Below are 142,426 nucleotides of genomic sequence, written 5' to 3' on the forward strand. Positions count from 1 at the left end.
CGGGACATAAAGGAGAGAGCGGAGGGACAGCGCGGACCTAATCGAAGGCAGCGGGACATAAAGGAGAGAGCGGGGAAACAGCGCGGACCTAATCGGAGGCAGCGAGACATAAAGGAGAGAGCGGAGGAACAGCGCGCACCTAATCGGAGGCAGCGGGACATAAAGGAGAGAGTGGAGGAACAGCACGGACCTAATCGGAGGCAGCGAGACATAAAGGAGAGAGCGGGGGAACAGCACGGACCTAATCGGAGGCAGCGGGACATAAAGGAGAGAGCGGTGGAACAGCACGGACCTAATCGAAGGCAGCGGGACATAAAGGGGAGAGCGGGGGAACAGCGCGGACCTAATCGAAGGCAGCGAGACATAAAGGAGAGAGCGGAGGAACAGCACGGACCAAATCGAAGGCAGCGGGACATAAAGGAGAGAGCGGAGGAACAGCGCGGACCTAATCGAAGGCAGCGGGACATAAAGGAGAGAGCGGGGGAACAGCACGGACCTAATCGGAGGCAGCGGGACATAAAGGAGAGAGCGGGGAAACAGCGCGGACCTAATCGGAGGCAGCGGGACATAAAGGAGAGAGCGGGGAAACAGCTCGGACCTAATCGGAGGCAGCGGGACATAAAGGAGAGAGCGGGGGAACAGCACGGACCTAATCGGAGGTAGCGGGACATAAAGGAGAGAGCGGAGGAACAGCACGGACCTAATCGGAGGCAGCGGGACATAAAGGAGAGAGCGGAGGAACAGCACGGACCTAATCGGAGGCAGCGGGACATAAAGGAGAGAGCGGGGGAACAGCATGGACCTCATCGGAGGTAGCGAGACATAAAGGAGCGAGCGGAGGAACAGCACGGACCTAATCTGAGGCAGCGGGACATAAATGAGAGAGCGGAGGAACAGCGCGGACCTAATCGGAGGCAGCGGGACATAAAGGAGGGAGCGGAGGAACAGCGCGGACCTAATCGAAGGCAGCGAGTCATAAAGGAGAGAGCGGGGGAACAGCACGGACCTAATCGAAGGCAGCGGGACATAAAGGAGAGAGCGGGGGAACAGCACGGACCTAATCGAAGGCAGCGGGACATAAAGGAGAGAGCGGGGGAACAGCGCGGACCTAATCGAAGGCAGCGAGACATAAAGGAGAGAGCGGAGGAACAGCGCGGACCTAATCGGAGGCAGCGGGACATAAAGGAGAGAGCGGAGGAACAGCGCGGACCTAATCGAAGGCAGTCTCAGATGCAGCAGAACCTTCCATGATATCCAAAAAAACAAGGAGTGATGTCACAGGACAGCAGGTAGGGGATTGGTTGGTGAGTCTCAGGGTGTGGTAGCATAGTGGCTATGTTAATGGACTAGGAAGCCAGCAGGCCTGGACTAATGATCCAGCGACATGAGTTCAAATGCCACTTACAGGCAGCTGGGGAATTTAAATTCAATTAATTAATTAAATACATTTGGAATTAAAATCAATAATGGTGACCATGAAACTACTGGATTGTCATAAAAACCCTTCAGGTTCACTAATGTCCTTTAGGGAAGGAAATCTGCTGTCCTTATCTGGTCTGGCCTATATGTGACTCCAGACCCACAGCAATGTGGTTGACCCTTAACTGCCCTCTGTGGTTCAAGAAGGCGGCTCACCACCATCTTCTCAGGGCAACTCGGAATGGGCAATAAATGCCAGCCTTGCCAGTGATGCCCACATCCCATGAACAAATAAAAAAAAGTTGCTTTCTTCTCTCTTACCTAGGACAGTGGTTCAAACTAGAAGCGGGAAACTACAAAGTACTGTATTAAATTTATAGCTTAACTAGTTAAACTAATTAATATAACTATAAATAAGAACTGAATAAAGACTTTAACTAATTAATTAAATAAAATAAGGCTAGTCTAAGATATGGCAGGGCACGTTGCGTGTCTGGACTGCAGTCTGTGGGAGTTTGTGGACAGCGAGACTGTCCCGAGCAAACACGTCTGCAGGAGTTGTCGCCATCTCGAATCTCTCCGGCTCAGAGTCACTGAGCTGGAGTGCGAGTTGGAGACACTCCGACACATAAGAGAGGGGGAGGAATTTCTGGCCAGTTTTATCCGGAATGCAGTCACACCCCAGAGGGAAGCACTGGTTCAGGAAAGGGAGGGTGTGACTGTTAGGGAGATGGGTAGCAGGGATTTAGGAGAGGCTGAGAAGAAGGTCCCGCAGACACTGGTCCTGTCCAACAGGTACGATGTACTCGCTACCTGTGAGGTCAAGGAGAAAGACTGCGGGCAGGACAGCCACAATGCAGACCAAGGCACCGTGGCTCAGAAGGCTGTCCAAGGCGGGGGATAGCAGAATAGAAAAAAAACATAAAAACATAAGAACATAAGAAATTGGAGCAGGAGTAGGCCATTCGGCCCCTCGAGCCTACCCCACTATTCAATAAGATCATGGCTGATCTGATCTTGGCCTCAACTACACTTTCCCGCCCGCTCCCAATAACCCTTGACTCCCCTGTTGCTCAAATATATGTCTATCTCCGTCTTGAGTATATTCAATGACTCCGCCTCCATGGCTCTCTGGGGTAGAGAATTCCAAAGTTTCACGACCCTCCTCATCTCCGTTTTAAATGGGCGACCCCTTATCCTGAAACTGTGCCCCCTAGTTCTAGATTCTCCAACGAGGGGAAACATCCTCCCTGCATCTACCCTTTCAAGCCCCTTCAGAATCTTATATGTTTCAATAAGATCCCCTCTCATTCTTCTAAACTCCAATGAGTATAGGCCCAACCTGCTCAACCTTTCTTCATAAGACAACCCCTTCATCTCAGGAATTAACCTCGTGAACCTTCACTGAACTGCCTCCAACACAAGTATATCCCTCCTTAAATAAGGAGACCAAAACTGTACGCAGTACTCCAGGTGTGGTCTCACCAACGCCCTGTACAGTTGTAGCAGGACTACCCTACTTTTATACTCCATTCCCTTTGCAATAAAGGCCAACATTTCATTTGTCTTCCTAATTACTTGCTGTAACTACATGCTAACTTTTTGTGTTTCATGTACGAGGACCCCCAGATCCCTCTGTACTGCAGCATTTTGTAGTCTCTCTCCATTTAAATAATATTTTGCTTTTTTATTCTTCCTACCAAAGTGGATAACCTCACATTTTCCCACATTATACTCCATCTGCCAAATTTTTGCCCATTCACTTAGTCTATCTATATCCCTTTGGGGATTCTTTGCGTGCTCCACACAATTTGCTTCCCCACCTATCTTTGTATCATCAGAAAATTTATCTACAGTACACTTAGTCCCTTCATCCAAGTCATTAATATAGATTGTAAATAGTTGAGGCCCCAGCACTGATCCCTGTGGCATCCCACTAGTTACAGTTTGCCAACCTGAAAATGATCCATTTATCCCGACAATGAATGGTAAGACCCTAGGCAAGACGGAGGTGCAGAGGGATCTGGGTGTGCAAGTACACAGATCCCTGAAGGCGGCGGAACAGGTGGATAAGGTGGTAAAAAAGGCATATGGGATACTTGCCTTCATTAGCCGAGGCATTGAATATAAGAGCAAGGAGGTTATGATGGAGCTGTATAAAACACTGGTTAGGCCACAGCTGGAATACTGTGCGCAGTTCTGGTCGCCACACTACAGGAAGGATGTGATCGCTTTGGAGAGGGTGCAGAGGAGATTCACCAGGATGTTACCAGGGCTGGAGCACTTCAGCTATGAAGAGAGACTGGGCAGATTGGGTTTGTTTTCCTTGGAGCAGAGGAGGCTGAGCGGGGACATGATTGAGGTGTACAAAATTATGAGGGGCATAGATAGGATGGATACTGAGGAGCTTTTTCCCTTAGTAGAAGGGTCAATAACTAGGGGGCATAGATTCAAGGTAAAGGGCGGAAGGTTTAGAGGGGATTTGAGAAAGAACTTTTTCACCCAGAGGGTGGTTGGAGTCTGGAACTCACTGCCTGAAAGGGTTGTGGAGGCAGGAACCCTCACAACATTGAAGAAGCATTTGGATGAGCACTTGAAATGCCATAACATACAAGGCTACGGACCAAATGCTGGAATATGGGATTAGATTAGACAGGGCTTGATGGCCGGTACGGACACGATGGGCCGAAGGGCCTCTATCCGTGCTGTATAACTCTATGACTCTATGACTCTCTGTTTTCTGTTAGTTAGCCAATCCTCTATCCATGCTAATATATTACTCCCAACCCCGTGAGCCCTTATCTTGTGCAGTAACCTTTTATGTGGCACCTTATCGAATGCCTTCTGGAAATCCAAATACACTACATCTACTGGTTCCCCTTTATCCACCTTGCTCGTTACATCCTCAAAGAACTCTAGTAAATTTGTCAAACACGATTTCCCTTTCATAAAACCATGTTGACTCTGCTTGATTGTATTATGATTTTCTAAATGTCCTGCTATTACTTCCTTAATAATGGATTCCAGCATTTTCCCAATGACAGATGTTAGGCTAACTGGCCTATAGTTTCCTGCTTTCTGTCTCCCTCCTTTCTTGAATAGGAGCGTTACATTTGAGGTTTTCCAATCCACTCGGAACTCTCCAGAATCCAGAGAATTTTGGTAGATTACAACCAATGCATTCACTATCTCTGCAGCCACTTCTTTTAAGACCCTAGGATGTAAGCCATCAGGTCCATGGGACTTGTCAGCTTTTAGTCCCATTAGTTTGCCTCGTACTTTTTCTCTAGTGATAGTCACTGTTTTAAGTTCCTCCCTCCCTATAGCCCCTTGATTATCAATTATTATTCGAATGCTTTTAGTGTCTTCTACCATGAAGACCGATACAAAATATTTGTTCAAAGTCTCTGCCATTTCCCTGTTTCCCATTATTAATTCCCCAGTCTCATCCTCTAAGGGACCAATGTTTACTTTAGCTACTCTCTTCCTTTTTATATACCTGTAGAAGCACTTACTGTCTGTTTTTATATTTTTTGCTAGTTTACTTTCATAATCTATCTTCTCCCTCTATTATTTTTTTAGTCGTCCTTTGCTGGTTTCTAAAAATTTCCCAATCCTCTGGCCTACCACTAAACTTTGCAACATTGTATGCCTTTTCTTTCAATTTGATACCATCCTTAACTTCCTTAGTTAGCCACGGATGTTTCATCCTTCTCATAGAGTCCTTCTTTTTCACTGGAATAAACCTTTGCTGAGATTTATGAAATATCTCCTTAAATGTCTGCCACTGCTTATCTACCGTCTTACCCTTTAATCTATTTTCCCAGTCTACTTTAGCCAACTCTGTCTTCATACCTGTGTAATTGCCTTTACTTAAGTTTAGGATACTAGTTTCAGCCCCAAGTTTCTCACCCTCAAACTGAATTTGAAATTCTATCATGCTATGATCACTCTTCCCTAGAGGATCTTTTACTATGAGATTATTAATTAATCCTGTCTCATTACACATTACCAGATCTAAAATAGCCTTCTCCCTGGTTGGCTCCACAACGTATTGTTCTAAGAAACCATCCCGAATACATTCTATGAACTCGACCTCAAGGCTACCCTTGCCAATTTGATTTGTCCAATCTATATGAAGTTTAAAATCACCCATGATTATCACAGTACCTTTCTTACAAGCCGACTATTATTTCTTGATTTGTACCCTGTTCTACAGTGTAGCTACTGTTTGGGGGTCTATAGACTACTCCCACCAATGACTTCTTACCCTTACTTTTTCTTATCTCCACCTGTTGGATCCGGGGTTCAATGGATAAATAATCACACAGATGCTGTACATTAACAAATAACAGGTCTTTACTGGAGGAGGGTAATCTCTAGACTGGGGGTACAGAGGCATGCGCAAAGCTTATATACTGGTGTGGTCACTGCCGGTATTACAGTATACAGGAGCTGTAAAAGTAGTTCTGACTTAAAGGCACATACACTACAATTCCTCCCCTTTTAGATTAATAATACCCCCTAATATTCAAATAACAATTAACATTTTTACATGTACATTAAACAACAAAAGTCCATTTATAGATTCAGTCTTTGGGGCGACTTCCCGACCCTTTCGGGATAGCGCCTTTCCAGAGGTTCTTGTTCTTGGTGCAGAGGCGATTCTGACCCCTTTTCATCGGGTAGTTCATCGGGTTCCACTGCTACTGGGTCTGAAGTAGATGCTACCGGTATGTCGGGTTCATCCCCAGGTACTCGAGACATGGGGTTGACGTGTTCCTGTGACGCTAAGATCTGATCGACGTGGCGTCTCACAATGTTCTCCCCGACATCCACTGTGTACATTAATGGCCCCTGCCTTGTACATATCGTTCCGGGTTGCCACTTCTCTGTTCAATAGTCACGGGCCAAGACTGGTTGCCCTACAATGAAGCTCCTTGTCAGCTTCTCATTGATGTGCTGGAATTGTTTGTCCTCAACATTTCTTCGCACATTTGGTCTAAGCAAGCCCAGACGAGATCTCAACCTTCGGTTAAAGAACATCATGGCCGGGGTCTGGTTGGTAACTGCATGTGTCGCGTTTTGGTAGGCTAATAAGAAATTGTCCATCTTATACTGTAGTGGAATTTCCTCGTCGCACATGGCCTTTATCGCCTTCTTAAAGGTTTGTACGAACCTCCCAGCCAATCCATTTGTGGCTGGATGATACGGGGTGGATGTGTAATGCCTTACCCCATTCCTTTTCATGAATTTTTGGAACTCGTCGGACACAAACTGTGGTCCATTATCAGAGCAAATCTGCTCTGGCAAACCGTTTCTGGCAAATATGGTCCGTAGGACAGCAATCATTTTCTCTGTAGTGGTTGAAGACATTTTTATCACCTCAGGCCACTTTGAATGAGCATCCACTGCTATTAAGAACATTGAGTCCATGAATGGACCAGCGAAATCAATATGCACCCGTTGCCATGGAGAGGAGGGCCACTCCCATGGGTGTAGAGGGGCATGTGCTGGTGCATTTTGGACCTTCTGGCATCCTAAACAGCTCTTAGTTAGGTCTTCGATTTGTTGATCGATTCCCGGCCACCACACATAAGCCCTAGCAAGGCTTTTCATTTTCACTCCCCCCAGATGACCCTCATGTAGCTCATTTAGCACTCTCTCCCTTAACTTGGGTGGAATCACCACTCTGGATCCACACATCACTGTCCCCTGGCATACTGACAGCTGTTCTCTTCTGGATGAGAATGCTGGCAACAGTGAGTCGCCATGTGTTGGCCATCCCCTCACCGTCAATTCATATACCCATGACAGCGTCGGATCCTTGCGGGTCTCCTTCTCTATAACCGCGTTTGTTACTGGCAATCGTTCAATTATCGACGAATAAAATATCTCGATAGGGTCCACTGCTGGTGCTTCCTCCACAGTAGGCAGTGGCAGGCGCGATAGCCCATCAGCGTTCCCATGCTGTTTCGTGCCTTTATATTCTATTTCATATTGATTCGCCCCTAGAAACAGGGACCATCTTTGTAACCGCTGTGCAGTCATCACTGGAACGCCCTTCTTAGGATTAAAGATGGAGACAAGTGGTTGGTGGTCAGTCAGCAAGGTGAACTTCTGCCCATGCAGATAGTGGTTGAATTTTTTTACTCCCCATACTAGGCTGAGGGCCTCCCTGTCAATCTGGGCGTAGTTGCGCTCGGCTGAGGTTAGTGACCGAGATGCAAAGGCTACTGGCCTCTCCAACCCGTCTGCACATTCTCCCCGTGTTTGCGTGGGTTTCCTCCGGGTGCTCCGGTTTCCTCCCACAGTCCAAAGATGTGCGGGTTAGGTTGATTGGCCATGACAAAAAAAAAAATTGGTCCTTAGTGTTAGGGGGGGATTAAATACGTGGGGTTACAGGGATAGGGCTTGCGTGGGATGGCTGTTGGTGTAGGGACCGGGTGCTAGGGTTTGGATGATCAGCCATGATCTCGTTGAATGGCGGAGCAGGCTCAAAGGGCCGAATGGCCTACTCCTGCTCCTATCTTCTATGTTTCTATGTTTCTATGTCTGGGAATTTGTGCGACAGCACCACTCCAATACCGTAGGGTGATGCATCACATGCCAAACGAATTGGTAGTGCTGGGTTGAAATGGGCCAACATCTCTTTTGATATGATCAATTCTTTACACTTCTGGAAAGCTCATCTACGTTCGTCATCCCACTTCCATGGTACCCTGTTTGCAGTAGGGTGTTCAGCGGGTGTAATACCGTAGACAAATTTGATAAGAACTTGTGGTAATAGTTTACCAGCCTGAGGAACGACCTCAGTTGTGACACATTATCCGGTGCTGGAGCCTTGACTACTGCCTCAATCTTGTCAGGGGACTTATGTAACCCCTCTTCATCGATGACGTGGCCACAATACGAGATCTGTTTCTGGAAAAACTCGCACTTGTGGCGATTAGCTCGTAGCCCATACTCCTTTAATCTGGTGAGCACCTTCTCCAAGTTGGCGAGGTGATCACCGTCATTTTCGCCCATGACCAAGATGTCGTCCAAATAACACTGGGTCCCTGGAATCCCTTGCAGGACCTGATCCATCGCCCTTTGCCAGATAGCCAGAGCCGAGGCTACTCCAAACACCAGCCGGTTGTATTGATAGAGACCTTTATGAGTGTTGATCGTAAGGTAATGTTTCGCAGCTTCTCCTACCTCTATTTGCAAGTACGCCTGGGCTAGATCAATTTTGGTGAAGCGTTTACCTCCAGATAGCGAGGCGAAAATATCCTCAATTCGTGGAAGCGGATATTGCACCGTGTGAAGGACTGGGTTCACTGTCACCTTAAAATCCCCACAGATGCGGACCTTCTTGGGTTCCCCAGGCGTATTACTCAACAACCTCTTCATTACAGGAACGATGGGTGTAGCCCACTCGTTCCAGTCCACTTTGGACAGTACTCCTGAACGTTCCAACCCTTCCATCTCTGCTTCAACAACTGGTCTGATCGCATAAGGCACTGGTCTGGCCTTCAGAAACTTTGGGCTTGCATTTTCCTCTGTTTTAATCGTTGCTGTTATTCCTTTTAGTGTTCCTAGTCCCTCCTGGAACACATCTTTTGTGTCAGTTAGCATTTTTGACAGTCGTCCTGGTGTGACGTCGTCATCCTTTTTGGCCTCAGCCTTCAGTGCCTGTATGGAATGCCAATCTAATTGTATCTTCCGGATCCACTCACGTCCTAGCATTGGTGATCCTCCATTTGGCAATACATATATATCCATTTTAGGTATTTCCTGGCCTTTATATGTCACTTTCACCCTTATTTTTCCTTTGGGGTAGACTTTTTGCCCCGTATGTGTCTTCAAGACAATCTCTGTAGCTTTCAAGGGTATGTGTGAAAATAGTCGCTTGTATTCTCTTTGATTTATGACTGTTAGAGCTGACCCTGTGTCCAATTCCATTTCCACTTGGACTCCATCTAGCTTGAGTGTAACCCAGATAGTCTGGTGATCCTCCATTTCGGTTACCTTAAGTAGTTTCAGACAACCCAGCTCCTTGCTTCCGGAGTCTGTGTCACTTTTCTGTTCGTCTGAACCACTGTCCATCACCTGGTGTACCTTTTTGTACTTCTCCTGTGGAGATTTCTTACTGTTGGTTTTCTTCCCAGACCTGCAGACTCTTGCTATGTGTCCTTCTTTCCCACACTGTCTGCACACTTGGTCCTTGAACCAACAATCTTTCTGGTCATGTGTTGTTCTGCCGCAGCGATAGCACTTCCCTGTTCCATAGGACATTTCATTGGTGCCATATTCTTGCGGTCTCCGTTGTATCTCTGCAGCGCCCCTTGCGGCTGCTTCGTGTGATACTGCCATACTGAAAGCTTTGTCCAACGTAAGGTCCTTTTCTGATAGAAGCCGTTTCTGGGTTCCTTCACTTTGTAGCCCACACACAAACTTGTCCCTTAACGTGTCTGCTAGTCCCGCTCCAAACTGGCAGTGTTTTGATAGCTTGCGCAGTTCCGTTAGGTACTCAGCATTGCTTTCGTCTTTGTGTTGGTTCCTTTTATGGAACTTAAATCGTTCTGCTATCAGCAGCGGTGTGGGGTTTAAGTGGTCCTGTAGGATTTCTACTATGCTTTTAAAATTCTTGTTTACTGGCTTCTCTGGGGTTATTAGATTTCGCAGTAACCCATAAGTTTTTGCCCCCATGGAATTTAACAGAACCAGTGCTTCATTAGCATCTGGCACTTCATTCGCCCTGCAGTACACCTCAATACATTCCACATATGTCGCACAATCTTCGACTTCATTGTCGAACGTAGAGATACTGCCACTCTTCGGCATCCTTGGGTGTGCGTTAACTATCACCAATGGCGCCTCCCGCACTTCCCCTTCTTCTCTGCTGGCACAAAATGGCATCTCCCGCGCTTTCCTTCCTTCCTGCGTCGCCCTTCTTCTCCGCTGCGGCTTCTCAAAATGGCGTCTCCCGCGCTCTTCCTGCTTCTCCGCAGCTCAATGGCATCTCCCGCGCTCTCCCTGCTTCTCCGCGGCTCAATGGCGTCTCCCGCGCTCTCCCTTCTTGTCCGTGGCTCAATGGCATCTCCCCTTTCTTTGCCCCGCGGACCCTGTTCAGCCCGTGAGCACTGGCTGTGCTCTGCGCGTTCTTCTTTTGATATTTTTCGACGCTGCTCAGTCTAGAACCCGGCTGTTTCTTAACCTCTCTCTCTCCAGTTTGTTTTGTTTTTTTTCCTCGACGCCGCTCGGTGTTCAACCCCCGGCTGCACCCTGCGCTCTTCACCCTCTGTCTTACCCCGTCGATGCTGCTCGGCTCTCTCTCCGCCGTCGGTCGGCTCCAGCCGCCGCTGCTCGGGAAGGGTCTGCACTGGACCTGTCGTCGGTCACTTACTGCTCGTTGTGGCTGGGGAACCAAGCCTGGCTCTCCACAGCCTCCCCTGCAAAGTTGGATCTCTGCCTGACTGCTGGGCGGTTGCTCGTGGTCGACGCCCATGTTCCTGGCCTCGACTATTTTTTAATTTTTTTTTAATGTTGCAGGTAGATTCGAATCGACACTCGTCGCTACTGTTGGCTCCGGGGTTCAATGGATAAATAATCACATGGATGCCGTACATTAACAAATAACAGGTCTTTACTGGAGGAGGGTAATCTCTAGAGTGGGGGTACAGAGGCATGCGCAAAGCTTATATACCGGTGTGGTCACTGCCGGTACTACAGTATACAGGAGCTGTAAAAGTAGTTCTGACTTAAAGGCACATACACTACACCACCCAAACTGATTCTACATCTTGATCTTCTGAGCCAATATCATTTCTCACCACTGTACTGATCTCAGCCTTTATTAGCAGAGCTACCCCACCTCATTTTCCTTTCTGCCTATCCTTCCAAAATGTCAAATGCTCCTGAATATTCAGTTCCCAGCCTTGGTCACCTTGCAATCACGTCTCTGTAATGGCTATCAGATCATACCCATTTATTTCTATCTGTGCCGTCAACTCATCTATCTTGTTACGAATGCTGCGTGCATTTAGATAAAGAGCCTTTAATTTTGTCTTTAGACCATTTTTCTCTACTCTGACTCTATTTGCTGGTGCACACTTATGTTCGTACGCTCTGTCTCCCCCTGTCACACTCTGGTTATCATTGCCCCTATCGCAACACTGCACTATTGCCTTCTCCTTTGTCTTTGACTTTCTAAATTCTCCTTCACCTGAACCCTCCCCCCAGCTATTTAGTTTAAAGCCCTATCTACCGCCCTAGTTATTCGATTCGGCAGGACACTGGTCCCAGCGTGGTTCAAGTAAAGCCCGTCCCAACAGAACAACGGAAAATGTGGTACTGATAGGGGACTCTATAATTAGGGGGATAAATAGCGTCCTCTGCAGCCAAGAACGAGAATCCCGAAGGGTGTGTTGCTTACCCCGGTGCCAGGGTAAGGGATATCTCACGGCAGCTGGAGAGGAACTTAGAAAGGGAGGGGGTAAATCCAGTTGTCATGGTCCATGTTGGAACAAATGACATAGTTAGGAACAGGGAGGAGATCCTGCTGAAAGAGTATCAGGAGTTAGGAACTAAATTAAAAAGCAGGACCTCGAGTGTAAGAATCTCTGGATTATTGCACGAGCCATGTGCAAATTGGCATAGAAGCAAACAGATCAGGAGAATTAACACGTGGCTAAAGGGCTAGCATGGGAAAGTGGAGTTCCTTTTCATGGGACACTGGCATCAGTTCTGAGACAGGAAGGAGCTGTACCGATGGGACAGGCTCCACCTGTACCTGCATGGGACCCGTGTACTAGTAGAAAGTGTAAATAGGGAGGTGGCAAAGGCTTTAAACTAGTAAGATGGGGGGAGGGATCTACAATAAAGGTAACCAGCCTAAATATAAACAAAACAGGAAAAGAGAGCATACGAAAGAATAAAGTAATGGAGGACATTGATAGCAAGGGAATAAGTAGAGTTATAGAACAGGGGGGAGAAATTCGGTATCACCCATTTTGTGGTGCTTATATCGGCTGGGCGCAAAGTTTAGCGTCCAGTGCTAATTATCGACTCCGACTGGAAAATTTGCCTCTTTCGCCCCTGGAGGTAATTTGAGTGCGAAATCCGGAGTTACACACCTCTCTTAAGGCACAAACTTCGGGGAGCGAGGCACTACCTCAGAACGCTACCGAAGCTCAGGCGATGTCCGTTACCATGGAAGCCAGACAGACTGGCGCCGTCCAGTTCTTAAAGGGGAGGGGCCATCTTGCTGCCAGCCACTCCCTGCTCATTGCAGCCTTGAATCTCGGCCTGGAGAGACCTCGAAAGCAATTGTGTTGGATGCACTAATGAATAGGCCCAGGGAAAGAGCTCGGTGCTTAGGAACCTCAAAAGTGATGCTGAGGGCCAAAACTCCTTAGGACAGCGGTAAATCTTTCCAGACGCCTCTCTCCCTCTCAACCTGCGTGTACCAAAAATTTTTTCAACAAATAAAGGCAGGAAGCGGCCGCCTTTAAATAGTGCGCCCCCAGCCCCTTCCCGACTGCAAAAGTTCCCCTCTACCTGTCATTGCTAGCGGCAAGCAGAAAGGCAGGGGGCGCGACTCAATATCCGGTCCAGAGCATTGCACGCTCAACTGACGTCACGATCTGTGGGTGCAGGAGATCGTGGAGGTAGTGTTTAGCGCCACCACAAAATGTCTGGTCAATTTCGCGAGCGGCGCTAAAATCGCCGCGCTTGGGCACTAACTTCCGAATGCCCCGTTAGCATACCCCGGAGGCATTAAGCAACCAAATTTTTGCCACCAGGAGTTTAAAAAGATGATTAAACATAAGGTGAGAGGAAATCCTATAAAAAATGAGTTAAACTGTCTGTACAGCAATGCACACAGTGTCCATAATAAAACTGGGGAACTGAAGGCAATCATGCATTGCGAGGAACCAGACATAGTAAGGATTACTGAGATATGGCTACAGAAAAATCAGGACTGGGAATTAAACATTGCAGGGTATAACATATTTAGAAAACAGAGAGAGGGAAAAAGGGGAGGTGGAGTAGCTGTACTTATTAGGGATAACATAATGGCAGTCGAAAAGGTGACGCAGCTATCAGTAAGACAAAAATAGAATCCATATAGATAGAGATAAAAGATACTCTATTAGGCGTAGTCTACAGACTACCTAATAGTGGAAGGGAGGTGGAGGAGGAAGTATGCAAACAAATTAGGGAAATGAGTAAAAAACATAGAATAATCATCATGGGGAATTTCAATTACCCCGATATTAATTGGACAGAAGAGGTAGGTAAAAGGGGTATGGGAATGGAGTTCCTACAATGTGTACAGGACTCCTTTCTAACCCAATATGTAAAAATCCCAACAAGGGAGGATACTCTATTGAATCTAGTAATGGGGAATGAACCAGAGCAGATAAGAGAAGTAAAAGTAGGGGAACATTAAGGCAATAGTGACCATAATATAATACACTTTAAGATGATAATTGAGAAGGACATAAGTATGATGAAAACTAGGGTAATAGATTGGAGAAAAGCTGATTTGAGGGGCTGAGAATAGAATTTGGGGGGGAAAAGGGCAACAATATTGGCAAACAACGATGTAGAACAGCAATGAGAAACATTTAAAATGGTGTTCAACAGAGTGCAGGAAAAATATATTCTGCTAAAAGGAAAGAACTAAACAATAATAAGACTCCATGGATGAATAAAGTCATAAGGGAACAATTGAGGGTAAGGAAAAAGGCATACATTAAATACATTGACAGCAGGGGAGTGCATGATAAGGGAGAATACGAAAAGATTAGGAGAGAAGTCAAAAAAACAATTAGGGAAGCAAAGAGGAACTATGAAATTAAATCATCAAGGAACATAAAACAAAATAGTAAAATATTTTATAGGCACATCAATAAACAAGGAAGGTTGGGATGGGAATAGGGCCATTAAGGGATAGACAGGATAATACCACAGGTAACGATAGAGAGATGGCAGAAATAATAAATAATTATTTTGCTTCAGTATTTACCAGGGAGATAGAACAGGTGGACATGACATTGGATGATGAGATTAGTAATGAGATAAGTGCATTATAATAAAAAAGGGGATATATTAAATAAGCTAATCAAACTGAAACCCCTGGTCCGGATGAATTGCTCCCACGCATTTTAAAAGAATCTAAAGAAGAGATAGCAGAGGCATTACTACACATATTTAATAATTCATTAGAAAAAGGTTTAGTGCCAGAGGACTGGTGGAAAGCTAACATAATACCTATATTTAAGAAGGGGGATAGAACATGTCCAGGGAATTATAGACCAGTCAACTTAACATCGGTGGTAGGAAAATTAATGGAATCCCTACTAAAGGAGAAAATAGAAGAACAGCGAGAAACCAAAAACATAGTAATGAATAGTCAGCATGGATTTCAAAAGGGAAAGTCTTGTTTGACCAACCTTAATTAATTTTTTGAAGAGGTAACAGAGAGAGTAGACAAGGGTAATGCAGTAGATGTAATTTATCTGGATTTTCAAAAGGCCTTCGATAAGGTACCCCATAATAGGCTGATGAACAAGGTCAGAGAATGCGGAGTCATTGTCAGCAGAATGGATTGCTGGCTGGCTTCAGGAAAGAGATTAGGAGAAACTGTAGCTATTCATTATGGCAGAAGGTGGGTAGTGGTGTTCCACAAGGATCAGTGCTGGGACCACTGCTGTTCACAATTTATATTAACGATTTAGACTTTGGAATCAAAAACACAATTTCTAAATTTGCGAATGACACCAAATTGGGGGGGGGGATAGTCAATACTGAGGAGGACTGCAACAAATTACAGGAGGACATTAATAAACTTGCAGAATGGGCATATAATTGGCAAATGAAGTTCAACACAGATAAATGTGAGGTATTACATTTTGGTAGGAAGAATAGGGAGGTCACTTATTACTTGGAGGGTGCGAGTCTAGGTAGGGTAGAGGAACAAAGGGATCTCGGAGTACAAATACACAAATCACTAAAAGTTGTGACACAGGTTAGCAAGGCCATAAAAAAAGCAAACCAAGCACGAGGCTTTATTGCTAGAGGTATAGAATTGAAAAGTTGGGAAGTTATGCTAAACCTGTATCAAATCATGGTTAGACCACACTTGGAGTACTGCGGACAGTTCTGGTCGCCATATTATAAAAAGGATATAGAGGCACTGGAGAGGGTGCAGAGAAGATTTACAAGGATGATACCAGAAATGCAAGGGTATACATATCAGGAAAGGATGAACAGGCTGGGTCTCTTTTCTCTTGAAAAAAGAAGGCTGAGGGGTGACCTAATAGAGGTCTTTAACATTCTAAGAGGTTTTGATAGAGTGGATAGAGAGAGTTTCCACTTGTGGGGAAGAGCATAACTAGAGACCATCAAGATAAAATAGTCTCCAAGAAATCCAATAGGGAATTCAGAAGAAACTTCTTTACCCAGAGAGTGGTGAGAATGTGGAACTCGCTACCACAGGGAGCGGTTGAAGTGAATAGTATAGATGCATTTAAGGGGAGGCTGGACAAGCATATGAGGAAGAAGGGAATAGTGGGTTATGCTGATAGATTAGATGAGGAAAGACGGGAGGAAGCTCATTGGGAGCATGGACTGGCTGGGCCGAATGGCCTGTTTCTGTGCCTTATATCCCATGTAATCCTATATGAAACATCCAAAACATAGAAACATCGAAGATAGGATCAGGAGTGTAGTGTATGTACCTTTAAGGGGAGAACTATTTTTTACAGCTCCTGTATACTGTAGTACCGGCAGTGACCACACCTGTATATAAACCCTGAGTAGGGATCTGTATGTTTAGTTTTAGAGTAACCCTCATCCAGTAAACGCCTGTTGATTGTTCCCTGCAGTCTCGTGTCTAGTTATTGAAGGACACACAACATCAAGATACACGGAGCTAACATTGGCGACGAGAAGATTCAAACCTTCCTGCAACTCTGCATCACCTCCCAGGGATTCGCTCCTGGAGAAAAGTGAAAGAAGAAGGCCGAGTCTAGAAGCACGGGCGTCGACCATCCAGCGGAGACTTCAGCATCGCAGGGGTGGCTGTTGAGAGCTGGGCTTGGTTCTCCAGTCACGGTGGTCCAGCGAAACAGGCTGGCAACAGGTACGGCGCAGACCCTTCCCGGACAGCGACGGCTAGAGCCGACTGACGGCACAGAAAAAGGCCGAGCAGCATCAACGGGAGAAGAGAGAGGGTAGAGCGCACAGGGCGCAGCGGTGTTCAGGACCGAGCGGTGTCGACGGGCGAAGAGAGAAGGTAGAGCGCACAGGGCGCAGCGGTGTTCAGGACCAAGCGGCGTCGACGGGAGAAGAGAGAGGGTAGAGTGCACAGGGCGCAGCCAGTGTTCAGGGCCGAGCAGCGTCAACGAGAGAGAGTGGCACGCAGGAAAACGCGCAGAGCGCAGCCGGTGTTCAAGGGCCGAGCAGCGTCAGCGGGGAAGAAAGGAAAACACGCAGAGCGCAGCCGGTGTTCAAGGGCCGAGCAGCGTCAGCGGGGAAGAAAGGAAAGCATGGAAAACGCCATTTTGAGCCACAGCAGAGAAGAAGGGAGAGCGTGGGAAAATGCCATTTTGAGCCGCAGCGGAGAAGAAGGGAGAGGGCGGGAAAACGCCATTTTGAGCCACAGCGGAGAAGAAGGGAGAGCGTGGGAAAACGCTATTTTGAGCCAGTCTAATCACACCCAGGGATGCCGAAGAGTGGCAGTGTCACAGCATTCGACAATGAAGTCGAAGATTGGACGACATATGTCGAACGCATAGAAGTGTACTGCAAGGCGAATGAAGTGCCAGATGAGAGGAAAGCGCTGGTATTGTTGAATTCAATGGGTGCAAAAGCGTATGGCTTACTGCGAAACCTAGTAACCCCAGAGAAGCCAGTGGAAAAGGATTTTGAAAACATAGTGTCAATCCTACAGGACCAATTAAACCCCACACGGCTGCTGATAGCAGAAAGATTTAAGTTTCACAAAAGGAACCAGCATAAAGATGAAAGTAATGCTGAGTATTTAACGGAACTGCGCAAGCTATCGAAACACTGCCAGTTTGGAACAGGACTAGCAGATACTTTAAGGGACAAGTTTGTGTGTGGGCTTCAAAATGAAGGAACCCAGAAACGGCTTCGATCAGAAAAGGATCTTACGCTGGACAAGGCTTTCAGCATGGCAGTATCACACGAAGCAGCTGCACGGGGCGCTGCAGAGATACAACGGAGACTGCAAGAATATGGCACAAATGAAATGTCATATGGAACAGTGAAGTGCTATCGCTGTGGCAGAACAACACACGACCATAATGATTGCTGGTTCAAGGACAAAGTGTGCAGACAGTGTAGAAAAGTAGGACAAATAGCAAGAGTCTGCAGGTCGGGAAGGAAAACCAGCAGTAAGAAATCTCCACAGGAGAAGTACAAGAAGGTACATAATGTGACGGAGAGTAGTTCAGACGAACAGAAAAGTGATACAGACTCCGGAAGCAAGGAGCTGGGTTGTCTGAAACTACATAAGGTGATCAAAACAGAGGATCACCAAACTATCTGGGTCACACTCAAGATAGCCGGAGTCCAAGTGAAAATGGAATTGGACACAGGATCAGCCCTAACAGTCATAAACCGAAGGGACTACAAGCGGCTATTCTCACATATACCCTTGAGAGACACAAAGATTGTCTTGCACGGGGCAAAAAGTCTACCCCAAAGGAAAAATAAGGGTGAACGTTATATGTAACGGCAAGGAAACACCAAAAATTGAACTATATATATTGCCAGATGGAGGACCACCACTACTAGGACGTGAATGGATCCGGAAGATACAGCTAGATTGGCATTCCATACAAGCACTGGCTGTAGATGCCAAAAAGGATGACGACGTCACACCTGGACGACTGTCAAAAATGCTAACTGACGCACAAGAAGTGTTCCAGGAGGGACTCAGAACACTAAAAGGCATAACAGCGATGATCAAAATAGAGGAAAATGCAAGCCCAAAGTTTTTTAAGGCCAGACCAATGCCTTATGCGATCCGCCCAGCCGTCGAAGCAGAGCTGGAAGGTTTGGAACGTTCAGGAGTACTGTCCAAAGTGGACTGGAGCGAGTGGGCCACACCCATTGTTCCTGTAATGAAGAGGTCATTGAGTAATACGCCTGGGGAACCAAAGAAGGCTCGCATCTGTGGGGAATTTAAGGTGACAGTGAACCCAGTCCTTCACACGGTACAATATCCGCTTCCGCGGATTGAAGATATTTTCGCCTTGCTATCTGGAGGGAAACGCTTCACTATGATTGATCTGGCCCAGGCGTACCTGCAAATGGAGGTAGAAGAAGCCTCGAAACAGTACCTCACGATCAACACTCATAAAGGTCTCTACCAATACAACCGGCTGGTGTTCGGGGTAGCATCAGCTCCGGCTATTTGGCAAAGGGCAATGGATCAAGTCCTGCAAGGGATTCCAGGGACCCAGTGTTATTTGGACGACATCCTGGTCACGGGCAAAAATGACAGTGATCACCTTGCCAACCTGGAGCAGGTGCTCACTAGATTGAAGGAATATGGGCTCCGAGCAAATCGCCACAAATGCGAGTTTTTCCAGAAGCAGATCTCGTATTGTGGCCACGTTATTGATGAAGAGGGGTTACATAAGTCCCCTGAAAAGATTGAGGCAATAGTCAAGGCTCCAGCACCGGAAAATGTGTCACAACTGAGGTCGTTCCTCGGGCTGGTGAACTACTACCATAAGTTCTTGCCGAATTTGTCTACAGTACTACACCCACTGAACACCCTACTGCAAACGGGGGTACCATGGAAGTGGAATGACGAATGTAAACGAGCTTTCCAGAAGTGCAAAGAATTGATCACGTCAAAAGAGGTGTTGGCTCATTTCAACCCAGCACTACCAATTCGGTTGGCGTGTGATGCATCACCCTATGGCATTGGAGCGGTGCTGTCGCACAAATTCCCGGACGGCTCAGAGAGGCCGGTAGCCTTTGCGTCTCGGTCACTAACATCAGCCGAGCGTAACTATGCCCAGATTGACAGGGAGGCCCTCAGCCTAGTGTGGGGAGTGGAAAAGTTCAACCACTATCTGCACGGGCAGTAGTTCACCTTTGCTGACTGACCACCAACCACTTGTCTCCATCTTTAATCCAAAGAAGGACGTTTCGGTGATGACTGCGCAATGGCTACAAAGATGGTCCCTTTTTCTGGGGGCGAACCAATATGAAATCGAGTATAAGGGCACGAAACAGCATGGAAAGGCTGATGGGCTCTCACGCCTGCCACTGCCTACTGTGGAGGAAGCACCAGCAGTGGACCCGGTCGAAATATTTTATTCGACTATAATTGAATGCTTGCCAGTAACTAACGCTGGTATAGAGAAGGAGACCCGAAATGACCCGACATTGTCTCGGGTATATGACTTGACGGTGAAGGGATGGCCAACACATGGCGACTCACTGTTGCCAGCATTCTCATCCAGAAGAGAACAGCTGTCAGTATGCCAGGGGACCTTGATGTGTGGATCCCGAGTGGTAATTCCACCCAAGTTAAGGGAGAGAGTGCTCAATGAGCTTCACGAAGGCCATCTGGGAGGGGTGAAAATGAAAAGCCTTGCTAGGGCTTATGTGTGGTGGCCGGGGATCGATCAGCAAATCGAGGACCTGACAAAGAGCTGCTCAGGATGCCAGAAGGTCCAAAATGTACCACAACATGCCCCTCTACACCCATGGGAGTGGCCCTCATCTCCATGGCAACGGGTGCATATTGATTTTGCTGGTCCATTCATGGACTCAATGTTTTTAATAGCCGTGGATGCGCACTCGAAATGGCCTGAGGTGATCAAAATGTCGTCCACCACCACGGAGAAAACAATTGCAGTCCTACGGACCATATTTGTCAGGAACGGCTTGCCAGAGCAGATTTGCTCTGATAACGGACCACAGTTTGTGTCCGAAGAGTTTAGAAGATTCATGAAAAGGAATGGGGTAAGGCATTACACATCCGCCCCGTATCATCCAGCCACAAATGGATTGGCTGAGAGGTTCGTACAAACCTTTAAAAAAGCAGTAAGGGCCATGTGCGATGACAACAATCCACTGCAGCATAAGGTGGACAATTTCCTGTTAGCCTACAGAAATGCGACACATGCAGTCACCAACCAGACCCCGGCCATGATGTTCTTCAACCGAAGGTTGAGATCTCGTCTGGATTTGCTCAGACCAAATGTACGAAGAGATGTTGAGAATAAGCAATTCCAGCACATCAATGAGAAGCCGACAAGGAGCTTCAATGTAGGGCAACCAGTCTTGGCCCTCGACTACCGAACAGAGAAATGGCAACCAGGAACGATATGCACACGGCAGGGGCCATTAATGTACACAGTGGATGTTGGGGAGAAAATTGTGAGACGCCATGTTGACCAGATCCTAGAGTCACAGGAACGAGTCAACCCCATGTCTCGCGTACCTGGTGATGAACCCAACATACAGGTAGCATCTACCCCAGAAACAGTAGCATCGGAAGCTGATGAACCAACCGACGACAGGGGGCCAGAATCGCCTCCGCACCAAGAGCAAGACACTCAGGAAAGGCGCTATCCAGAAAGGATCAGGAAGCCGCCCCAAAGACTGAATTTATAAATGGACTATTTTCAGTTAATGTTGCATGTTAAAAGTGTTAATTGTTAAATGAATGTTATGGTACTGTTAATCTAAAAGGGGAGGAATTGTAGTGTATGTACCTTTAAGGGGAGAACTACTTTTTACAGCTCCTGTATACTGTAGTACCGGCTGTGACCACACCTGTATATAAACCCTGAGTAGGGATCTGTACGTTTAGTTTTAGAGTAACCCTCATCCAGTACACACCTGTTGATTGTTCCCTGCAGTCTCGTGTCTAGTTATTGAAGGACACACAACATCAAGATACACAGATCTAACAAGGAGTAGGCCATTTGGCCCCTCGAGCCTGCTCCGCCATTCTATGAGATCATGGCTGATCATCCAAATTCAGTACCCCGTTCCTGCCTTCTCTCCATATTCTTTGATCCCCTTAGCCTTAAGAAATATATCCAACTCCTTCTTGAATATATTAATGAATTGGCCTCTACTGCCTTCTGTGGTAGAGAGTTCCACAGGTTCACCACTCTCTGGGTGAAGAAATTCCTCCTCATCTCTGTCCTAAATGGCTTACCCCTTATCCTTAGACTGTGACCCCTGGCTCTGGACTCCCCGACCATCGGGAATATCCTTCCTGCATCTAGTCTGTCTAGCCCTGTTAGAATTTTATACGTTTCAATGAGATCCCCTCTCATTCTTCTAAACTCCAGTGAGTATAAGCCCAATCGACCCAATCTCTCCTCATACGTCATTCCTGCCATCCCAGGTACCTTAACTTTACACGCTAATCTCTTATGCGGGACCTTATCGAAAGCCTTTTGAAAGTCCAAATACACCTCATCCACTGGTTCTCCCTTATCTATTTTATCAGTTACATCCTCAAAAATTTCCAGTAGATTAGTCAAGCATGATTTACCTTTTGTAAATCCATGTTGACTTTGTCCGATCCCGTCACTGTTTTTCAAGTGCTCTGTTATTACATCTTTTATAATGGACTCTAGCATTTTCCCCACTATCGATGTCAGGCTTACCGGTCTGTAATTCCCCGTTTTTTCTCTACCACCTTTTTTGAATAGTGGGGTAACATTAGCTACCCTCCAATCCATGGGTACTGTTCCAGAGTCTATCGAATGTTGGAAGATGACCAGCAATGCATCTACTATTTCTAGGGCCACTTCCTTAAGTACCCTAGGGTGTAGATTATCAGGCCCTGGGGATTTATCGGCCTTCAATCCCGTCAATTTCCCTAACACCATTTCCCTACAAATACTGATTTCTTTCAGTTCCTCCCTTTAATCAGACCCTATGTTCCCCGACATCTCTGGGAGGTTTTTTGTGTCCTCATTTGTGAAGACAGAACCAAAATATGTATTAATTGGTCTGCCATTTCTTTGTTCCCCATTATAAATTCCCCTGATTCTGACTGCAAGGGACCTATGCTTGACTTCACCAATCTTTTTCTCTTCACATATCTATAAAACCTTTTACAGTCAGTTTTTATGTTCCCTGCAAGCTTACTCTCTCACTCTATTTTTCCCCCCCTTAATTAATCCCTTTGTCCTCCTTTGGTGCTTCACAGATGCAAAATCAGACTACAAATGGACACCGAGTCAAAGAAGGAGCCATTAGGACAGGTGACCAAAAGCTTGATTAAAGTGGCCGGTTTTAAGGAGCGTCTTAATGGAGGAGAGAGCGCTAGAGTGGCGGAGAGGTTTAGGAAGGAAATTCCAGAGCTTAGGGCCCAGGTGGCTGAAGGCACGGCCGCGAATTTTGGGGCGAAGGAAATCAGGGGGGGCGGCGGATGTGCAAGAGGCCAGACTTGGAGGAGTACAGAAATCTCAGAGGGTTGTAGACCAGATAATCTGTTTTAGGTGCTGGTTGAGTGATATGATCAATTTATTTTTACTGCCCCATATCTAGACATACAATACTGTGACTCAGGGCATAACAACGCTAGCCCCCTAGTTATGTGAAATGGATACTGTAGACTTGAACACCCCATCCATGTGCACTTATCCAATCTTCTGAAAGCTGGACTGATTAATATTTTAGTGAGACGAGGCCAGATATGAATCATCAAGCTGATTTATTTTATGGTCAGTAGTGAGTGCGCAGAACATGCTCCGCCATTTCTTTTAGCCATTGGAGCTCTATCTTTCCAATCCCAATATGTTAGGATGCCTAATGAGAGTAAGGCATAAAAAAGACTTGCATTTATACAGCGCCTTTCACGACCACCGGATGTCCCAAAGCGCTTTATAGCCAATTAAGTACTTTTGTCGTGTCGTCACTGTTGTAATGTAGGAAATGCAGCAGCCAATTTGTGCACAGCAAGCTCCCACAAACAGCAATGTGATAATGACCAGATAATCTGATTTTTTAGTGATGTTGATTGAGAGATAAATATTGACCAGGACACTGGGGATAACTCCCCTGCTCTTCTTCGAAATAGTGGCCGTAGGATCTTTTACATCCACCCAAGAGAGCAGACGGGGCCTCGGTTTAAGGTCTCATCTGAAAGGTGGCACCTCCGACAGTGCAGCACTCCCTCAGCGCTGCACTGGGAGTGTCAGCCTGGATTTTTGTGCTCAAGCCTCTGGAGTCTCAAGTCACAGAAGCTAACTCAATCATTTCAGCGCAGTGCCGTACAAGTAAGGGGTGTTCTTCTATTTCCACCAGACAGCCTTTCATTGCAAACATTGTTCATCCTGTTCACCGCAGCTGTGGGAGTTACAGAAGGTAAACAAGATCCAGATCCTAAGAGAAGGTCAATCTGAAAGCTCACGAGTAATGTCGGCAAAATTGTATTGCAACGGTCTTCACCCATTTCCTTTATACATTTCATCATGATTTGGTTCCACCGTTTTGCCTCATTGCGACTTTTAAATTTTAGAATCTAGAGGGAAAAACACCTTTAATAAAGTGCAACTTAATTTTTGTCAAGTTCGGAGGAAACGCTGCCCTAAACGCCTGCCCCCAGGGTGCCTTTGATCAGCAGCTCAGTAACATAACACATGGGAGTTCGGAACAGCTGAGAGATGCCAAATAACGCAGTGCCTATCTTTATTAGTAATTATATGTTCTTAACTTCTGAGAATTTTTGGACCAGTTGAATACGTCCTCATTAAACAAGATGATGATCTATTCAGGACACGGCCTTTTAATATCATATGACTAACAAAGGAGAAACAACTCTTTGCACGAAATTATGTATAGTTTTCTCGTCTAGGGAGTAATCCTTTGATAACCCCCAAAGTTTTATGAGTGAGTCATTCCCAAGGATTGCTTTTCTCATGGCCATTTAGTCCCTGGGGTCTGCTGCCCTGGTGCACTAACTCAGGTCCATGGTAGAATCCTCAAATGACTTTCCTGCACTGCTTAAATGTGCATATGGATGTTGTTAATAAGGGAATAGCTGAACTCCAGGTGGAGGTCTGTTCCTGAGGTACTGGACCATTCCTCGCCGCCTCTTCTCAAGATGCTGAACAACTGCCTTGTAGAAACTGCATTGGCCGTAGTTCATAACTGCCTTGAGGAAGAGTGCCCCCCGTTGCTTGATCAACTGCCTTCACATCATGCCAGTCGGAAGGTTTCAGTTACTCCACAGGGATCTGGGTTCTGTGAACTGCTGACGCACTTTTGCAATGGTTCTCTGAGAATGTATCCCTTGGCAGGACAATCTAACCTTGCTTTGCAAGCAGTTCTCGGAGGGAAAGGTTGGCTGACAGTGACTCCACGCTATGAGCGTAGATACTGCAGTCAGGATACTTCTTGCCAGTTGAGGGAAGTAGGGTCTTTCTAGATGGGGGAGCCAAGATGGGTTGAATGGCCTTCTTCGTACGTGTATGTCGTGTGGTCTTGTTGGAAGAGAAAAGATAGAGCTTTGACTGTCGCTCAGTGGGTCGCACTCCCGCCTGAGTCAGAAGGTTGTGGGTCCAAGTCCCACCCCAGAGACTTGAGCACATATCGAGGCTGGCACTGCTGTGCACTCCTGAGAGAGGAAGCATTAAACCACGGCCTCATCTGCTCTCTCAGGTGGCACTGTTTGAAGAAGAGCAGTGGAGTTCTTCCCGGTGTCCTGGCCAATATTTATCCCTCAACCAACATCAATAAAGCACTGGTCATTTACTTTATTGATGTTTGTGGGACCTTGCGTTGTGCAAATTGGCTGATGCATTGAAATGGTTGAGATGGTGACAAAGGATTGATGAGGATTTTACATGCTGAGGCAGGGCTGAAGACTCTTCAGGAAATTGCTCAATTCTCCTTGGTAAATCCTTGTCCTATGGGCCTAGGCCTTTCACCTAGATTCCTCCATAATGTCTTTTGCCTTCTTTTCTACCACTAACACCAATGGCAGTGGAAAATGCAACTCAATTCTAGTCTGATGAGAATTCAAATGTGCAAGACCTGGTGGCCTATAAATTTGGCTGCGCAGCATCTGTTCTTCGGGCGCTAGCCAGCTTAATAAGCTCCCAACATGGTGGGCAGGAATCAAGTGCCAATTTCTGGCCGGAAGTGCACCACCCGCCATATTGGTGTGGACAAAGAGGAGGAACATTGGGTTACGGGCTCCATCAAAGCAGTTCTGATGCACCCATTAAGTGTCACTTGATGGCGGTACTGGTACTGGCAAGGGAGAAGATCAATAAGCACACCAGAAAATTGTTAAAAAACAGCTGGGGTAAGAGAAAAAATAAATTCAAATGGAGTTGGCAGAGGGGAAAAAAAAGCGTATTGGATGGTTGAATTACTAAGAAATGAAGAAGAAAATAGTCATAATCTTTCATGAAAAAGTAATTCATTCATTGCTTGGACCTTGGAGATTCCTTAACTCTCTGTATTCTCTTATAGAATCATATCTTACAGCACAGAAGGAGGCCATTCGGCCCATTGAGCCTCTGCTGGCTCTTTGAAAGGACTATCCAATTAGTTCCACTATCTCCTGCTCTTTCCCCTTAGCCCTGCAAATTTTTCCTTTTTCAATATATATCCCTTCAGGTATAGCTTCCATCTACAAACTACTGGCTTTTGAAACTCAAGTCTTGGGGTCACTTAGCCATTATTTTGTGAATTTTTTTGACCCCCTCCCTTACACTTTCCAATCTTCAGGCCTACAGGTGTACAACAAAAATCCCAATTTCTGTATCCATCCCATACCCATTGCCAATTGAGTGCCATTAACAGACCTCTTTAACCCGAAGGTTAGATATTGTCAATCTTACCAAGCCTCCCCCCTCAATAAAACAAAGTTTGTATGCCACAATTTAGTCAAAAGTCAACAATACAACAGAAGATCACTGAAATGAGGAGGAATTTCTTCACCCAGAGAGTGGTGAACCTGTGGAATTCTCTGCCACAGAGGGCGGTGGAGGCCAGTTCATTAAATATATTCAAGAAAGAGTTGGATATATTTCTTGAGGCTAAAGGGATCAAGGGATATGGGGAGAAAGCAGGGACAGGGTACTGAATTTGGATGATCAGCCATGATCTCATTGAATGGCGGAGCAGGCTCGAAGGGCCGAATGGCCTACTCCTGCTCCTATCTTCTATGTTTCTATGTGTCTATGTTTCATAATTGTTAGGGCATGATACTGTAATGGTTGTAGTCCTAAACTAGCAACCCTGAGATTGTGAGTTCAGATTCCTATCACAGCAAGTTATGAAACTGATTTCAATAAATCTAGTGTCAGCTGTGGCTCAGTGGGTAGCACACTCTCGCCTCTGAGTCAGAAGGTTGTGGGTTCAGAGCCCCACTCCAGAGATTGGAGCACATAATCCAGGATGACACTCCAGTGCAGTACTGAGGGAGTGCCGCACTGTCGGCGGTGCCATTTTTTGGATGAGACGTTAAACAGTCTGCTCTCTCAGGTGGACGTAAAAGATCCCACGGTATTATTCGAAGAGGTCTATCTTACATTACAACAATGACTATGTGTCAAAAGTACTTAATTGGCTGTGAAGAGCTTTGGGACATCCTGAGGTTGTGAAAGACGCTATATAAATGTAAACTTTCTTTCTTTCATTTGCACGCCAGCACCAGAAGATGAGCATGGAAGCAGCTGGAGTGTTTCTGAGACCCAGCTAGTTCATGAATGCCCTTCGGGGAAGAGAACCTTCCAGCTAGGCCACAGTCTTAAAACTGGATCCAGGCCATTTCGGAGGGAAATCAGGAAGCAATTTTTCATGTAACGGGAAGTGGAAATCAGGAATTCACTCCCATCAAAAACATGTGGATGCTAGGGGTCAATTGACGACTGAGCTCGATAGATTTCTGTTAGGCAAGGATATCAGAAGATATGGAATAAAGTCAGGGAAATGGAGTTGAGGTGCAGATCAGCCATGATCGGATTGAACAGGATTAAGGGGCTGAATGACCTACTTCTGTTCCTAATGTTCCTATGTTATGTTTATTCCCTACTGAAATCTGGCATAAGATGTGACTCCAATCCACACCATGTGGTTGACTCTTAACGCTTGCCAATCCAGTCATTGTAACATGGTTGCTACAAATGAAGGCCTAGCCAACACCTTCTCACGACAACTAGGTACGGGCAACTCGTCAGTGTCACACCGTTAAGATGCCTTCATTTGATAGTCTTAATTTATCGTTCCATAAACCCAATGTCGCAATGTTACTGCAGTGGCTCAGTGGGTAGCACACTCGCCTCTGAGTCAGAATGGTCGTGGGTTCATGGTCCCACTCCAGAGACTAGAGCACAAAAGTCTAGGCTATCACTCCCAGTGCAGTGCTGAGGGAGTGCTGCACTGTCGGAGGGGCCGTCTTTCGGATGAGACGTTAAACTGAGGCCCCATCTGCTCTCTCAGGTAAAAGATCCCATGGTACTATTTCGAAGAAGAGCAGGGGAGTTCTCCCCGGTGTCCTGGCCAATATTTATCCCTCAATCAACATCACTAAAAAACAGATTATCTGGTCATTATCACATTGCTGTTTGTGGGAGCTTGCTGTGCACACATTGGCTGCTACACTACAACAGTGACTACACCTCAAAAGCACTTCATTGGCTGTAAACCTCTTTGGAAATTCCTGAGGTCGTGAAAGGTGCTATAGAAATGCAAGTATTTCTTTGATTTTTTTTTAAACATTAAAACATGTGGACCGAACAGGAATGTTATTGTCTTTGGGATGAGCTAATTGCCAGAAGGTTTAAATAAAGTTCATAGCTCTGACCTGGAAAGCTTTCTGCCAGTCATTTCCAATGTTTCCAACACTGATGTAGCTGTGCTTAAATGGAGATTAAATTGAAAAATGTCCCGTCACATCCCAATAGCAAAGTGGTGATAGAAGTGCCCTACTTAATGCCTGGCCCAGGGTGACTGCACATTCCCCCCGTCATCTGTGTAACAGATCATTCAAGAAGACAGGCAGACTAGGAATTCACTTGCTACTTGTGTCGGGAGCTGTGCTCCAGCCCACTGCGCTGGTGCAAAGCTGGCTTGTTTTATTCTGTTTCCTCTCTTTAGAAGCTCCATCCCAATAGCCTGAAGCCGGCTGTAGCCAACTCATGCAACAAGGACAAAGCTAGGAACGCTGTGGGAGGCGATTGTAACCTAAGTCGCCAGGCGGGAATCCCACGGAATTGGGTGGAACGTCGATTTTACACCCCGCCCAATATTACTCTCCGTTGACTTCAATAAAATCAGGCGGGGCGTAAAAAAACCAGCGTTACACCCAATTCACTGGGTTTGATCTGGCCGAAAGGCGGGATATTTTTAAGGGGCTGAATGGCTTACTCCTGTTCCTAATGTTCTGATGTTATATTTATGCCTGACTGTAACCTGGCATAAAATGTGACTCCAATCCACACTATGTGGTTGCTTCTTAATGCTTGGCATAAGGGCATAAGAATTAGGAGCAGGAGTTGGCCACACAGGCCCCTCGAGCCTGCTCCGCCATACAATAAGATCATAGCTGATCATCAACCTTTCAGAGGCTTTCAATAAGGTCCCGCATAAGAGATTAGCGTGTAAAGTTAAGGCACATGGGATTGGGGGCAAGGTATTGACTTAGATAGAGAACTGGTTAGCAGACAGGAAGCAAAGAGTTGGAATAAACGGGTCTTTTTCCAAGTGGCAGGCAGTGATTGGTGGGGTACCGCAGGGATCGGTCCTTGGACCCCAGCTATTCACAATATATATTAATGATCTAGACAAGAGAACTAGATGTAATATCTCCAAGTTTGCAGATGACACAAAGCTGGGTGGGTGTGTGTGCTATGAAGAGGATGCCGAGAAACTCCAGGATGATTTGGACAGGTTGGGTGATTGGGCAGAAGCATGGCAGGTGCAACATAACATGGATAAATGTGAGGTTATCCACTTTGGTGGCAAAAACAGGAAGGCAGATTATTATCTGAATGGCAATAGATTGGGAGAAGGGGAAGTGCAACAAGACCTGGGTGTCCTTGTGCACCAGTCACTGAAGGTAAGCATACAGGTGCAGCAGGAGGTTAAGAAGGCAAATGGTATGTTGGCCTTCGTAGCGAGAGGGTTTGAGTACAGGAACAAGGATGTCTTGCTGCAGTTGTACAGGGCCTTGGTGAGACCACATCTTGAGTATTGTGTGCAGTTTTGGTCACCTTATCTGAGGAAGGATGTTCTTGCCATGGAGGGAGTTCAGCGAAGATTCGCCAGGCTGATACCTGGGATGGCAGGAATGATGTATGAGGAGAGATTGGGTTGATTGGTCTTATACTCGCTGGAGTTTAGAAGAATGAGAGGGGATCTCATTGAAACTTATAAAATTCTAACAGGACTGGACAGACCTGATGCAGGAAGGATGTTCCCGATGGTGGGGGGAGTCCAGAACCAGGGGTCACAGTCTAAGGATAAGGGGTAGGCCATTTAGGACAGAAATGAGGAGGAATTTCTTCACCCAGAGAGTGGCGAACCTGTGGAATTCTCTACCACAGAAGGCAGTAGAGGCCAATTCATTAAATATATTCAAGAAGGAGTTGGATATATTTCTTAAGGCTAAAGGGATCAAGGGGTATGGGGAGAAAGCAGGGGCCGGGTACTGAATTTGGATGATCAGCCATGATCGCATTGAATGGCAGAGCAGGCTCGAGGGGCCGAATGGCCTACTCCTGCTCCTATCTTCTATGTTTCTAAGTAACTCCACTTTCCCGCCCGATCCCTATATCCCTTGATTCTCCTAGAGTCCAGAAATCTATTGATCTCAGACTGGAATATACGCAAAGACTCAGCATCCACAGCCCTCTGGGGCAGAGAATTCCAAAGATTCACAACCCTCTGAGTGAAGAAATTCCTCCTCATCTCAGTCTTACATGGCCGACCCCTTATCCTGAGACTATGCCCCCTAGTTCTAGACACTCCAGCCAGAGGAAACAACCTCTCAGCACCTACCCTGTCAATCCCCCTCAGAATCTTATAATTTCCAATGAGATCACCTCTCATTCTTCTAACCTCCAGAGAGTATCGGCCCAGTCCACTCCAATCAGTGCCCAGCCAACACCTTCTCAGACCAACTAGGTATGGGCAATAATTAGCCTTGCCAGTGTCACCCCGTTGAGATGCCTTCATCTGATACTCTCATTTGTCGTTCCATAAACCCAATGTCACAATTTTACTTCGTATTTTTTTTAAGATAGCAACACGTGGGCCTAATAGGAATGTTATTGTCTTTGGGATGAGCTAATTGCCAAAAAATGTGCATAAAGTTTGCAGTTCATAGTTCGTAACTGATCCCGTCAGTTTCGTGGAAAGGCGGGTTAGGTTGACTTTTCTCCCCCCACCCCCGCGAAACAAAAGACAGGAAGGAGAAAAGCAAAAGTGGAAGACAGAGAAATCAAGGCTGTAAATCAAACAGGGCCACAGTAAATCCTGCTGCCTAAATGCAAGGTATTTTCAACATATTGAGCACTCCTTGAAATAGCAGATCGTGTACAGTCTCTCCCTAGTGCCATTTTTGACATTGTTTGCACAGATAAGAAATAACAGGGGTCCAGCCACCCGTCCCTACAGGAGTCCACTCAACACCTGCCCCAAACCTGATGCTGTCCTCTCGTGAATACTTTTTTCCAGATGAATACGTGGCTAGAGGAATGGTGCAAGGGGGAGGGATTCAAATTCCTGGGACATTGGAACCGGTTCTGGGGGAGGCGGGACCAGTACAAACTGGATGGTTTGCACCTGGGCAGGGCCAGGACCGATGTCCTAGGGGAAGTGTTTGCTTGTGCTGTTGGGGAGGGTTTAAACTAAAATGGCAGGGGGTTGGGAACCTGTGCAGGGAGACAGAGGAAAGGGAAGCAAGGATAGAAACAAAAGACAGGAGGGGGAAAAGCAAAAGTGGAAGACAGAGAAATCAAGGCTGTAAATCAAACAGGGCCACAGTAAATAATAATTCTAAAAGGACTAAGAGTGTTAAGAAATCAAGCCTGAAGGCTTTGTGTCTTAATGCGAGGAGCATTCGTAGTAAGGTTGCGAGGAATGGAACTTGGTGAACCCAACTGCAGGAAGGCAAACTGAGGCAGAGGTTAGGTTGCAAAAACAAAGATAGACTTTACTTGAAATAAACAAAATACCAACAGCACAGATACAGGCTAGCAGGCCGGCAAGAGGATCACAAGGCAGTGAACCTCAAGACTGAGCAATGAACAAAACTAAGCACCACTTAAATAGCAGGCATATAACCATGCACAGGTGAGTACAATTAGGAATAAAGAAGAAAACAATTAAGAGTTCATGGTGCCCTCTGGTGGCGATGTGAGGCAGAACCTGGGTCATTCCTGACAGGACCCCCCCACCTAGGAACGGCCCCTGACATTCCCCCAGAAGGTCCATGGCGACAACGAAGAAAGTTCTGCACTAAATCGTGATCCAGGATGTTCCAGTCCGGGACCCAGGAGCGTTCCTCCAGACCATATCCCTCCCAGTCCACCAGGAACTGGAGGCCCCCGCGAACCCGGCGAGAGTCCATCAGGCGATGGACCGTGTAGGCAGGCTGGCCTTCGATGATACGGGGAGCAGGAGGAGGCCTCGTGGCGGGCGCCAGGGAACTGATGGCCACTGGCCGGAGCCGGGAGACGTGGAAGGTGGGATGAATCCGCATGGAGCGAGGCAGCTGGAGACGGTAGGACACCGGGTTGACCTTCCTCAACACCGTGAAGGGACCGATGAAATGGGGCGCCAGCTTGTGGGACTTCACTCGCAGCGGGAGATCCTGCGTAGAAAGCCAGACCCTCTGACCAGGGCAGAATGAAGGAGCCGGTCTGCGCCGCTTGTTGGCCTGGATCCGTCGTTGCCGAGAAGCTCGTTGTAAAGCCAGCCGCGCTCTCCTCCAGGTCCGTCGACAGCGCTGGACAAACTTCTCCATGGAGGGAACCCCCACCTCGAGCTCCTGCTCCTGGAACAGTGGAGGCTGAAACCCGAACTGGCACTCGAATGGCGACATTCCTGTGGGGGAGCAGCGCAAGGTGTTGTGCGCGTACTCAGCCCAGACGATGTGACGACTCCAGGTCGCAGGGTTAGCGGACACGAGACACCTCAGGGTCATCTCCAGGTCTTGATTGATCCGTTCCGTTTGACCATTAGACTGAGGGTGGAAACCCGAGGAAAGGCTGACAGCAGCTCCAATGAGCTTATAGGAAGCTCTCCAAAACCGGGAGGCGAATTGTGCACCACGGTCAGAGACGATGTTAAGAGGCAAACCGAACAACCTGAAAACATGCTGGACCATGAGCTCGGCTGTCTCTTGGGCTGAGGGAAGCGTGGGCAAGGGTAGAAAGCAACAGGCTTTGGAGAAGCGATCTACGATGACCAGAATGACAGTGTTGCCTTGAGATGGTGGAAGGCCTGTGATGAAATCCACAGAGAGGTGTGACCAGGGGTGGGTGGGAATGGGGAGAGGATGCAGCAAACCCTGGGGGCGAGATCGAGGGTTCTTGTTTCGTGCACAAATAGCACAAGCTGCCACAAACGCCTTTACGTCCTTCTCCATGGTGGGCCACCAGAACCTTCTGCGAAGGAACTCCAGCATCCTGGATGTGCCTGGATGACCGGTGAGAAGCGACGAATGCCCCCACTGCAGGACTTGTGAGCATGCCGTGTTGGGAACAAAAAGGCGACCTGGTGGGCCGTTGCCAGGGTCTGCCTCCCTCTGTTGCGCCTTTCTGACCAGCGTCTCGATCCCCCAGCGAACCGGTGCTACAATTCGAGAAGTTGGAAGAATAGGTTCTGGTTGTCTCTCCCGCTCGGGTGGATCAAATTGCCTGGAGAGAGCATCAGGCTTGAGATTCTTGGATCCTGGACGATATGACAGGACAAAGTAGAAACGATTGGAAAACAGTGCCCAGCGAGCTTGACGAGAGTTAAGCCGTTTGGCCTCCTGGATATAGGCCAGATTCTTATGGTCTGTCCAGACAATGAATGGGTGTTTAGACCCCTCCAACCAATGTCTCCACTCCTCCAGTGCCAACTTAACTGCTAGTAGTTCCCTGTTTCCAATATTGTAGTTTCGTTCTGCAGGAGTGAGTCGGCAAGAAAAGAAGGCGCAAGGTTGCAGTTTGTTGTTGTTAGACCGCTGGGACAAAACGGCACCCACTCCTATATCAGAGGCATCCACCTTGACAATGAAGGGGAGTGAGGGATCTGGAATCATGAGGACAGGAGCAGACGTGAAACGCCGCTTGAGATCCTCGAAAGCCTGCGCAACCTCAGCGGACCAACTGAACCGGGTGGAAGCGGTTTTGGTGAGGGCGTTGAGAGGGGCAGCAATGGTGCCGAAGATCCTGACGAATCTCCGATAGAAATTAGCAAACCCCAAGAAACGTTGCACCTGTTTGAGAGAGGTGGGTGGTGGCCAATCTCGGACAGCTTGTGTCTTGCCTGGGTCCATTTGGATGTTGCCACTGGAGATGATGAAGCCCAGGAATGAAACCGTGGAAACGTAAAACGCACACTTCTCAGCCTTGACAAACAAGAGGTTATTAAGCAGACGTTGCAGGACTTGCCTTACATGCTGGACATGATCGTGAAGAGTTTGAGAAAATGAGAATGTCGTCCAGGTAGACAAAGACAAAGCCATTCAGCATGTCTCGGAGGACGTCGTTAATGAGCGCCTGGAACACAGCAGGGGCGTTGGCCAATCCAAAAGGCATGACCAGGTTCTCATAGTGCCCGGTGTAATGATATCAGCAAATAGTGATGATATTTGTCTGTGTTTGATTACTTATGCCTTACAGCATATTTGTCTGTGTTTTTGATTACTTGTGCCTGACCGGCAGAGGTCATGTGAGAGACAAGCAGTCCAGAGGAGTTTTACTTTCAGTTTCTTTCTAGATGCATCACAGCATAGTGTGTTCTGTAAAAAGCTGTAGAAAGTCTTGAACAAGACTTTAGATTAAACAACATTCTCTTTCAGAAATGAGTCTTTATTGAACCCAAAAAGAAATCAAAACATGATGTCAGAAGTGGCTGAAAGAGAAAAAATCTGAAGTTAGCAACTTGATGGGACAGTGAAAGCAGTTGTGGCAAGTAAGCAAAATCAGCTCTCCACATATTAGCAAGCCAAAAGAGAACATCGTTGCTTACCATTAGAGAATAGCTAACGAGGTGAAAAATGGAAGGTTTACACCCACCGGCGACGCTTCAATTAACAGGTAATGTGGCTGAAAATTGGAGAAGGTTCAAACAACGTTTAGAGTTGTATTTAGCGGCAATCGGAGCGGACAAGAAAAGTAATAAACAGAAATCGTCACTGTTCTTGCATGTCGTGGGTGATGAAGCGCTGGAGGTGTATAATAACTTCACATTCGCTGTTGATGGAGACAAAATGAAGCTAGATAAAATAATGGAACAGTTTGAGGCCTACTGCATACCTAAACGCAACGTGACCTTTGAGAGGCACAAATTTTTCACATGTGTACAGAAAATCGGCGAGACTATTGATCAGTATGTGACTGAACTGAGAAACCGGAGCAAATCGTGTGAATTTGGGGGACTCACAGACTCGCTGATAAAAGACAGACTGGTGTGTGGTATTCGAGATAATGGTCTAAGGGAAAGACTGCTAAGAGAGCAAGATCTAGACCTGGGAAAAGCCATAGCACAGTGTAGGGTTACAGAGACTGTGAAGTTGCAGGCAAAGGAGCTGTTCAGTGACAGTAGCTGCAACGTGGATGCAGTGAGAAAGAACCGATACAAACCGTTTAACAAAGAGAGCGCCAATGTGAAAAAAGAGACGTGGCCAGCAAACGAAAATGAAAGAGACAATCGGAAGTCATGTAGTCGATGCGGTACACAGCATCCACCAAGAAAGTGTCCAGCATATGGTAAAACATGCAATAGATGCAACAAAAACAACCATTATGCCCGTTGCTGTAAGAACCAAGCGCAACAAAGCAAGGTCCATACAGTAGATGAAAGCGAGATAGAGGAATTCTATGTAGATGTTGTGTCTGAAAACAAAAGAGAAGAAAGAGACTGGATGTTGACACTAAAAGTGAACGACATACACATTCCATTTAAATTGGATACTGGAGCACAAGTTAATGTGATATCAGAGACCGATTTTAAGAGAATTAGACCCAGACCAAAGTTACATGGAATACAAGTGAAAGTGACCGGATACTCAGGTACTGATATACCAGTGAAAGGAAAATGCATTGTCAAAGTAACACACAAGGACAGAGAGCACACGCTAGCATTAATTGTGGTGCCAAAGGATGTGCAAGCCATACCAGGTTTAAAAGCCTGTGAGAGACTGAACCTGGTAAAGAGAGTCCTCGTTGTGGAAAGCGAAGGTGAGACAGTCTATGATGAACTGAATGTTGCGTACACACCGGGTAAGCTGATGTATACAGCAGAGATGCCGAGTTGTTCCATGTTGGTAAACTCGGCCCGCGCGATTTCCAGCTTGGCCGGGTTGAGTCTGCGGGCGTGGGCAGAAACTGGGGGGCCGGTGGTGGGGATATAGTGTTCCACACCGTGCTTGGCGGCTTTGGCCGAAAAGGTCGGGTTAGTGAGGGCGGGAAACTCAGCTAGGAGTGCCGAGTAGTCGTCCGTGGCTCTGGCGAGGCAGTAGGTCGTCGGGCCGGCCGAACGGGCCGGGGTAAAGGCGCCGGGGATGGGGGCCATAGTATTGATGTCGACGAGGCGGTGCCTCGGAATGTCAACAAGGAGGCCGTGGGCGCGTAGGAAGTCGGCGCCAATGAGTGGGCAGAGGACCTTGGCTGTCAGGAACTCCCAGCGGTAGCGGCGGCCCGCGAGGTCGAGCGTGACCATGCGGGTGCCATATGTGCGGATTTCAGAGCCGTTGGCTGCAGCCAGTGTGATACCCCGTGTGCCGCGTTGGATCTCGAGGGCGGAGGCGGGGGTGATGCTGTGCTGGGCCCCTGTGTCGCACAGAAATCGGCGGTTGGTTCTGTCGTCAGTGACGTACAGTAGGGGCTCCTTCTGCCCCGCGGCCATCGCGGGGGCCGGTGCGGGGGGGGGTTTGAAGGAACATGGTGGCGTGCAGCGTTGAGCCCTAGCGCCAAAACGAGTGTGGTAGTAGCAGTGACCCGGAGTGGTAGGGCGGTCGGGCCTAGCGGCCCGGGAAGACCGCGTGGTCGTTGCCGTGAGGTCGGGCGCAACGTCGCGAGCGGCCTGTGCAGAGAGCAGCCGGTCGGCCTTTTCGGCTATCTCATTCAGGTCCGTGGAGTCAGACTCCACAAGGAGCGGGCGGATGCTGGCGGGGAGCTGCCGAATGAAAAGCGTGCGAAAAAGGGCGCCGGGATTTTTGTCGTCGGAGAGGGACAGCATGTGGGAAAGCAGGTCTGATGGTGAAGCGTCACCAAGGCCGGGGAGGTCCAGGAGTTGGCAGTGGCGCTGGTAAGAGGACGTTTGAAATTTTTTAAGTAGCGCAGCCTTCAGATGCTCGTACTTGCCCTCTGTTGGTGGATTCTGCAGCGCTGCCCAAACCTTGGGGACTGTAGCGTAGGTGAGCGAGGCGACGAGGTAGTCGTACTTCGTGGCGTCGACTGTAATGCCTTTCAGCCGGAATCTGGACTCAGCTTGAACGAACCAGGCTTCGGCGAGGTTCTCCCAAAAGTCAGGTAATTTAACCGTGACTACGTTTGTATCCGCCGTGCTAGCTTAGGATTCGTCCTGAGCGTCGGGGTCACCAGTGTTGAGATACCGCGGCAAACGTGGGAGTCGAGACAGAGCTATTGAAAACACAACTGCTTTATTCTGACCACATGGCAAACAGGAACTAGAAAAGCCCGCACATCCACTTAAATACTTCCCAGACAGGAAGTGCTCCCGGCAGCCTGTCCCTGCGGGAAACAAGTTGCTGGAGGAAAGGGCCCCCGGCTGGGGGCTTCTGCTTAGACTGTCTGTGCCGCCGTGAGCGGATTATGTCCAGTGGTGGCGTGTCGCCACAACCCCACTATTCAAAAAAGGTGGTAGAGAGAATACGGGGAATTATAGACCGGTAAGCCTGACATCGGTAGTGGGGAAAATGTTAGAGTCTGACGTAATAAAACTCACTACGCACTTGGTTTGAGTATAAAGCAAGGCTTTAATCAACTTGTTTCAGAACATGGAGGTCTAGTTGTACTTCACTAGTTCCTGTCTTACAAAATGTCCCTGTAAGCTGGGCCCATGCCCGACTTTTTATACTCCTTCGACAGCACCACCAGCTGGCCACCCAGCGTTATTTCATGAGTCCATTATAAAAGATGTAATAGCAGAGAACTTGGAAAACAGTGAAAGGATCGGACAAAGTCAATATGGATTTACAACTGAAGAGATCACAAATCTCTGTCGAGAATATTTTGTGGACTTTATGGGATTTTTCTGGGGGTGGTTTCGCTGTAATGGGATCGCCCTGTGCAGATACATGAAAAACTGGTTTGTTAAAACTCCAGAGAATGCATGGCAGTTGGCTGTGACAAAAGAACTGTCAGTCATCCAGAATGTATGGGTTCGCCCGACTGTTCTGAATAAAGGAAGGGGGCCATTGACAAAGGGGCTGAGGACCCTGAGGCACCTGTTAAACTTGAACCTATTAGAAAGCCACTCTAATATGCAAAGCACTTCTCACCTCCATCTCAGAAAGAGAAGCAGAACAATGAACCCACTAGCCTAGCCAACCAAAGAGGAGCCAGTTTTTCCCAACACATAGACCGAGAGATGTCCCAGACTTAGGGCCATTAGTCCAATCACGGAATACTCATGGGTCTGATGATGGCCCATCACTGATAAGCACCAGAGTGCTTAGAAACAAAAGGATTTTAAAGATTGGCGGGAAAGATAGGGGTGGAAAGACTCCTATAAATATAAATCATTTTCCACCATTCTCTCTCTCTCTTGCTCTCAAGATCGGCCTAACAAGAAGAAGTACCAGAGGAAGAAGCCGTTGAGTTGAGCGATCGAGACCGACTGTGTGTGGTGGTAAGCATGGTCTCGAGTGTCCCAGATATCACAGGCGAGCTGGGTGAGGTGTGAGGGCTCAGGGTTTTCTCAGAAGTGAAGTTTTTGGACTATTCCAGGTTGGAAGCTTCATTTGGGTCAGCCAGGCGAAGGGGCTTATGTGAATGGTTAATTTGTTGGTAGGGGTGGAGTTACAGTCCACCATAGCAACAAGGAAATTACTGCATGTTACAGTCCCCAGTTGTGTTCTATATGTATGTTGTTTGTAACCTGGATCTTATTCTCCACAGAGACAGTGATTTCGTTTAGTAATGCATGTTTTAGCCAGTGTGTGTTAGACCAAATAAATATAAGTCTGATTTTTCACCCAAGCATTCCTGTCCGTGGCTTATTCCATTTACACTCTGAATAATAATTCCCAGGTATTGAACTTTCGTAAGGTGGGGGCGATACGAACCGTCCGTCTAGCAATTGGGCTAGGATCAAAACCGATTACAAAAAGGTAAATCATGCTTGACTAATCTACTGGAATTTTTTGAGGATATAACTGGTAGAATAGATAAGGGAGAACCAGTGGATGTGGTGTATTTGGACTTACAGAAGGCTTTTGATAAGGTCCCGCATAAGAGATTAGTGTGCAAAGTTAAAACACACAGGATTGGGGGTAAGGTATTGACTTGGATAGAGAACTGGTTGGCAGACAGGAAGCAAAGAGTTGGAATAAACGGGTCTTTTTCCGAGTGGCAGGTAGTGACTAGTGGTGTACTGCAGGGATTGGTGCTAGAACCCCAGCTATTCGCAATATATATTCATGATCTAGACGAGGGAACTAGATGTAATATCTCCAAGTTTGCAGACGATACAAAGCTGGGTGGGTGCGTGTGCTGTGAGGAGGATGCAGAGAAATTCCAGTATGATTTGGACAGGTTGGGTGATTGGGCAGATGCATGGCAGATGCAGTATAATGTGGATAAATGTGAGGTTATCCACTTCGATGGCAAAAACAGGAAGACAGGTTACTAATTGAACGGCAATAGATTGGGAAAAGGGGAAGTGCAACGAGACCTGGGTGTCCTTGTGCACCAGTCGCTGAAGGTAAGCATGCAGGTGCAGCAGGCGGTTAAGAAGGCAAAAGGTATGTTGGCCTTCATAGCGAGAGGATTCGAGTACAGGAGCAAGGATGTCTTGCTGCAATTGTACAGGACCTTGGTGAGACCACACCTTGAGTATTGTGTGCAGTTTTGGTCGCCTTATCTGAGGAAGGATGTTCTTGCCATGGAGAGAGTGCAGCGAAGATTCACCAGACTGATACCTGGGATGGCAGGAATGACATATGAGGAGAGATTGGGTTTGAATAAGCCTATATTCGCTAGAGTTAGAAGAATGAGAGGGGATCTTATTGGAACTTATAAAATTCTAACAGGACTAGACACTACATGCAAGAAGGATGTTCCCGATGGCGGGGGAGTCCAGAACCAGTGGTCACAGCACAAGGATAAGGGGTAAGCCATTTAGGACTGAGATGAGGAGGAATTTCTTCACCCAGAGAGTGGTGAACCTGTGGAATTATCTACCACAGAAGGCAGTAGAGGCCAATTCATTAAATATATTCAAGAAGGAGTTAGATATATTTCTTAAGGCTAAAGGGATCAAGGGATATGGGGAGAAAGCAGGGACAGGGTACTGAATTTGAATGATCAGCCATGATCTCATTGAATGGCGGAGCAGGCTCGAGGGGCCGAATGGCCTGCTGTTGCTCCTATCTTCTATGTTTGTATGTTTCTGTAACCTGAGTTCACGACAATGGTGGAAGCATTGGGGTAGATACTGTAATGTATATACCTTTAAGGGGGGAACTAACTTTTACAGCTCATGTATACTGCAGTACCGGCAGTGACCACACCTGTATATAGCACTGCGTAGTAATCTGTACAGATCAGTTCCACTGTGAGCCACATTGAGTAAACACCTGTTGTACCATTTCTCCTGCAGTCTGTGTCTTATTATACACCGACACAACATTGACGACAAGGCAAGTTCGAACCTACCTGCAACTCTGCATCACCTCCCGGGGATTCGTTCCTGGAGATCAGTGGATTGGAGGTCAAGGCCAGAGGCTCGGGCGTCGACCACGGGCAACCGCCCAGTCATTCAGCAGAGACTCGAGAATTGCGGGGGAGGCTGTCGAGAGCCAGGCTTGGCTTTTCAGTTGAGGTGGTCCAGCAAAACGGGCTGGTAACAGGTAGCGCGCAGACCCTGCCTGGACAGCGGCGGGCTAGAGCCCGACCGAGCGGCATAGCAAAGGGCCGAGCAGCGTCAACGGGGGAGAGAGAGAGAGGGCAGAGCGCACAGGGCGCAGCCGGTGTTCAGGGGCCGAGCAGCGTCGAAGAGGGGGAGAGAGAGAGACGCGCAGAAACCCGCGAGGCGCCGCCATTGCCACGAGGACCGCCGAGAGCGGCATGGCAGCAGCGCAGGAGAAGCGCGCGAAACCTACAGGGCGCCGCCATTGCCACGAGAACCGCCGGGAGCGGCGTTGGCAGCAGCGGGGGAGGAAGGAAAGCGCAGGAGACGCCATTTTAAGCCATTGGGAGACGCCATTTTAAACCACACCCAAAATGCCGAAGAGTGACAGTATCACCGCATTTGACGATGAAGTCGAAGATCGGACTACATATGTCGAACGAATAGAGGTATACTGCAAGGCAAATGAGGTGTCAGATGACAAGAAAGCGTCGGTATTGTTAAATTTAATGGGTGCAAAGACGTATGGTTTATTACGAAATCTAGTAACCCCAACGAAGCCAATGGAAAAGAGTTTTGAAGACATAGTAACGATACTACAGGAACATTTAAACCCCACACCGCTGCTGATAGCAGAAAGATTCAAGTTTCACAAACGGAACCAGCATAAGGATGAAAGCAATGCTGATTATTTAACAGAACTGCGCAAACTATCGAAACACTGCCAGTTTGGAGTGGGACTGGCAGATACCTTAAGGGACAAGTTTGTGTGTGGGCTTCAAAGTGAAGGAACCCAGAAACGGCTTTTGTCTGAAAAGGACCTTACGCTGGAAAAGGCTTTCAGCATTGCGGTATCATATGAAGCAGCAGCACGGGGCGCTGCAGAGATACAACAGAGACCGCAAGAATATGGCACAAACGAAATGTCATATGGAACAGAGAAGTGCTATCGCTGCGGCAGAACAACACACAACCAGAATGATTGCTGGTTCAAAGACAAAGTGTGCAGACAGTGTGGAAAATTAGGACACATAGCACGAGTCTGCAGGTCGGGAAAGAAAACCAGCAATAAGAAATCTACCAAAGAAAAGTACAAGAATGTACATAAGATGACGGAGAATAGTTCAGATGAACAAAAGAGTGATAACGACTCTGAAAGCAGGGAACTGAGTTGTCTGAAACTACATAATGTGATCACAACGGAGGATCACCGAACTATTTGGGTCACTCTCAAGATAGCAGGAGTCCAGGTAAAGATGGAATTGGATACAGGATCAGCCCTAACAGTCATAAACCGACGGGACTACGAGCGGCTATTCTCACACATACCCTTCAGAGACACAAAAATTATTTTGAAGACGTACATGGGGCAAAAAGTCTACCCCAAAGGAAAAGTAAGGGTGACCGTTCTATATAACGGTAAGGAAACACCAAAACTAGACCTGTATGTATTGCAAGATGGAGGACCACCATTACTAGGACATGAATGGATCCGGAAAATACAACTGGATTGGCATTCAATACAGGCACTGACTGTGGCTGAAAAAAAGGATGACGACTTCACACCTGGGCGACTGTCAAAGATCCTAACTGACGTGAAAGAAGTGTTCCAGCAAGGACTCGGAACACTAAAAGGCATGACAGCGACGATTAAAATTGAAGAAAACGCAAGCCCAAAATTTTGTAAGGCCAGACCGGTACCTTATGCGATCCGCCCAGCCGTCGAAGCAGAGCTGGAGAGTCTGGAACGTTCAGGTGTACTGTCCAAGGTAGACTGGAGCGAGTGGGCTACACCCATCGTCCCTGTGATGAAAAAGTCGTTGAGCAGCACGCCTGGGGAACCAAGGAAGGTTCGCATCTGTGGGGACTTTAAGGTAACAGTGAACTCGGTCCTTCACACCGTACAATATCCACTTCCACGGATTGAAGATATTTTCGCCTCGCTATCTGGAGGGAAACGCTTCACTAAGATTGATCTGGCCCAGGCGTATCTGCAAATGGAGGTAGAAGAAGCATCAAAAAAATACCTAACAATCAACACCCATAAAGGTCTCTACCAATACAAACGGCTGGTATTCAGGGTAGCATCAGCTCCGGCTATTTGGCAGAGAGCAATGGAACAAGTCCTGCAAGGGATCCCAGGGACCCAGTGTTATTTGGACGACATCCTGGTCACGGGCAAAAATGACAGTGATCACCTTGCCAACCTGGAGCAGGTGCTCACTAGATTGCAGGAATATGGGCGCCGAGCTAACCGCCCCAAATGCGAGTTTTTTAGAAAACAGATCTCGTATTGTGGCCACGTTATCGATAAAGAGGGGTTACATAAGTCCCCAGAGAAGATTGAGGCAGTAGTCAAGGCTCCAGCACTGGAAAATGTGTCACAACTGAGGTCGTTCCTCGGGCTGGTGAACTACTACCATAAGTTCTTGCCGAATTTGTTTACAATACTAAACCCACTGAACACCCTACTGTAAACTGGGGTAGCATGGAAATGGAGTGACGAATGTAGACGAGCTTTCCAGAAGAGCAAAACACTAATCACATCGAAAGAGGTATTGGCCCATTACAACCCGGCATTACCAATTCGGTTGGCATGTGATGCATCACCCTACGGCATTGGAGCGGTGCTGTCGCACAAATTCTCGGACGGCTCAGAGAGGCCAATAGCCTTTGCGTCACGATCACTAACCTCAGCCGAGCGTAACTACGCCCAGATTGACAGGGAGGCCCTCAGCCTAGTGTGTGGAGTGAAAACGTTCAATTACTATCTGCACGGGCAGAAATTCACCTTGCTGACTGATCACCAGCCTCTTGTCTCCATTTTTAATCCGAAGAAGGGCGCTCCGGTGATGACTGCGCAATGACTACAAAGGTGGTCACTTTTTCTAGGGGCGCACCACTATGAGATTGAATATAAGGGCACGAAACAGCATGGAAATGCTGATGGGCTATCACGCCTGCCATTGCCTACTGCGGAGGAAGAACCAGCAGTGGATCCTGTCGAAATATTCCATTCGACTATAGTTGAATACCTACCGATAACTAACGCTTGTATCGATAAGGAAACCCGAAATGACCCGACACTGTCGCGGGTATATGATTTGACGGTGAAGGGATGGCCAGCACATGGCGACTCACTGATGCCAGCATTCTCGACAAGGAGAGAACAGCTGTCAGTGTGCCGGTGGACCTTGATGTGTGGATCCCGAGTGGTAATTCCACCCAAGTTAAGGGATGAGTGCTCAATGAGCTTCATGAGGGTCATCTGGGAGGGGTAAAAATGAAAAGCCTAGCCAGGGCTTATGTGTGGTTTCCAGGAATCGATAAACAAATCGAGGACCTGACCAAGAGTTGCTCAGGATGCCAGAAAGTCCAAAATGCACCACCACAGGCCCCTCTACACCCATGGGAGTGGCCCTCATCTCCATGGCAATGGGTGCATATTTATTTTGCTGGTCCATTCATGGACTCAATGTTTTTAATAGCCGTGGATGCGCACTCGAAATGGCCTGAGGTCATCAAAATGTCCTCCACCACCACGGAGAAAACTATTGCAGTCCTACAGACCATTTTTGCCAGGAATGGCTTGCCAGAACAGATTTGCTCCGACAACGGACCACAGTTTGTGTCCGAAGAGTTCCGGAGGTTCTTGAAAAAGAATGGGGTAAGGCATTACACATCCGCCCCGTATCATCCAGCCACAAATGGATTGGCTGAGAGGTTCGTACAAACCTTTAAGAAGGCAATAAAAGCTATGTACAATGACAACATTCCGCTGCAGCACAAGGTGGACAATTTCCTGTTCGCCTACCGGAATGCGACACATGCAGTCACCAACCAGGCCCCAGCCATGATGTTCTTTAACCGAAGGTTAAGATCTCGCCTGGATTTGCTCAGACCAAACGTATGAAGAGATGTTGAGAGCATGCAATTCCAGCACATCCATGAGAAGCCAACAAGGAGCTTCAATGTAGGGCAACCAGTCTTGGCCCGCGACTACCGAACAGAAAAATGGCAGCCAGGAACGATATGCACACGGCAGGGCCCCCTAATGTACACAGTGGACGTTGGGGAGATCATCGTGAGACGCCATGCTGACCAGGTCCTAGAGTCACAGGAACAAGCCTCGCCCATACGTACCTGGTGATGAACCCGACATACAGGTCGCATCTACCCCAGAAACAGTAGCATCGGAAGCTGATGAACCAACCGACGAGAGGGGGCCAGAATCGCCTCCGCACCAAGAGCAAGACACTCGGGAAAGGCGCTATCCAGAAAGGATCAGGAAGCCTCCCCAAAGACTGAATATATAAATAGACTATTTTCAGCTAATGTTGCATGTTAAAAGTGTTAATTGTAATTAGTTTGATATTTAATTGTTTAATGAGTGTTATGGTACTGTTAATCTAAAAGGGGAGGAATTGTAATGTATATACCTTTAAGGGGGGAACTATGTTTTACAGCTCATGTATACTGCGGTACCAGCAGTGACCACACCTGTATATAGCACTGAGCAATAATCTGTACAGATCAGTTCCACTGTGAGCCATGTTGAGTAAACACCTGTTGTACCGTTTCTCCTGCAGTCTGTGTCTTATTATACATGGACACAACAGATACGTTGGCAATTATCCGACTGAAGGCACAAAGCCAAAAAAAAGGAATGGTTTTTAGGAGTTCGTGGGGAGAGGATGAAAATGGGAATAATACCATATAGAAGTTGCAGGATGTCATCAAAATAATGACTTAAGCGGTTCAGGAAGGAACCTAGAGTACGGATAAATAGATTCATAGAAATTTACAGCACAGAAGGAGGCCATTCGGCCCACCGTGTCCGTGCCAGCCGAAAAAGAGCGATCCAGCCTTATCCCACTTTCCAGCTCTTGGTCCGTAGCCCTGTAGGTTACGGCACTTCAAGTGCACATCCAAGTACTTTGTAAATGCGATGAGGGTCTGTGCCTCCACCACCCTTTCAGGCAGTGAGTTCCAGACCCCCACCACCCACTGGGCGAGAGCAGAAATAAAAACAAGTATTTTAAGTGGCGTTTTAAGAAGGTGTTTTGATAGAGTAAATGAGGAGAAATTGTTTCCACTGGCAGGAGGGTAGGTAACCACAGGACACAGATTTAAAGTAATTGGCAAAAGGATCGGGGGGGGATGAGGATAATGTTTTTTTCCGCAGCGAGTTGTTGTGATCTGGAATGCATTGCCTGAAAGGACGGTGGAAGCAGATTCAATAGTAACTTTCAAAAGGAAATTAGACAAATACTTGAAGGGGAAGAATTTGCAGGGCTATGGGGAAAGAGCAAGGACTAATTGAATAGCTCTTTCAAAGAGCCAGCACAAATCCATGCTGGCTCTCTCTGGCCAGCAGATGGGCCGAATGACCTCCTTCCGTGCTGTAAGATTATGATCCTAAGTGGGCAAGCAGGAAGTTTGGAAATTGTACCATAGCAATGTAGAAGCAACTGAGACAATAATCAGGGCCAAAAAGGAGAAAACTCCAAAAGAAAATCACAGTGGGCGTACGTTAGGGGAAATGAAATTATATTATTTGCATCAGTTTACAGTCAGACAAGTATTGAAGAACAAAAGGGGCCCCTTAGGCATGAAAATGGTGAAATTACGAGGCCAACAGAATAGCAAAGCCTTTCCGTGTTTATTTCTGCTAACTGTTTTCACAATTAGGGGGGGTTTGATAGTAAAGTGGTAGAGAATGCATCTGAGTTTAAGGGAGAAATAACCATTTAATATAGAAAAAGATGTTAAGAAGCTGGAGATCATGGGAAGGCCAGGCCCAGATGGGTGGTCTGGAAGGGTTCTGAGAGATTTTGGAATGCTGGAGGAGAACAAATAATGGCAGACCAATTAAATACATACTTTGGTTCTGTCTTCACAAAGGAGGACACAAATAACCACTCAGAGATGTCGGGGAACATAGGGTCTGATGAAAGGGAGGAACTGAAAGAAATCAGTATTTGTAGGGAAATGGTGTTAGGGAAATTGACGGGATTGAAAGCCAATTAATCCCCAGGGCCTGATAATCTACATCCTCGGGTACTTAAGGAAGTGGCCCTAGAAATAGTAGATGCATTGCTGGTCATCTTCCAACATTCGATAGACTTTGGAACAGTACCCATGGATTGGAGGGTAGCTAATGTTACCCCACTATTCAAAAAAGGTGGTAGAGAGAAAACGGGGAATTACAGACCGGTAAGACTGACATCGGTCGTGGGGAAAATGCTAGAGTCCATTATAAAAGATGTAATAGCAGAGCACTTGGAAAACAGTGACAGGATCGGACAAAGTGAACATGGATTTACAAAAGGTAAATCGTGCTTGACTAATCTACTGGAATTTTTTGAGGATGTAACTGGTAAAATAATTAATGGAGAACCTTGCATGTGGTGTATTTGGACTTTCAAAAGGCTTTCGATAAGGTCCCGCATAAGAGATTAGCGTGTAAAATTAAGGCACATGGGATTGGGGGCAAGGTATTGACTTGGATAGAGAACTGGTTGGCAGACAGAAAGCAAAGAGTTGGAATAAATGGGTCTTTTTCCGAGTGGCAGGCAGTGACTAGTGGGGTACCGCAGGGATCGGTCCTTGGACCCCAGCTATTCACAAATATATATTAATGATCTAGACGAGGGAACTAGATGTAATATCTCCAAGTTTGCAGACGACACAAAGCTGGGTGGGCGTGTGTGCTGTGAGGAGGATGCTGAGAAACTCCAGTATGATTTGGACAGGTTGGGTGATTGGGCAGAAGCATGGCAGATGCAATATAACGTGGATAAATGCGAGGTTATCCACTTTGGTATCAAAAACAGGAAGGCAGATTATTATCTGAATGGCAATAGATTGGGAGAAGGGGAAGTGCAACGAGACCTGGGTGTCCTTGTGCACCAGTCGCTAAAGGTAAGCATGCAGGTGCAGCAGGCGGTTAAGAAGGCAAATGGTATGTTGGCCTTCGTAGCGAGAGGATTTGAGTACAGGAACAAGGATGTCTTGCTGCAGTTGTACAGGGCCTTGGTGAGACCACATCTTGAGTACTGTGTGCAGTTTTGGTCACCTTATCTGAGGAAGGATGTTCTTGCCATGGAGGGAGTGCAGCGAAGATTTACCAGGCTGATACCTGGGATGGCAGGAATGACGTATGAGGAGAGATTGGGTCGACTGGGCTTATACTCGCTGGAGTTTAGAAGAATGAGAGGGGATCTCACTGAAACTTATTAAATTCTAAAAGGGCTAGGCAGACTAGATGCAGGATGGATGTTCCCGAAGGCGGGGGAGTCCAGAACCAGGGGTCACAGTCTAAGGATAAGGGGTAAGCCATTTAGGACAGAGATGAGGAGGAATTTATTCACCCAGAGAGTGGTGAACCTGTGGAATTCTCTACCACAGAAGGCAGTAGAGGCCAATTCATTAAATATATTCAAGAAGGAGTTAGATATATTTCTTAAGGCTAAAGGGATCAAGGGATATGGGGAGAAAGCAGAGACAGGGTACTGAATTTGGATGATCAGCCATGATCGCATTGAATGGCGGAGCAGGCTCGAGGGGCCGAATGGCATACTCCAGCTCCTATCTTCTATGTTTCTATGTAACTCCACTTTCCCGCCCGATCCCTATATCCCTTGATTCTCCATGTGTCCAAAAATCTATCGCTCTCAGACTGGAATATATGCAAAGACTTAGCATTCACAGCTCTCTGGGGCAGAGAATTCCAAAGATTCACAACTCTCTGAGTGAAGAAATTCCTCTTCATCTCAGTCTTAAATGGCCGACCCCTTATCCTGAGACTATGCCCCCTAGTTTTTGAATCTCCAGCCAGAGGAAACAACCTCTCAGCATTGACCCTGTCAATCCCCCTCAGAATCTTATATGTTCCAATGAGATCACCTCTCATTCTTCTAACCTCCAGAGAGTATCGGCCCAGTCCACTCCAATCAGTGCCCAGCCAACACCTTCTCAGACCAACTAGGTATGGGCAATAATTAGCCTTGCCAGTGTCACCCTGTTGAGATGCCTTCATCTGATACTCTCATTTGTCCTTCCATAAACCCAATGTCACAATTTTACTTCGTATTTTCTTTAAGATAGCAACACGTGGACCTAATAGGAATGTTATTGTCTTTGGGATGAGCTAATTGCCAAAAAATGTAAATAAAGTTTGCAGCTCGTAGTTCGTAACTGATCCCGTCAGTTTTGTGGAAAGGCGGGTTAGGTTGACTTATCTACCCCCCACCCCCGCAATCCTGCTGCCTAAATGCGAGGTATTTTCAGCATATTGAGCACTCCTTGAAATAGCAGATCATGTACAGTCTCTCCCTAGTGCATTTTTTGACGTTGTTTGCACAGATAAGCAATAACAGGGGTCCAGCCACCCATCCCTACAGGAGTCCACTCAACACCTGCCCCAAACCTGATGCTGTCCTCTCATGAATACTTTTTTCCAGATGAATACGTGGCTAGAGGAATGGTGCAAGGGGGAGGGATTCAAATTCCTGGGGCATTGGAACCGGTTCTGGGGGAGGTGGGACCAGTACAAACTGGACGGTTTGCACCTGGGCAGGGCCGGGACCGATGTCCTAGGGGAAGTGTTTGCTAGTGCTGTTGGGGAGGGTTTAAACTAAAATGGCAGGGGGTTGGGAACCTGTGCAGGGAGACAGAGGAAAGGGAAGCAAGGATAGAAACAAAAGACAGGAAGGAGAAAAGCAAAAGTGGAAGACAGAGAAATCAAGGCTGTAAATCAAACAGGGCCACAGTAAATAATAATTCTAAAAGGATTAAGAGTGTTAAAAAATCAAGCCTGAAGGCTTTGTGTCTTAATGCGAGGAGCATTCGTAATAAGGTGGATGAATTAGCTGCGCAAATAGATGAATAACGGATATGATATAATTGGGATTATGGAGACATGGCTCCAGGGTGGCCAAGGCTGGGAACTCAACATCCAGGGGTATTCAATATTCAGGAAGGACAGGCAAAAAGGAAAAAGAGGTGGGGTAGTTTTGCTGGTTGAAGAGGAGATTAACACAATAGTAAGGAAGGATATTAGCTCTGATGATGTGGAATCTGTATGGGCAGAGCTGAGAAATACCAAGGGGCAGATAATGTTAGTGGGCGATGTATACAGACCCCCAAACAGTAATGCTCATGTTGGGGATGGCATTAAATGGGAAATTAGAGACGCATGCAATAAGGGCACTGCAGTTATCATGGGTGACTTTAATCTACATATAGATAGGGCTAACCAAATTAGTAACAATACTGAGGAGGAGGAATTCCGAGAGTGTATACGGGATGGTTTCCTGGACCAATATGTCGAGGAACCAACTAGAGATCAGGCCATCTTGGACTTGGTATTATGTAATGAGAAAGGATTAATTAGCAATCTTGTTGTGCAAGGCCCCTTGGGGAGGAGCGATCATAATATGAAAGAATTCTTCATTAAGGTGGAGAGTGAAGTAGTTGACTCAGAGACTAGGGTCCTGAATTTAAATAAAGGAAACTACAATGTTATGAGGCACGAGTTGGCTAGGATGAATTGGGGAACGTTACTTAAAGGGTTGACGGTGGATAGGCAATGGCAAACATTTAAAGATTGCATGGATGAACTACAAAATTTGTTCATCCCTGTTTGGCATACAAATAAAACAAAAAAGGTGACTCAAGCATGGCTAACATGGGAAATTAGGGATAGCATAAGATCCAAGGAGAGAACATATAATTTGGCCAGAAATAGCAGCAAACCTGAGGGTTGGGAGCAGTTTAGGATTCAACAAAGGAGAACAAAGGGATTAATTAAAAGGGGGAAAATAGATTATGAGAGTAAGCTTGCAGGGAACATAAAAACTGACTGTAAAAGCTTCTATAGATATGTGAAGAGAAAAGGATTGGGGAAGTCAAGCGTAGGTCCCTTGCAGTCAGAATCAGGGGAATTTATAATGCGGAACAAATAAATGGCAGAACAATTAAATACATATTTTGGTTCTGTCTTCACAAAGGAGGACACAAATAACCTCCCAGAGATGTCGGGAACATAGGGTCTAATGAGAGGGAGGAACTGAATGAAATCAGTGTTTGCAGGGAAGTGGTGATAGGGAAATTGACGGGATTGAAGGCCGATAAATCCCCAGGGTCTGATAATCTACATCCTAGGGTACTTAAGGAGGTGGCCCTAGAAATAGTAGATGCATTGCTGGTCATCTTCCAAAATTCTATGGACTCTGGAACAGTACCCATGGATTGGAGGGTAGCTAATCACAGAATCACAGAAACCCCACAGTGCAGATAGAGGCCATTTCGGCCCATCGAGCCTGCACCGACACATATCCCACCCGATCCCCGTAACCCCTACACCAACACATATCCCACCCTATCCCCGTAACCCCACGTATTTAATCCCCCTAACACTAAGGGTCAATTTATCATTGCCAATCAACCTAACCCGCACATCTTTGGACTGTGGGAGGAAACCAGAGCACCCGGAGGAAACCCACGCAAACACGGGGAGAATGTGCAAACTCCACACAGGCAGTCACCCGAGGCCGGATTTGAACCCGGGTCCCTGGCGCTGTGAGGCAACAGTGCTAACCACTATGCCACCGTGCTGCCCGCGTAACCCCACTATTCAAAAAAGGTGGTAGAGAGAAAACGGGGAATTATAGACCGGTAAGCCTGACATCGGTAGTGGGGAAAATGCTAGAGTCTGACGTAATAAAACTCACTACACACTTGGTTTGAGTATAAAGCAAGGCTTTAATCAACTTGTTTCAGAACATGGAGGTCTAGTTGTACTTCACTAGTACCTTGTCTTACAAAATGTCCCTGGGCAAGCTGGGCCCACGCCCGAGTATTTATACTCCTTGGACGGCGCCATCAGCTAGCCGTCCAGTGTTATTTCATGAGTAGCTTCCTTATGATGATGAGATTTATAAGAAAGTTCATCATAAAAGATGTAATAGCAGAACACTTGGAAAACAGTGAAAGGATCGGACAAAGCCAACATGGATTTACAACTGAAGAGATCGCAAATCTCTGTTTGAAGAATGGACCTCAGTCGAGAATATTTTGTGGACTTTATGGGATTTTTCTGGGGGTGTTTTCGCTGTAATGGGATCGCCCTGTGCAGATACGTGAAAAACTGGTTTGTTAAAACTCCAGAGAACGCATGGCAGTTGGCTGTGACAAAAGAACTGTCAGTCATCCAGAATGTATGGGTTCGCCCGACTGTCCTGAAAAAAGGAAGGGGGCCATTGACAAAGGGGCTGAGGACCCTGAGGCACTCGTTAAACTTGAACCTATTAGAAAGCCACTCTAATATGCAAAGCACTTCTCACCTCCATCTCAGAAGAGAAGCAGAACAATGAACCCACTAGCCTAGCCAACCAAAGAGGAGCCAGTCTTTCCCAACACAAAGACCGAGAGATGCCCCAGACTTAGGGCCATTAGTCCAATCACGGAATACTCATGGGTCTGATGATGGCCCATCACTGATACGCACCAGAGTGCTTAGAAACAAAAGGATTTTAAAGATTGGCGGGAAAGATGGGGTGGAAAGACTCCTATAAAGATAAATCATTTTCCACCATTCTCTCTCTCTCTTGCTCTCAAGATCGGCCTAACAAGAAGAAGTACCAGAGGAAGAAGCCGCTGAGTGGAGTGATCGAGACCGACTGTGTGTGGTGGTAAGCATGGTCTCGAGTGTCCCAAGCCGGTAACCAGATATCACAGGCGAGCTGGGTGAGGTATGAGGGCTCAGGGTTTTCTCAGAAGTGAAGTCTTTGGGCTATTCCAGGTTGGAAGCTTCATTTGGGTCAGCCAGGCGAAGGGGCTTATGCGACTGGGTAATTTGTTGGTAGGGGTGGAGTTACAGTCCACCATAGCAACAAGGAATTTACTGCATGTTACAGTCCCCAGTTGTGTTCTATATGTATGTTGTTTGTAACCTGGATCTTATTCTCCACAGAGACAGTGATTTTGTTTAGTAATGCATGTTTTAGCCAGTGTATGTTAGACCAAATAAATATGTCAGATTTTTCACCCAAGCATTCCTGTCCGTGGCTTATTCCATTTACACTCTGAATAATAATTCCCGGGTATAGAACTTTCGTAAGGTGGGGGCGATACGAACCGTCCGTCTAGCAATTGGGCTAGGATCAAAACTGATTACAAAAAGGTAAATCATGCTTGACTAATCTACTGGAATTTTTTGAGGATGTAACTGGTAGAATAGATAAGGGAGAACCAGTGGATGTGGTGTATTTGGACTTTCAGAAGGCTTTCGATAAGGTCCCGCATAAGAGATTAGCGTGAAAAGTTAAAACACACGGGATTGGGGGTAAGGTATTGACTTGGATAGAGAACTGGTTGGCAGACAGGAAGCAAAGAGTTGGAATAAACGGGTCTTTATCCGAGTGGCAGGCAGTGACTAGTGGTGTACCGCAGGGATTGGTGCTAGGACTCTGTGGTAAACCACTGTTTGTATTCCACTGTGTACATGCCTGTACTTGCCTCGGCTGACTCCTCCCACGAATCCAGGTATAAAGGTGACTGCTCCACAGCACCTTTGTATTCTGGACCGGTCGACCACTCGAGGCACACCTTCATTCTCTTGTTAATAAAAGCCTGTTAATTACTCGCTTAATCTCAGTCTTTTGAGTTATTGATAGCGCATCAATTTTATTAACAAGATTTTATAATGGAGAAGATCCTCACACCAGCATGCCTAGATTTAGACCATCGGGAGGTGGACACATCCACCAAGTTTACTCACTGGCTGAGGTGCTTTGAAAAATTCCTGATCGCCTCCGCTGAAACGGTCAAATTGGACGAGGACAAACTGGATGTCCTGACCTCCAAAGTGAACCACCGAGTGTACTCGGTCAGCCAAGACGCGACCTCGTACGCGGATGCTATCAAGCTCCTCAAGGACCAGTACACGCGCCCAGTGAACGAAGTGTACGCCAGGCACCTTCTGGGGAGTCGTAAACAACAACCTGGGGAATCGACCGAGGAATACCTTCAGGCACTGTCTGTGCTTGGCCGGGCCTATGGTTGTAAGGATGTAAAGGCCGCCATGTACACAGAGGAACTTATCTGGGACGCTTTTGTAGCAGGCCACAGGTCCAATTACACCCGACAGCGACTGTTGGAGCAGAGTGACCTCGACATCAACAAGGCCTCTGAACTCGCACTATCATTGGACGCAGCCTACCGGGGCATGGATGCCTACTCCTCTGCACCGTGGACGCCGCGGGGAACGACAGCCTGGGACACAGTAGGACCGTTTCATAGCGCCGTGCCACCCCAGCCACATCCCAGCAATGGCCCAACTACCACAGCAGTGTCCCAAGGCCAGACAGCAGTGCCCCAAGGCCAGAAATGCTACTTCTGTGGCCAGGCCAAACACCCCAGAGCGCGCTGCCCGGCAAAAAATGCGATCTGCTCGGGCTGCGGGAAGAAGGGACACTACGCCAGTGTCTGCAGGGCCAAAGCCACCCCGAACCCCAGCAGCGCCGCGTGTGGGCCGTGCGGGCCGCCATCTTGGGCCTCCCCAGCCATGTGCGAACCACCGGAACAGCAGCCATTTTGGATGCCTCCAGCCACATGGGGATCATGGATGCCGCCATCTTGGACGACAGCCGGGACGCAGCAGGCCCCCAACACCGCCTCATCTGATACCCGCAGCGACACACCGATCCCTACGCTGGCCTCCGTTACACTGGACCAAGCGAGACCGCACCAGCTGGCCAGTTCCACAATGGACATTAAGGTAAATGGTCATGAAACAATCTGCCTTTTTGAGTCTGGGAGCACGGAGAGCTTCATCCACCCCGACACGGTGCGGCGTTGCTCTCTCCCAGTCCTGCCTGCGCACCAGCGGATTTCTATGGCCTCCGAGTCCCAGTCGGCGGCTACTGCGTGGTGACACTCGTAGTAGACGGGACTGTGTACGATCATTTTAAACTTCTGGTCCTGCCCGACCTCTGCGCTGCCGTTCTACTGGGGTTAGATTTTCAGTGCCACCTTAAAAGTGTTACGATGGTGTATGGTGGACCCCTCCCCCCACTCACAGTCCGCAGCCAGCAGCTTCCAAATTGCCCGCCGCGCACCAGGTGCGACCTCTCCACACTCAGAGTCATCCCCCCCCCCCGCACTGTTTGCTAACCTCACCCCCGACTGTAAGCCCATCGCCACAAAGAGCAGGCGATACAGTGCCGGGGACAGGGTTTTCATTAAAACCGAAGTGGAGCGGCTCCTGAAGGAAGGGATTATTGAGGGCAGCACCAGCCACTGGCGAGCCCAGGTTGTGGTCGTTAAGACCGGCGAGAAGCAGCGCCTGGTCATCGACTACAGCCGGACAATAAATTGCTACACCCTGCTGGACGCTTACCCACTCCCCCGCATAGCTGATATGGTCAACCAGATCGCGCAGTACCGCGTCTTCTCGACCATTGACCTGAAATCAGCGTACCACCAGCTCCCTATCCGCCCTGAGGACCGCCAGTATACAGCCTTTGAGGCAAACGGCCGCCTCTATCACTTCCTTAGGGTTCCCTTTGGCGTCACCAACGGGGTCTCCGTCTTCCAAAGGGAGATGGACCGGATGGTCGATCAAAATGCGTTGCAGGCCACTTTCCCATATCTGTACAATGTGACCATCTGCGGTCATGACTTGCAGGACCATGACGCAAACCTCGAAAAATTCCTCTGCACCGCCAAACTCCTCAACCTGACGTATAACAAGGAGAAGTGCATATTCCGCACAACCCGCCTCGCCATCCTTGGATGTGTTGTGGAACACGGAGTCATCGGCCCCGACTCCGACCGGATGCGTCCCCTTATGGAACTCCCACTGCCCCACTGCCTCAAGGCCCTGAAGAGGTGCCTAGGGTTTTTCTCTTATTACGCCCAGTGGGTCCCCTACTATGCGGACAAGGCCCGTCCGCTGGTCAAGTCCACCTCTTTTCCCGTGACGGCAGAGGCCCGCTTAGCCTTCCACCGTATCAAGGAAGCCATTGCCAAAGCCACCATGCACGCAGTGGACGAATCCATCCCCTTCCAGGTGGAAAGCGACACGTCCGACTTTGCCCTGGCCGCTACCCTCAATCAGGCGGGGAGACCCGTGGCCTTCTTTTCACGAACCCTCCAAGGCCCGGAGACCAGACACTCCACTGTTGAGAAGGAGGCCCAGGCTATTGTGGAGGCTGTGCGTCATTGGAGGCACTACCTGGCCGGAAAACGATTTACCCTGCTCACTGACCAGCGTTCAGTTGCTTTCATGTTTAACAACAAGCAGAGGGGCAAAATCAAAAACGACAAGATCTTGAGGTGGAGAATCGAACTTTCCACCTACAATTACGAGATCTTGTACCGGCCCGGGAAGCTCAATGAACCCCCGGATGCTCTATCGCGTGGCACCTGCGCCAGTGCGCAGATCGATAGACTGCGGGCCCTCCACAATGACCTCTGCCACCCGGGGGTCACCAGGTTCTTCCACTTCATCAAGGCCCGCAACCTGCCTTACTCCATTGAGGAGGTCAGGACCATGACCAGGAACTGTCAAGTCTGCGCTGAGTGCAAACCGCACTTTTATAGACCAGACAGGGCTCACCTGATAAAAGCCACTCGCCCCTTCGAGCGCCTGAGCGTTGATTTTAAAGGGCCTCTCCCCTCCTCCGACCGCAATGTGTACTTCCTCAATATTATTGATGAGTACTCCCGTTTCCCGTTCGCCATCCCCTGCCCGGACATGACCAGTGCCACGGTCATTAAATGTCTGAACGACCTCTTCACCCTGTTCGGTTTCCCCAGCTATATCCATAGCGACCGGGGCTCATCGTTTATGAGCGACGAACTCCGTCAGTACCTGCTAGCTAGGGGTATTGCCACAAGCAGGACCACCAGTTACAACCCCCGGGGGAACGGACAGGTGGAAAGAGAGAATGCGACAGTTTGGAAGGCCGCCCTGCTAGCCTTAAAGTCTAGGGGCCTTCCGACCTCCCGCTGGCAGGATGTGCTCCCCGATGCACTCCTCTCTATTCGGTCACTGCTCTGCACTGCCACTAACGCCACCCCTCATGAGAAAATGTTTGTCTTCCAAAGGAAGTCCACATCGGGGACATCGCTACCGCCATGGCTGACGTCCCCAGGGCCGGTCCTACTGAGAAGACACGTGAGGACCCATAAAATGGACCCCCTGGCTGAGAGGGTCGACCTCCTCCACGCCAACCCCCAGTATGCTTACATTGCGTACCCGGACGGGCGGGAGGACACAGTCTCCATAAGAGACCTCGCACCCTCGGGAGCCGCAGTAACCCACTACCCACTACCACCCCCCCCCACGATCCGATATCCAGCCCCAGCAGACGGCAGGCCTGGGCCCCGCGACCCGCTCGACATCTACGAGGACTACACACCAGTGCCCCAGCCTACGCGGGACTCGACGCCGGAAGCTTCACAGCAGCAGACAAGACCTCCGGAGAGACTCCAATACACTAACTTTTAATACACTTCACCCCGCCGGACTCAATTTTAAACAAGGGGTGAATGTGGTAAACCACTGTTTGTATTCCACTGTGTACATGCCTGTACATGCCTCGGCTGACTCCTCCCACGAATCCAGGTATAAAGGTGACTGCTCCACAGCCCCTTTGTATTCTGGACCGGTCAACCACTCGAGGCACACCTTCATTCTCTTGTTAATAAAAGCCTGTTAATTACTCGCTTAATCTCAGTCTTTTGAGTTATTGATAGCGCATCAGACTCCAGCTATTCACAATATATATTAATGATCTAGACGAGGAAACTAGATGTAATATCTCCAAGTTTGCAGACGATACAAAGCTGGGTGGGCATGTGTGCTGTGAGGAGGATGCAGAGAAACTCCAGTATGATTTGGACAGGTTGGGTGATTGGTTGGATGCATGGCAACTGCAGTATAATGTGGATAAATGTGAGGTTATCCACTTCGGTGGCAAAAACAGGAAGACAGGTTATTATCTCAATGGCAATAGATTGGGAAAAGGGGAAGTTCAATGAGACCTGGGTGTCCTTGTGCACCAGTCGCTGAAGGTAAGCATGCAGGTGCAGCAGGCGGTTAAGAAGGCAAATGGTATTTTGGCCTTCATAGCGAGAGGATTTGAGTACAGGAGCAAGAATGTCTTGCTGCAGTTGTACAGGGTCTTGGTGAGACCACACCTTGAGTATTGTGTGCAGTTTTGGTCGCCTTATCTGAGGAAGAATGTTCTTGCCATGGAGAGAGTGAAGCGAAGATTCACCAGACTGATACCTGGGATGGCAGGAATGACGTATGAGGAGAGATTGGGTTTGAATAAGCCTATATTCGCTAGAGTTAGAAGAATGAGAGGGGATCTTATTGAAACTTATAAAATTCTAACAGGACTAGACACTAGATGCAAGAAGGATGTTCCTGATGGCGGGGGAGTCCAGAACCAGTGGTCACAGTCTAAGGATAAGGGGTAAGCCATTTAGGACAGAGATGAGGAGGAATTTCTTCACCCAGAGAGTCATAGAGTCATAGAGTAATACAGCACGGATAGAGGCCCTTCGGCCCATCGTGTCCGCGCCGGCCATCAAGCCCTGTCTAATCTAATCCCATATTCCAGCATTTGGCCCGTAGCCTTGTATGCTATGGCATTTCAAGTGCTCATCCAAATGCTTCTTAAATGTTGTGAGGGTTTCTGCCTCCACAACCCTTTCAGGCAGTGAGTTCCAGACTCCAACCACCCTCTGGGTGAAAAAGTTCTTTCTCAAATCCCCTCTAAACCTCCCGCCCTTTACCTTGAATCTATGCCCCCTAGTTATTGACCCCTCTACTAAGGGAAAAAGCTCCTCAGCATCCATCCTATCTATGCCCCTCATAATTTTGTACACCTCAATCATGTCCCCCCTCAGCCTCCTCTGCTCCAAGGAAAACAAACCCAATCTGCCCAGTCTCTCTTCATAGCTGAAGCGCTCCAGCCCTGGTAACATCCTGGTGAACCTCCTCTGCACCCTCTCTAACGCGATCACATCCTTCCTGTAGTATGGCGACCAGAACTGCACACAGTATTCCAGCTGTGGCCTAACCAGTGTTTTATACAGCTCCATCATAACCTCCTTGCTCTTATATTCAATGCCTCGGCTAATGAAGGCAAGTATCCCATATGCCTTTTTTACCACCTTATCCACCTGTTCCACCGCCTTCAGGGATCTGTGTACTTGCACACCCAGATCCCTCTGACCCTCCGTCTTGCCTAGGGTCTTTCCATTCATTGTGTATTCCCTTGTCTTGTTAGTCCCCCCAAAGTGCATCACCTCGCACTTTTCCGGGTTAAATTCCATTTGCCACTGTTCCGCCCATCTGACCAACCCATCTATATCGTCCTGCAGACTGAGGCTACCCTCCTCGCTATTTACCACCCTACCAATTTTTGTATCATCCGCGAACTTACTGATCATACCTTTTACATTCATATCCAAGTCATTAATGTAGACCACAAACAGCAAGGGACCCAGCACCGATCCCTGTGGTACCCCACTGGCCACAGGCTTCCAGTCACAAAAACAACCTTCGACCATCACCCTCTGCCTTCTGCCACTAAGCCAGTTTTGTATCCAATGTGCCAAGGCACCCTGGATTCCATGGGCTCTTACCTTCGTGACCAGTCTCCTGTGCGGGGCTTTATCAAAGGCCCTACTGAAATCCATGTATACCACATCCACTGCGTTACCCTCATCCACACACCTAGTCACCCCCTCAAAAAATTCAATCAAATTAGTCAGACATGATCTTCCCTTGACAAAGCCATGTTGACTATCCCTGATTAATCCTTGCCTCTCCAAGTGGAGACAAATTTTGTCCCTCAGAATTTTTTCCAATAATTTTCCTACCACTGATGTTAGGCTCACTGGCCTGTAGTTCCCCGGTTTTTCCCTACTACCCTTCTTGAATAATGGTACTACATTAGCGGTTCTCCAGTCCTCTGGCACATCCCCTGTGGCCAGAGAGGTCCTGAATATATGTGTTAGAGCCCCCGCAAACTCTTCCTTTGCCTCACACAGCAGCCTGGGATACATTTCATCCGGGCCTGGGGATTTATCCATTTTTAGGCCAGCTAAAACCGCCAATACCTCCTCCCTCTCGATGTTAATATGTTCGAGCATATCACAGTCCCCCCGCCCTATTTCTATGTCTACATCGTCCTTCTCCATAGTGAAAACAGATGCAAAAAATTCATTTAGAACCCTTCCTACATCTTCCGGCTCCACACACAGATTGCCACTTTTGTCCCTAATGGGCCCTATTTTTTCCCTAGTTATCCTCTTACCCTTAATATACTTATAAAACATCTTCGGATTTTCCTTTATTTTGCTCGCCAGTGTTATTTCATGGCCCCTCCTTGATCTCCTAATTTCTTTTTTAAGTATCCCCCTGCACTTTTTGTACTCCTCTAGGGCTTCCTCCGTCTTTAGCCTTTTGTATCTACCAAAAGCCCTCCTTTTTTTCCTAATCCATTCTCGTATATCCCCTGACATCCAAGGTTCCCTGTGGTTTTTGGAACCACTCTTGACCTTTACGGGAACATGTTGCCATTGTATGATCTCAATCTCCCTTCTGAAAGCCTCCCATTGCTCCGATGCGGATTTTCCTACAAGTAGCTGATCCCAGTCCATTTTGGCCAGATCCTGCCTTATCCTATTAGAATTGTCCTTCCCCCAATTTAGAACCTTTATTTCCGGCCCATCCCTGTCCTTTTCCATGACCACCTTAAATCTTACCATATTATGGTCACTATCACCAAAGTGCTCACCTACTAGCACTTTTTCCACTTGGCCGGCCACATTCCCTAGAATTAGGTCCAGTACTGCCCCCTCTCTTGTAGGACTTTCTACATGCTGGCTCAAAAAGCTCTCCTGGATGCACTTTAAGAATTCTACACCCTCTGAGCCTTTCACACTCTGACTATCCCAGTTAATATTGGGGAAGTTGAAATCCCCCATTATTATTACCCTATTATTTGCACATTTCTCTGAGATTTGCCTACATATCTGCTCCTCTATCTCCCCCTGACTGTTTGGAGGCCTATAGTACACTCCCAGCAAAGTGCTTGCCCCCTTTTTGTTTTTAAGCTCCACCCATATGGCCTCATTAGAGGACCCTGCCAATATATCATCCCTCCTTACTGCAGTAATTGACTCCTTAATTAATATTGCGACACCCCCTCCTCTTATACCTCCCCCTCTGTCTCGCCTGAAGATTCTGTACCCCGGAATATTGAGCTGCCAGTCTTGCCCCTCCCTCAACCATGTCTCTGTGATAGCAACAATATCATACTCCCATGTGTTTATCAACACCTTCAGTTCATCCACCTTATTTGCAAGACTCCTTGCATTAAAATAGATGCCATCCAGCCTTGCCCTTATATATTTGCCCTGTCTACCAAGCTGACTTGTTTTATTCTCTATAATTGGCAGCACATCACCCCCTATTTCAGCTCCCCTCTGTATCCCAGAGAGTGGTGAACCTGTGGAATTCTCTACCACAGAAGGTAGTTGAGGCCAATTCATTAAATATATTCAAGAAGGAGTTAGATATATTTCTTAAGGCTAAGGGGATCAAGGGATATGGGGAGAAGGCAGGGACAGGGTACTGAATTTGGATGATCAGCCATGATCTCATTCAATGTCGGAGCATGCTAGAGGGGCCGAATGGCCTACTCTTGCTCCTATCTTCTATGTTTCTATGTTTCTGTAACCTGAGTTCACGGTAATGGTGGAAGCACTGGGGTAGGTACGTTGGCAATTATCCGACTGAAGGCACAAAGCCAAAGAAAAGGGATGGTTTTTACGAGCTCGTGGGGAGAGGGTGAAAATGGGAATAATACCATATTGAAGTTGCAGGATGTCATCAAAATAATGACTTAAGCGGTTCAGTAAGGAACCTAGAGTACAGATAAATAGATTCATAGAAATTTACGGCACAGAAGGAGGCCATTCGGCCCATCGTGTCCGTGCCAGCCGAAAAAGAGCCATCCAGCCTTATCCCACTTTCCAGCTCTTGGTCCGTAGCCCTGAAGGTTACGGCACTTCAAGTGCACATCCAAGTACTTTGTAAATGTGATGAGGGTCTGTGCCTCCACCACCCTTTCAGGCAGTGAGTTCCAGACCCCCACCACCCACTGGGCGAGAGCAGAAATAAAAACAAGTATTTTAAGTGGCGTTTTAAGAAGGTGTTTTGATAGAGTAAATAAGGAGAAATTGTTTCCACTGGCAGGAGGGTCGGTAACCACAGGACACAGATTTAAAGTAATTGGCAAAAGAATCTGGGGGGAGATGAGGATAATGTTTTTTTCCGCAGCGAGTTGTTGTGATCTGGAATGCATTGCCTGAAAGGGCGGTGGAAGCAGATTCAATAGTAACTTTCAAAAGGGAATTAGATAAATACTTGAAGGGGAAGAATTTGCAGGGCTGTGGGGAAAGAGCAAGGACTAATTGAATAGCTCTTTCAAAGAGCCAGCACAAATCCATGCTGGCTCTCTCTGGCCAGCAGATGGGCCAAATGACCTCCTTCCATGCTGTAAGATTATGATCCTAAGTGGGCAAGCAGGAAGTTTGGAAATTGTACCATAGCAATGTAGAAGCAACTGAGACAATAATCAGGGCCAAAAAGGAGAAAACTCCGAAAGAAAATCACAGTGGGCGTACGTTAGGGGAAATGAAATTATATTATTTGCATCAGTTTACAGTCAGAGAAGTATTGAAGAACAAAAGGGGCCCCTTAGGCATGAAAATGGTGAAATTACGAGGCCAACAGAATAGCAAAGCCTTTCTGTGTTTATTTCTGCTAACTGTTTTCACAATTAGGGGGGTTTGATAGTAAAGTGGTAGAGAATGCATCTGAGTTTAAGGGAGAAATAACCATTTAATATAGAAAAAGATGTTAAGAAGCTGGAGATCATGGGAAGGCCAGGCCCAGATGGGTGGTCTGGAAGGGTTCTGAGAGACTTTGGAATGCTGGAGGAGAAATTTTCCTCAGTTTGTCAAACACAGCTGAGGTAATTTTTACCCTCGATAGTGTAAAATGAGCTATATGGATTCAGCCGCCCCTTAAACAACTCTTCTGATTTCAATTTCCACTGAAGTCAATGGGAACGAGAGAGATGTATAACAGGCGTCTCAATTGATATCACCTGTTTAATACTATCGCCCAAATCATAGAATCATAGAATGGTTACAGCACAGAAGAAGACCATTTGGCCCATCGAGCCCATGCCGGCTCTCTGAAGAGCACTTCAGGTAGTCCCACGCCCCCGCCCTTTCCCCGTAGCCCTTTTCCTTCAGGTACTTATCCAATTCCCTTTTGAAAGCCATGATTGAGTCTGTCTCCACCACCCTTTCAGGCAGTGTATTCCAGATCCTAACCACTCGCTGCGTAAAAAAGATTTTCCTCATGTCGCCTTTGGTTCTTTTGCCAATCACCTTAAATCTGTGTCCTCTGGTTCTCGACACTTCCATCAATGGGAACAGTTTCTCTCTATCTACTCTGTCTAGCCCCCTCATGATTTTGAACACCTCTATCAAATCTCCTCTCAAACTTCTCTGCTCCAAAGAGAACAACCCCAGCTTCTCCAGTCTATCTACATAACTGAAGTCCCTCATCCCTGGAACCATTCTTGTAAATCTTTTCTGCACCTTCTCTAAGGCCTTCACATCCTTCCTAAAGTGCAGTGCCCAGAATTGGACACAATACTCCAGTTGAGGCCGAACCAGTGTTTTATAAAGGTTCATCATAACTTCCTCATTCCAAATTCAAAAGTACCTCCAACAGAACTGGTAGGGAATGAAAGTCTTTAACAACAGCTAAGCACCCAACAGCATGTTCCTGGGATCTTAATGTCTATGGTGAGAAAAAGTCATAAATGAAGAGATTGGAGAGTGTGCAGAGTCAAGCCAACACACCCAAACCAACATGGGGAGAGGAAAGACAAGACATGCCCAATACAGTTGTTTAGAGGTGTTTGTGGATACGACACAGATATTGAGTGAGGGTAAGATGATAAACATTGGGACAGGCTTTCCTCCTTAGCGTTTGTGTATCGTATTACCTGTGCAATTTTGGTCTTCTATACCAATGCTGGCTTGTCTAGAAAGTAAAATGGATAAATTTTTTAGTTAACACAGTGTTGCGCGGGAACCTACAGACACATAGAAGATGTCAAATAACATTTATCATTGAGCATTGTAAGAAAATGTATATATTGGTGCTCGAAAGGTAATAAACAGCAAGAATAATATCATCAACTCAATTTTTTTAAATTCATTCACGGGATGTGGGCATCGCTGGCAAGGCCAGCATTTATTGACCATCCCTAATTGCCCTTGAGAAGGTGGTGGTGAGACACCTTCTTGAACTGCTGCAGTCTGTGTGGTGTGTTCTAATGGTTTGGTACAGCTGAATGTCTTGCTCGGCCATTTCAGAGGGCAGTTAAGAGTCAACCACATTGCTGTGGGTCTGGAGTCACATATAGGCCAGACCGAGTAAAGACAGCAGATTTCCTTCCCTAAAGGACATTAATGAACCAGATCGTTTTTTACGACAATCTTGTCGTTTCATATTCACCATTACTGAGACTAGCTTTTTATGCCAGATTTATATATTTAACTTAATCTAAATTCCCCAGCTGCTGTCGTGAGATTGTGAACTCACGTCTCTCAGATCATTAGTCCAGGCCTCTGGATTACTAGTCCAGTAACATAACCACTATGCTACTGTTCCCTAAACACATATACAAGTTGGCCAACTATTAGGGCACATTTTCTGACTCCCATGATTAGAACATAAAAAATAAGAAATAAGAGCAGGAGTCGACCATACGACCCCTCGAGCCTGCTCCGCCATTCAATAAGATCACGGCTGATCATCGTCCTCAACTTTCCTGCCCGATCTCCATATCCCTTGATTCCCCATGAGTCCAAAAATCTATCGATCTCAGCCTTGAATATACTCAAAGAATCAGCATTCACAGCCCTCTGGGGCAGAGAATTCCAAAGATTCACAACCCTCTGAGTGAAGAAATTTCTCCTCATCTCAGTCTTAAATGGCCGACCCCTTATCCTGAGACTGTGCCCCCTAGTTCTAGACACTCCAGCCAGAGGAAACAACCCCTCAGCAGCTACCCTGTCAATCCCCCTCAGAATCTTATATATTTCAATGAGATCACCTCTCATTCTTCTAAACTCCAGAGAGTATCGGCCCAATCTACTCAATCTCTCTTCATAGGACAATCCTCTCATCCCAGGAATCAATCTAGTGAACCTTCGTTGCACCGCCTCCAGGGCAAGTATATCCTTCCTTAGATAAGGAGACCAAAACTGTGCACAGTACTCCAGGTGTGGTTTCACCAAGGCCCTGCACAATTGATGCAAGACTTTGTTAATCTTATACTCCAACCCCATTGCAATAAAGGCCAACATGCCATTTGCCTTCCTTATTGCTTGCTGTACCTGCATGCTAGCTTTCTGTTTTTCTATTCTTCCTACCAAAGTGAATAACCTCACATTTCCCTATATTATACTCCACCTGCCACCTTACTGCCCACTCACTCAGTCTATCTATATCCCTTTGCAGGCTCCTTGTGTTCTCCTCACAGCTCACTGTCCCACCTGTCATATGAGGAGAGATTGGGTCGACTAGGCCAGTATTCACTAGAGTTTCGAAGAATGAGAGGGGATCTCATTGAAACGTATAAAATTCTGACAGGGCTAGATAGACTGGATGCAGGGAGGATGTTTCCCCTGGCTGGGGGGGTCTAGAACAAGGGGTCACAGTCTCAGGATATGGGATAGGACATTTAGGACTGAGATGAGGAGACATTTCTTCACTCAGAGGGTGGTGAACCTGTGGAATTCTCCACCACAGAAGGCTGTGGAGGTCAAGTCACTGAGTATATTTAAGAAGGAGATAGATAGATTGCTGGACACAAAAGGCATCAAGGTGTATGGGGAGAGAGCGGGAATATGGTATTGAGATAGAGGATCAGCCATGATCATATTGAATGGCGGAGCAGGCTCGAAGGGCCAAATGGCCGACTCCTGCTCCTATTTTTCTATGTTTCTCTGTTTCTAGCCTCAACAACAGTGTGAAATAGGAAAGCATTCAGTGCAAGAGTTTCATTGCAATATTCATTGAAAATTTTTTATTCCTATCATAGCCAATCAACCTAACCTGTCCAAAGATGTGCAGGTTAGGTTGATTGGCTATGATAAATTGACCCTTAGTGTTAGGGGGGATTAAATACGTGGGGTTACTGGGATAGGGTGGGATATGTGTTGGTGTAGGGGTTACGGGGATCGGGTGGGATATGTGTCGGTGCAGGCTCGATGGGCCGAAATGGCCTCTATCTGCACTGTGGGGTTTCTGTGATTCTGTGATTCTGTGATTCTCAGGGATGTGGGCGTCGCTGGCAAGGCTGGCAATTTATTGCCCATCCCCTAGATGCCCTGAGAACCCCTGCCCTGGTGAATCTTGTTCTTGGACCGCTGCAATTCTTTGCCGTGGTTTGGTAGAACCGAGGGGCTTGCTCGGCCAAAGGCAGTTAAGAGTCAACGACGTTGGTGTGGGACTGGAGTCACATATAGGCCCAGACCGGGTAAGGACGGTAGGTTCCCTTCCCTAAAGGACAGGAGTGAACCAGGTGGGTTTATATAAAAAATCTGACAGCTCCGTGGTCACTTTCACCAGCCTTTATATTTCTAGATTTTTTTTAAAAAGCTGAATTCACGTTTTCAAACAGCCTGCAATGGAGATTTGAATTTCCATTCATGTCGGATTGTTAGCTCTGGCCCCGAGAGTACTAATCCAGTAACATAAGCACTAATGCTACCGTACCCTGACAGAAATGGCGTGACCTTTTAGGACTGAATCAGATTGTATGCTCTACTCATACCAAAGCAAAATACTGCGGATGTTGGAAATCTGAAATAAAAACAGAAAATGCTGGAAATACTCAGCAAGTCAGGCAGCATCAGTGGAGAGAGAAACAGAGTTAACGTTTCAGGTCAATGACCCTTCATCAGAACTGGAAAACGTTATAGAGCTGTAACAGGTTTTAAGCAAGTGCAGGGGCAGGGAGAGGGGGGAGGGGAGGAAAGAACAAAAGGGACGGTCTGTGATAGAGTGGAAGGCAGGAGAGATTAAATGACAAAAGGGATGATGGTGCGAGGCAAAAGGAGATGGTAATGGGACAAGTTAAGAAACAAAAGATGAGTCTAGATGAATTGTAAATGGGGATGGCAGAATCATCAACAGCTGCCATCTGAAAAAATAGGAGTAGAGGTTATGATCTGAAATTGTTGAACTCTATGTTGAGTCCAGAAGGCTGTAAAGTGCCTAATCGAAAGATGAGGTGCTGTTCCTCGAGCTTACGCTGAGCTTCGTTGGAACAGCGTATGAGGTCGAGGATGGAAAGGTCAGAGTGGGAGTGGAGCGGGGAATTAAAGTGTATGCTCTACTTATCCCTCTGGAACGAGCTGAAGTTCCGTATGCAAAGGAGCCCTCAAAGAGGGGCGAGGTTGCGATACTTCTTTCCATTCTCTTTAATGGCTCTTTAATGCTAATTTGTTCTGTGTTTTTTGGCATCAGAACACGCGGGGAATGTTTACCTAGAAACAAAAAACAGCCAAATATTTTCTGTAAAATCACAGGCAAGCTGATTGTAATTAAAGCCTTTTTTACAAGTTCAGCTGAACATGAAGCTCATAAAAGATCGGATATGAAAGCGGGGCTGTTGCAGTGCAATCGTCCACTGCAGCTTAGGAAGCGACCAGGTATCCGGCTGCAAGCTGCAGTGTCCCGAGTGGTGGGGGAGTGGAGGTGCTTTTAAACAAACGCATTAACCGCGCTGATGTTTGCAGATGTTGGCGAGAGGGACCTAGGGTGCCGCGAGTCGCTGAAAGTAAGCATACAGGTGCAGCAGGCGGTTAAGAAGGCAAATGGTATGTTGGCCTTCGTAACGAGAGGGTTCGAGTACAGGAACAAGGATGTCTTGCTGCAGTTGTACAGGGCCTTGGTGAGACCACATCTGGAGTATTGTGTGCAGTTTTGGTCACTTTATCTCAAGAAGGATTCACCAGGCTGATACCTGGGATGGCAGGAATTACGTATGAGGAGAGATTGGGTCGATTGGGCTTATACTCGCTGGAGTTTAGAAGAATGAGGGGATCTCATCGAAACATATAAAATTCTAACAGGACTAGACAGACTAGATGCAGGAAGGATGTTCCCAATGGCCGGGGAGTCCAGAACCAGGGGTCAGAGTCTAAGGATAAGGGGTAAGCCATTTAGGACAGAGATGAGGAGGAATTTCTTCACCCAGAGAGTGGTGAACCTGTGGAATTCTCTACCACAGAAGGCAGTTGAGGCCAATTCATTAAATATATTCAAGAAGGAGTTGGATATATTTCTTAAGGCTAAAGGGATCAAGGGATATGGGGAGAAAGCAGGGACAGGGTACTGAATTTGGATGATCAGCCATGATCTCATTGAATGGCGGAACAGGGTCGAGGGGCTGAATGGCCTACTCCTGCTCCTATCTCCTATGTTTCTATGAGGTAGCCTCTTGCTCTGAGCCACAAGGTCTATAATGATTGAAAATGAATAAATATCAGATTGCTGGGTCCAAGACACACCTTAGGTGCCAGCTGTGGCTCAGTGGGCAGCGCTCTCACCTCCAAGGCCAAAGGTTGTGGGTCCAAGCCCTGCTCCAGGGACTTGAGCACAGAATCTAGGCTGACACTCCCAGTGCAGTGCTGAGGGAGTGCCGCACTGCCGGAGGTGCCGTCATTCGGATGAGACGTTAAACCGAGGCCCCGTCTGCTCTCTCAGGCGATGGTCCCATGGCATTAGTGTTAGATCCGTGTATCTTAATGTTGTGTCCTTCAATAATCAGACAAAAGACTGCAGGGAACGATCAACAGGTGTTTACTGAATGAGGGTTACTCTAGAACTAACAGTACAGATCACTACTCAGGGTTTTTATACAGGTGTGGTCACTGCCGGTACTACAGTATACAGGAGCTGTAAAAAGTAGTTCTCCCCTTAAAGGTACATACATTACAATTCCTCCCCTTTTAGATTAACAGTACCATAACACTCATTTAACAATTAAATATCAAACTAATTACAATTAACACTTTTAACATGCAACATTAACTGAAAATAGTCTATTTATAAATTCAGTCTTTGGGGAGGCTTCCTGATCCTTTCTGGATAGCGCCTTTCCCGAGTGTCTTGCTCTTGGTGCGGAGGCGATTCTGGACCCCTGTCGTCGGTTGGTTCATCAGCTTCTGATGCTACTGTTTCTGAGGTAGATGCGACCTGTACGTCGGGTTCCTCACCAGGTACGTATGGCCGAGACATGGGGTTGACTCGTTCCTGTGACTCTAGGATCTGGTCATCATGGCGTCTCACAATGTTCTCCCCAACATCCACTGTGTACATTAGTGGCCCCTGCCGTGTGCATATCGCTCCTGGTTGCCATTTCTCTGTTCAGTAGTCGCGGGCCAAGACTGGTTGCCCTACATTGAAGCTCCTTGTCGGCTTCTCATTGATGTGCTGGAATTGCTTACTCTCAACGTCTCTTCGTACATTTGGTCTGAGCAAATCCAGACGAGATCTTAACCTTCGGTTAAAGAACATCATGGCCGGGGCATGGTTGGTGACTGCATGTGTCGCATTTCTGTAGGCTAACAGGAAATTGTCCACCTTATGCTGCAGTGGAATGTCGTCATCACACATGGCCTTTACTGCTTTTTTAAAGGTTTGTACGAACCTCTCAGCCAATCCATTTGTGGCTGGATGATACGGGGCGGATGTGTAATGCCTTACCCCATTCCTTTTCATAAATCTTCGAAACTCTTCGGACACAAACTGTGGTCCGTTATCAGAGCAAATCTGCTCTGGCAATCCGTTCCTGGCAAAAATGGTCCGTAGGACTGCAATAGTTTTCTCCGTGGTGGTGGAGGACATTTTGATCACCTCAGGCCATTTCGAGTGCGCATCCACGGCTATTAAAAACATTGACCAGCAAAATCAATATGCACCCGTTGCCATGGAGATGAGGGCCACTCCCATGGGTGTAGAGGGGCATGTGGTGGTGCATTTTGGACCTTCTGGCATCCTGAGCAGCTCTTTGTCAGGTCCTCGATTTGCTGATCGATCCCCGGCCACCACACATAAGCCCTAGCAAGGCTTTTCATTTTCACCCCTCCCAGATTGTTATGTTCATTAATAACTAGACATTCTTATTATGAACACAGCTAGCTTTTGCTAGTTACTTTATTGAGCCATGTGGACTTGGTGCAGTATCTGTAGAGATGTAGCATTGTGCTCCTGTGTGCAGGCTGCCATCTTGACTGTTGCCTTCTGGGTAGCCTTGCCTCATGGGTAATGTAGTCTTAATATATATATAGCTGGGTAGTGTAGTTTTATACATACAGCTCTATACAGCTCCACTGCTCCACCTAGTGTCCACCACAGAATGACATGTTATTGATCACTACATCCCCCTTTCTTTGGAGGTTTAACAAAATCAATATCAATCAACTTTCAAGAAAACAATAAAGATAATATCAGTAACACTTTTGTTAGTGCTCTATAAACATAAACATTTTCAAAACAGTCAACACATTTTCAAAGCTTTACATTGTATTCAAAGATTAAGTCTATCAGGCTCTTTTACTTCACGTGTGGATCTTCTCAACACGGGTAAGTCTGATGTGTCTTCATGACATTGTTCTGGCGGTGAATGACAAGATGCAGTTGCGGCATTGTCATCAATCTGCTCTTGTATAGATCGAGGTCTCCTTGCGATCTTTGCTTGGAGAGGGTTTCAGTGTTTCCTTCACTCTTCATGCCATAACTCTCAATGTAGTCAATGCACTCTCGAAAAACTGCTGGCAGCTGGATCCCATCATACAGCATAGTCCTCTCGGCAGCCTCGGCTAATGGAACACCAAAGATTGGCCTGAGGGAAGAAGGAGTATCCACCGGAACTGCTTCCTGCTCTGGTGCAGGCTTCTTCTTTTTCTTTTTCTCTTTCCACTGCTTAACAACATCTGCTGCGGTTATATCTTTGGACTTTTTCTCCTTGTGTTTTTCTTCTTTGTGCTTTTCTTCCTTTGACTTCTCTTTGACCTTGAAGTCTTTTTCTTTCTTCTTGGAGAAACTAGGCTTTTTGAAGACATGGATACCCTTTGGCCTTTTCATCCTTGATGGGCTCTCTGCTTCATCACCTGAGTCATCTGGTCTGCTTATGGCACAGTTTATATGGTAAACTCTTTTGACCAGTTCTAAGTCCTCACAAGCTTTGTCACCCAGTAGTGAATCAAGCCTTTCAGCCACAACAGAAAACATGAGATGATGCACTTTGTCTTTGACTGTCACTTTAAGTCTGCATACACCTAAGCTATCTATTTTCTGTCCATTATAGCTCTTCAGTAGTACTGACTTTTTCTGTATTTTGGGCTTTTCTTTCATATTGTTAATGTCACTCATACTGATTAAGTTTGCTTTTGCCCCAGTGTCCAGTTTCAATGTAACTAATGCTCCATTTATCTGCAGTGGGATCATCCATTTGTCCTCTTTTACTGCGTTAACTTTATGTTCAGCATTGTCTATTTCTGAGGGCTGCACATTTTCTGTATCTTTTTTGATATTGTCACATGACACCATTCCTACAAAAAATGTCTCACTTAAATCAGTGTCCTCAATCACATTAACTCGTTGCCCTTTCGTTGTTTGTACTTTTGAAAAGCATTGTTTGGCAAAGTGATTCTTTCCATTACACTTTGTGCACATTTTTCCAAACGCTGGGCATTGTCTTAACTGGTGTTTGTAACCACAGCGTTTACAATTAAAAATTTCATCCTCCGATTGCTTTTCATTTCTGTTCTGCCCATGTTTCTTCCCCTTGTAGGACACAGCACCGGCAGCAGCATTATCACTCATTACATTTGCATCATTATTGATTTCACTGAAAGTCTTTGCATGATTTCGAGCTAGCTCGCTGACTTTGCATATTGTCACAGCATTTTCCAATGTTAGTTCGGTTTCTCTCAACAGACGTTCCCTGACTTTTTTATCATGAATACCAAACACAATCTGGTCATGAATCATGGATGCTTTGAGCTCAGAGAAATTACATGTCTGTGCTTTCAGTTTCAGATCAGTTATAAAGCTAACAAAAGTCTCATTTTGTTGCTGTGTCCGAGAACGGAAGATGTATCTTTCATACGTCTCATTCTTTTTGGGAGAGCAATGTGCATCAAATTTTTTTAGCACATCTTCTAATTTTTTTCTGTTCTCCGCTGGATTAAATACAAATGTATTAAATACCTCTATCGCCTGTGGGCCTGCCACCGTAAGCAGCAATGCTATCTTCCTTGCGTCTGGCTTCGTACCGAATCCGATGGCTGCAATGTAGAGTTCGAATTGTTGTTTAAAAATCCGCCAATTGTAGTCGACATTTCCCTCAAGATTCAAACGCTCTGGTGGCTTCAAATTCTCCATGTCGCTTTTCACAATTTTCAGCAGATCTTCACCACCCTGGTACCATGTTATGTTCATTAATAACTAGACATTCTTATTATGAACACAGCTAGCTTTTGCTAGTTACTTTATTGAGCCATGTGGACTTGGTACAGTATCTGCAGAGATGCAGCATTGTGCTCCTGTGTGCAGGCTGCCATCTTGACTGTTGCCTTCTCGGTAGCCTAGCCTTATGGGTAATGTAGTCTTAATATATATATAGCTGGGTAGTGTAGTTTTATACATACAGCTCTATACAGCTCCACTGCTCCACCTAGTGTCCACCACAGAATGACATGTTATTGATCACTACACCAGATGACCTTCATGAAGCTCATTGAGCACTCTCTCCCTTAACTTGGGTGGAATTACCACTCGGGATCCACACATCAAGGCCCCCTGGCATACTGACAGCTGTTCTCTTCTGGATGAGAATGCTGGCAACAGTGAGTCGCCATGTGCTGGCCATCCCTTCACCGTCAAATCATATACCCGAGACAGCGTCGGGTCATTTTGGGTCTCCTTCTCTATACCAGCGTTAGTTACTGGCAAGCATTCAATTATAGTCGAATGAAATATTTCGACAGGATCCACTGCTGGTGCTTCCTCCGCAGTAGGCAGTGGCAGGCGTGATAGCCCATCAGCGTTTCCATGCTGTTTCGTGCCCTTATACTCGATTAAATATTGGTGTGCCGCTAGAAAAAGGGACCATCTTTGTAGCCGTTGCGCAGTCATCACCGGAACGCCCTTCTTTGGATTAAAGATGGAGACAAGTGGTTGGTGGTCAGTCAACAAGGTGAACTTCTGCCCGTGCAGATAGTGATTGAACTTTTTCACTCCCCACACTAGGCTGAGGGCCTCCCTGTCAATCTGGGCATAGTTACACTCGGCTGAGGTTAGTGACCGAGACGCAAAGCCTACTGGCCTCTCCGAGCCGTCCGGGAATTTGTGCGACAGCACCGCTCCAATGCCATAGGGTGATGCATCACACGCCAACCGAATTGGTAGTGCTGGGTTGAAATGAGCCAACACCTCTTTTGATGTGATCAATGCTTTGCTCTTCTGGAAAGCTCATTTACATTCGTCACTCCACTTCCATGGTACCCCCGTTTGCAGTAGGGTGTTCAGTGGGTGTAGTACGGTAGACAAATTCGGCAAGAACTTATGGTGGTAGTTCACCAGCCCGAGGAACGACCTCAGTTGTGACACATTTTCCGGTGCTGGAGCCTTGACTACTGCCTCAATCTTTTCAAGGGACTTATGTAAACCCTCTTTATCAATAACGTGGCCACAATACGAGATCTGCTTTTGGAAAAACTCGCATTTGTGGCGATTAGCTCGGAACCCATATTCCTTCAATCTAGTGAGCACCTGCTCCAGGTTGGCGAGGTGATCACTGTCATTTTCGCCCGTGACCAGGATGTCATCCAAATAACACTGGGTCCCTGGAATCCCTTGCACGACTTGTTCCATTGCCCTTTGCCAAATAGCTGGAGCTGATGCTACCCCGAACACCAGCCGGTTGTATTGGTAGAGACCTTTATGAGTGTTGATCGTGAGGTACTGTTTCGAGGCTTCTTCTACCTCCATTTGCAGGTATGCCTGGGCCAGATCAATCTTAGTGAAGCGTTTCCCTCCAGATAGCGAGGCAAAAATATCTTCAATCCGCAGAAGTGGGTATTGCACAGTGTGAAGGACTGGGTTCACTGTCACCTTAAAGTCCCCACAGATGCGAACCTTCTTTGGTTCCCCAGGCATATTACTCAACGACCTCTTCATTACAGGAACGATGGGTGTAGCCCACTCGCTCCAGTCCACTTTGGACAGTACTTCTGAACGTTCCAAACCTTCCAGCTCTGCTTCGACGGCTGCACGTATAAGGTACCGGTCTGGCCTTAAAAAACTTTGGGCTTGCATTTTCCTCTATTTTGATCGTCGCTGTTATGCCTTTTAGTGTTCCGAGTCCCTCCTGGAACACTTCTTGTGCGTCAGTTAGCATTTTTGACAGTCATCCAGGTGTGACGCCATCATCCTTTTTGGCATCTACAGTCAGTGCTTGTATGGAATGCCAATCTAGCTGTATCTTCCGGATCCATTCACGTCCTAGTAGTGGTGGTCCTCCATCTGGCAATACATATAGGTCCATTTTTGGTGTTTCCTTGCCGTTATATATAACGTTCACCCTTATTTTTCCTTTGGGGTAGACTTTTTGCCCCGTGTACGTCTTCAAGACAATCTTTGTATCTCTCAAGGGTATATGTGAGAATAGCCGCTTGTAGTCCCTTCGGTTTATGACTGTTAGGGCTGATCCTGTGTCCAATTCCATTTTCACTTGGACTCCTGCTATCTTGAGCGTGACGCAGATAGTTTGGTGATCCTCCGTTTTGATCACATTATGTAGTTTCAGACAACCCAGCTCCTTGCTTCCGGAGTCTGTATCACTTTTCTGTTCGTCTGAACTACTCTCCGTCACCTTATGTACCTTCTTATACTTCTCCTGTGGAGATTTCTTGCTGCTGGTTTTCTTTCCCGACCTGCATACTCTTGCTATGTGTCCTACTTTTCCACACTCTCTGCACACTTTGTCCTTCAACCAGCAATTATTATGGTCGTGTGTTGTTCTGCCGCAGCGATAGCACTTCACTGTTCCGTATGACATTTCATTGGTGCCATATTCTTGCGGTCTCCGTTGTATGTTTGCAGCGCCCCGTGCGGCTGCTTCATGTGATACTGCCATGCTGAAAGCCTTGTCCAGCGTAAGATCCTTTTCTGATAGAAGCCGTTTCTGGGTTCCTTCACTTTGAAGCCCACACACAAACTTGTCCCTTAATGTATCTGCTAGTCCCGTTCCAAACTGGCAGTGTTTCGATAGCTTGCGCTGTTCCGTTAAATACTCAGCATTACTTTCATCGTTATGCTGATTCCTTTTGTGAAACTTAAATCTTTCTGCTATCAGCAGCGGTGTGGGGTTTAAGTGGTCCTGTAGGATTGACACTATGTTTTCAAAATCCTTTTCTACTGGCTTCTCTGGGGTTACTAGGTTTCGTAGTAAGCCATACATTTTTGCACCCATTGAATTCAACAATACCAGTGCTTTCTTGTCATCTGGCACTTCATTCGCCTTGCAGTATACTTCTATGCGTTCGACATATGTCGTCCAATCTTCGACTTCATTGTCGAACGCTGTGATACTGCCACTCTTCGGCATTTTTGGGTGTGGTTAGACTGGCTTACAATTGCGTCTCCCACACTTTCCTTTCTTCCCCACTGCGGCTTAAAATGGCATCTCCCGCGCTTTCCTTTCTTCCCCGCTGCGGCTTAAAATGGCGTCTCCCGCGCTGCTGCCAACACCGCTCTCGGTGGTCCTCGTGGCAAATGGCGACGTTCTGTGGGTTTCGTGCGCTGCTCCTGTGCTGCTGCCAATGCTGCTCTCTGTGGTCCTCGTGGCAATGGCAGTGCTTCGCGTTTTCCTGCGCGCCTCTCTCCCCCGTTGACGCTGCTCGGTCCTTGAACACCGGCTGCGCTCTGCTCTCCCTCGTCTCTCTCCCCGTTGACGCCGCTCGGTCCTGAACACCGGCTGCGCTCTGCTCTCTCTCGCCTCTCTCCCCCATTGACGCTGCTCGGCCCTTGAACACCGGCTGCGCCCTGTGCACTCTGCCTTCTCTCTCTCCCCCGTCGACGCTGCTTGGCCTTTTTCCGTGCCGCTCGGTCGGCTCTAGCCGCCGCTGTCCGGGAAGGGTTTGCGCAGTACCTGTTGCCAGCCCGTTTCGCTGGACCACCATAACTGGAAAGCCAAGCCTGGCTCTCGACAGCCTCCCCTGCGATGCTCAAATCTCTGCTGGATGACTGGGCGGTTGCCCGTGGTCTACGCCCGTGCTTCTGGACTCGACCTCCTTCCACTGTTCCCCAGGAGCGAATCCCTGGGAGGTGATGCAGAGTTGCAGGTAGGTTCAAATCTGCGTCGCCGCCAATGTTAGATCCGTGTATCTTAATGTTGTGTCCTTCAATAATCAGACAAAAGACTGCAGGGAACGATCAACAGGTGTTTACTGAATGAGGGTTACTCTAGAACTAATTGTACAGATCACTACTCAGGGTTTATATACAGCTGTGGTCACTGCCAGTACTACAGTATACAGGAGCTGTAAAAAGTAGTTCTCCCCTTAAAGGTACATACATTACAGTTAGTTCGAATAAAAGCAGGGGAGTTATCTCTGCTGTCCTGTCCAATATTTATCCCTCAATCAACTTGATTAAAACAGATTATCTGGTCATTATCACATTGCTGTTGGTGGGAGCTTGCTGTGTGCAAATTATTTGTCGTGTTTCCTACATTACAACAGTGACTACACTTTCAAAAAGTACTTCATTGGCTGTAAAGCGCTTTGGGACGTCCTGAGACTGTGAAAGGTGCTATAGAAATGCAAGTCTTTCTTTCCTTTTCCAATGGAACCCTACCCTCGTAAAGAATCAACACCTTCAGGGAGGAGTGGCACAGGAGAGAATAGGTTGAAAAAAGGTGCGGGGGGGGGAGGAAAGGAAGGATTCACTGAAAGCTGAAATGTTCTCAGTTAGCGAGTGAGCTACAGCACAAAAGAAGAGTTCTGAGAGGTGTTATCAGATTGTTTCACTCGTTCCGTTGGGTTTTTTCGCAGTGTACGTGCGTGCGTAGACTTAATGGGTATAACTTGCCCGCCATCCTTTTGATCTTCAGGAGCAGACACCTGTGAGGCAGCATTTGCAGACAACCGCAGGTCGGATTAAATGAAAGACAAATGTGGGTCAGGGATTTGAGCGCCCATCTGTTTCGAATACTTTCTCCTGTCACCCCGTGGATTCACGCCGCTCTCTCGCTGCCCTTACAGCAGGACATGGCTGATCTTTCCACTTACTCAGAAAAAAAAAGAAAAGCCTTTCCAACGTGCCAAAGAAAACGAACCTTGTCCACAGGTGCAGCTCGCAAGTAATGGGCTTCAAACGGAGAGAGGGGAGCGACTTGATTGCACTGGGTTTGGCGGTATTGCTCATCTTAAAGGGGCTGTGCCATCATTATTCTCTGGCTTTGTCTAACAATTTCATCTAATGGAGGTGAATTTAAAAAAAATTCATTCTCAGGATGTGGGCGTCGCTGGCAAGGCCGACATTTATTGCCCATCCTTGGTTGCCCATGCTATAACTATTGCTTTCTAGTGCCCTGTATTTCAGAGGGCAGTTAAGAGTCAACCTGTTGGTCTGGGATTAGAGTCACCTATAGCCCAGATCAGGCAAGGACAACAGGATTATTTCCCTTCCAGGTGAAACAGCGATTCACTTGTACTTCTTGCAATTTAGTATACTGTATTCGCTGCTCACGATGTGGTCTCCTCTACATTGGGGAGACCAAACGCAGATTGGGTGACCGCTTTGTGGAACACTTCCGTTCAGTCCGTAAGGGGGACCCCGAGCTTCCGGTCGCCTGTCACTTTAATTCTCCGCTCCACTCCCACTCAGACCTCACCATCCTCGGCCTCTTGCATTGTTCCACGGAAGCTTAACGTAAGCTCGAGGAACAGCACCTCATCTTTCAATTAGGCACTTTACAGCCTCCTGGGCTCAACAGAGTTCAACAATTTCAGATCATAACGACGGCCCCTATCATATATATATATTTTTTATTCACACTCATTGGGCCTGAATTTCCAAGTCCCGAGGAGGCAGGTTTGGAGGCGGGAGTGGTGGGAAAATTGCAGAATCGGGGGGCAGGAACCCATCCCGCCCCCAACCCGCCTTCGTGCCAACGTCCCAGGAGGCGGGTATCCGACTTGTGCTGGGAACCGCCTCCCCGAGGCGGGAAGGGGATTAGTGCCAATACACTGCCAGTTAACAGGTAGTTTTTTGCCTAATCCCTATTTTTAGTCCTGAAAAGTGGGCTTCCCGACGGCTCTGAACCACGCCAACTTAGCGAGGCGGACCGTCGGTCTGAAGGGGTTGGAGGGGTCAAGATGCCCATTGTGCAGGTGAGTGATGGGTGCATGTGTGCAGAGGTAAGTGTGTGAGGTAAGTGTAAAGTGTTTTAATAAGTTTTACTTACCTTTACTTTCTCCTGCAGGCTTCCTTCCTTCAATTCTCGGGAGTCCCTCAGCTCACCGGCACAGAAAGCAGAATGGCCGCTGAACTGTCAAAAGCTGCAGCCTTCTGCTTTCTGGTCTGGAGAGCTCTCTAACTGAGTCTGAGTAGAAGGACTCAAGTTAGAAGACAGATTGTCAGTGTTTGACTGCTTCACAGAGCTGTCAAACGCTGATTTTTCATCTGTCAAAAGCTCTTGACAGATTAAATGTCAATGACTGACGTCACCAGTAATCAGGTGTCCCTTAATTGGCCTGCTGAGCCCGCTGAGCGGGCTTAACAAGGTCAATCAAGGGAAAATCGCGTGGGTTGGCCACAAGTCGATGGAGGCGGGACTACAACCCAAAAAGTGGGAGTCCCGCCTCCATCACGTCCCCATTGACAAAATCCAGCCCTTTGTCTGTGTCTTTTTCTCTTCTCCCCCACATGGCAGCTGTCTTTCATTCTCCCAGCGCAATTCACACTTCATCTAGAGCCATCCTTTGTTCCTTAACCTGTCCCATTACCACCTCCTCTCGCCTTGAATATCTCTTAATGTCTCTTAACTTCTTCCGCCTTCTATCCTATCACAGACCTTCCCTTTTGTACTTTCATCCCCTCCCCCCTTTCCCAGCCTCTTCACTTGCTTAAAAATCTGTTCCATTTCCTGCTTTTTCCAGTTCTGACGAAAGGTCAGCGACCTGAAACGTTAACTCTGTTTCTCTCTCCACAGATGCTGCCCGACCTGCTGAGTTTCTCCAGCATTTTCTGTTTTTATTTCAGGATTCTTTCCCAACAGGGCATTAAAGAACCAGTTGGATTTTTAATGACAATCCGACAGCTTTCACTGACACCAGCTTTTCATTCCCAGATTTTTTTTAACTCAATTTAAATTCTCCACCTGCCTTGGATGGGATTTGAACTCACGTTCTACTAGATTAGTGGTTCTTCGTCCGGTGATAAAGCCACTGCACGGCTCTGCCCTACACTGTGCCCTTTAACAGGGTGTTATTGCACAGGCCCCAAACATGACGGAGGAAAGATCACCCGTGAATCTTCAGTGGTAGCGCTATGTTTTTTAATGGGTCCTTGGGATGTGGCGACTCTGGCAAGGCTGCACTTACTGACCATTCCTAGTTGCCCCAAGGGCGTTTAGAGTCGGCCACGGTGGGTGAGATTGGAGTCACATGTAGGTCAGACCAGGTTGGAGCGATAGGTTCCCTTCCCCGAAGGCCGTTGGTGAATCAGTTGGGTTTTACAACAATCCAACTGGTTTTACGGCCACTGATTCCTGGCACTAATTTTTTTCATGAATCAGTGTCACAATTTGCCATGGGTGGGATATAACCTTGGGAGCTCTGGGTTAGTAATGCAGCACCATAAGCACTAGGCTACTACCTTTTGAATGGGGTGTTGGACAACGTCCCCCGTGAGCCGCACTGCCACCTCCGCGGCCGACCGGCCTCCCCCAATGCGCGGCCCATTCAAATCTTTGCACGTGCGCGGTATCTACAGTGGAAAAGCCGGTGAGCAGCCTGGGCGGGACCTCACAGATGACTGCGCGGCCGCGTAGCTTAGTGGGAACATTGGTGTTGGACCTTCAACCAGCTAGGCCACGAAAGCTCAAAACCCAGTCTTTGATTGCCGTTCTGATTTAGCTTTCATAAGAATCTGCAAAAAGGGAAAAGCTGTCTTTTTTGATTGGTATCAACCCCACCTACCGACCTCCTCGCCATTTCCCTCAATCTCTTCTCCCTAGAGCAACATAACTAACTCTTCTTCTTCTTAGGCAGTCCCTCGGAACCGAGGATGACTTGCTTCCACATTAAAAATGAGTTCGCAGGTGACTGATGAGTCCAATGTGGGACCTACAGTCTCTGTCACAGGTGGGGCAGGCGGTGGTTGAAGGGGCGGGTGGGTGGGGTGCTTGGTGATGTGCCTCAATAAATCCGAGACTCAATGTTAGCGGAACAAAACAAGGCTTTTATTAACTTAGAAGGTAACACACAGTGGAGAGGTGTCTTCCATCCAGAGGTCTGCAGTACTGGATGTGAGGCACGCTGAGCCTGCTTACATAGGGGCCAGGTATGGGCGGAGCCCTACACACAATACAATACAAGGTGAGGAAACGGAACTGAAGTAAGGGAAATGAAACTGAAACTAAACCACAGTCACAGGCACAATCACACAGAGAATACAGATGAGTGATGAATGGCATATTTCATCACATTCACTGCTTCTATAGATTTAGCCTGTTCGGGGGTTTGATAGTCCTCTGTGACCGACGTGGCTGTTGTGGTGCCGTGGGTGTCGGCTGGGTGTCCCCGGTGGCCTCCTGGGTCTCTGCCGGGGGCGCCGCCAGGGTTGTTGAAGGGGTAGTTGGTGGGGGTACCGTTGGTCGATGTTCTTCCGGGGGTGATGAAAGAGTAGTGGGTGGGTAAGAGTTGCTGTGATCGTTGTTGCTGCTGTTGTCGTGGTTGTTGTCATTACCGGCTGGGGCAACGTCTTTTATGGACACGGTGTCCTCCCTTCCGTCGGCGTGCCGGACATACGCGTATTGGGGGTTGGCGTGGAGTAGGTGCACTGGCTCCACGAGAGGGTCCGTCTTGTGGCCCCTCACATGCCTTCGCACGAATACCGGACCTGGGGTGGAGAGCCATGACGGCATGGATATGCCTGAGGTGGATTTCCGGGGAAAGACAAACATTCGTTCATGAGGCATGGCATTAGTGGCAGTACACAATAGCGACCGTATCGAATGGAGCACATCTGAGAGGACTTCCTGCTAGCGGGAGATCGGGAGGCCGTTGGTCCTTAGAGCTAGAGTGACTGCTTTCCATACTGTCCCGTTCTCTCGCTCCACTTGACTGTTACCCCGGGGGTTGTAGCTGGTGGTACGGCTCGTGGCGATCCCCCTGGACAGCATGTACTGGCGTAGCTCTTCACTCATGAAGGACGCCACCCTATCCGTATGGATGTAGCTCGGCATACCGAACAGGCAGAACAGGCTGTTGAGGCATTTAATGACCGTGGCGCTGGTCATGTCTGGGCAGGGGAAGGCGAATGGGAAACGGGAGTATTCGTCCACAATGTTCAGGAAGTAAACATTGCGGTCGACGTACGGGAGGGGGCCCTTGAAGTTTAAGCTGAGCCGCTCAAAGGGCCGTGTAGCTTTGATTAAGTGGGCTCTATCTGGGCGGTAGAACCGAGGCTTGCACTCAGCGCAAGTGCGGCAGTTCCTGGTCAGAGACCGAACTTCCTCAATCGAGTAGGGTAAGTTACGGGACTTTATGAAGTGGAACAGCCGCGTGACCCCTGGGTGGCAGAGGTCATTGTGGAGGGTCTGGAGCCGATCCCCGGTGGCGCTGGCACACATCCCTCGTGAGAGGGCGTCGGGGGATTCGTTAAGGGCCCCTGGCCGGTAAATGATGTCATAATCGAAGGTGGAGAGCTCGATCCGCCACCTAAGAATCTTATCATTTTTAATCTTCCCCCTCTTTATTATTGAACATAAACGCTACCGACCGCTGGTCGGTAAGTAGGGTGAAGCGTTTGCCGGCTAGGTAGTGGCGCCAGTGGCGCACTGCCTCCACGATGGCTTGGGCCTCCTTTTCCACGGAGGAGTGTCTGATCTCGGGCCCTTGGAGGGTCCTCGAGAAGAAAGCTACGGGCCGCCCCGCCTGGTTGAGGGTGGTCGCCAAGGCAAAGTCAGACGCATCACTTTCCACTTGAGAGGGAGTGTTCTCGTCCACTGCCTGTAACGTGGTCCACTCAATATCCCGCTTAATGCTTTTGAAGGCGGCGTGGGCCTCAGCAGAGAGCGGAAAAGAGGATGCTTTCAAGAGGGGGCGGGCTTTGTTGGAGTATTTGGGGACCCATTGGGAATAATAAGAAAATAACCCCAGGCACCTTTTCAGGGCTTTGGGAGTGTTGGGCAGAGGCAGCTCCCGTAGGGGGCTCAATCGGTCGGGTTCTGGTCCGATTTCCCCATTTTCCACCACGCTGCCTAGTATGCAGAGGCGCGTGGTGTTGTAAACGCACTTGTCCTCGTTGTAAGTGAGGTTGAGTTTTTGTGCGGTTTTCAGGAACCTCTCGAGGTTCGAGTCGTGATCCTGCTGGTTGTGACCGCAGATGGTGACGTTGTCGAGGTAGGGGAAGGTTGCCTGCAAGTGGTGGTCATCGACCATGCGGTCCATCTCCCTCTGGAAGACCGAGACCCCATTCGTCACCCCAAAGGGGACTCTGAGGAATTGGTAGAGGCGTCCGTTCACCTCGAAGGCGATCCTCTGGTCTGATAGGGAGCTGGTGGTATGCTGACTTGAGGTCGATGGTGGAGAACACCCGGTATTGGGCGATTTTGTTCACCATTTCTGATATGCGGGGTAGCGGGTAGGCGTCTAGTTGGGTGTACCTGTTGATCGTTTGGCTATAGTCGATCACCATCCGTTTCTTCTCGCTACCCCTTACCACCACCGCTTGGGCGCGCCACGGGCTGTTGCTGCGTTCAATAATGCGCTCCTTCAGGAGCCTGTCTACCTCGGTCGCGATAAACCGCCTGTCCTCCCAGCTGTACCTCCTGCTTTTGGTCGCTATTGGCCGGCAGTTAGGGGTAAGGTTCGCAAATAGCGAAGGCGGCTTTACCTTCAGGGTAGCCAGACCGCACACTGTGAGGGGCGGCTGGGACCCACCGTAATTGAGCGTGATGCTTTGGTGGTGGCACTGGAAATCCAGGCCCAAGATCACGCTCGCACATAGATTCTTCATGATTAGTACTTTAAAATTATCGTATACAGTTCCGTTAACGGACAATTGTACCGTGCAGTAACCCATAATGGTCGATGTCTGGGTTTTATCAGCCATAGAGATGGTACCCCGAGTAGGGACCACCTTTAGGGAGAGTTGTTGTGCTAGTTCAGGGTGGATAAAACTCTCCGTGCTTCCACTGTCAATTAAACATTTAACCCCGCACCCGTTTACCTCGATGTCCACCATTGATTTGGATAGCGGGTGTGGCCTGGTCTGGTCCACTGTGACCGATGCCACTGTAGGGCCCTGATCGAGACAAGATGGCATCCACGCTGTCTGCTCACAAGATGGCGGGCCCCACGAGGCCGGGCAAGATGGCGTCCAAGATGGCCGCTCCCACGGCGCACACGCTGCGGTGGCGGGTTTTCCGGCGGGGTTCCCTCTGCACACCTTCCCGAAGTGCCCCTTCTTACCGCACTTAAAGCAGGTGGTGCCTTTCGCCGGGCACAAGTTTCTGGTATGCTTCGACTGCCCGCCGAAGTAGCAGTTGGGTCCCCGACGTGTCGCGGCTGTCGTAGGGCTTCTGGGGGGAGAGCGGGGCCCCGACGGTGTCGGGCTGCCGGGCGGGGAAGATGCCTTCCAAGATGGCAGCGCCCTTGGTGCACACGTGGCAGCGTGGGCGGCGCGGGCTGAAGAGTAGGCGTCCGAGTTTCTCTGGGCCACATCCAGGGATCGCGCTGTGTCCACAGCCTGTTTCAGGTCCAATCCCGTTTTTTCCAGCAGTCTCTGCCGGATGTAAGTGGAGCTGAGGCCTGTGATGAAGGCATCGCGAACAAGCTCGTCAGTGTACACTGCGGCTTTTACATCTTGGCACTTGCAGTCTTTGCCAAGCCTTTTCAGGGCGACTAGGAACGCATCCAGCGATTCCCCAGATCGCTGTGCGCGAGTAGCGAGCAGATGCCTAGCATACACCTCATTCGTAGGCTGCTGGTAATGCACCTTTAAGATGTCGCAGGCGGCCGGGTACGTGTCGGCGTCTTGGATGAGGGGGTAAACCCTGTGGCTTACCCAATTCCGCAGGATTCCGAGTTTCATACTTTCAGCGTCCGTAGCGCCTGTGACGGCTGCGGAATTGTCCAGGAAGAATTCCATACACATAAACCAGTGTCCGAAGCGTGCCGATGCGTCCGAAGCATGCTGGTCCAAATCCAAACGTTCGGGTTTCAAGAGTTGATCCATTGTGTTGAAAAGTAAGTTAATAAAATTGATGTGCCTCAATAAATCCGAGACTCAATGTTAGCGGAACAAAACAAGGCTTTTATTAACTTAGAAGGTAACACACAGTGGAGAGGTGTCTTTCATCCAGAGGTCTGCAGTACTGGATGTGAGGCACGCTGAGCCTTCTTTCATAGGGGCCAGGTATGGGCGGAGCCCTACACACAATACAATACAAGGTGAGGAAACGGAACTGAGGTAAGGGAAATGAAACTGAAACTAAACCACAGTCACAGGCACAATCACACAGAGAATACAGATGAGTGATGAATGGCATATTTCATCACACTTGGGTTGACGTGCGCTCCTTCCACTGTTTGCGCTTGGCTTCCGCTTGCTCCCGACGAAGAGACTCGAGGTGTTTGGCGCCTTCCCGGATGCTTCTCCTCCACTTTGTGCGGTCTTGGGCCAGGGATTCCCAGGTGTCGGTGGGGATATTACACTTTTTCAAGGGGGCTTTGAGGGTGTCCTTGAAGCATTTCCTCTGCCCACCTGGGGCTCTCTTGCTGGGCCGGAGCTCTGAGCAGAGCACTTGTCTTGGGATTCTCGTATCGGGCATGCGGACAATGTGACCCATCCATCGGAGCTGATTGAGCGTGGTCAAAGCTTCGATGCTGGGGATGTTGGCCTGAGCAAGAACACTGACGTTGGTGCGCCTATCCTGCCAATGGATTTGCAGAATCTTGCGGAGGCAGCGTTAGTGGTACCTCTCCAGTGCTTTGAGGTGCCTGCTGTACATGGTTCATGTCTCTGAGGCATACAGCAGGGCGGGTATTGTGGTAAACCACTGTTGTTAGTATTGTTGTTCACCACTGTTGTTAGTACTGTTGTTCACTGTTAGTACTGTTGTTCACTCTTGCATATTGTTGTACTTGTCTGTGCATGCCTCAGCTGACTCCGCCCCTGGCTCCACCCTCATGGCTGGGTATAAAGGTCGCTGCTCAGAAGCCTCCGGCCCTTTTGGATACCAGGCAACCACAAGAGGCATGCTCTGTTCTTTGGTAATAAAAGCCTGTTTATTACTTTCTCAATCTCCAGTCTTTTGTAGCAATTGATAGTGCATCAATTTTATTACCAAAGTTAAATGTTGGCTGCGGATGCTGATCAACTGATGGCGCAAAACGCTGAGCAGCAGGCGCTGCTGCGAGCCCTCAGACCAACATGCCTGGACCTAGACCCCCAAGAAGCGGGTTCGTCGACTAAATTCGCACAATGGCTGCGTTGCTTTGAGGCGTATCTGGAAGCCTCGACCGTGACTCTTGATGAAAATAAACTGAAAATCCTGGCCTCGAAGGTGAGCCACCAAGTCTATACTTTAATCCAAGTTGCGACGACCTACGCGGCGGCTATCGACCTACTGAAAGGGCAGTATGCACGCCCGGTTAACACGGTCTATGCCAGGCACCTTTTAAGATCTCGCAGACAGCAGCCCGGGGAATCGGTGGAAGCCTTCCTACGGGCACTGCGGGTACTCGGACGCGGCTGCGACTGCAAGGAAGTATCGGCCGCGGCACATGCGGAGGGACTGATACGAGACGCTTTCGTTGCGGGTCTAAGGTCCGACTACTCCCGGCAGAGGCTGCTGGAGAAGGGTGAAATAGACCTGACAAAGGCAGTGTCCCTCGCGCTCTCGCTCGATGCGGCCCACAGAAATATGGACGCTTTCTCCCCTCATCGCCCCGCGCCGTGGACGCCGCAATCTTGGGCCATGGGACCGCCACCTCCGACTGCTGCAGCGATCTCCAAGGCACAAAAATGCTATTTTTGTGGCCAAGCTAAACACCCTAGAGCACGCTGCCCCGCGAAGAATGCTACCTGCTCCGGCTGCGGGAAGAAAGGTCACTACGTTAGCGCCTGCAAAGGGAAGACCGCTAACGCCAGCAGCGCTGCGTGCGAACCGTGGGCGCAGCCATCTTGTCCGCCATCTTGGGCTCCCCCAGCCACGTGGGGATCGGGACCGTGGGCGCCGCCATTTTGTCCGCCATCTTGGACGCCTCCGACTTTGGTTACGGGGGACCCGGACTCCACCACCGCCTCATCGGACGACCGCATCGACACGCTTGAACATACGCTGGCTTCCGTGACGCTGGATCAATCTCTCCCGCATCAACTGTCCAGGTCCATGATGGACATTACGGTAAACGGCCGCGCCACTACCTGCCTTTTTGACAGCGGGAGCACGGAGAGTTTTATACACCCCGACACGGTGCGCAGTTACTCTCTCCCGGTCCTGCCGACGCGTCATCGCATTTCTATGGCTTCCAAAGCCCAGTCAGCGGACGTCGGTGGCTACTGTATGGTGACTCTTTCAGTGCGGGGTACTGAATACAAAAATTTTAAACTTCTGGTCCTGCCCCATCTCTGCGCTGCCGTCCTACTGGGGTTGGATTTTCAGTGCCACCTTAAGAGTGTCACTTTAGCGTATGGTGGACCCCTCCCCCCTCTCACAGTCTGCAGCCAGCAGTTTTTAAATCGCCCGCCGCGCGCCATTTGCAGCCTCTCCACCCTTAAAGTCTCCCCCCCTTCCTTGTTCGCTAACCTCACCCGCGATTGTAAGCCCATCGCTACCAAAAGTAGGCGTTACAGTGCCGGGGATAGGGGTTTCATTAAATCCGAGGTAGCGAGACTCCTGAAGGAAGGGATTATCGAGAGCAGCAATAGCCCATGGCGAGCACAAGTGGTGGTGGTGAAGGCTGGCGGCAAACAGCGCCTAGTTATTGACTACAGCCAGACGATCAACCGCTACACCCAGCTGGATGCATATCCACTCCCCCGCATATCTGACATGGTCAATCAGATAGCACAATACCGGGTGTTCTCGACGATTGATCTGAAGTCGGCATACCACCAGCTCCCCATCAGGGCTGAGGACCGCCAGTACACAGCTTTTGAAGCTGACGGTCGGCTCTATCACTTTCTTCGAGTTCCCTTCGGCGTCACCAACGGAGTTTCTGTCTTCCAACGGGAGATGGACCGGATGGTTGACCAGAACGCGCTCCAGGCCACTTTCCCATATCTAGACAACGTCACCATCTGCGGCCACGACCAGCAGGACCACGACGTTAATCTAGAGAAATTCCTCCGGACGGCCCAGCGGCTGAATCTCACATACAACAAAGACAAATGTATGTTTCGTACTACGCGCCTTGCTATTCTTGGCTGCGTAGTGGAGAACGGAGTCATCGGCCCAGACCCCGATAGAATGCGCCCCCTTATGGAGCTCCCCCTCCCCCACTGCCAGAAAGCACTGAAGAGATGCCTGGGGTTTTTCTCTTACTATGCTCAGTGGGTGCCCAACTATGCGGATAAAGCCCGACCCCTCATCAAGTCCGCCTCCTTCCCCCTGACAGCAGAGGCCTGTGCAGCCTTCACTCTCATAAAAGGAGACATTGCGAAGGCCACAATGCACGCTGTGGATGAGTCCCTTCCTTTTCAAGTGGAGAGCGACGCATCCGACTTTGCCCTAGCTGCAACCCTTAACCAGGCGGGGAGACCCGTGGCCTTTTTCTCAAGGACCCTCCAGGGCCCCGAGATTCGACACTCCTCTGTCGAAAAGGAGGCCCAGGCCATTGTGGAAGCCGTGCGACATTGGCGGCATTACCTGGCCGGAAAACGATTTACCCTGCTCACTGACCAGCGTTCAGTGGCTTTTATGTTTCATAATAAGCAGCGGGGCAAAATCAAGAATGACAAGATCTTAAGGTGGAGAATCGAACTCTCCACCTACAATTACGATATCTTGTACCGGCCCGGGAAACTCAATGAGCCCCCAGATGCCCTATCACGTGGTACGTGCGCCAACGCGCAGGTTGATAGGCTACAGACCCTCCACAATGACCTCTGCCACCCGGGGGTCACCAGGTTCTTCCATTTTATCAAATCCCGTAACCTGCCCTACTCCATCGAGGAGGTCAGGACCATGACCAGGAACTGCCAGATCTGTGCCGAGTGCAAGCCGCATTTTTATAGGCCAGACAGAGCGAGCCTGATCAAAGCCACGCGCCCCTTCGAGCGGCTGAGCATCGATTTTAAAGGGCCCCTCCCCTCCTCTGACCGCAATGTGTACTTCCTCAATATAATTGATGAGTACTCCTGTTTCCCGTTTGCCATCCCTTGCTCGGACATGACCAGTACCACGGTCATTAAATGTCTGAATGACCTCTTCGCCTTGTTCGGTTTCCCTAGCTATATCCATAGCGACAGGGGCTCATCTTTTATGAGCGACGAACTTCGGCAGTACCTGCTCGCGAGAGGCATTGCTACAAGCAGGACCACCAGCTACAACCCCCGGGGTAACGGCCAGGTGGAAAGGGAGAATGCGACAGTCTGGAAGGCAGTCCTTTTAAACTTAAAATCTAAGGGCCTTCCGACCTCCCGCTGGCAGGAGGTCCTCCCTGCGGCGCTCCATTCCATTCGGTCGCTGCTCTGTACACCCACCAATGTCACTCCTCACGAGAGAATGTTCTCCTTCCCCAGGAAGTCCACGTCGGGGATTTCGCTACCAACATGGCTGACTTCTCCAGGTCCCGTCCTACTGCGGAAGCACGTGAGGACCCATAAGGCGGACCCCCTGGTCGAGAGGGTGAGCCTCCTCCACGCCAACCCGCAGTATGCTTACGTGGTGTACCCGGACGGGCGGGAGGACACAGTCTCCATTCGAGACCTCGCACCTGCAGGTGCTCCTGAAACACCCTCTTCGCCACCCACCGCTACTCCTGCCTACCCCCAGGACACAGTCCCCGCACGAGACCTCGCACCTTCGGGTGCCTCTGAGAGACCACCATCGCTACCTCCCATTACCCGCGCTCTGACCCCTGTAGACGGCATGCAGCAGCCCCAGGGTCCGCCACCTGCTACACCTCCTCTGAACGAGACACCGGGTTCACTGTTGGATGCTGCACCATCACCGCCGCTGCTGCGACGCTCAGGACGGCTTACAAGGCCTCCTGATAGACTTCAGTACACGAATTTTTAGTGCACTTCACCCCGCCGGACTCAATTCTAAACAAGGGGTGAATGTGGTAAACCACTGTTGTTAGTATTGTTGTTCACCACTGTTGTTAGTACTGTTGTTCACTGTTAGTACTGTTGTTCACTCTTGCATATTGTTGTACTTGTCTGTGCATGCCTCAGCTGACTCCGCCCCTGGCTCCACCCTCATGGCTGGGTATAAAAGTTGCTGCTCAGAAGCCTCCGGCCCTTTTGGATACCAGGCAACCACAAGAGGCATGCTCTGTTCTTTGGTAATAAAAGCCTGTTTATTACTTTCTCAATCTCCAGTCTTTTGTAGCAATTGATAGTGCATCAGGTATCACTGCTGCTCTGTAGACCATGAGCTTAGTGCCGGGTTTGAAGTCCTGGTCTTCAAACACTCTCTTCCTCAGACGGCCGAAGGCTGCACTGGCACACTGAAGGCGGTGTTGGACTTCGTCGTCGACATCTGCCCTTGTTGACAGTAGACTCCCGAGGTATGGAAAGTGGTCCACCTTGTCCAAGGCCTTGTCGTGGATTTTAATAATCGGGGGGCAGTACTGTGTGGCTGGGGCAGATTGGTAGAGGACCTTTGTCTTACGGATGTTTAGTGTAAGGCCCATGCTCTTATACTCTTCAGTGACATAACTAACTATCTCTTGAATCGCTCCTACCATTCACCTCAAATGCCTTAGCTGGCCAATTTATTTAACAGGCCAATTGTTCCGCACAGAGGGCGTGACCCACCCTTTCGGTACAAATAGTCCATCTTACTTCCTTCCTCACTCCTAACTTCTTAACTTTTAATTTGTGCTTGATTAAAAGCTGCGCTTGCTAGTTTTCAACGGGGACAGAATAGAGTGGAACCATGTGAACAGAGTTTGCGCCTGTCCTCCCCAGATATATTTCATGCTGGGAGTGAAAATAAACTATGCTAGAACGAAGCACGCTGTAAAACGCCAGAGATCTGAAACAAAAACAGAAATGGCTGGAAATATGAAGCAGGCCAAAGCTCTCCACCACTGGGGGCTTTCCTGGCCTCAGGTCTGGGTCAGTTGGAGACTCACTGATAGACATAGATTGCTGTGTTTAGACAACAACTCCCATTATTGTATCGTGTGACTACCGGTATGGTAGAAGGCGAACAAGCTGGACCTTGGTTATTTGTCATCTTTTTATAAAATCTGGAACTCTCTCCGCCAAAAGCCTGTGGATGCTGGGGGACAATTGGAGCTTTCCAAGACTGAGATCGAGAGATTTTTGTTGTTGGTTAAGGCTATCGAGGGATACGGAGCAAAGGCGGGCAAATGGAGTCGAGGTGCCGATCACCCATGATCTTATTGAATGGCGGAGCAGACTCGAGGGGCTGCATGGCCTCCTCCTGTTCCCATGTTCCGAGCAATTATTATGTCCCTATCTAGGTCAACCAGCACTTGCGTGTTAGCATATCTGGTAACTTTGGATACCAGATGTCATGGGAGGTTGGATAATAAACAGCTTTGGCCACATCCATTTCCTGCACAATCCCAAACTCGCAGCAGGATATTGTCTGTATGAGATCCACAGGGTGAATGGAAGGCAAACAGGGAGCAGACAAACTTAATAGCACAAGTGCCAGTATTATAGGAGCAGGACTAGGCCATTCAGCCCTTCGGAATTTATCTAGCTCAGTCTTGAAAGCTCCAATTGTCCCAGCATCCACAGTCTTTCGGGGTGGGGGGGGGTGGGCAGGGGGTGTGGGGGGAGGGGGCAGAGAGTTCTCAGCGACCGGCCAGGATGCCTAAAAAAATGAGCCTCACGAGTTTAGCAGTGGCACCAACGCCCAGGCAGATTGGGCGCAGGCTTTCTCACGGCTAACGTGGTCTGCTTTCCACCCGTTTTATGTCTGAAAAACGGGCACAACAAATACTCATTTCTATCTCGTCATTTTCTCTGGCAAACCATAAGCAAAGCCAGGGGACATATAAAAACACAAGCCTCTCGTTCTTATACTTGAACTTACAATTTAATTTAATCTCACAGTGCACTGCTTAGAAGCGAAGAGCTTTATCTTTGAATTCCCTTGAAGTTTGATGTATTTACAATGAAGGTTTTACTGATTTCTTAACAAAATAAACTGTAGCAAAAAGCAGTTAATATAACCAGTACAAAAGCATCCACAGAAACCATAAACAATTCAAATATGTTTAATAGGATCATAAAAAGAAACTTCTAAGATATTTCTAAATACGGAAAGAAAATGTTCATATAGTTTAGTGCCAGCCGTGGCTCCGTGGGCAGTGTTCTCGCCTCTGAGTCAGAAGGTTCGTGGGTTCAAGTCCCACTCCAGAGACTTGAGCACAATTATCTCGGCTGACACTCCAGTGCAGTGCCGAGGGAGTGCTGCACTGTCGGAGGTGCCGTCCGTCGGATGAGACGTTAAACCGAGGCCCCGTCTGCCCTCTCAGGTCACACGCCATCCTGACTTGGAAGTATATAGAAATATAGTAAAATAGGAGCAGGAGTAGGCTATTCGGCCCTTCGAGCCTGCTCCGCCATTCAATATGATCATGGCTGATCCTCTATCTCATTACCATATTCCTGCTCTCTCACCATACCCCTTGATGCCTTTTGTGTCTAGGAATCTATCTTTCTCCTTCTTAAATATATTCAGTGACTTGGCCTCCACAGTCTCCTGTGGTAGAGAATTCCACAGGTTCACCACCCTCTGAGTGAAGAAATTTCTCTTCATCTCAGTCCTAAATGCCTTACCCCGTATCCTGAGACTGTGACCCCTTGTTCTAGACCCCCAGCCAGGGGAAACATCCTCCCTGCATCCAGTCTGTCTAGCCCTGTCAGAATTTTATACATTTCAATGAGATCCCCTCTCATTCTTCTAAACTCTAGTGAATACAGGCCTAGTCGACCCAATCTCTCCTCATACGACAGTCCTGCCATCCCAGGAATCAGTCTGGTGAACCTTCGCTGCACTCCCTCTATGGCAAGTATATCCTTTCTTAGGTAAGGAGAACAAAACTGCACACAGTACTCCAGGTGTGGTCTCACCAAGGCCCTATAACTGTAGTAAGACATCCTTGCTCCTGTACTCAAATCCTCTTACAATGAAGGCCAACATACCATTTCCCTTCCTAACTACTTGCTGCACCTGCATGTTTGCTTTCAGTGACTGGTGTACAAGGACACCCAGGTCCCTTTGTACATCAGCATTTCCCAATCTATCATCATTTAAATAATACTCTGCCTTTCTGTTTTTCCTACCGAAGTGGATAACTTCACATTCATCCACGTTATACTGCATCTGCCATGTACTTGCCCACTCACTGAACGGGCAGTATTTTCATTGGGCCGTGGAGGCGGGATTGGAGGCATGTGGGGCGTTAAAATCCCCAAATCGGGGGGCACGAACCCATTCTGCCCCCAACCCGCCTCCATGCCAGTTTCAAAGGAGGCGGGTACCCGACCCGCACTGGGACCCGCCTCCCCGAGGCGGGAAGGGGATTAGTGCCAATTAACTGCCTGTTAACATTGGTGAAATGTGGGATTCCCGACGGCTCCAAACCACACCAAGTTAGCGAGGCGGACCGTCGGGATGAAGGGCTTGGAGGGGTCGAGATGTCCGGTGTTCAGGTGAGTGATGGGTGCATGAGTGAAGAGGTAAGTGTGTTTGGTGTGTGTAAAGTGTTTAAAGAAGTTTTACTTACAGCTGCCAAACGCTGATATTTCATCTTTCAAAATGTCTTGACAGATGAAATATCAATCTGTGACGTCACCTGTTGCCGGGTGGCCCTTAACTGGCCTGCTGAGCCCGCTGGGCAGGCTCAACAAGGTCAATCAAGTCAAAATCGTGTGGGTTGGCTAGAACTCGATGGAGGCGGGACTACAACCCCGAAAGTTGTAGTTCCGCCTCCTACCCCCCTCCTCAATGAAAATCCAGCCCAACTTGTCTAAATCGCCTTGAAGCCTCTTTGCATCCTCCTCACTACTCACAATCCCACCTAGCTTCGTGTCGTCAGCAAGCTTGGAAATATTACAGTTGGTTCCCTCATCCAAAATCATTGATATATATTGTGAATAGCTGGGGCCCAAGCACTGATCCCTGCGGTACCCCACTAGTCACCGCCTGCCACCCCAAAAAAGACCCATACTCTCTGGGGGAGAAATTGGGTGAGTAGCGCCACCTGTTAGCGCCTAAAGAGGCAGTCAGTGGCTGTAGCGCCACTGGCTGCTTCTCCGGCGATATTCAGTAGGGGCGCTAATGGTGGCGTTAGGCATTTGTGCTGCGCCGCCACCGATGACGTCATCAGTGTGCGCAGCGCCCCATTCGTGCCCCATTCGCGATATTTGGTAGCGAACGCTGCAGTTGCGCCGCTCGCTACCCGCGCCCGGTTCACGGGGCCTTACTGTGCCGGCAGCGGCGCAAGTTAAGGTGGAGGTGCGGGGCGGCCGCTTTTTCGGCGGCTGCCTGGCAGCACCTCCGTCCCCGGCCTCCTAACGCCCACCCCCCGCGGCATTGCCGGCTGTTTCCCGAGAGCCCGGCACTTCTCCTTGGTGCCGGGCTCATTTGCCGGCACTCGCGAGTGGGGATCGCGCTGTTGCAGGCCCCTCCCCTTAACAGTGGGAGGAAGGCCTGCAGTACCACAGCGTGCCGTGCCGCAGCGTGTGGCACTGCGGCACGTTGCGCTGCGATATTCAGTTTCAGCGCCCTAAGAGGGACGCGGAGCGCCTCGAGCCTCGCCCCGTCTCCCTCGAGGGGCACTGAAACTGAATTTCTGGTGATCGGTATCACTCCGATCGCTGCGCTAAATCCTGCGCTCAGGCGACTTTTGCGCCACTTTGGCGCCCCAACCCAATTTCTAGGCCTCTGTTTCCTGTCTGTTAGCCAATTTTCAATCCATGCCAGTATATTACCCCCAATCCCATGTGCTTTAATTTTGCACACTAACCTCTTATGTGGGTCTTTATCAAAGGCCTTCTGAAAATCCAAATACACCACATCCACTGGTTCTCCCTTGTCTATTCTACCAGTTACATCCTCAAAAAACTCCAGTAGGTTTGTCAAACACGATTTCCCTTTCATAAATCCATGTTGACTTTGTCTAATCCTGTTGGTATTTTCTAAGTGTCCTGTTATCACATCCTTTATAATAGACACTAGCATTTTCCCTACTACTGATGTTAGGCTAACCGGTCTGTTCCTTCATCGTCGCTGGGACAAATTCCTGGAACTCCCTCCCCAGCAGCACTGTGGGAGCACCTTCACCGCACGGACTGCAGCAGTTCAAGAAGGTGGCTCCCCACCACCTCCTCAAGGGCAATTAGTGATGGGCAATAAATGCCGGCCTTGCCAGTGATGCCCACATCCCAGGAACGAATAAAAAAAAAGATCTAATGGCACTATTTTGAAGAAGAGCAGGGGAGTTCTCCCTGGTGTCCTGGGACCAATACATATCCCTCAATCAACATCACTAAAAAACAGATTATCTGGTCATTATCACATTGCTGTTTGTGGGAGCTTGCTGTGGGCAAATTGGCTGCCGCGTTTCCTACATTACAACAGTCATTGCACTTCCACAAGTCATTGGCTGTAAAGTGCAGTGGGACATCCTGAGGTCGTGAAAGGCACTATAGAAATGCAAGTCTTTCCTTTCTTTTTACAATCCTTTATTAGGAGAATCTATTCACAATATCAGAGCTTCCTGCTTCAGATACAGATAAAAATGAAACTATAATGTCCCAGAGAATAGTGGACCTGTGGAATAGGCTGGTGGCTCGTGTGGTTGTAAGATTCGCAAAATTACACATTTTCCCCAAAGGAAGAAAGAAGAGATATTGGACTGTTTGAAGGAAATATTGGGCCAAAGGGGTTTTAAAAATCAAAATCCCAGGAAGATTTGGCTGGTTTAAAAGGCATGTTCAGACTTGCGAAAGGTTGTGACACAGGGAAGGTGGGGTGGGCCCCCAAGTTTGGATATTGGACAGTCTGGGAATGTCCTAGGCCACCTCAGCCTTTACATAAAGACAATAAAACCTGTTTCCCGCCGAAACTCGCAGAGCCAAAGTACATGAATAAAACAGTACATGCCCACAGCAAAAACAAAGGAAAGAACATAGCCCAACAGGATACAACAATCAAACAGCAGTCCAAAACCAATCAAAGAGATTTACAAACATTTTACATTTTTAAACTAGTTTCAGGGCAATCCCGAAACCAGTTAAAGGCCGATTAAGGTTAGATGGACCATCCCCGAAACTCGTTAAAGGTTAGATGGGCCATCCCCGAAGCTCATTAAAGTTTTAAAACCTATTAAAAATAACGAGCCCGCCAAATTTAACAAAGAAACCCAAGATTTGGCGGTCAGATAAGCCAGGCCTCAAACCAGTATAATTGAGGCCTGCTTTTTCAGTGAAATAGTGCAGTTTGAGTGAGATCAGAGCACGAGTTCAGTACAGGAGAGAAAGTCATCATTGGAGACTTGAAGAAACAGAAGGAGAACGAAAGTCGCGGCAACCGAAGGCCTAAAGAAACCAACAACTACCAGTATTACCACCAACCAGGTAATACTGGGCCACTGCGACCAACAAGAAACCAACCACCGAAAAACTCAAAAAACAAAGACTTGTTTCCACTCTACAGGCTAGTCTGACTTACCCCTGGGTAAGATTTTGAAACAAAAGACCCTAAAACCTGCCCTAACCAAAGAAAAATGGGTACTTACCCGATACATCCAACAGCGCGACTAACCGCATCAGCGGACCAACCCAAACTGAAGACCCAACGCAGGTGCAGTCTTCTACCACGTCTTGGGTATGGCAGGCCCCAACCGCCACAACTAAGGAGAACCCCAAAATCGCGAACCTCTATAATCTGTCAAGAAAGTCGTTTGGTGAGTATTTCCTGGTCCTCTGGATTTCAACCTAGTTAGGATAGTGGGGTTGGGAGGGTAAGGGATTTTGTCTACTGTAATTCTCTCTTGCATATTCTGAGTGTTCCCCACCCTTTTAGATATAAGTTTTATTGTATTGTATATTTTCCTGTCTCAAAATAAAGATCTGAATTCTTTTGACCAACCCAGGTGTCTGTTGCAAGTTTATTACAACCCCCAAATAAGTCCAAAGTCTAGAACAAAAGGGAGTGGGAGCGATTCGAACCGCTCAAAGGAGTCGGAGGTGAAGCTGACAAACAACCCACACACCACCCCCTACACGGTGGACGCCGATTCGTTGAATTCCTTCAAGCGAGAGCTGGAGCGGTTTCTGGCTGGGATAAGAGATCACCTCGTACAAGGGGTAGATGCTGCATTGAATTATCAGGGCCAGAGTGATCGCCTGGACTAGTTTTGATTGCCTCAGGGGATCAGAGAGTAATTTCCCCTAAAGAATTTCCCAAATTGGCCTGGGTTTTCTATCTGGTTTTTCGCCTCTCCCAACAACAACGCCAACAAATTTGAGGTGTATAAAATTATGAGGGTCCTAGATAGAGTGGCTAGGATGGACCTATTTCCCCTTAGCAGAGGGGTCAATAACCAGGAGGCATAGATTTAAAGTAATTGGTCGGAGGTTTAGAGGGGAGTTGAGGAGAACTTTTTTCACCCAGAGGGTGGTGGGGGTCTGGAACTCATTGCCTGAAAGCGTGGTAGAGGCAGAAATGCTCATTACATTTAAAAAGTACTTGGCTGTGCACTTGAAGTGCCATAACCTACAGGGCTACGGACCAAGAGCTGGAAGGTGGAATTAGGCTGGATAGCTCTTTTTCGGCCAGAACCGGCACAATGGGCCGAATGGCCTCCTCCTGTACTGTAAATTTCTGTGATTCTATGATTCTATGAACAACTTGCATTTATATAGCAGCTCTAATGTAGTAAAATGTCCCAAGGCGCTGTACAGGAGCAATTATCAAACAGAATTTGACAGCGAGCCTCATAAGGAGATATTAGGGCAGGTGACCTAAAGCTTGGTCAAAGAGGTAGGTTTTAAGGAGCGTCTTAAAGGAGGAGAGAGCGGTAGAAAGTCGGAGAGATTTAGGCAGGGAATTCCAGAGCTTAGGGCCCAGGCAACAGAAGGCACGGCCACCAATGGTGAAGTGAATTCGAGGCTCCACAAGAGGGCAGAATTGGAGGAGCGCAGAGATTTTGGAGGGTTGTAGGCAATATTCCCTCTAATTTTCTTTTGGGGTCTCACAGCCCCTTTAAGGGGCTTCCCAGCCTATTCAAAAATCCACGCATGCACCCCTAGACTGGCCTCGCGGTCGGGTAGCTTAAAGGGAATGTTGGTTGTAAGAAAGAAAGACTTGCATTTCTATAGCGCCTTTCACGACCACCGGACGTCTCAAAGCGCTTTACAGCCAATGAAGTACTTTTGAAGTGGAGTCACTGTTGTAATGTGGGAAACGCGGCAGCCAATTTGCGCACAGCAAGCTCCCACAAACAGCAATGCGGTAATGACCAGATAATCTGTTTGTGATGTTGATTGAGGGATAAATATTGGCCGGGACACCGGGGATAACTCCCCTGCTCTTCCTCGAAATAGTACCATGGGGTCTTTTACGTCCACCTGAGAGAGTAGACGGGGCCTCGGTTTAACGTCTCATCCGAAAGACGGCACCTTCGACAGTGGGGCACTCCCTCAGCACTGCACTGGTGCTCAGCACTCCCCTGTCGTGTCAGCCTAGCTTTATGTGCTCAAGTCCCTGGAGTGGAACTTGAACCCACAACCTTCCGACTCAGAGGCGAGGGTGCTACCCATTGAGTCTCAGTAGGGCTGGAGGAGGTTACAGATATTGCGGGGGGGGGCTAGGCCATGGAGATCACATGGTTTCGGGTGGGGTAGGGCGTGTATATATTGCAATACACAAGATATCGCGATTGTGTGGGACGGGCTGCAGGGACCAGTGGGTCTTTCCTAGTCCGTCATTGTTCAGATCCCATCCTTATTCCACCTTCTTTTTATACTAATCCACTGAAAAATACAGGACCAGTCAGATTCTGTCAGAAGGTTTGCCTCATCGCCCAAATTAAATGAGCCAGGATCACAGAGGTTCTCCATTGCTGGGTCTCTCGGGAGGGTGGGCTTATTTAAAGGGGCACCACCATGCCCAGATACCCAAAATGGGCATGTGCTTTATTGGGTGTGTGTGTGTGTGTGTGTGTGTGTGTGTGTGCATGTCTGTGTATATACATGTGCATATGTACGTGTTTCTGTGTATGTGCTTGTCTATATGTTTGCATGACTGTGTTTTTGTGTGTGTTTCTGTTTCTACGTGTGTGTGTGTTTTTGTGAGTGTGTATTTGTGTGTGTGTGTGTGTGTTTCTGTGTGTGTGTGTGTCTGTGTGTGTGTTTCAGTGTGTGTGTGTCTGTGTGTGTGTGTCTGTGTGTGTGTCTGTGTGTGTGTGTCTGTGTGTGTGTTTCTGTGTGTGTGTGTCTGTGTGTGTGTCTGTGTGTGTGTGAGTGTGTCTGTGTGTTTGTGTTTTATGTGTGTCTGTGTCTGTGTGTGTGTGTTTCTGTGTGTGTGTGTGTCTGTGTGTGTGTTTCTGTGTGAGTGCGTCTGTGTGTGTGTGTCTGTGTGTGTGTCTGTGTGTGTGTGTCTGTGTGTGTGTTTCTGTGTGTGTGTGTCTGTGTGAGTGTGTCTGTGTGTTTGTGTTTTCTGTGTGTCTGTGTCTGTGTGTGTGTGTTTCTGTGTGTGCGTGTGTCTGTGTGTGTGTTACTGTATGTGTGTGTCTGTGTGTGTGTGTTTCTGTGTGTCTGTTTTGTGTGTGTGTTTCTGTGTGTGTGTGTGTGTCTGTGTGTGTGTTTCTGCGTGTGTGTGTGTGTGTGTCTGTGTGTGTGTCTGTGTGTGTGTGTTTCTGTGTGTGTGTGCGTGTATCTCTCTGTGTGTGTGTGTGTGTCTGTGTGTGTGTTTCTGTGTGTGTGTGTCTGTGTGTGTGTGTTTCTGTGTGTGTGTGTCTGTGTGTGTGTGTGTGTTTATGTCTGTGTGCATGTATTTCTGTGTGTGTGTATTTCTGTGTGTGTGTGTTTCTGTGTGTGTGTGTGTTTCTGTGTGTGTGCACGTGTGTTTCTGTGTGTGTGCTTTTGTGTGTGTGTGTGTCCATGTGTGTGTGTTTCTGTGTGTGCATGTGTGTTTTGTGTGTGTGTGTTTCTGTGTGTGTATGTCTGTGTGTGTGTGTTTCTGTGTGTGTGCGTTTCTGTGTGTGTGTGTGTGTGTGTGTGTTTCTGTGTGTGTGCACGTGTGTTTCTGTGTGTGAGCTTTTGTGTGTGTGTGTGTCTGTGTGTGTGTGTTTCTGTGTGTGTTTTGTGTGTTTGTGTTTCTGTGTGTGTGTGTCTGTGTGTGTGTGTTTCTGTGTGTGTGTGTTTCTGTGTGTGTGCGTGTGTGTTTCTGTGTGTGTGCTATTGTGTGTGTGTGTGTTTCTGTGTGTGCGTGTGTGTTTTGTGTGTGTGTGTTTCTGTGTGTGTGTGTCTATGTGTGTGTGTGTTTCTGTGTGTGTGTGTTTCTGTGTGCGTATGCGTCTGTGTGTGTGTTTCTTTGTGTGTGTGTGTCTGTGTGTGTGTGTTTCTGTGTGTGTGTGTGTGATTCTGTGTGTGTGTGTGTCTCTGTGTGTTTCTGTGTGTGTGTGTCTGTGTGTGAGTGTATCTGTGTGTGTGTGTTTCTGTGTGTGTGTGTGTGTTTCTGTGTGTGTGTTTCTGTGCATGTGTGTGTCTGTGTGTGTGTTTCTGTGTGTGTGTGTTTCTGTGCATGTGTGTGTCTGTGTGTGTGTGTTTCAGTGTGTGTGTGTTTCGGTGTGTGTGTGTGTCTGTGTGTGTGTTTCTGTGTGTGTGTGTCTGTGCGTGAGTGTTTCTCTGTGTGTGTGTTTCTGTGTGTGTGTGTCTGTGTGTGTGTTTCTGTGCATGTGTGTTTCTGTGTCTGTGTGTTTCGGTGTGTGTGCGCGTGTGATTCTGTGTGTGTGTGTGTGTGTGTGTGTTTCTGTGTATGTGTGCATCTGTGTGTGTGTATTTCTCTGTGTGTGTGTGTCTGTGTGTGTGTGTTTCTATGTGTGTGTTTCTGTGTGTGTCTGTTTCTGTGCGTGTGCACGTGTGTTTTTGCATGTGTCTGTTTCTGTGTGTGTGCACGTGTGTTTTTGTGTGTGTGTTTCTGTGTGTGTGTGTGTGTGTGTGTTTTCCTGCGTGTGTGTTTTTCTGTGTGTGTGCACGTGTGTTTCTGTGTGTGTGCTTTTGTGTATGTGTCTGTGTGTGTGTTTCTGTGTGTGCGTGTGTGTTTTGTGTGTGTGTTTCTGTATGAGTGTGTGTCTGTGTGTGTGTGTTTCTGTGTGTGCGTGTTTCTGTGTGTGTGTGTTTCTGTGTGTGTGTGTCTCTGTGTGTGCGTGTGTGTTTTGTGTGTGTGTGTTTCTGTGTGTGTGTCTGTGTGTGTGTGTGTTTCTGTGTGTGTGTGTTTCTGTGTGTGCGTGTGAGTCTGTGTATGTATTTCCGTGTGTGTGTGTGTGTGTGTGTGTGTCTGTGTGTGTGTTTCTGTGTGTGTGTGCTTTTCTGTGTGTGTGTGTGTCTCTGTGTGTGTTTCTGTATGTGTGTGTCTGTGTCTGAGTGTTTCTGAGTGTGTGCTTCTGTGTGTGTATGTGTGTCTGTGTGTGTGTGTGTGTCTGTGTGTGTCTGTGTCTGTGTTTCTATGTGTGTGTGTGTGTGTGTGTGTGTTTCTGTGTGAGTGTGTGTCTGTGTGTGTGTGTTTCTGTGTGTGTGTGTTTCTGTGTGCGCGTGTGTGTGTCTGTGTGTGTCTGTGTGTTTGTTTCTGTGTGTGTGTGTTTCTGTGTGTGTGTGTTTCTGTGTGTGTGTGTGTTTGTGTGTGTGTGTTTCTGTGTGTGTGTGTTTCTGTGTGTGTGTGTGTCTGTGTGTGTGTGTGTCTGTGTGTCTGTATCTGTGTGTGTGTGTTCCTGTGTGTGTGTGTTTCTGTGTGTGTATGTTTCTGTGTGTGTGTGTTTCTGTGTGTGTGTGTGTGTGTGTGTGTCTGTGTGTGTGTGTTTCTGTGTGTGTGTGTTTCGGTGTGTGTGCGCGTGTGTTTCTGTTTGTGTGTGTGTGTGTTTGTGTTTCTGTGTATGTGTGTGTCTGTGTGTGTGTTTCTGTGTGTGTGTGTCTGTGTGTGTCTGTTTCTGTGTGTGTCTGTTTCTGTGTGTGTGCACGTGTGTTTTTGCTTGTGTCTGTTTCTGTGTGTGTGCACGTGTGTTTTTGTGTCTGTGTTTCTGTGTGCGTGTGTCTGTATGTGTGTGTCTGTGTGTGTGTGTTTCTGTGTGTGTCTGTGTGTGTGTGTTTCTGTGCGTGTGTGTTTCTGTGTGTTTGCGCATGTATTTCTGTGTGTCTGTGTGTCTGTGTGTGTGTGTTTCTGTGTGTGCGTGTGTTTTGTGTGTGTGTGTGTTTCTTTGTGTGTGTTTTGTGTGTGTGTTTCTGTGTGTGTGTGTGTCTGTGTGTGTGTTTCTGTGTGTGTGTGTGTGTCTGTGTGTGTGTGTTTCTGTGTGTGTGTGTTTCTGTGTGTGTGTTTCTGTGTGTGTGTGTGTGTGTGTGTGTGTCTGTGTGTGTGTGTTTCTGTGTGTGTGTGTTTTTCTGTGTGTGCGTGTCTCTGTGTGTGTTTCTGTGAGTGTGTGTCTGTGTGTGAGTGTGTGTGTGTGTGTGTGTTTCTGTGTTACTGTCTGTGTGTGTTTTGGTGTGCATGCGCATGTGTGTTTCTGTGTGTTTCTGTGTGTGTGTTTCTGTGTGTGTGTGTCTGTCTGTCTGTGTGTGTGCTTCTGTGTGTGTGTGTATGTGTCTATGTTTCTGTGTGTGTGTGTGTGTGTGTGTTTCTGTGTGTGTGTGTTTCTGTGTGTGTGTGTGATTCTGTGTGTGTGTGTTTCTGTGTGTGTGTGTGTGTGTGTGTGTTTCTGTGTTACTGTCTGTGTGTGTTTTGGTGTGCATGCGCATGTGTGTTTCTGTGTGTGTGTGTTTCTGTGTGTGTGTGTTTCTGTGTTTGTGTGTGTGTGTGTCTGTTTCTGTGTGTGTGTTTCTGTGTGTGTGTGTTTCTGTGCTGGTGTGTGTGTGTGTGTGTGTCTGTGTGTTTCTGTGTGTGCGTGTGTGTTTTGTGTGTGTGTGTTTCAGTGTGTGTGTGCATTTCTCTGTGTGTGTGTGTGTCTGTGTATGTGTTTCTGTGTGTGTTTGTCTGTGTGTGAATGTTTCTGTGTGTGTGTGTTTCTGTGTGTGTGTGTCTGTGTGTGTGTGTGTGTGTTTCTGTGTGTGTGTGTTTCTGTTGTGTGTGTGTCTGTGTGTGTGTTTCTGTGTGTGTGTGTTTCTGTGTGTTTGCGCGTGTGTTTCTCTGTGTGAGTGTGTTTCTCTGTGTGTGTGTTTCTGTGTGTGTGCGCGTGTGTTTCTGTGTGTGTGCGCATGTGTGTGTGTGTGTGTCTGTGTGTGCATGTTTCTGTGTGTGTGTGTTTCTGTGTGTATGCGTGTGTGTTTCTGTGTGTGTGCTTTTGTGTGTGTGTGTGTCTGTGGGTGTGTGTTTCTGTGTGTGCGTGTGTGTTTTGTGTGTGTGTATCTGTGTGTGTGTGTGTCTGTGTGTGAGTGTTTCTGTGTGTGTGTGTCTGTGTGTGTGTGTGTTTCTGTGTGTGTGTGTTTCTGTTTGTGTGTGTTTCCGCGTGTGTGTTTCTGTGTGTGTGTGTGTGTACGTGTGCGTGTGCTTCTGTGTCTGTGTGTGTGTGTTTCTGTGTCTGTGTGTTTCGGTGTGTGTGCGCGTGTGATTCTGTGTGTGTGTGTGTGTGTTTCTGTGTATGTGTGTGTCTGTGTGTGTGTATTTCTGTGTGTGTGTGTCTGTGTGTGTGTGTTTCTGTGTGTGTGTGCATCTGTGTGTGTCTGTTTCTGTGTGTGTGCACGTGTGTTTTTGCATGTGTCTGTTTCTGTGTTTGTGTGCACGTGTGTTATTGTGTGTGTGTTTCTGTGTGTGTGTGGTTCTGTGTGTGTGCACGTGTGTTTCTGTGTGTGTGCTTTTGTGTATGTGCCTGTGTTTCTGTGTGTGCGTGTGTTTTGTGTGTGTGTTTCTGTGTGTGTGTGTCTGTGTGTGAGTGTGTTTCTGTGTGTGTGTTTTTCTGCGTGTGTGCACGTGTGTTTCTGTGTGTGTGCTTTTGTGTATGTGTCTGTGTTTCTGTGTGTGCATGTCTGTTTTGTGTGTGTGTTTCTGTATGTGTGTGTCTGTGTGTGAGTGTGTTTCTGTGTGTGTGTTTTTCTGCGTGTGTGCACGTGTGTTTCTGTGTGTGTGCTTTTGTGTATGTGTCTGTGTTTCTGTGTGTGCATGTCTGTTTTGTGTGTGTGTTTCTGTATGTGTGTGTCTGTGTGTGTGTGTTTCTGTGTGTGTGTGTTTCTGTGTGTGTGTTTCTGTGTGTGTGCGCGTGTGTTTCTGTGTGTGTGCTTTTGTGTGTGTGTGTGTCTCTGTGTGTGTGTGTTACTGCGTCTGCGTATGTGTTTTGTGTGTGTGTGTTTCTGTGTGTGTGTGTCTGTGTGTGTGTGTTTTTGTGTGTGTGTGTTTCTCTGTGTGTGTGTTTCTGTGTGTGTGCGTGTGTGTTTCTGTGTGTGTGCGCGTGTGTGCGCATCTGTCTGTGTGTGTCTGTTTCTGTGTGTGCGTGTGTGTTTTGTGTTTGTGTGTTTCTGTGTGTGTGTGTCTGTGTGTGTGAGTGTTTCTGTGTGAGTGTGTTTCTGTGTGTGTGTGTGTCTGTGTGTGTGCCTGTGTGTTTCTGTGTCTGTGTTTCTGTGTGTGTGTATGTCTGTGTGTGTGTGTTTCTGTGTGTGTGTGTTTCTGTGTGTGTGTGTTTCTGTGTGTGTATGTGTGTGTGTTTCTGTGTGTGTGTGTTTGGTGTGTGTGTGCGTGTGTATGTCTGTGTGTGTGTGTGTGTCTGTGTGTGTGTTTCTGTGTGTGTGTGTGTCTGTGTGTGTGTGTTTCTGTATGTGTGTGTGTGTGTGTGTCTGTGTGTTTGTGTTTTTGTGTGTGTGTGTTTCTGTGTGTGTATGTGTGTGTGTTTCTGTGTGTGTGTGTTTTTGTGTGTGTGCGCGTGTGTGTGTCTGTGTGTGTGTGTGTCTGTGTGTGTGTTTCTGTCTGTGTGTGTTTCTGTGTGTGTGTGTTTCTGTGTGTGTGTGTGTGTGTGTCTGTGTGTGTGTGTGTTTCTGTGTGTGTGTGTTTCTGTGTGTGTGTGTTTCTGTGCATGTGTGTGTGTGTCTCTGTGTGTGTGTTTCTGTGTGTGTGTGTTTCGGTGTGTGTGCGCGTGTGTTTCTGTTTGTGTGTGTGTGTTTGTGTTTCTGTGTATGTGTGTGTCTGTGTGTGTGTGTTTCTGTGTGTGTGTGTCTGTGTGTGTGTGTTTCTGTGTGTCTTTGTGTGTGTGTTTCTGTGTGTGTGTCTGTGTGTGTGTGTCTGTGTGTGTGTGCTTCTGTGTGTGTGTTTCTGTGTGTTTGAGCGTGTATTTCTTTGTGTGTGTGTGTGTGTGTTTTGTGTGTGTGTGTTTCATTGTGTGTGTTTTGTGTGTGTGTTTCTGTGTGTGTCTGTGTGTGTGTTTCTGTGTGTGTGTGTTTTTGTGTGTGTGTTTCTGTGTGTGTGTGTTTCTGTGTGTGTGTGTTTCTGTCTGTGTGTGTTTTTCTGTGTGTTTGTGTGTCTCTGTGCGTGTTTCTGTGAGTGTGTGTCTGTGTATGAGTGTTTCTGCGTGTGTGTTTCTGTGTGTGTGTGTGTGTGTCTGTGTGTGTGTGTGTATGTGTTTATGTTTCTGTGTGTGTGTGTGTGTGTGTGTTTCTGTGTGTGTGTGTTTCTGTGTGTGTGTGTGTTTCTGTGTGTGTGTGTTTCTGTGTATGTGTGTGTGTGTGTGTGTGTGTTTCTGTGTTACTGTCTGTGTGTGTTTTGGTGTGCATGCGCATGTGTGTTTCTGTGTGTGTGTATTTCTGTGTGTGTGTGTTTCTGTGTTTGTGTGTGTGTGTTTCTGTGTGTGTGTGTTTCTGTGTGTGTGTTTCTGTGTGTGTGTGTTTCTGTGTTGGTGTGTGTGTGTGTGTCTGTGTGTTTCTGTGTGTGCGTGTGTGTTTTGTGTGTGTGTGTTTCTGTGTGTGTGTGCATTTCTCTGTGTGTGTGTGTGTCTGTGTGTGTGTTTCTGTGTGTGTTTGTCTGTGTGTGAATGTTTCTGTGTGTGTGTGTTTCTGTGTGTGTGTGTCTGTGTGTGTGTGTGTGTTTCTGTTGTGTGTGTGTCTGTGTGTGTGTTTCTTTGTGTGTGTTTCTGTGTGTTTGCGCGTGTGTTTCTGTGTGTGTGTGTGTTTCTCTGTGTGTGTGTTTCTGTGTGTGTGCGCGTGTGTTTCTGTGTGTGTGCGCGTGTGTGTGTGTGTGTCTGTGTGTGTGTGTTTCTGTGTGTGTGTGTTTCTGTGTGTATGTGTGTGTGTTTCTGTGTGTGTGCTTTTGTGTGTGTTTCTGTGTGTGTGTGTGTGTGTGTGTTTCTGTGTGTGTGTGTTTCTCTGTGTGTGTGTTTCTGTGTGTGTGCGCGTGTGTTTCTGTGTGTGTGCGCGTGTGTATGTGTGTGTGTGTCTGTGTGTGCGTGTTTCTGTGTGTGTGTGTTTCTGTGTGTGTGTGTTTCTGTGTGTGTGCTTTTGTGTGTGTGTGTGTCTGTGGGTGTGTGTTTCTGTGTGTGCGTGTGTGTTTTGTGTGTGTGTATCTGTGTGTGTGTGTGTCTGTGTGTGAGTGTTTCTGTGTGTGTGTGTCTGTGTGTGTGTGTGTTTCTGTGTGTGTGTTTCTGTGTGTGCGTGTGTGTTTTGTGTGTGTGTATCTGTGTGTGTGTGTGTCTGTGTGTGAGTGTTTCTGTGTGTGTGTGTCTGTGTGTGTGTGTGTTTCTGTGTGTGTGTTTCTGTTTGTGTGTGTTTCTGCGTGTGTGTTTCTGTGTGTGTGTGTGTGTACGTGTGCGTGTGCTTCTGTGTGTGTGTGTGTGTTTCTCTGTGTGTGTGCCTGTGTGTGTGTTTCTGTGTGTGTTTGTGTGTCTGTGTGTGTGTGTTTCTGTGTGTGTGTGTTTCGGTGTGTGTGCGTGTGTATTTCTGTGTGTGTGTGTGTGTGTGTGTGTGTTTCTGTCTATCTGTGTGTCTGTGTGTGTGTATTTCTGTGTGTGTGTGTTTCTGTGTGTGTGTGTTTCTGTGTGTGTGTGTCTATGTATGTGTGTTTCTGTGTGTGTCTGTGTGTGTGTGTTTCTGTGTGTGTCTGTTTCTGTGTATGTGCACGTGTGTTTTTGTGTGTGTCTGTTTCTGTCTGTGTGTTTCTGTGTGTGTGTGCCTGTGATTCTGTGTGTGTGTTTCTGTATGTGCATGTGTCTGTGTGTGTGTGTCTGTGTGTGTGTGCTTCTGTGTGTGTGTGCGTGTTTTGTGTGTGTGTGTTTCTGTGTGTGCGTGTGTCTGTGTGCGTGTTTCTGTGTGTGCGTGTGTGTTTTGTGTGTGTGTGTTTCTGTGTGTGTGTGTCTATGTGTGTGTGTTTCTGTTTGTGTGTGTTTCTGTGTGTGTGTGTGTCTGTGTGTGTGTTTCTGTGTGTGTTTGTTTGTGTGTCTGTGTGTGTGTGTTTCTGTATCTGTGTGTGATTCTCTGTGTGTGTGTGTCTCTAAGTGTTTCTGTGTGTGTGTGTCTGTGTTTGAGTGTTTCTGTGTGTGTGTGTTTCTGTGTGTGTGTGTGTGTGTGTGTGTCTGTGTGTTTCTGTGTGTCTGTGTGTGTTTCTGTGTGTGTCTGTGTGTGTGCTTCTGTGTGAGGGTGTGTGTGTTTCTGTGTATGTGTGTTTCTGTGTGAGTGTGTGTCTGTGTGTGTGTTTCTGTGTGTGTGTGTCTGTGCATGAGTGTTTCTGTGTGTGTGTGTTAATGTGTGTGTGTGTCTGTGTCTGTGTGTCTTTCATGTGTGTGTGTTTCTGTGTCTGTGTGTGTGTGTTTCTGTGTCTGTGTGTTTCGGTGTGTGTGCGCGTGTGATTCTGTGTGTGTGTGTGTGTGTTTCTGTGTATGTGTGTGTCTGTGTGTGTGTATTTCTGTGTGTGTGTGTGTCTGTGTGTGTGTGTTTCTGTGTGTGTGTGCATCTGTGTGTGTCTGTTTCTGTGTGTGTGCACGTGTGTTTTTGCATGTGTCTGTTTCTGTGTTTGTGTGCACGTGTGTTATTGTGTGTGTGTTTCTGTGTGTGTGTGGTTCTGTGTGTGTGCACGTGTGTTTCTGTGTGTGTGCTTTTGTGTATGTGTCTGTGTTTCTGTGTGTGCGTGTGTGTTTTGTGTGTGTGTTTCTGTGTGTGTGTGTCTGTGTGTGAGTGTGTTTCTGTGTGTGTGTTTTTCTGCGTGTGTGCACGTGTGTTTCTGTGTGTGTGCTTTTGTGTATGTGTCTGTGTTTCTGTGTGTGCATGTCTGTTTTGTGTGTGTGTTTCTGTATGTGTGTGTCTGTGTGTGTGTGTTTCTGTGTGTGTGTGTTTCTGTGTGTGTGTGTTTCTGTGTGTGTGCGCGTGTGTTTCTGTGTGTGTGCTTTTGTGTGTGTGTGTGTCCCTGTGTGTGTGTGTTACTGCATCTGCGTATGTGTTTTGTGTGTGTGTGTTTCTGTGTGTGTGTCTGTGTTTTTGTGTGTGTGTGTTTCTCTGTGTGTGTGCGCGTGTGTTTCTGTGTGTGTGCGCATCTGTCTGTGCGTGTCTGTTTCTGTGTGTGCATGTGTGTTTTGTGTGTGAGTGTTTCTGTGTGTGTGTGTTTCTGTGTGTGTGTGTGTCTGTGTGTGTGCCTGTGTGTTTCTGTGTCTCTGTTTCTGTGTGTGTGTATGTCTGTGTGTGTGTGTTTCTGTGTGTGTGTGTTTCTGTGTGTGTGTGTTTCTGTGTGTGTATGTGTGTGTGTTTCTGTGTGTGTGTGTCTGTGTGTGTGTGTGTTTCTGTGTGTGTGTGTGTTTCTGTTTGTGTGTGTGTCTGTGCGTGTGTTTCTGTGTGTGTGTGTTTCTGTGTGTTCGCACGTTTATTTCTGTGTGTGTGTGTTTCTGTGTGTGTATGTTTCTGTGTGTGTGTGTTTCTGTGTGTGTGCGTGTGTGTTTCTGTGTGTGTGTTTCTGTGTGTGCGTGTGTGTTTTGTGTCTGTGTGTTTCTGTGTGTGTGTGTTTCTGTGTGTGCGTTTCTGTGTGTGTTTCTGTGTGTGTGTGTTTCTGTGTGTGTGTGTTTCTGTGTGTGTGTGTGTGTTTCTGTGTTTCTGTGTGTGTGTGTTTCGGTGTGTGTGCGCGTGTGTGTGACTGTGTGTGTGTGTGTGTGTCTGTGTGTGTGTTTCTGTGTGTGTGTGTTTCTGTGTGTGTGTGTTTCTGTGTTTGTGTGTGTCTGTGTGTGTGTGTTTCTGTGTGTGTGTTTCTGTGTGTGTGTGTGTTTCTGTGTGTGTGTGTGTGTCTGTGTGGGTGTGTTTCTGTGTGGGTGTGTTTCGTTGTGTGTGTGTGTGTTTCTGTGTGTGTGTGTGTTTCTGTGTGTGTGCTTTTGTGCGTGTGTGTGTCTGTGTGTTTCTGTGTGTGCGTGTGTGTTTTGTGTGTGTGCGTGTGCCTGTATGTGTGTGTTTCTGTGTGTGTGTGTGTGTGTTTCTGTGTGTGTGTGTGTCTGTGTGTGTGTTTCTGTGTGTGTGTGTCTGTGTGTGAGTGTTTCCGTGTGTGTGTGTTTCTGTTTGTGTGTGTGTCTGTGTGTGTGTTTCTGTGTGTGTGTGTGTGTGTGTGTGTGTGTGTTTCTGTGTGTGTGGTGGTGTTTCTCTGTGTGTGTGTCTGTGTGTGTGTTTCTGTGTGTGTGTGTGTCTGTGTGTGTGTGTTTCTGTGTGTGTGTGTTTCTGTGTGTTGTGTGTCTGTGTTGTGTGTGTGTGTTTCTGTGTGTGTGTGTTTCTGTTGTGTGTGTGTCTGTGTGTGTGTTTCTTTGTGTGTGTTTCTGTGTGTTTGCGCGTGTGTTTCTGTGTGTGTGGTGTGTTCTCTGTGTGTGTGTTTCTGTGTGTGTGCGCGTGTGTTTCTGTGTGTGTGCGCATGTGTGTGTGTGTGTCTGTGTGTGCGTGTTCTGTGTGTGTGTGTTTCTGTGTGTATGTGTGTGTGTTTCTGTGTGTGTGCTTTTGTGTGTGTGTGTGTCTGTGGGTGTGTGTTTCTGTGGTGTGTGTGTTGTGTGTGTTTCTGTGTGTGTGTGTTTCTCTGTGTGTGTGTTTCTGTGTGTGTGCGCGTGTGTGTTTCTGTGTGTGTGTGCGTGTGTGTGTGTGTGTGTGTGTGTGTCTGTGTGTGCGTGTTTCTGTGTGTGTATGTTTCTGTGTGTATGCGTGTGTGTTTCTGTGTGTGTGCTTTTGTGTGTGTGTGTGTCTGTGGGTGTGTGTTTCTGTGTGTGCGTGTGTGTTTTGTGTGTGTGTATCTGTGTGTGTGTGTGTCTGTGTGTGAGGTGTTTCTGTGTGTGTGTGTCTGTGTGTGTGCGTGTTTCTGTGTGTGTGTGTTTCTGTTTGTGTGTGTTTCTGCGTGTGTGTTTCTGTGTGTGTGTGTGTGTACGTGTGCGTGTGCTTCTGTGTGTGTGTGTGTTTCTCTGTGTGTGTGCCTGTGTGTGTGTTTCTCTGTGTGTGTGTGTGTCTGTGTGTGTGTGTTTCTGTGTGTGTGTGTTTCGGTGTGTGTGCGTGTGTATTTCTGTGTGTGTGTGTGTGTGTGTGTGGTGTGTGTTTCTGTCTATCTGTGTGTCTGTGTGTCTGTATTTCTGTGTGTGTGTGTGTCTGTGTGTGTGTGTTTCTGTGTGTGTGTGTCTATGTATGTGTGTTTCTGTGTGTGTCTGTGTGTGTGTGTTTCTGTGTGTGTCTGTTTCTGTGTATGTGCACGTGTGTTTTTGTGTGTGTCTGTTTCTGTCTGTGTGTTTCTGTGTGTGTGTGCCTGTGATTCTGTGTGTGTGTTTCTGTATGTGCATGTGTCTGTGTGTGTGTGTCTGTGTGTGTGTGCTTCTGTGTGTGTGTGCGTGTTTTGTGTGTGTGTGTTTCTGTGTGTGCGTGTGTCTGTGTGCGTGTTTCTGTGTGTGCGTGTGTGTTTTGTGTGTGTGTGTTTCTGTGTGTGTGTGTCTATGTGTGTGTGTTTCTGTTTGTGTGTGTTTCTGTGTGTCTGTGTGTGTGTTTCTGTGTGTGTTTGTTTGTGTGTCTGTGTGTGTGTGTTTCTGTATGTGTGTGTGATTCTGTGTGTGTGTGTGTCTCCAAGTGTGTTTCTGTGTGTGTGTGTCTGTGTTTGAGTGTTTCTGTGTGTGTGTGTTTCTGTGTGTGTGTGTGTGTGTGTGTGTGTCTGTGTGTTTCTGTGTGTCTGTGTATGTTTCTGTGTGTGTCTGTGTGTGTGCTTCTGTGTGAGGGTGTGTGTGTTTCTGTGTATGTGTGTTTCTGTGTGAGTGTGTGTCTGTGTGTGTGTTTCTGTGTGTGTGTGTCTGTGCATGAGTGTTTCTGTGTGTGTGTGTTAATGTGTGTGTGTGTGTCTGTGTCTGTGTGTCTTTCATGTGTGTGTGTTTCTGTGTCTGTGTGTGTGTGTTTCTGTGTCTGTGTGTTTCGGTGTGTGTGCGCGTGTGATTCTGTGTGTGTGTGTGTGTGTGTTTCTGTGTATGTGTGTGTCTGTGTGTGTGTATTTCTGTGTGTGTGTGTGTCTGTGTGTGTGTGTTTCTGTGTGTGTGTGCGTCTGTGTGTGTCTGTTTCTGTGTGTGTGCACATGTGTTTTTGCATGTGTCTGTTTCTGTGTTTGTGTGCACGTGTGTTATTGTGTGTGTGTTTCTGTGTGTGTGTGGTTCTGTGTGTGTGCACGTGTGTTTCTGTGTGTGTGCTTTTGTGTATGTGTCTGTGTTTCTGTGTGTGCGTGTGTGTTTTGTGTGTGCGTTTCTGTGTGTGTGTGTCTGTGTGTGAGTGTGTTTCTGTGTGTGTGTTTTTCTGCGTGTGTGCACGTGTGTTTCTGTGTGTGTGCTTTTGTGTATGTGTCTGTGTTTCTGTGTGTGCATGTCTGTTTTGTGTGTGTGTTTCTGTATGTGTGTGTCTGTGTGTGAGTGTGTTTCTGTGTGTGTGTTTTTCTGCGTGTGTGCACGTGTGTTTCTGTGTGTGTGCTTTTGTGTATGTGTCTGTGTTTCTGTGTGTGCATGTCTGTTTTGTGTGTGTGTTTCTGTATGTGTGTGTCTGTGTGTGTGTGTTTCTGTGTGTGTGTGTTTCTGTGTGTGTGTGTTTCTGTGTGTGTGCGCGTGTGTTTCTGTGTGTGTGCTTTTGTGTGTGTGTGTGTCTCTGTGTGTGTGTGTTACTGCGTCTGCGTATGTGTTTTGTGTGTGTGTGTTTCTGTGTGTGTGTGTCTGTGTTTTTGTGTGTGTGTGTTTCTCTGTGTGTGTGTTTTCTGTGTGTGTGCGCGTGTGTTTCTGTGTGTGTGCGCGTCTGTCTGTGCGTGTCTGTTTCTGTGTGTGCATGTGTGTTTTGTGTGTGTGTGTTTCTGTGTGTGTGTGTCGGTGTGTGTGAGTGTTTCTGTGTGTGTGTGTTTCTGTGTGTGTGTGTGTCTGTGTGTGTGCCTGTGTGTTTCTGTGTCTGTGTTTCTGTGTGTGTGTATGTCTGTGTGTGTGTGTTTCTGTGTGTGTGTGTTTCTGTGTGTGTGTGTTTCTGTGTGTGTGTGTGTGTGTGTGTGTCTGTGTGTTTCTGTGTGTCTGTGTGTGTTTCTGTATGTGTCTGTGTGTGTGCTTCTGTGTGAGGGTGTGTGTGTTTCTGTGTATGTGTGTTTCTGTGTGAGTGTGTGTCTGTGTGTGTGTTTCTGTGTGTGTGTGTCTGTGCATGAGTGTTTCTGTGTGTGTGTGTTAATGTGTGTGTGTGTGTCTGTGTCTGTGTGTCTTTCATGTGTGTGTGTTTCTGTGTCTGTGTGTGTGTGTTTCTGTGTCTGTGTGTTTCGGTGTGTGTGCGCGTGTGATTCTGTGTGTGTGTGTGTGTGTTTCTGTGTATGTGTGTGTCTGTGTGTGTGTATTTCTGTGTGTGTGTGTGTCTGTGTGTGTGTGTTTCTGTGTGTGTGTGCATCTGTGTGTGTCTGTTTCTGTGTGTGTGCACGTGTGTTTTTGCATGTGTCTGTTTCTGTGTTTGTGTGCACGTGTGTTATTGTGTGTGTGTTTCTGTGTGTGTGTGGTTCTGTGTGTGTGCACGTGTGTTTCTGTGTGTGTGCTTTTGTGTATGTGTCTGTGTTTCTGTGTGTGCGTGTGTGTTTTGTGTGTGTGTTTCTGTGTGTGTGTGTCTGTGTGTGAGTGTGTTTCTGTGTGTGTGTTTTTCTGCGTGTGTGCACGTGTGTTTCTGTGTGTGTGCTTTTGTGTATGTGTCTGTGTTTCTGTGTGTGCATGTCTGTTTTGTGTGTGTGTTTCTGTATGTGTGTGTCTGTGTGTGAGTGTGTTTCTGTGTGTGTGTTTTTCTGCGTGTGTGCACGTGTGTTTCTGTGTGTGTGCATTTGTGTATGTGTCTGTGTTTCTGTGTGTGCATGTCTGTTTTGTGTGTGTGTTTCTGTATGTGTGTGTCTGTGTGTGTGTTTCTGTGTGTGTGTGTTTCTGTGTGTGTGTGTTTCTGTGTGTGTGCGCGTGTGTTTCTGTGTGTGTGCTTTTGTGTGTGTGTGTGTCTCTGTGTGTGTGTGTTACTGCGTCTGCGTATGTGTTTTGTGTGTGTGTGTCTGTGTTTATGTGTGTGTGTGTTTCTCTGTGTGTGTGTTTCTGTGTGTGTGCGCGTGTGTTTCTGTGTGTGTGCGCGTCTGTCTGTGCGTGTCTGTTTCTGTGTGTGCATGTGTGTTTTGTGTGTGTGTGTTTCTGTGTGTGTGTGTCTGTGTGTGTGAGTGTTTCTGTGTGTGTGTGTTTCTGTGTGTGTGTGTGTCTGTGTGGTGTGCCTGTGTGTTTCTGTGTCTGTGTTTCTGTGTGTGTGTATGTCTGTGTGTGTGTGTTTCTGTGTGTGTGTGTTTCTGTGTGTGTGTGTTTCTGTGTGTGTATGTGTGTGTGTTTCTGTGTGTGTGTGTCTGTGTGTGTGTGTGTTTCTGTGTGTGTGTGTGTTTCTGTTTGTGTGTGTCTGTGCGTGTGTTTCTGTGTGTGTGTGTTTCTGTGTGTTCGCACGTTTATTTCTGTGTGTGTGTGTTTCTGTGTGTGTATGTTTCTGTGTGTCTGTGTTTCTGTGTGTGCGTGTGTGTTTTGTGTGTGTGTTTCTGTGTGTGTGTGTCTGTGTGTGAGTGTGTTTCTGTGTGTGTGTTTTTCTGCGTGTGTGCACGTGTGTTTCTGTGTGTGTGCTTTTGTGTATGTGTCTGTGTTTCTGTGTGTGCATGTCTGTTTTGTGTGTGTGTTTCTGTATGTGTGTGTCTGTGTGTGTGTGTTTCTGTGTGTGTGTGTTTCTGTGTGTGTGTGTTTCTGTGTGTGTGCGCGTGTGTTTCTGTGTGTGTGCTTTTGTGTGTGTGTGTGTCTCTGTGTGTGTGTGTTACTGCGTCTGCGTATGTGTTTTGTGTGTGTGTGTTTCTGTGTGTGTGTCTGTGTTTTTGTGTGTGTGTGTTTCTCTGTGTGTGTGCGCGTGTGTTTCTGTGTGTGTGCGCGTCTGTCTGTGCGTGTCTGTTTCTGTGTGTGCATGTGTGTTTTGTGTGTGAGTGTTTCTGTGTGTGTGTGTTTCTGTGTGTGTGTGTGTCTGTGTGTGTGCCTGTGTGTTTCTGTGTCTGTGTTTCTGTGTGTGTGTATGTCTGTGTGTGTGTGTTTCTGTGTGTGTGTGTTTCTGTGTGTGTGTGTTTCTGTGTGTGTATGTGTGTGTGTTTCTGTGTGTGTGTGTCTGTGTGTGTGTGTGTTTCTGTGTGTGTGTGTGTTTCTGTTTGTGTGTGTGTCTGTGCGTGTGTTTCTGTGTGTGTGTGTTTCTGTGTGTTCGCACGTTTATTTCTGTGTGTGTGTGTTTCTGTGTGTGTATGTTTCTGTGTGTGTGTGTTTCTGTGTGTGTGCGTGTGTGTTTCTGTGTGTGTGTTTCTGTGTGTGCGTGTGTGTTTTGTGTCTGTGTGTTTCTGTGTGTGTGTGTTTCTGTGTGTGTGTTTCTGTGTGTGTTTCTGTGTGTGTGTGTTTCTGTGTGTGTGTGTTTCTGTGTGTGTGTGTGTGTTTCTGTGTTTCTGTGTGTGTGTGTTTCGGTGTGTGTGCGCGTGTGTGTGACTGTGTGTGTGTGTGTGTGTCTGTGTGTGTGTTTCTGTGTGTGTGTGTTTCTGTGTGTGTGTGTTTCTGTGTTTGTGTGTGTCTGTGTGTGTGTGTTTCTGTGTGTGTGTTTCTGTGTGTGTGTGTGTTTCTGTGTGTGTGTGTGTGTCTGTGTGGGTGTGTTTCTGTGTGGGTGTGTTTCGTTGTGTGTGTGTGTGTTTCTGTGTGTGTGTGTGTTTCTGTGTGTGTGCTTTTGTGCGTGTGTGTGTCTGTGTGTTTCTGTGTGTGCGTGTGTGTTTTGTGTGTGTGCGTGTGCCTGTATGTGTGTGTTTCTGTGTGTGTGTGTGTGTGTGTTTCTGTGTGTCTGTGTGTCTGTGTGTGTGTTTCTGTGTGTGTGTGTCTGTGTGTGAGTGTTTCCGTGTGTGTGTGTTTCTGTTTGTGTGTGTGTCTGTGTGTGTGTTTCTGTGTGTGTGTGTGTGTGTGTGTGTGTGTGTTTCTGTGTGTGTGTGTGTTTCTCTGTGTGTGTGTCTGTGTGTGTGTTTCTGTGTGTGTGTGTGTCTGTGTGTGTGTGTTTCTGTGTGTGTGTGTTTCTGTGTGTGTGTGTCTGTGTGTGTGTGTGTGTTTCTGTGTGTGTGTGTTTCTGTTGTGTGTGTGTCTGTGTGTGTGTTTCTTTGTGTGTGTTTCTGTGTGTTTGCGCGTGTGTTTCTGTGTGTGTGTGTGTTTCTCTGTGTGTGTGTTTCTGTGTGTGTGCGCGTGTGTTTCTGTGTGTGTGCGCATGTGTGTGTGTGTGTCTGTGTGTGCGTGTTTCTGTGTGTGTGTGTTTCTGTGTGTATGTGTGTGTGTTTCTGTGTGTGTGCTTTTGTGTGTGTGTGTGTCTGTGGGTGTGTGTTTCTGTGTGTGTGTGTGTGTGTGTGTGTGTTTCTGTGTGTGTGTGTTTCTCTGTGTGTGTGTTTCTGTGTGTGTGCGCGTGTGTTTCTGTGTGTGTGTGCGTGTGTGTGTGTGTGTGTGTGTGTCTGTGTGTGCGTGTTTCTGTGTGTGTATGTTTCTGTGTGTATGCGTGTGTGTTTCTGTGTGTGTGCTTTTGTGTGTGTGTGTGTCTGTGGGTGTGTGTTTCTGTGTGTGCGTGTGTGTTTTGTGTGTGTGTATCTGTGTGTGTGTGTGTCTGTGTGTGAGTGTTTCTGTGTGTGTGTGTCTGTGTGTGTGTGTGTTTCTGTGTGTGTGTGTTTCTGTTTGTGTGTGTTTCTGCGTGTGTGTTTCTGTGTGTGTGTGTGTGTACGTGTGCGTGTGCTTCTGTGTGTGTGTGTGTTTCTCTGTGTGTGTGCCTGTGTGTGTGTTTCTCTGTGTGTGTGTGTGTCTGTGTGTGTGTGTTTCTGTGTGTGTGTGTTTCGGTGTGTGTGCGTGTGTATTTCTGTGTGTGTGTGTGTGTGTGTGTGTGTGTGTTTCTGTCTATCTGTGTGTCTGTGTGTCTGTATTTCTGTGTGTGTGTGTGTCTGTGTGTGTGTGTTTCTGTGTGTGTGTGTCTATGTATGTGTGTTTCTGTGTGTGTCTGTGTGTGTGTGTTTCTGTGTGTGTCTGTTTCTGTGTATGTGCACGTGTGTTTTTGTGTGTGTCTGTTTCTGTCTGTGTGTTTCTGTGTGTGTGTGCCTGTGATTCTGTGTGTGTGTTTCTGTATGTGCATGTGTCTGTGTGTGTGTGTCTGTGTGTGTGTGCTTCTGTGTGTGTGTGCGTGTTTTGTGTGTGTGTGTTTCTGTGTGTGCGTGTGTCTGTGTGCGTGTTTCTGTGTGTGCGTGTGTGTTTTGTGTGTGTGTGTTTCTGTGTGTGTGTGTCTATGTGTGTGTGTTTCTGTTTGTGTGTGTTTCTGTGTGTCTGTGTGTGTGTTTCTGTGTGTGTTTGTTTGTGTGTCTGTGTGTGTGTGTTTCTGTATGTGTGTGTGATTCTGTGTGTGTGTGTGTCTCCAAGTGTTTCTGTGTGTGTGTGTCTGTGTTTGAGTGTTTCTGTGTGTGTGTGTTTCTGTGTGTGTGTGTGTGTGTGTCTGTGTGTTTCTGTGTGTCTGTGTGTGTTTCTGTGTGTGTCTGTGTGTGTGCTTCTGTGTGAGGGTGTGTGTGTTTCTGTGTATGTGTGTTTCTGTGTGAGTGTGTGTCTGTGTGTGTGTTTCTGTGTGTGTGTGTCTGTGCATGAGTGTTTCTGTGTGTGTGTGTTAATGTGTGTGTGTGTGTCTGTGTCTGTGTGTCTTTCATGTGTGTGTGTTTCTGTGTCTGTGTGTGTGTGTTTCTGTGTCTGTGTGTTTCGGTGTGTGTGCGCGTGTGATTCTGTGTGTGTGTGTGTGTGTGTTTCTGTGTATGTGTGTGTCTGTGTGTGTGTATTTCTGTGTGTGTGTGTGTCTGTGTGTGTGTGTTTCTGTGTGTGTGTGCATCTGTGTGTGTCTGTTTCTGTGTGTGTGCACGTGTGTTTTTGCATGTGTCTGTTTCTGTGTTTGTGTGCACGTGTGTTATTGTGTGTGTGTTTCTGTGTGTGTGTGGTTCTGTGTGTGTGCACGTGTGTTTCTGTGTGTGTGCTTTTGTGTATGTGTCTGTGTTTCTGTGTGTGCGTGTGTGTTTTGTGTGTGTGTTTCTGTGTGTGTGTGTCTGTGTGTGAGTGTGTTTCTGTGTGTGTGTTTTTCTGCGTGTGTGCACGTGTGTTTCTGTGTGTGTGCTTTTGTGTATGTGTCTGTGTTTCTGTGTGTGCATGTCTGTTTTGTGTGTGTGTTTCTGTATGTGTGTGTCTGTGTGTGAGTGTGTTTCTGTGTGTGTGTTTTTCTGCGTGTGTGCACGTGTGTTTCTGTGTGTGTGCTTTTGTGTATGTGTCTGTGTTTCTGTGTGTGCATGTCTGTTTTGTGTGTGTGTTTCTGTATGTGTGTGTCTGTGTGTGTGTGTTTCTGTGTGTGTGTGTTTCTGTGTGTGTGTGTTTCTGTGTGTGTGCGCGTGTGTTTCTGTGTGTGTGCTTTTGTGTGTGTGTGTGTCTCTGTGTGTGTGTGTTACTGCGTCTGCGTATGTGTTTTGTGTGTGTGTGTTTCTGTGTGTGTGTGTCTGTGTTTTTGTGTGTGTGTGTTTCTCTGTGTGTGTGTTTCTGTGTGTGTGCGCGTGTGTTTCTGTGTGTGTGCGCGTCTGTCTGTGCGTGTCTGTTTCTGTGTGTGCATGTGTGTTTTGTGTGTGTGTGTTTCTGTGTGTGTGTGTCGGTGTGTGTGAGTGTTTCTGTGTGTGTGTGTTTCTGTGTGTGTGTGTGTCTGTGTGTGTGCCTGTGTGTTTCTGTGTCTGTGTTTCTGTGTGTGTGTATGTCTGTGTGTGTGTGTTTCTGTGTGTGTGTGTTTCTGTGTGTGTGTGTTTCTGTGTGTGTGTGTTTCTGTGTGTGTGTGTGTGTGTCTGTGTGTTTCTGTGTGTCTGTGTGTGTTTCTGTATGTGTCTGTGTGTGTGCTTCTGTGTGAGGGTGTGTGTGTTTCTGTGTATGTGTGTTTCTGTGTGAGTGTGTGTCTGTGTGTGTGTTTCTGTGTGTGTGTGTCTGTGCATGAGTGTTTCTGTGTGTGTGTGTTAATGTGTGTGTGTGTGTCTGTGTCTGTGTGTCTTTCATGTGTGTGTGTTTCTGTGTCTGTGTGTGTGTGTTTCTGTGTCTGTGTGTTTCGGTGTGTGTGCGCGTGTGATTCTGTGTGTGTGTGTGTGTGTTTCTGTGTATGTGTGTGTCTGTGTGTGTGTATTTCTGTGTGTGTGTGTGTCTGTGTGTGTGTGTTTCTGTGTGTGTGTGCATCTGTGTGTGTCTGTTTCTGTGTGTGTGCACGTGTGTTTTTGCATGTGTCTGTTTCTGTGTTTGTGTGCACGTGTGTTATTGTGTGTGTGTTTCTGTGTGTGTGTGGTTCTGTGTGTGTGCACGTGTGTTTCTGTGTGTGTGCTTTTGTGTATGTGTCTGTGTTTCTGTGTGTGCGTGTGTGTTTTGTGTGTGTGTTTCTGTGTGTGTGTGTCTGTGTGTGAGTGTGTTTCTGTGTGTGTGTTTTTCTGCGTGTGTGCACGTGTGTTTCTGTGTGTGTGCTTTTGTGTATGTGTCTGTGTTTCTGTGTGTGCATGTCTGTTTTGTGTGTGTGTTTCTGTATGTGTGTGTCTGTGTGTGAGTGTGTTTCTGTGTGTGTGTTTTTCTGCGTGTGTGCACGTGTGTTTCTGTGTGTGTGCATTTGTGTATGTGTCTGTGTTTCTGTGTGTGCATGTCTGTTTTGTGTGTGTTTCTGTATGTGTGTGTCTGTGTGTGTGTTTCTGTGTGTGTGTGTTTCTGTGTGTGTGTGTTTCTGTGTGTGTGCGCGTGTGTTTCTGTGTGTGTGCTTTTGTGTGTGTGTGTGTCTCTGTGTGTGTGTGTTACTGCGTCTGCGTATGTGTTTTGTGTGTGTGTGTCTGTGTTTTTGTGTGTGTGTGTTTCTCTGTGTGTGTGTTTCTGTGTGTGTGCGCGTGTGTTTCTGTGTGTGTGCGCGTCTGTCTGTGCGTGTCTGTTTCTGTGTGTGCATGTGTGTTTTGTGTGTGTGTGTTTCTGTGTGTGTGTGTCTGTGTGTGTGAGTGTTTCTGTGTGTGTGTGTTTCTGTGTGTGTGTGTGTCTGTGTGTGTGCCTGTGTGTTTCTGTGTCTGTGTTTCTGTGTGTGTGTATGTCTGTGTGTGTGTGTTTCTGTGTGTGTGTGTTTCTGTGTGTGTGTGTTTCTGTGTGTGTATGTGTGTGTGTTTCTGTGTGTGTGTGTCTGTGTGTGTGTGTGTTTCTGTGTGTGTGTGTGTTTCTGTTTGTGTGTGTCTGTGCGTGTGTTTCTGTGTGTGTGTGTTTCTGTGTGTTCGCATGTTTATTTCTGTGTGTGTGTGTTTCTGTGTGTGTATGTTTCTGTGTGTGTGTGTTTCTGTGTGTGTGCACGTGTGTGTTTCTGTGTGTGTGCACGCGTGTGTGTGTCTGTGTGTGCGTGTTTCTGTGTGTGTGTGTTTCTGTGTGTGTGCGTGTGTGTTTCTGTGTGTGTGCTTTTGTGTGTGTGTGTGTCTGTGCGTGTGTGTTTCTGTGTGTGCGTGTGTGTTTTGTGTCTGTGTGTTTCTGTGTGTGTGTGTTTCTGTGTGTGTGTTTCTGTGTGTGTTTCTGTGTGTGTGTGTTTCTGTGTGTGTGTGTTTCTGTGTGTGTGTGTGTGTTTCTGTGTTTCTGTGTGTGTGTGTTTCGGTGTGTGTGCGCGTGTGTGTGACTGTGTGTGTGTGTGTGTGTCTGTGTGTGTGTTTCTGTGTGTGTGTGTTTCTGTGTGTGTGTGTTTCTGTGTTTGTGTGTGTCTGTGTGTGTGTGTTTCTGTGTGTGTGTTTCTGTGTGTGTGTGTGTTTCTGTGTGTGTGTGTGTGTCTGTGTGGGTGTGTTTCTGTGTGGGTGTGTTTCGTTGTGTGTGTGTGTGTTTCTGTGTGTGTGTGTGTTTCTGTGTGTGTGCTTTTGTGCGTGTGTGTGTCTGTGTGTTTCTGTGTGTGCGTGTGTGTTTTATGTGTGTGTGTGTGCCTGTATGTGTGTGTTTCTGTGTGTGTGTGTGTGTGTGTTTCTGTGTGTGTGTGTGTCTGTGTGTGTGTTTCTGTGTGTGTGTGTCTGTGTGTGAGTGTTTCCGTGTGTGTGTGTTTCTGTTTGTGTGTGTGTCTGTGTGTGTGTTTCTCTGTGTGTGTGTCTGTGTGTGTGTTTCTGTGTGTGTGTGTGTCTGTGTGTGTGTGTTTCTGTGTGTGTGTGTTTCTGTGTGTGTGTGTCTGTGTGTGTGTGTGTGTGTTTCTGTGTGTGTGTGTTTCTGTTGTGTGTGTGTCTGTGTGTGTGTTTCTTTGTGTGTGTTTCTGTGTGTTTGCGCGTGTGTTTCTGTGTGTGTGTGTGTTTCTCTGTGTGTGTGTTTCTGTGTGTGTGCGCGTGTGTTTCTGTGTGTGTGCGCATGTGTGTGTGTGTGTCTGTGTGTGCGTGTTTCTGTGTGTGTGTGTTTCTGTGTGTATGTGTGTGTGTTTCTGTGTGTGTGCTTTTGTGTGTGTGTGTGTCTGTGGGTGTGTGTTTCTGTGTGTGTGTGTGTGTGTGTGTGTGTGTTTCTGTGTGTGTGTGTTTCTCTGTGTGTGTGTTTCTGTGTGTGTGCGCGTGTGTTTCTGTGTGTGTGCGTGTGTGTGTGTGTGTGTGTGTGTCTGTGTGTGCGTGTTTCTGTGTGTGTGTGTTTCTGTGTGTATGCGTGTGTGTTTCTGTGTGTGTGCTTTTGTGTGTGTGTGTGTCTGTGGGTGTGTGTTTCTGTGTGTGCGTGTGTGTTTTGTGTGTGTGTATCTGTGTGTGTGTGTGTCTGTGTGTGAGTGTTTCTGTGTGTGTGTGTCTGTGTGTGTGTGTGTTTCTGTGTGTGTGTGTTTCTGTTTGTGTGTGTTTCTGCGTGTGTGTTTCTGTGTGTGTGTGTGTACGTGTGCGTGTGCTTCTGTGTGTGTGTGTGTGTTTCTCTGTGTGTGTGCCTGTGTGTGTGTTTCTGTGTGTGTTTGTGTGTCTGTGTGTGTGTGTTTCGGTGTGTGTGCGTGTGTATTTCTGTGTGTGTGTGTGTGTGTGTTTCTGTCTATCTGTGTGTCTGTGTGTGTGTATTTCTGTGTGTATGTGTGTCTGTGTGTGTGTGTTTCTGTGTGTGTGTGTCTATGTATGTGTGTTTCTGTGTGTGTCTGTGTGTGTGTGTTTCTGTGTGTGTCTGTTTCTGTGTATGTGCACGTGTGTTTTTGTGTGTGTCTGTTTCTGTCTGTGTGTTTCTGTGTGTGTGTGCCTGTGATTCTGTGTGTGTGTTTCTGTATGTGCATGTGTCTGTGTGTGTGTGTCTGTGTGTGTGTGCTTCTGTGTGTGTGTGCGTGTTTTGTGTGTGTGTGTTTCTGTGTGTGCGTGTGTCTGTGTGCGTGTTTCTGTGTGTGCGTGTGTGTTTTGTGTGTGTGTGTTTCTGTGTGTGTGTGTCTATGTGTGTGTGTTTCTGTTTGTGTGTGTTTCTGTGTGTGTGTGTGTCTGTGTGTGTGTTTCTGTGTGTGTTTGTTTGTGTGTCTGTGTGTGTGTGTTTCTGTATCTGTGTGTGATTCTCTGTGTGTGTGTGTCTCTAAGTGTTTCTGTGTGTGTGTGTCTGTGTTTGAGTGTTTCTGTGTGTGTGTGTTTCTGTGTGTGTGTGTGTGTGTGTGTGTCTGTGTGTTTCTGTGTGTCTGTGTGTGTTTCTGTGTGTGTCTGTGTGTGTGCTTCTGTGTGAGGGTGTGTGTGTTTCTGTGTATGTGTGTTTCTGTGTGAGTGTGTGTCTGTGTGTGTGTTTCTGTGTGTGTGTGTCTGTGCATGAGTGTTTCTGTGTGTGTGTGTTAATGTGTGTGTGTGTGTCTGTGTCTGTGTGTCTTTCATGTGTGTGTGTTTCTGTGTCTGTGTGTGTGTGTTTCTGTGTCTGTGTGTTTCGGTGTGTGTGCGCGTGTGATTCTGTGTGTGTGTGTGTGTGTTTCTGTGTATGTGTGTGTCTGTGTGTGTGTATTTCTGTGTGTGTGTGTGTCTGTGTGTGTGTGTTTCTGTGTGTGTGTGCATCTGTGTGTGTCTGTTTCTGTGTGTGTGCACGTGTGTTTTTGCATGTGTCTGTTTCTGTGTTTGTGTGCACGTGTGTTATTGTGTGTGTGTTTCTGTGTGTGTGTGGTTCTGTGTGTGTGCACGTGTGTTTCTGTGTGTGTGCTTTTGTGTATGTGTCTGTGTTTCTGTGTGTGCGTGTGTGTTTTGTGTGTGTGTTTCTGTGTGTGTGTGTCTGTGTGTGAGTGTGTTTCTGTGTGTGTTTTTCTGCGTGTGTGCACGTGTGTTTCTGTGTGTGTGCTTTTGTGTATGTGTCTGTGTTTCTGTGTGTGCATGTCTGTTTTGTGTGTGTGTTTCTGTATGTGTGTGTCTGTGTGTGAGTGTGTTTCTGTGTGTGTGTTTTTCTGCGTGTGTGTGTTTCTGTGTGTGTGCGCGTGTGTTTCTGTGTGTGTGCTTTTGTGTGTGTGTGTGTCTCTGTGTGTGTGTGTTACTGCGTCTGCGTATGTGTTTTGTGTGTGTGTGTTTCTGTGTGTGTGTGTCTGTGTTTTTGTGTGTGTGTGTTTCTCTGTGTGTGTGCGCATGTGTTTCTGTGTGTGTGCGCGTCTGTCTGTGCGTGTCTGTTTCTGTGTGTGCATGTGTGTTTTGTGTGTGAGTGTTTCTGTGTGTGTGTGTTTCTGTGTGTGTGTGTGTCTGTGTGTGTGCCTGTGTGTTTCTGTGTCTGTGTTTCTGTGTGTGTGTATGTCTGTGTGTGTGTGTTTCTGTGTGTGTGTGTTTCTGTGTGTGTGTGTTTCTGTGTGTGTATGTGTGTGTGTTTCTGTGTGTGTGTGTCTGTGTGTGTGTGTGTTTCTGTGTGTGTGTGTGTTTCTGTTTGTGTGTGTGTCTGTGCGTGTGTTTCTGTGTGTGTGTGTTTCTGTGTGTTCGCACGTTTATTTCTGTGTGTGTGTGTTTCTGTGTGTGTATGTTTCTGTGTGTGTGTGTTTCTGTGTGTGTGCGTGTGTGTTTCTGTGTGTGTGTTTCTGTGTGTGCGTGTGTGTTTTGTGTCTGTGTGTTTCTGTGTGTGTGTGTTTCTGTGTGTGTGTTTCTGTGTGTGTTTCTGTGTGTGTGTGTTTCTGTGTGTGTGTGTTTCTGTGTGTGTGTGTGTGTTTCTGTGTTTCTGTGTGTGTGTGTTTCGGTGTGTGTGCGCGTGTGTGTGACTGTGTGTGTGTGTGTGTGTCTGTGTGTGTGTTTCTGTGTGTGTGTGTTTCTGTGTGTGTGTGTTTCTGTGTTTGTGTGTGTCTGTGTGTGTGTGTTTCTGTGTGTGTGTTTCTGTGTGTGTGTGTGTTTCTGTGTGTGTGTGTGTGTCTGTGTGGGTGTGTTTCTGTGTGGGTGTGTTTCGTTGTGTGTGTGTGTGTTTCTGTGTGTGTGTGTGTTTCTGTGTGTGTGCTTTTGTGCGTGTGTGTGTCTGTGTGTTTCTGTGTGTGCGTGTGTGTTTTGTGTGTGTGCATGTGCCTGTATGTGTGTGTTTCTGTGTGTGTGTGTGTGTGTTTCTGTGTGTGTGTGTGTCTGTGTGTGTGTTTCTGTGTGTGTGTGTCTGTGTGTGAGTGTTTCCGTGTGTGTGTGTTTCTGTTTGTGTGTGTGTCTGTGTGTGTGTTTCTGTGTGTGTGTGTGTGTGTGTGTGTGTGTGTTTCTGTGTGTGTGTGTGTTTCTCTGTGTGTGTGTCTGTGTGTGTGTTTCTGTGTGTGTGTGTGTCTGTGTGTGTGTGTTTCTGTGTGTGTGTGTTTCTGTGTGTGTGTGTCTGTGTGTGTGTGTGTGTTTCTGTGTGTGTGTGTTTCTGTTGTGTGTGTGTCTGTGTGTGTGTTTCTTTGTGTGTGTTTCTGTGTGTTTGCGCGTGTGTTTCTGTGTGTGTGTGTGTTTCTCTGTGTGTGTGTTTCTGTGTGTGTGCGCGTGTGTTTCTGTGTGTGTGCGCATGTGTGTGTGTGTGTCTGTGTGTGCGTGTTTCTGTGTGTGTGTGTTTCTGTGTGTATGTGTGTGTGTTTCTGTGTGTGTGCTTTTGTGTGTGTGTGTGTCTGTGGGTGTGTGTTTCTGTGTGTGTGTGTGTGTGTGTGTTTCTGTGTGTGTGTGTTTCTCTGTGTGTGTGTTTCTGTGTGTGTGCGCGTGTGTTTCTGTGTGTGTGTGCGTGTGTGTGTGTGTGTGTGTGTGTCTGTGTGTGCGTGTTTCTGTGTGTGTGTGTTTCTGTGTGTATGCGTGTGTGTTTCTGTGTGTGTGCTTTTGTGTGTGTGTGTGTCTGTGGGTGTGTGTTTCTGTGTGTGCGTGTGTGTTTTGTGTGTGTGTATCTGTGTGTGTGTGTGTCTGTGTGTGAGTGTTTCTGTGTGTGTGTGTCTGTGTGTGTGTGTGTTTCTGTGTGTGTGTGTTTCTGTTTGTGTGTGTTTCTGCGTGTGTGTTTCTGTGTGTGTGTGTGTGTACGTGTGCGTGTGCTTCTGTGTGTGTGTGTGTTTCTCTGTGTGTGTGCCTGTGTGTGTGTTTCTCTGTGTGTGTGTGTGTCTGTGTGTGTGTGTTTCTGTGTGTGTGTGTTTCGGTGTGTGTGCGTGTGTATTTCTGTGTGTGTGTGTGTGTGTGTGTGTGTGTGTTTCTGTCTATCTGTGTGTCTGTGTGTCTGTATTTCTGTGTGTGTGTGTGTCTGTGTGTGTGTGTTTCTGTGTGTGTGTGTCTATGTATGTGTGTTTCTGTGTGTGTCTGTGTGTGTGTGTTTCTGTGTGTGTCTGTTTCTGTGTATGTGCACGTGTGTTTTTGTGTGTGTCTGTTTCTGTCTGTGTGTTTCTGTGTGTGTGTGCCTGTGATTCTGTGTGTGTGTTTCTGTATGTGCATGTGTCTGTGTGTGTGTGTCTGTGTGTGTGTGCTTCTGTGTGTGTGTGCGTGTTTTGTGTGTGTGTGTTTCTGTGTGTGCGTGTGTCTGTGTGCGTGTTTCTGTGTGTGCGTGTGTGTTTTGTGTGTGTGTGTTTCTGTGTGTGTGTGTCTATGTGTGTGTGTTTCTGTTTGTGTGTGTTTCTGTGTGTCTGTGTGTGTGTTTCTGTGTGTGTTTGTTTGTGTGTCTGTGTGTGTGTGTTTCTGTATGTGTGTGTGATTCTGTGTGTGTGTGTGTCTCCAAGTGTTTCTGTGTGTGTGTGTCTGTGTTTGAGTGTTTCTGTGTGTGTGTGTTTCTGTGTGTGTGTGTGTGTGTGTGTGTGTCTGTGTGTTTCTGTGTGTCTGTGTGTGTTTCTGTGTGTGTCTGTGTGTGTGCTTCTGTGTGAGGGTGTGTGTGTTTCTGTGTATGTGTGTTTCTGTGTGAGTGTGTGTCTGTGTGTGTGTTTCTGTGTGTGTGTGTCTGTGCATGAGTGTTTCTGTGTGTGTGTGTTAATGTGTGTGTGTGTGTCTGTGTCTGTGTGTCTTTCATGTGTGTGTGTTTCTGTGTCTGTGTGTGTGTGTTTCTGTGTCTGTGTGTTTCGGTGTGTGTGCGCGTGTGATTCTGTGTGTGTGTGTGTGTGTGTTTCTGTGTATGTGTGTGTCTGTGTGTGTGTATTTCTGTGTGTGTGTGTGTCTGTGTGTGTGTGTTTCTGTGTGTGTGTGCATCTGTGTGTGTCTGTTTCTGTGTGTGTGCACGTGTGTTTTTGCATGTGTCTGTTTCTGTGTTTGTGTGCACGTGTGTTATTGTGTGTGTGTTTCTGTGTGTGTGTGGTTCTGTGTGTGTGCACGTGTGTTTCTGTGTGTGTGCTTTTGTGTATGTGTCTGTGTTTCTGTGTGTGCGTGTGTGTTTTGTGTGTGTGTTTCTGTGTGTGTGTGTCTGTGTGTGAGTGTGTTTCTGTGTGTGTGTTTTTCTGCGTGTGTGCACGTGTGTTTCTGTGTGTGTGCTTTTGTGTATGTGTCTGTGTTTCTGTGTGTGCATGTCTGTTTTGTGTGTGTGTTTCTGTATGTGTGTGTCTGTGTGTGAGTGTGTTTCTGTGTGTGTGTTTTTCTGCGTGTGTGCACGTGTGTTTCTGTGTGTGTGCTTTTGTGTATGTGTCTGTGTTTCTGTGTGTGCATGTCTGTTTTGTGTGTGTGTTTCTGTATGTGTGTGTCTGTGTGTGTGTGTTTCTGTGTGTGTGTGTTTCTGTGTGTGTGTGTTTCTGTGTGTGTGCGCGTGTGTTTCTGTGTGTGTGCTTTTGTGTGTGTGTGTGTCTCTGTGTGTGTGTGTTACTGCGTCTGCGTATGTGTTTTGTGTGTGTGTGTTTCTGTGTGTGTGTGTTTCTGTGTGTGTGCGCGTGTGTTTCTGTGTGTGTGCGCGTCTGTCTGTGCGTGTCTGTTTCTGTGTGTGCATGTGTGTTTTGTGTGTGTGTGTTTCTGTGTGTGTGTGTCGGTGTGTGTGAGTGTTTCTGTGTGTGTGTGTTTCTGTGTGTGTGTGTGTCTGTGTGTGTGCCTGTGTGTTTCTGTGTCTGTGTTTCTGTGTGTGTGTATGTCTGTGTGTGTGTGTTTCTGTGTGTGTGTGTTTCTGTGTGTGTGTGTTTCTGTGTGTGTGTGTTTCTGTGTGTGTGTGTGTGTGTGTGTGTCTGTGTGTTTCTGTGTGTCTGTGTGTGTTTCTGTATGTGTCTGTGTGTGTGCTTCTGTGTGAGGGTGTGTGTGTTTCTGTGTATGTGTGTTTCTGTGTGAGTGTGTGTCTGTGTGTGTGTTTCTGTGTGTGTGTGTCTGTGCATGAGTGTTTCTGTGTGTGTGTGTTAATGTGTGTGTGTGTGTCTGTGTCTGTGTGTCTTTCATGTGTGTGTGTTTCTGTGTCTGTGTGTGTGTGTTTCTGTGTCTGTGTGTTTCGGTGTGTGTGCGCGTGTGATTCTGTGTGTGTGTGTGTGTGTTTCTGTGTATGTGTGTGTCTGTGTGTGTGTATTTCTGTGTGTGTGTGTGTCTGTGTGTGTGTGTTTCTGTGTGTGTGTGCATCTGTGTGTGTCTGTTTCTGTGTGTGTGCACGTGTGTTTTTGCATGTGTCTGTTTCTGTGTTTGTGTGCACGTGTGTTATTGTGTGTGTGTTTCTGTGTGTGTGTGGTTCTGTGTGTGTGCACGTGTGTTTCTGTGTGTGTGCTTTTGTGTATGTGTCTGTGTTTCTGTGTGTGCGTGTGTGTTTTGTGTGTGTGTTTCTGTGTGTGTGTGTCTGTGTGTGAGTGTGTTTCTGTGTGTGTGTTTTTCTGCGTGTGTGCACGTGTGTTTCTGTGTGTGTGCTTTTGTGTATGTGTCTGTGTTTCTGTGTGTGCATGTCTGTTTTGTGTGTGTGTTTCTGTATGTGTGTGTCTGTGTGTGAGTGTGTTTCTGTGTGTGTGTTTTTCTGCGTGTGTGCACGTGTGTTTCTGTGTGTGTGCATTTGTGTATGTGTCTGTGTTTCTGTGTGTGCATGTCTGTTTTGTGTGTGTGTTTCTGTATGTGTGTGTCTGTGTGTGTGTTTCTGTGTGTGTGTGTTTCTGTGTGTGTGTGTTTCTGTGTGTGTGCGCGTGTGTTTCTGTGTGTGTGCTTTTGTGTGTGTGTGTGTCTCTGTGTGTGTGTGTTACTGCGTCTGCGTATGTGTTTTGTGTGTGTGTGTCTGTGTTTTTGTGTGTGTGTGTTTCTCTGTGTGTGTGTTTCTGTGTGTGTGCGCGTGTGTTTCTGTGTGTGTGCGCGTCTGTCTGTGCGTGTCTGTTTCTGTGTGTGCATGTGTGTTTTGTGTGTGTGTGTTTCTGTGTGTGTGTGTCTGTGTGTGTGAGTGTTTCTGTGTGTGTGTGTTTCTGTGTGTGTGTGTGTCTGTGTGTGTGCCTGTGTGTTTCTGTGTCTGTGTTTCTGTGTGTGTGTATGTCTGTGTGTGTGTGTTTCTGTGTGTGTGTGTTTCTGTGTGTGTGTGTTTCTGTGTGTGTATGTGTGTGTTTCTGTGTGTGTGTGTCTGTGTGTGTGTGTGTTTCTGTGTGTGTGTGTGTTTCTGTTTGTGTGTGTCTGTGCGTGTGTTTCTGTGTGTGTGTGTTTCTGTGTGTTCGCACGTTTATTTCTGTGTGTGTGTGTTTCTGTGTGTGTATGTTTCTGTGTGTGTGTGTTTCTGTGTGTGTGCGCGTGTGTGTTTCTGTGTGTGTGCACGCGTGTGTGTGTCTGTGTGTGCGTGTTTCTGTGTGTGTGTGTTTCTGTGTGTGTGCGTGTGTGTTTCTGTGTGTGTGCTTTTGTGTGTGTGTGTGTCTGTGCGTGTGTGTTTCTGTGTGTGCGTGTGTGTTTTGTGTCTGTGTGTTTCTGTGTGTGTGTGTTTCTGTGTGTGTGTTTCTGTGTGTGTTTCTGTGTGTGTGTGTTTCTGTGTGTGTGTGTTTCTGTGTGTGTGTGTGTGTTTCTGTGTTTCTGTGTGTGTGTGTTTCGGTGTGTGTGCGCGTGTGTGTTTCTGTGTGTGTGTGTTTCTGTGTTTGTGTGTGTCTGTGTGTGTGTGTTTCTGTGTGTGTGTTTCTGTGTGTGTGTGTGTTTCTGTGTGTGTGTGTGTGTCTGTGTGGGTGTGTTTCTGTGTGGGTGTGTTTCGTTGTGTGTGTGTGTGTTTCTGTGTGTGTGTGTGTTTCTGTGTGTGTGCTTTTGTGCGTGTGTGTGTCTGTGTGTTTCTGTGTGTGCGTGTGTGTTTTGTGTGTGTGTGTGTGCCTGTATGTGTGTGTTTCTGTGTGTGTGTGTGTGTGTGTTTCTGTGTGTGTGTGTGTCTGTGTGTGTGTTTCTGTGTGTGTGTGTCTGTGTGTGAGTGTTTCCGTGTGTGTGTGTTTCTGTTTGTGTGTGTGTCTGTGTGTGTGTTTCTCTGTGTGTGTGTCTGTGTGTGTGTTTCTGTGTGTGTGTGTGTCTGTGTGTGTGTGTTTCTGTGTGTGTGTGTTTCTGTGTGTGTGTGTCTGTGTGTGTGTTTTTCTGTGTGTGTGTCTGTGTGTGTGTTTCTGTGTGTGTGTGTGTCTGTGTGTGTGTGTTTCTGTGTGTGTGTGTTTCTGTGTGTGTGTGTCTGTGTGTGTGTGTGTGTGTTTCTGTGTGTGTGTGTTTCTGTTGTGTGTGTGTCTGTGTGTGTGTTTCTTTGTGTGTGTTTCTGTGTGTTTGCGCGTGTGTTTCTGTGTGTGTGTGTGTTTCTCTGTGTGTGTGTTTCTGTGTGTGTGCGCGTGTGTTTCTGTGTGTGTGCGCATGTGTGTGTGTGTGTCTGTGTGTGCGTGTTTCTGTGTGTGTGTGTTTCTGTGTGTATGTGTGTGTGTTTCTGTGTGTGTGCTTTTGTGTGTGTGTGTGTCTGTGGGTGTGTGTTTCTGTGTGTGTGTGTGTGTGTGTGTGTTTCTGTGTGTGTGTGTTTCTCTGTGTGTGTGTTTCTGTGTGTGTGCGCGTGTGTTTCTGTGTGTGTGCGTGTGTGTGTGTGTGTGTGTGTGTCTGTGTGTGCGTGTTTCTGTGTGTGTGTGTTTCTGTGTGTATGCGTGTGTGTTTCTGTGTGTGTGCTTTTGTGTGTGTGTGTGTCTGTGGGTGTGTGTTTCTGTGTGTGCGTGTGTGTTTTGTGTGTGTGTATCTGTGTGTGTGTGTGTCTGTGTGTGAGTGTTTCTGTGTGTGTGTGTCTGTGTGTGTGTGTGTTTCTGTGTGTGTGTGTTTCTGTTTGTGTGTGTTTCTGCGTGTGTGTTTCTGTGTGTGTGTGTGTGTACGTGTGCGTGTGCTTCTGTGTGTGTGTGTGTGTTTCTCTGTGTGTGTGCCTGTGTGTGTGTTTCTGTGTGTGTTTGTGTGTCTGTGTGTGTGTGTTTCGGTGTGTGTGCGTGTGTATTTCTGTGTGTGTGTGTGTGTTTCTGTCTATCTGTGTGTCTGTGTGTCTGTATTTCTGTGTGTGTGTGTGTCTGTGTGTGTGTGTTTCTGTGTGTGTGTGTCTATGTATGTGTGTTTCTGTGTGTGTCTGTGTGTGTGTGTTTCTGTGTGTGTCTGTTTCTGTGTATGTGCACGTGTGTTTTTGTGTGTGTCTGTTTCTGTCTGTGTGTTTCTGTGTGTGTGTGCCTGTGATTCTGTGTGTGTGTTTCTGTATGTGCATGTGTCTGTGTGTGTGTGTCTGTGTGTGTGTGCTTCTGTGTGTGTGTGCGTGTTTTGTGTGTGTGTGTTTCTGTGTGTGCGTGTGTCTGTGTGCGTGTTTCTGTGTGTGCGTGTGTGTTTTGTGTGTGTGTGTTTCTGTGTGTGTGTGTCTATGTGTGTGTGTTTCTGTTTGTGTGTGTTTCTGTGTGTGTGTGTGTCTGTGTGTGTGTTTCTGTGTGTGTTTGTTTGTGTGTCTGTGTGTGTGTGTTTCTGTATGTGTGTGTGATTCTGTGTGTGTGTGTGTCTCCAAGTGTTTCTGTGTGTGTGTGTCTGTGTTTGAGTGTTTCTGTGTGTGTGTGTTTCTGTGTGTGTGTGTGTGTGTGTGTGTCTGTGTGTTTCTGTGTGTCTGTGTGTGTTTCTGTGTGTGTCTGTGTGTGTGCTTCTGTGTGAGGGTGTGTGTGTTTCTGTGTATGTGTGTTTCTGTGTGAGTGTGTGTCTGTGTGTGTGTTTCTGTGTGTGTGTGTCTGTGCATGAGTGTTTCTGTGTGTGTGTGTTAATGTGTGTGTGTGTGTCTGTGTCTGTGTGTCTTTCATGTGTGTGTGTTTCTGTGTCTGTGTGTGTGTGTTTCTGTGTCTGTGTGTTTCGGTGTGTGTGCACGTGTGATTCTGTGTGTGTGTGTGTGTGTGTTTCTGTGTATGTGTGTGTCTGTGTGTGTGTATTTCTGTGTGTGTGTGTGTCTGTGTGTGTGTGTTTCTGTGTGTGTGTGCATCTGTGTGTGTCTGTTTCTGTGTGTGTGCACGTGTGTTTTTGCATGTGTCTGTTTCTGTGTTTGTGTGCACGTGTGTTATTGTGTGTGTGTTTCTGTGTGTGTGTGGTTCTGTGTGTGTGCACGTGTGTTTCTGTGTGTGTGCTTTTGTGTATGTGTCTGTGTTTCTGTGTGTGCGTGTGTGTTTTGTGTGTGTGTTTCTGTGTGTGTGTGTCTGTGTGTGAGTGTGTTTCTGTGTGTGTGTTTTTCTGCGTGTGTGCACGTGTGTTTCTGTGTGTGTGCTTTTGTGTATGTGTCTGTGTTTCTGTGTGTGCATGTCTGTTTTGTGTGTGTGTTTCTGTATGTGTGTGTCTGTGTGTGAGTGTGTTTCTGTGTGTGTGTTTTTCTGCGTGTGTGCACGTGTGTTTCTGTGTGTGTGCTTTTGTGTATGTGTCTGTGTTTCTGTGTGTGCATGTCTGTTTTGTGTGTGTGTTTCTGTATGTGTGTGTCTGTGTGTGTGTGTTTCTGTGTGTGTGTGTTTCTGTGTGTGTGTGTTTCTGTGTGTGTGCGCGTGTGTTTCTGTGTGTGTGCTTTTGTGTGTGTGTGTGTCTCTGTGTGTGTGTGTTACTGCGTCTGCGTATGTGTTTTGTGTGTGTGTGTTTCTGTGTGTGTGTGTCTGTGTTTTTGTGTGTGTGTGTTTCTCTGTGTGTGTGTTTCTGTGTGTGTGCGCGTGTGTTTCTGTGTGTGTGCGCGTCTGTCTGTGCGTGTCTGTTTCTGTGTGTGCATGTGTGTTTTGTGTGTGTGTGTTTCTGTGTGTGTGTGTCTGTGTGTGTGAGTGTTTCTGTGTGTGTGTGTTTCTGTGTGTGTGTGTGTCTGTGTGTGTGCCTGTGTGTTTCTGTGTCTGTGTTTCTGTGTGTGTGTATGTCTGTGTGTGTGTGTTTCTGTGTGTGTGTGTTTCTGTGTGTGTGTGTTTCTGTGTGTATGTGTGTGTGTTTCTGTGTGTGTGTGTCTGTGTGTGTGTGTGTTTCTGTGTGTGTGTGTGTTTCTGTTTGTGTGTGTGTCTGTGCGTGTGTTTCTGTGTGTGTGTGTTTCTGTGTGTTCGCACGTTTATTTCTGTGTGTGTGTGTTTCTGTGTGTGTATGTTTCTGTGTGTGTGTGTTTCTGTGTGTGTGCGCGTGTGTGTTTCTGTGTGTGTGCACGCGTGTGTGTGTGTCTGTGGGTGCGTGTTTCTGTGTGTGTGTGTTTCTGTGTGTGCGTGTGTGTTTCTGTGTGTGTGCTTTTGTGTGTGTGTGTGTCTGTGCGTGTGTGTTTCTGTGTGTGCGTGTGTGTTTTGTGTCTGTGTGTTTCTGTGTGTGTGTGTTTCTGTGTGTGTGTTTCTGTGTGTGTTTCTGTGTGTGTGTGTTTCTGTGTGTGTGTGTTTCTGTGTGTGTGTGTGTGTTTCTGTGTTTCTGTGTGTGTGTGTTTCGGTGTGTGTGCGCGTGTGTGTGACTGTGTGTGTGTGTGTGTGTCTGTGTGTGTGTTTCTGTGTGTGTGTGTTTCTGTGTGTGTGTGTTTGTGTGTGTCTGTGTGTGTGTGTTTCTGTGTGTGTGTTTCTGTGTGTGTGTGTGTTTCTGTGTGTGTGTGTGTGTCTGTGTGGGTGTGTTTCTGTGTGGGTGTGTTTCGTTGTGTGTGTGTGTGTTTCTGTGTGTGTGTGTGTTTCTGTGTGTGTGCTTTTGTGCGTGTGTCTGTGTGTTTCTGTGTGTGCGTGTGTGTTTTGTGTGTGTGCGTGTGCCTGTATGTGTGTGTTTCTGTGTGTGTGTGTGTGTTTCTGTGTGTGTGTGTGTGTCTGTGTGTGTGTTTCTGTGTGTGTGTGTCTGTGTGTGAGTGTTTCCGTGTGTGTGTGTTTCTGTTTGTGTGTGTGTCTGTGTGTGTGTTTCTGTGTGTGTGTGTGTTTCTCTGTGTGTGTGTCTGTGTGTGTGTTTCTGTGTGTGTGTGTGTCTGTGTGTGTGTGTTTCTGTGTGTATGTGTGTGTCTGTGTGTGTGTGTTTCTGTGTGTGTGTGTGTGTGTCTGTGTGTGTGTGTGTGTGTGTTTCTGTGCATCTGTGTGTGTGTATTTCTATGTGTGTCTGTGTCTGTGTGTGTGTGTGTTTCTGTGTGTGTGTGTCTATGTATGTGTGTTTCTGTGTGTGTGTGTGTCTGTGTGTGTGTGTTTCTGTGTGTGTCTGTTTCTGTGTATGTGCACGTGTGCTTTTGCGTGTGTCTGTTTCTGTCTGTGTGTTTCTGTGTGTGTGCGCGTGTGTTTCTGTGTGTGTGTGTTTCTGTCTGTGCGTGTGTCTGTGTGTGTGTGTTTCTGTGTGTGTGTGCGTGTTTTGTGTGTGTGTGTTTTTGTGTGTGTGTTTCTGTGTGTGTGTGTTTCTGTGTGTGTGTCTTTCTGTCTGTGTGTGTTTTTCTGTGTGTTTGTGTGTCTCTGTGTGTGTGTCTGTGTGTGTGTTTCTGTGTGTGTGTGTGTCTGTGTGTGTGTGTTTCTGTGTGTATGTGTGTGTCTGTGTGTGTGTGTTTCTGTGTGTGTGTGTGTGTGTCTGTGTGTGTGTGTGTGTGTGTTTCTGTGCATCTGTGTGTGTGTATTTCTGTGTGTGTCTGTGTCTGTGTGTGTGTGTGTTTCTGTGTGTGTGTGTCTATGTATGTGTGTTTCTGTGTGTGTGTGTGTCTGTGTGTGTGTGTTTCTGTGTGTGTCTGTTTCTGTGTATGTGCACGTGTGCTTTTGCGTGTGTCTGTTTCTGTCTGTGTGTTTCTGTGTGTGTGCGCGTGTGTTTCTGTGTGTGTGTGTTTCTGTCTGTGCGTGTGTCTGTGTGTGTGTGTGTCTGTGTGTGTGTGTTTCTGTGTGTGTGTGCGTGTTTTGTGTGTGTGTGTTTCTGTGTGTGTGTGCGTGTTTTGTGTGTGTGTGTTTCTGTGTGTGCGTCTATCTCTTTGTGTGTGTTTCTATATGTGTGTGTGTTTTTGTGCGCGTGTATTTTTGTGCGCATATGTTTCTGTGTGTGTGCACGTGTGTTTCTGTCTGTGTGTGCGCGTGTGTTTTTGTGTGTGTTTCTGTGTGTGTGTGTGTTTCTGTGTGTGTGCATGTGTGTTTCTGGGTGTGTGTGTGTTTCTGTGTGTGTGCACGTGTGTTTCTGTGTGTGTGTGCGCGTGTGTTTTTGTGTGTGTTTCTGTGTGTGTGTGTGTTTCTGTGTGTGTGCATGTGTGTTTTTGTGTGTGCGTGTGCAGACACACGCCGCATGCATATGTGTGGACATTCAGCCAGGACAGCATTGGACTCGGTGGTGATGCTCCCCGCAGACTCACAGCCTGCTGCTGCCACAGTAAAGCTCGGACATGGACAATGACCAATTTGGCCAGGTACCTAAGAGCACTGGAGAGAGGAAAAAAAGAAATGCATTTATATCAGGGGGATGCCAAGTATCAAACCATATTAACACTAAATTTTAATGTGGAATTAAAGAAAAAACATGCTATGTATAATTTCCATTTTCTAATACAAGGCGCCAGGTTTACTGGCCGCTTGCCTGTAATAAAGTGCCAGAGTGGATGACCCTGAGAAGCGGGTGGAAGTCTCGGCCGTGGTTCAGCTCACCCACTGTTTGGAATTTCTAATCCTTTCCCATTTATAATTATAACATTGCTTTCTTTTTACAGGCTTTCTGCAGTTTTACAGGAAACGCATTATTCTCGCTGTGAAAATAATGACATAGTTTCATCCCATATGATATTAAAACACCCTTATTAATTTAGGGACAAAATTTAAAACATTAAGCCCGTGGGCTTTCGATGTGAGTCATGCAAGCTTTCTGGATCGCAGCCGGTGAAGAACCAGTGGCCGGGGACAATTTTTTTGAGGTGGGGGGGGGTTTGAGAGCCTATCAGGCGGGCAGCGGGCAGGCGGTGTGCTCGGAGTTGCCAGCCCTCCTGGATTGCCCTTGGAACCGCCGGGAATTAACAATTCATCTCCAAGAGACTACTGCCAGCGACAAGCGGGAGAAAAAAATTAACAGGGCGTGAAAAGCCCTGACGCGTATTTTTCATTTACATTTATTAGTTATAAAAATATTGGAGAAGGGTAAAATGAAAAGGTCTGTTTGGCCGGGGCGGTTAGAGGCGGGGAGGTCATGCAGTAAAACCTTCAGGAATAAGTCCAACCAGAGCCGACAACTCCACCGCACCGCCCAAAGGAGTCTGTCGGTGAGGGGGGCCCGTGCCCGATTTTGTGGCCGGGCTGCGTTTTATGTCGCAGGGAACCCGTTTAGCGCTGACGCCTCGCCATTGTGCGGGGCGAGAGGAATGCTGGGGCGGCCGGGTGGTGAAAGGAGCCTGCAGTAGCCCCTTAACAGTGGGGGTGGAAGTGTGGGGAGCGGATGGGAGCACAGTCTCGAGGCAGCAGGCAAAAATCTCGGCGAAGCCAACAGGGACGCTAAAATAAAGGACCTGCATTTCTGAGGCGCCTTTCCCGACCGCAGCATGTCCCAAAAGCGCTTTACGGCCAATCCAGCACTTTTTCGAAGTGTAGTCACTGTTGTAATGTAGGGAAACGTGGCAGCCTAATTCAGCCTAATGAAATAGTTGACTCAGAGACTAGGGCCCTAAATTTAAATAAAGGAAACTACGATGGTCTGAGACGCAAGTTGGGTAGGATTGATTGGGGAATGTCACTCAACGGGTTGACGGTGGATAGGCAATGGCAAACATTCAAAGATCGCATGGATGAACTACAGAATTTGTTCATCCCAGTTTGGCATAAAAATAAAACAAAAAAGGTGACTCAACCGTGGCTAACAAGGGAAATTAGCTTAGCATATGATCCAAGGAGAGGACATATAAATTGGCCAGAAAAAGCAATAATCCTGAGGATTGGGAGCAGTTTAGGATTCAACAAAGGAGGGCAAAGGGATTAATTAAGAAGGGGAAAATAGAATATGAGGGTAAGCTTGCAGGGAACATAAAAACTGACTGTAAAAGCTTTTATAGATATGTGAAGAGAAAAAGATTGGTGAAGTCAAGTGTAGGTCCCTTGCAGTCAGAATCAGGGGAATTTATAATGGGGAACAAAGAAATGGCAGACCAACTAAATACATATTTTGGTTCTGTCTTCACAAAGGAGGACACAAATAACCTCCCAGAGATGCTGGGGAACATAGGATCTGCTGAAAGGGTGGAACTGAAAGAAATCAGTAATTGTAGGGAAATGCTGTTAGGGAAATTGATGGGACTGAAGGCCGATAAATCCCCAGGGCCTGATAATCTACATCCTAGGGTACTTAAGGAAATGGCCCTAGAAATAGTAGATGCATTGCTGATCATCTTCCAACATTCGATGGAATCTGGAACATTACCCATGGATTGGAGGGTAGCTAATGTTACCCCACTATTCAAAAAAGGTGGTAGAGAGAAAACGGGGAATTACAGACCGGTAAGACTGACATCGGTCGTGGGGAAAATGCTAGAGTCCATTATAAAAGATGTAATAGCAGAGCACTTGGAAAACAGTGACAGGATCGGACAAAGTCAACATGGATTTACAAAAGGTCAATCGTGCTTGACTAATCTACCGTATAAACTGTGCCATAAGCAGACCAGATGACTCGGTGGATTCTGTAGTGAATAATTTCCAGGATGTTTTCAAAGGATTTGGAATTCTACCATTCACTTACAAGATCCAGCTAAAGCAGAATGCTCAGCCAGTGGTACATGCTCCACGAAGAATTCTAGCACCCCTGCGTGACCGGCTCAAGAATGAACTGGACAGAATGACCACACTAGGAGTCATCAGGAAAGTCGAAGAGCCAACAGACTGGGTTAACTCCATGGTATGTGTAAAGAAAAAGAACAATGATCTAAGAATATGCATGGATCCAAAGGACTTAAATGCAAACATAAAACGTGAACACTACCAGATTCCCAAGCGAGAAGAAATCACCAGTGAAATGTCAGGTGCCAGATACTTTACAAAGCTCGATGCCTCACAAGGATTTTGGCAACTAAAACTGGATGAAGAGAGCACCAAATACTGTACCTTCAACACACCATTTGGCAGGTATTGTTTCCTCAGAATGCCTTTCGGGATAATATCTGCATCTGAAATCTTTCATAGAGCGATGGAACACATAATTGAAGGTCTGGAAGGAGTTCGGGTCTATGTTGATGACATCATCATCTGGGGCTCCATACTGAAAGAACACAATGAGAGACTGACTAAAGTGCTACAGAGCATACGCCGGAATGGACTGAAGCTCAACAAAGCCAAGTGTCAGTTTGGCATCCAGGAAGTCACTTTCCTAGGAGATAATCTATCTGGTAAAGGAATAGAGACAGATATGGAAAAAGTAAACGCCATACTCAAAATGCCCCGACCCACTGACAAAAAAGGAGTGCTACGCATCATGGGGATGATAAACTTCATTGGAAAGTTCATTCCTAACTTGTCAGCCAAGACAGCCTGTCTGCGAGACCTGCTACATAAAACAAATGAGTTCGCATGGACAGAAAGACATGAACAAGAATGGATAAACCTCAAAACAGTGCTGACAACCACACCTGTACTCACCTTCTTTGACCCAACAGAAAGAATCAAAGTGTCAACGGATGCATCAAAAGATGGCCTAGGTGCGGTCTTGCTACAAGCAGAGGGTGAAGATTGGAAGCCTCTTGCCTATGCCTCCAGGTCTATGACTGATACTGAGTGTTGATACGCCCAGATTGAAAAGGAATGTCTAGGCTTGGTAGTTGGACTAGAAAAGTTTCATGGCTACATATATGGACTTCCCACCTTCACAGTTGAGACAGACCACAGCCCACTGGTTACCATCATAAAAAAGAACCTGAATGAGATGTCTCCAAGGATTCAACGACTCATGATGAAGCTGCAAAGATATGACTTTGAACTGATCTACACACCAGGCAAATACATAGTGTTAGCAGATGCACTATCCCGAGCACCCACAATGAGTCATATGAGCTCTACTGAAGAAGACGTGGATGTTAATGTGAGTATGGTCACTGCTGCACTGCCCGTGTCAGACACAAAATCAAAGCAAATAGCAGAAGCAACAGTAAAAGATACAGTATTACAAACAGTAATAGAGAACATTCATCATGGTTGGCCAAAAGGTTCCTGTCCAAAATATTTTCACATAAGGTCAGAATTGAGTGTCGCAAGTGGACTATTACTAAAACAGAACAGAATAGTCATTCCACAGGCTCTACGTCAAGACATGCTCAAAAGGATTCATGAGGGACACCTCGGAATTGAAAAATGCAAAAGGAGAGCAAGAGACACTGTTTATTGGCCTGGCATAAATAAGGACATTGAGAACATGATAGGCAAATGTGAGACATGTCAGAAGCACCAAAACAAATAAGCAAAGGTGCAGTGTCCGTGTGTAGATAAAGACACTGAAGACAGGAGTTGGTTCATAGGTATTTACTAAGCAAGTCTGGGGGGGGTTCTAAAGGATATACACAATACACAGGCTTATATAGCCCAAGTGGCAATTACCGGCATTACGCACACCTGGGGCTCTTAAAGGCACATACACCACAATTCCTCCCCTTCTAGCTAACTAGTACATCATATTTTAAGTAATTATTAATTACATGTTATATGCAAAATAATATACATTGCTGTATTAATTAATTATAAGTTAGTCTCTCAGGAGGCTTCCTGACTCGGTCCGGATAATGCCTCGGGGGTGTAGTAGTTTCTGGTGGTGTAGTAGGTTCTTCTGGCAAGGCTGATTCGGCTTGAAGGCCAGTGTCGGGTTCATCGGGTTCCAGTATCACCGGATCGGAGGTAGATATGGGTATCTCTACTTCATCGTTAGATGTATAGCGTGGTGGTGTAGGTTGTCCCTTTTCGGATGACTTGATGATTTGGTCAGCATGGCACCTTATTATGCTTTCTCCGATGTCCACGGTATACATCAGTGGTCCTAGTCGTGTGCAGATAGTTCCAGGCTGCCATTTCTCGGTACGGTAGTCCCGGGCCAAAGCCGGTTGGCCTATCTGGAAGGCCCTAGTTGGCCTTTCATTCATGCCCTGAAACTGTCGGTTCTCCACGTCCCTTCAGATGTTGGGCTTGACCAAATCCAGCCGGCATCTTAGGTTTCTATTGTAGAACATCATGGCGGGAGTTTGGTTTGTAACCATATGTGTTGCATTCCTATGTGCAAATAAGAAGTTATCCACCTTGTGCTGAAGTTTTATGTCTTCATTACCCATGGCCTTTATGGCCTTCTTAAAGGTCTGGACAAACCTTTCAGCCAATCCATTGGTGGCGGGATGGTATGGGGCGGACGTGTAGTGCTTTACCCCATTGTTCTTTAAGAACTTTCTGAATTCTTCGGACACAAATTGCGGTCCATTATCAGAACATATCTGTTCCGGCAGCCCATTCCTAGCAAATATGGTCCTTAATACTGTGATGGTTTTTTCCGTGGTGGTGGAGGACATCTTTATTACCTCCGGCCACTTGGAGTGTGCATCAACTGCGATTAAGAACATTGAGTCCATAAATGGACCAGCAAAGTCGATGTGCATCCTTTGCCAGGGAGATGAGGGCCACTCCCATGGATGTAGAGGGGCCTGTGGCGGAGCATTTTGGACCTTCTGGCATCCTAGGCAGCTCTTGGTCATGTCTTCGATGTCTCCATCGATACCTGGCCACCATACAAACGCCCTAGCTAGGTTCTTCATTTTCACTCCACCCAGATGCCCCTCGTGAAGCTCCTTTAGCACTTTATCCTGGAGTTTGGGTGGAATCACCACTCTGGATCCACACATCAAGGTTCCTCGGCACACTGACAGCTGTTCTCTTCTTTGCGAGAATGCTGGCAACAGTGGTTCGCCATGTGCTGGCCATCCCTTCATTGTTAAATCGTAGACCCGTGAGAGAGTAGGGTCATTTCTGGTCTCCCTTTCAATGGCAGAATTTGTCACCGGTAGACATTCCACTATGGTAGAGTGGAATATCTCTACTGGGTCTACTGTAGGTGCCTCTTCTATTGTTGGCAACGGCAGGCGCGATAAACCGTCAGCATTCCCATGCTGTTTTGACCCTTTGTATTCAATGTTGTATTGGTGTGCCCCTAGAAAAAGGGACCACCTCTGTAGTCTTTGTGCCGTCATAATGGGGACACCTTTCTTAGGGTTGAATATGGAGATGAGGGGTTGATGGTCAGTCAGCAAGGTAAATTTTTGTCCGTGTAGGTAATGGTTGAATTTCTTCACTCCCCATACCAGGCTGAGTGCTTCCCTGTCTATCTGGGAATAGTTACGCTCAGCTGAGTTCAATGAGCGTGACGCAAAAGCTATCGGCCGTTCCGAGCCATCAGGGAATCTATGGGACAATACCGCTCCTATGCCGTAAGGGGATGCATCGCACGCCAGTCTGATTGGTAGTGATGGGTTGTAATGAGCCAAAACTTTCTCGGATGTGATTAAGTCTTTACATTTATGGAAGGCACGTTTACAGTCTTCGTTCCATTTCCAAATCACTCCTGTCTGTAGAAGATCATTAAGAGGGTGTAGAATAGTTGATAAGTTCGGTAAAAATTTATGATAGTAATTTATTAATCCCAGGAATGACCTCAATTGTGAAACATTTTCAGGTGCTGGGGCTTTTATAACTGCTTCAATTTTTTCAGGTGACTTATGCAACCCTTCCTTATTAATTATGTGGCCACAATATGATATCTGATTTTGGAAAAATTCGCACTTGGGGCGATTTGCTCGTAGGCCCCGTTCTTTCAGCCTAGTGAGCACCTGCTCCAAATTGGCAAGGTGCTCGTTGTCGTTTTCTCCTGTTATAAGGATGTCGTCTAGGTAACACTGAGTCCCCGGAATCCCTTGCAGGACTTGCTCCATAGCTCTTTGCCAGATAGCTGGAGCTGATGCTACTCCAAAAACCAGTCGATTGTACTGGTACAGGCCTTTGTGTGTGTTTATTGTGAGATACTTTTTAGAGGTCTCCTCAACCTCCATCTGTAGATATGCCTGTGCCAAGTCAATTTTTATGAAACGTTTTCCTCCGGATAGTGAGGCGAAAATATCTTCTATCCTCGGAAGAGGATACTGTACCGTGTGAAGGACCGGGTTTACAGTCACCTTAAAGTCCCCACAGATGCGAATTTTTCTCTGTTCCTCAGAGTTATTTTTCAATGCTTTTTTCATGACTGGAACGATGGGTGTTGCCCATTCGCTCCAATCTATTTTGGATAATACGCCTGCCTTTTCCAAATTCTCCAGCTCTGCCTCGACTGCCGGACGTATTGCGTATGGCACCGGTCTTGCCTTAAAAAATTTTGGAATTGCTGCATCTTCCACTTTTATTGAGGCGGTGATGCCTTTCAAGGTTCCTAGTTTCTCTTGAAACACTTCTTTGGCGTTGGCCAAGATGTCTTTTAATCGTTCAGGTATGATGTCATCATTGTTTTTTTCCTTACTGGTCACCGTCAGTGCCTGAATGGAGTGCCAGTCTAAACGTATCTTCCTTATCCATTCACATCCCAACAACGGTGGACCACCATCTTGTAGAATGTATAAATACAACTTTTGTATTTCTTTGCCGTTGTATACCACAGGCACCTTTATTTTTCCTTTTGGGTATACTTTCTGCCCCGTATATGTTTTTAAGATAATGGATGTGTCTTTTAGAGGTATATGCGAAAATAGCCTCTCGTAATCTCGTCGATTTATTACGGTTAGAGCTGATCCTGTATCTAGCTCCATTTTAACTGGGGATCCTGCTATTATGAGGGCAACCCAAATGGTCTGGTAATCTTCATTGGCAATTACATTATGTAATTTGAGAGAGCTTAGTCTCTTGTTCCCGGAGTCGCTATCGCTCTTCTGGTCTTTGGAGCTACTGTCCGTCATCATTTGTACCTTTCTGTGCTTTTCCTTATTGATTCTTTTCCCGTTAGTGGATTTTTTATTTTCAGATTGGCATGCACGTGGAATGTGTCCCATCTTTCCGCATCGCCTACATGCTTTTTCTTTGAACCAGCAATCCCTCTGGTCATGGTTGGATCTGCCGCAGCGATAACATCTCTTGAAACCCCGTGTCATTTCATGGGTGCCGAAGTCCTGTGGCCTTTGCTGTATCTTTGCCGCTCCTATTGCACTGAAAGCCTTGCCCAGTGTTAAATCTTTTCCAGAAGATACCTTTTTTTGTGTTTCTACACTTAGGCGATCGCAGATGAATTTGTCTTGCAGAGAATCTGCCAGTCCTGCCTCGAATTGGCAGTGTAGGGTATCAACAATCTCCTCAAAATTCTTGTCCATCGGTTTGGCTGGAGTGATTAAGTTGCGTAACAGCTTGTATGTTTCTGCGCCCATTAGATCCAGAAGCACTGAAGCTTTTTTTTCATCTTCTATTCCATTTGCGGTGCAAAACACCTCCACTCTTTCTACATATGTGGTCCAATTCTCTATCTTGTTATCAAAAACATCAATATTGCCAAAGTTAGGCTCTGTTTCGTTATCAAAAGCATCAATATTGCCAGACTTAGGCATTTCAAAAAAAAATATGGCGCTTCCCGCGCTTTTTTTTTCTCTCTGTAGCAACGATATGGCGCTTCCTGCGCTTTCCCGCCGCTGCTACCGATAACAACGCTGTTTTACTGTGGTTTCCGTTTATTCACTGTTGGAGACTCATTCCCGACGGAGGTCTAAACGCTGACCTGCTTGCCGCGCCGGCCGTCTCCCGAGTGCACCC

The sequence above is a fragment of the Somniosus microcephalus genome, chromosome 3, assembly GCF_052327205.1.
Source record: "Somniosus microcephalus isolate GS21.2 chromosome 3, FLI_Smic_1.0, whole genome shotgun sequence".
Taxonomy (NCBI): Eukaryota; Metazoa; Chordata; class Chondrichthyes; order Squaliformes; family Somniosidae; genus Somniosus; species Somniosus microcephalus.